Below are 144179 nucleotides of genomic sequence, written 5' to 3'. Positions count from 1 at the left end.
TCCATAAACCCTTCGCATTTGTCCCTGCTCTTTTGAGTACATGAAATCTACCACTCATTACAGTGCCTTCATTTGTCCTTGGGTCTGCAATTTGATTTAATTTCAAAGATAAGTCCACAATTCTTTTCCCCCTGAGCCCCCTCCCACTCAGTCTCCCACCAGTTGGACTGTATGTGTATTTTTTCCCTTTTTTTATCCTCAGGAGCACTTAGGCGTCTAAGAAACAAGCATCTGTCTTGAATATGGCCATCTCTGCCAACCGGCAAGGGCAGTGGAGAGCATCATATGTCTTGAGGAAAGACTGCAGAACCCTTTGTCTATAACTACGGCAACACGGACTGATGAATGATTCTGATCGCTGGCTCTGAGTAATATATAAAGTCATCCTACAATGTACCTTTGCACTAAATTACACTCACTCAATAAGGTTTGACAGGTGCGGGTACTTCACCAGGCTCTTTTATATCTCTCAAGCATCAGATGGCCTCCATTTATCAGTGGCCAACCAGCTAGAGATTTTGTTCTCTCTTTTTACTCCCCTGTCTGCAAAAAATGCTGATGTCACGGAATTGTGAGCTGTAGATGTCTTTTCCAATGTAAATATCAAAGATCGTTCCCAGTTGTATAAAGCAGAAAAAAGAAAATTTGAATGAACCCTGATTTTCTGTTAGCTTGGTAGACTAACTGTGAGGGATGTATTTTTGTGTCCATTTGTAGCTGTTTGGCACTAAGCTGAAAGGGTTTGGTAGAGGGGGGTGTTATGTTATTTTCAGTGATCCATTAGCGGAAACTCAGGATTAATGAACATGTAAATATTTTGGTAATCTTTGGACTGAGGTGATGGGTCAGATAAATGTAGACCACGCAAGAAGACTTTTTAGAGCCCCACTCTCTGATAATATCTCTATAAGAGTTTGAAAAACAGTTCTGCTTTGATAATTTAAGTGTTACTGTTTGAAAACACTTCTGAGCGCACAATGTAATATCTTAAGTTTGATGTATTTATTTAATTATTTTTTTTTACTTTTAAAGAGGCATTTTGGTCAAATTGTGTTCTTTTTCGATTGTTAACCTTTAAATGCATGGGAATTTCACCAAACGCTCTTTCATATTCACCAAAATCTACACAATGCCCAGATAGTGTCAAATTTTCAAAATATTTTCAAGACTATAAGACAATAACAGAATTAAATATATTGTTAAATATTTTGATGTTTTATTTTTCATATATCAAAGACAAAACGCAACAAATCTAGAACAGGATTCATTATTTTCATGCTTAAATTTTATGAGACACAGCTGGCTGTCAAAAACATACTGAGCTACACAAATACATAGATGCACATAAGCTACATCTAAGAATTTTCTCAGGTACTTATTGAGTCTAAATTGATGCCCAACTTCCATCATTTCAGTAGTACACCCAAAAGACAATAGTCATATAATTCTGTTTGTGTTGTACTTGCTATATAAGTTTACTTCGATGTTGTTTCTTCATCAGATAGCAATGCCAAATTTAAATAAATTAAGTAATTGAAACAACAGTGCCACCTTATGTAATAAATAACATGTACAGTTAAATATATATGTGTACACACTAATAGAATAATGATAATATTCCATTGTTGAAAATTCGGTGTACAGAAATCAACATGATATAGTATTTATTTGTTTGAATATAGAACTCAATAATCTTGTAATAAACAAAGAAAGAGATATCCATAGTTAACTTATATGGATCTGAAATTATCATGAAAATATTTATAGAATTGAAAAAAAAAAAAAAACCCTGACACTTACATATCTAGTGCCTCTAATGAAACTATACTTTTTTTAGCACTTTTTTGTTGTTGCAATTTTGCCTTTTATTTTAATTTTACACTATTTATAAGAGAAATTGAGAAATACTAAAGTGGTGTGGCATAATTCCAAAATTGGGATGAGGTACGGGTGGTGGAATGAGGTCCCGGGTCACTAAAGACATGAGGTATGCATATAAGGGTTAAAATAAGATCTCTTGTTGATGCAATTATGTAAACAATATGTTTCTATTTAAATGAACAAAAAACACTTTTTATTGTATTAATACATATGAAGTATTTTTTATGTCTATGATTGCCAGTCATATATATTTAAACATATATTTGATCATGTGTATGTGTGTCTTATATTGTACTGCCTTTTAAAAACAAAAGACATAAGTACAGTATGTCGAGTTTGCAAGCTTCTGGTTATGTTCAGTGACGGGTGAGAATCTGCAGGTTTGAAGCATTTGCCCCTTCTAAAAAACTGTCCTCAGGGCTTCAATTAATCATTGCAGTCATTAGACTTGCCTGTCAAGCTGTGAGGCCCTGTGTGCTCAGTCAAAAGGATTTGCTTTTAAGCTAAACAAATGTTAGCATTATGAATGTTGAGCTAACAACCTGTCCAAGAAAATAAATGTACCTACAGCATTTACATTTAAGTGAAGATATCACACTTACTTAAGGTGAGCAGACAATGTATACAAGATATTGTTAAACCCCAGTGTCAGTGCAGCTGTGAACAAATGTACATAGTCAAGTCATTTTTATTTGTATAGCGCTTTTCACAACACACATCGTTTCAAAGCAGCTTCACAGAAAATCATGCATTAACAGAAAATGAAACTGTAATATTTATAAATTCATAATTGTGTAGTTTGATTAAATTGTGTATAAAAACAAGTAATTAAACAATAATTGTATTTATAACCTCAGTGAGCAAGCCACACAAAACTCCATAAGATGCTGATTAATGGAGAAAAATAACCTTAGAAACCAGACTCACTATGGGGCCAGTTCCCCTCTGGCTAACATCATGAATATAATGCCAATATTAGTTATTTGTATGCAGTGCAAGTCATGGTTTAAAATTAGTAAACTAAGTAAGTGTTAAGGGCCAGTGTTAATACAAAGATTTTATATGAACTATAAGATTAATGACTAATGTCTTTGAAGTCGATCCTGGATTAACTGCAGAAATTCAAATTGATGCAATTGTCCTTTGTTAATTGGCCAATGAAGGCTTTTTTCCATTTTAAGAGTGTTGTCCATCAATAAACCAAGATGATGCAGGCAAAGATCAGAGAGGCGCATTACAGTTCAACCAGCAGGTCATTTCGGTGAGGTTTATCCTAAGTCAAGCATAGATGCCATTACATTTTTGGCAGAGTTATAGAGCATGATACATGTTTAACTAAAGCAGCCTCATTGGTAGTTGGAGGTTGATAAATGAGGTATGCCTGGCTAAATAGATGATTCTTTAGATTAGACTTCAACTGAGGGAGTGTGTCTGCATCTCGAACAGTGTTAGGAAGACTATTCCATAGTTTAGGAACTAAATAGGAACATTTTGATATTCTAGGAACTATTAACAGGCCTGAATTTTGTGATCATAATGAAAATGATGGAATATAGGGTGGTAGAAGGTAATTTAAGTACTGCAGAGCTTGACCATTCAAAGATTTCTATTTAGTTAACAGAATTTTAAAATTCATAATTTAACAGGTAGCCAATGTAACGATGATAAAATGGTGCTAATATGATCATATTTCCAGGTTCTAGTCAGCACTCTGTCTGCTGCCTTTTGAACCAATTTAAGTTTATTTATTCAACTTGCAGGACAACTTCCCAGTAATGCATTACAATAATCTAGTCTTGAGGTCATGGACGCATGAATTAGTTTTTCGGCATCAGCATTAGAGAACGTGTCGTAATTTTGCAATATTTATTAGGTGGAAGAATGCTGTTCTACAAACATTAGAAATTAGATTTTCAAAAGACAGGTTGGTATCAAATATAACAACTAAGTTCTTTGCTGTTGAAGATGATGTAACAGCACATCCATTGAGAGTCAAATGATATATTAGCGGCTTATTTTAGAGGTTTTGGCCCAATAATTAGTACCTCTGTTTTGTCAGAATTTAGCAGAAGAACATTTCTGGCCATCCAATCTTTGATTTCATTTAAACACTGCTAATTTGGAGAATTAAGAAATCTCATCAGGTTTTGAAGAAATTTAAAGTTGGGTATCGTTGGCATAACAGTGGAAACTTATTCCACAATTCCTGATAATATCTCCCAGAGGAAGCATATAAAAGGAGAAAAGCAGAGGCCCTAAAACTGATCCCTGTGGCACTCCATACTTAACCTTTGTTTGATTTGACAATTTCACATTTACATAGACAAAGTGGTAGCAGTCTGATAAATAGGACCTAAAACATTCTAATGCATCTCCACAAATGCCAACATAATTCTCTATTCAAGAGAATATCCTGATCTATGGTATCGAAGGCAGCACTAAGATTAAAAGCACTAGAAGAGAAATGCAGCCACGATCAGATGATAAGAGTATAGAATAGTATGGCTGGTTTTCATTCTGTACAGATTAGTGATAGAAAAGTTGAATAATGAATTTAAGAGACAGTACATCATATTTTCTAATAGTATAGCATGTGTATCATGGGACAATGCCCCTGCACTAGTTGAAGTGCTCAGTAGTTGTCCTGTAAGTGCCACTTGCAGTCCTTTGGGGAGATTCGCTACAGGAGGTCGTAAAGGTCTTAACGCACATTCTGCCCTTTTCTTCTCCATTGGCCTTGTACTAACGTCTTGTAGTAACCAGGCCACATGGTCAAGAAATATTCTGCTGACACCTTTGCTGAGAAAAGTCAGTGGTTGTTGCTTGTTACCATAAAAAGAGGTGCACCACTGAACTGTTCTTTGGCTGCTTCCAGGATCAGAAATTGAAATCAACAAGGGTTTAGGCTAAAATGCCATTGAAAGCAACAAAATGGCACCAAAATGTTTTGTTTTGTTATTAATAAAAAAATCTTTTTTTCTAGGTCTTGTTAATTATTTGTATTATTCATCTGGAGAATTTCATACAGACCTGTACCACGTCAAATCCTTTATTATTATTCCTGAATATATCTGTTTTTCCTAGTTTAGAATAAGATCACATATATCTTGGATATCTTTATCACTTTGAAAATTTTAAACTCATCAAACCATTTTAGAATCAGTACATGCTATCTGTATTGTGGCTTGGCTTTAGACATTTTAAGTATTAATTTATTTTCTGATAGGATAAAAAATGCACTCCCAGAATTCCCAGAATATGAATGAAGGTGAATGCTTTGGGCTGCAATTTCATATTCATTGTGCTTTCAGGTGGATTCTGGTGTTAATTTCTGAATATGGATCAGCCGATGTTACAGTAATCGGCTTACATAACTTTGTATTAAGCATAATAAAATATAACATTCCTCAATGAATGTGTGTCTGGCTGTCTCATTTAGACTACATTAAAACAGTACAAACCTGCCTGTATTATTGCTAGAGACTTCCCCTCACCCCCTGCCCCTGTCTGTATCTGTCCTTATGGCTAATCAGATGCGGCAGGCAAAAGTCTGCATGGTTGTAGGGTCTTATACCCACCCTCATCTCTCTTCCCTTTCTTGTTGGAGAGCTGCCCGACACCAGCCTCTTCTTATTTTCCATCTCCCTTCATCCTGCTTTACTTCAGCTGCCTCTAACCAAATGCAGGGGAGAGATGATCCCTCTTAGACACCATGTGTGTATGTGTGTCCATTGCTTTGTTGCTTCTGGATTTGCATAGTGAGACAAATACAGAGAACTGAAGAAAAAGATTTCTCACTCTGATATTTCTTGACACAAAACTTACTGAGCTGCCAAACGGAGGCAGTATTTTAAGGCATCTACCTCCTATGATACGTAATTTTGGCCACAAACCCGTATGACGGTTAGGATGGTGCCCTTGGGCCGTTCCCACAGAATGCATTTTGCATCCATTCATGCTGTTTTTTTTTTTTTTTCAATGTAAACATGCACTAGGCTTACATCTTTGACCGTTGCATCATGCCTCACTTTTTTTTAAGGGTCTCGCACTGGAGCACCTTCACTGTAAAACCTAAAGTTGTCATTACTGGAAATATCAAGTCTTAATTAAGAATTACTTGAAATGTCATGTGTGGAGCACATAACTCAAATATTTATGTTCATTGAACTTATTTATCTTAAAAAGCCATAGCCTTAATAACTCAAACGTTTGAGTACAAAATTGAGGCTATAAGGAATACCCATAATGCTTTGCACTTAAATTATTTAATTATGTGTCCAAGGGAAGTTATGGGGGCATTTAAATAGCTGTAGTTAAGAATTTATATATATATTAGGGCTGTCGATTTAACAAATTAATTCATTGCGATTACTTTAATTAAAAATAACGCCTTAAAAAAAATTCATCGCAATGCCCCCGGACCGTAATAAGAAAGATTCCTGAGAAATGCAAGCTTGTAGTTCCACCTGTTTACTCCAGAGGGCAGTAAGTGAAACTTCAGCTGTATGAGCAAAGTGCAGTTTATACAGTGAAGAAAACAACCCTTGAGCAGAAACACAACACAAACATGCGTTACGTTCTTGAGTTCAAAACACTTGATGGAGCGCAAATCCGAACTAAGGGATCTCAAGATGTGTTGTAAGTATTAAACTATATTTAACTTGACACAGTGACCTAAAAATGTAGGTCTATGACACAACGCACCCAAGACGCTACACAAGCATGTCTGATGCAGGTGTACATTGATGGGCCCTTAAACAAGCCCTCAAAATAAATCTCCAACTGATTGACAAATTAACTTGTGAAATGGATTGCTGTGAACTGTGTGATGACTTATTATAAGTCAATGATTGACTTATGTTCATTAATATGGTAGAAAACAATACATTGTATTCTAAAGCCACTTTTTGTATTGTCTTATTAATGATTAACTCTTCTGCCACAAGAATATAATGCATTTTAATTATCTGAATATTTATATATATAATTTTTAAATATTTAAATATAACTATGTATAATTATTTAATTTTATATATCTATAATGTAGTATTGTGTTGTGTTGTTACAAATAGTTGGTTTGTGTGATGTTACCAATAGGGTGATCAGTGTCCCCTTTGGTCAAGTTGCACCCTGTTGACTGATTCTCTCTGTGCATATGCAGTTAAAGTGCAGGTATGTATGCATTTCTTTGGAGAATTTAGTGTATTTGCTTCTTGATGTGCTGGGGGCCAGCTGTGGGGGGTGGCTGTGGCTCAGGTGGTAGACCGGGTTGGCCACTAATCGCAGAGTTGGCGGTTTAATTCCCACATGCCGAAGTGTCCTTGGGCAAAACACTGAACCCCAATGGTAGTATAGTGCCTTGCATGGCAGTGCTGCCATCATTAGTGTGAGGGGGTAGGAAAATTTTTTGCATACCTTTCCATGAAAAAAATCGCTTACAGCACCTTTAAGTAGCAAATCTGAGTTAAGTCTACTTGCATCTAGTTAACTTAACCTAAATATTTTTTTTATTATAAAAGTTTATTGAACTTAATTACATACGTTTTGGAGATGACATTACTCAATTCAACTGAAGGAATGATTTTACTTAATTAAACGAGTAGTCAACTTATTAAGGATCAGTGTTTTCAGTGCCGTGTCAAGTTAAAAGAGTTTCTTGAGACCTACGTTCTGTTCTATTTGTTGCAATTCATCAAAATGTTTTAGCACATTAACATGTTTGCTCTGATTTCGATAGATGTAGGAAAAGAGCTATTCCAGAGACTATTTGGAAGAGATGGACCACTTCTAATAATAGGAATGGGAGAAACTGGAATTCCCAAAGAGCCAATCAGCTTTTAGATACAGAGATCGTCTGTCAATCAACTCAATAACGTGCATGCGCATGAGCTGAATCAGCCTGAATTTTTTTTTATTTCAGCCTGTTTTGCTTAAGCATGACCTGAGCTAAAGAAGTACAATGTACTATATAATACCATTGTTGTCAGATGATACTGCTGCTTTGAAATATGTTCTTTGATCGTAATCTTGACCAACCATTTTGGATATTATGGTCTTTCCCGATTCAAGTAGATAGGAGCTATATTTTTATGCCGCTTGTTTACATAAAAAATACCTGCCCAGCCTCATGCCCGGGAGCATTTCAAAGATGGCTGCCGAGGGGACTGACTTGCCTTAAAAGGGACTATGTCTGCTCTCCTTTTCTTTCACCCTCCCTACTACTAGTAAATAATAGCACACATTTGATGCCAATTATTGTCTATTATGCCACTTCTAAGCCGTGCATCCATGACAGCGTACATCTGTGTGCAAAGACAGCATATGAGGGGGGTAAAACAAGCCTCTAAGTACCTTAAATTAAGTCAGGGGTTATGCCCCATATCTAATTAAATGTTATGAAACAAAGTCCAGGCTGGCAGAGTGGTAGAGCACTGTAGGCCGCAGGCAAACATTTGCAGCAGTGTATGTAGCCGAGGTGCAGCCCTATAACTTACTGACTGGGAGGTACTTAATATATAATGCAATATTCCGGTGCTGCCGCATGGACATTTGTCATTTGAAGTGGGACACAGATTATGGCTTAGGGCAGTGCATCTGTCCTGCAAGTAGCTAAAAGCCTCCCCAGCTGAGTCTGCTGATTCAGCCGCTGGAGCAGGGGTCAATTCCCCCCATTACTCCTCTCCACCTACTTTCTCTCTCCCTCTCTTTCTCTGTCTTTCTCTCTATCTCCCACCTACTTCCACACCCTAACCCACTGTTAGCCTGTATCTACATCCAAAGCACAGGTCTGTTTGCTAATGAACACTCCCTAGCTTAGCACCCACTTAGCAACCTCTCCTGATTTCCTGCAACAGTCCCTGTTTGCTAAGCCCCGTGTCTTAGCGGGTGACTAAATGAAATGTATTGGCACCCCACTGGGCTCAGCCCTTGTTGTTTTGACAAATCCTCCTTTGGTGTTGATCAGTCAGGGTTTCTCAATGGGGAGTGGAATGCTTCCAATATTTCATTCCCTAGTGCACTTGCATGTGGGGCTCTGTGGCGAGCGGGTGTATACAATTTGGGCTCATAAGTACTGCCCGTTCGGTCCGTCCCCGTAATTTACCCAGCGTGCACACACGTCTGCGATGAAAAGGAAAAGAATCATTAGCCCATCCCCCCCGCCACAATGCTGACATAAGTTACAAGTGAAATTTTTAATTAGCAGGGCGGCACACAGCAATAATTCACTGCCTCTTCTGTCTGTTTGCTTGTTTGTCATTGTGAAGCTCTGTTCAGTGCATCTGGCATGCCCTGGGAGGAGAGAGGTGGCAACACAACAAGCATTTAAAGTCCAGGGAAAAGAGGAACTTGTTGTGACATTGTGTTCATGGATTATAGACCTGGACCAATAAAGAGTTGACATGGCACTAATAATAGTGACAGTCTTTCATAGTTAATCATTTAAAATTTTAAAACGATTTAAAAATAATTTACAAATTTAAAAAAGTTTTAACATATTAGTTTATTATTTCTTTTTTGTTACTTTTTCTTATAAACTATTTAAAAATATATATATTTTTGCAGGTTGTTCAATTTACTTAAAGTGAACTAAAGAAACACAATAGAACAGTTGGGGCTGCATTAATACATTTTGTAGCATTGACGAAACTGGGCATGGGGTTTCCATGTCCTAGCTTTGCATTGGACTGAATGGGGTGAGCAAATTATGAAAATTTCATTTCTCCCCTTTTTTTCCCCAATTTGGAATGCCCAATTCACAGTGCTCTCTAAGTCCTCGTGGTGGTGTTGTGACTCGCCACAATCCGAGGATGACTCTCAGTTGCTTCCATGCCTGGGACCGTCAATCCACGCATTTTATAACGTGGCTTATTAAGCGTGTTACCACAGAGACATAGCGTGTGTAGTGGCATCCACGCACAATTCACCACTAGGGTTGCAGTGGTATACCGGTTTCACGGTAGAAAAAATGCAACCGGACGGAGAATCTCACATGCTCGTCCTTGTCTGCCTGTCAGAATCGTCAACTTGCGACACACGCATGCACGCGTGCGCAGCAGAGAAAATCTCTGAGAGAAGTGAGGCGAGGGGGGTCTGACATGAGTGTGTGTGTAAGTTAAAGCAGTGTTTCTCAACTGGTCTATTCGGACTGGGTCGTGGACAGCAGAGAAAGAGCAATTCCATGGTTCTCCCATTGAAGATATTTCAGCGGCCGCCCAAGTGACAGACTATTTAGGACTGCCGACGTAGATTTAACGATAATCTCGCAAACAGCCAAAGCAGACATGGGCAACATACGGCCCGCAGGCTGGATCAGGCCCTCCACATGGTTTAATGTGGCCCGCGGCTCATTTATCGTCAAAGCGTTTTTATTTTTCAGTGGATATTTCAGTTAACTTGCATTGGGACGTAATGCATCTCCACAAGCGTGTAACATGCTCAGGGTTGCCAGATAAGATACAAAACACCCCCAGTTTGAGATTTATACTTGCGCAAATTGGAAAAATTCAGCCAAAAGTTATACTTATTTTGTGCAATCTGGCAACCATGCACGTCTCACTTTCTTCTATGAACAAACTTAGCGATCCGTAGTGCAATATTCTGCTCAAGGAAAAGTGATATACGGCTACTCTGTGTACATTCTTGAGGCTGCTTGTGATGTTTGGTGCTACTAATTTTGCAGGTAAACCTCCTCAGTGATTAAATTAAATATAAAAGTAGATCTCGGCATCATTGACACATGGAGGGGTAATCATTGACATGCAAGCAAAAGCAAGCCAGAGACGAATATGTAAATGTATTTTTTATTTGTGCAATTTAGAAACGTTGAAGTCCCTTCGCACCTGTATGTTAATCTAACTCTTGCAGTAATCATTTATCATATTCATGTAGTTATGTTATTCAGTTGTGCCCGATGTGGCCCCTTTACCAAAATAGTTAAAAATATTAATAATTACATCACCTTTACAAATTTGTTTCACGATTTGACATGAGTAAAAGTAACTGTTATATTTTGTTTCATATGAAATAATCTAAAGGTAGAATCTATTAGACCTTTTATATCAACAGTGGCAGTTGTAGTTAAAGTTTCAAGATAGCTAGTATTTATTTTTCATAAATACATAAATGTATTATTATTATTAAAAAAATTTAAGACTAGCACACTGACCTAACCATGGTTATGAGGAGCCTTTCCTTCTGTGTAATATGTGTATAAATATGTCATATTTGGTAACAAACGGGATAATAATGGGCTCATATAAGTAAATATGCTCTTCGATTTTTAAAAGTGGAGAGAAAACTTCCTGTAGAATTTGTTGTTGATGTCAACAACAAAAACAATGTCACTTGATGCATGTTCTTGTACTGGAAAACCATGAACAAAAATATAGAATATAAAAGGAAATGCAACCCAGGATACATTAAATACCTTAAATATTTATAACATGTTATAGTTACATTATATTTTTTATCATGTTTATAATTCTGTTTATTATAATTCTTTTAGCTGTCTTGTTTTTTCTATTTATTTATTTATCAAGTGTAACACATACTTCAATAAAATAAATGGTTTCAAGTTTCAATTATAATAAAGTGTTTGCTCAAAAATAAATAGATAAATAAAATAACACTTCTGTTTTCACTAATAATAGTAATTGTGTAATACCGTATACGTGATACCGTGAAACCGTGATATTTTCTGAGATGGTTATAATACCGTGAAAATCTCATACCATTGTAACCCTACTCACCACGTGCCCCACCGAGAGCAAGTACCACATTATAGTGACCACGAAGAGGTTACCGCATGTAAATCTACCCTCCCTAACAACTGGGCCAATTTGGTTGCTTAGGAGTCCTGGCTGGAGTCACTCAGCACGCCCTGGATTCCAGGGGTGGTAGTCAGCTGAGCTATCCAGGCCCCCATTTTATGTATTTCTGAGCAAAGCAATAATAGGAGGAGATTTGTTCATGTTTAATATTCAGTTATATTGGTATTTTAAAAGAGTGTCTGTTATGCTTGGGATTTGGGGGTTACCATTGTGGTGAAGATTGGCACTTGTGCTTAATTTGAGGATGGACTATCACATTTAAGTGATGTTTGATTAGAGTTCTGTTTAGCTCCATAAGCAGGTGCTATTAAATTGACAGTGAAACAGTTTCACTGCTCTTAAACCTTCTCACCTGTCATATACTAATGATCAATAAAATAAACAGAGTTGGACCAACATAAGAAAATTAATAAACATTAATACATTTAGTTTGAAAAACCTAATGATGTTAAAACTACTATATAAAATTTGACCTAATCCAACTAAATTATTTTGGCTCAATACGACTGACCTAATCCGAATAAGAATGATTCAATTGCTTGTAAAACTTTCAATTCAATGACTTAATTATTTGAATGTAGAACAACATTTTTATTGTATTTCCCAGTCCATCTATTCAATATAATTAATTTTAAAAGTAGTCCATGTGACGTTAATTTTGGCAAGAAACAACCAAAAATGGCACTTAATTAAGCTTGTCACAGTGGCACGTTCATGCAATAATTTTTTAGAAGTGTCTGTGTGAACACTCGAGCCACTGTGAATAAACTTCTCTCATAGTGCTCATGAATGTGCAATGGACATTCAGAGAAATTCAGAGAAAATTAAAATTTAAATTAAATTATCCTATTGTGTTCCATATAAGAAAGACACTAATTTGTGTTTGGAATAAGATGAGGGTCTGACACAGAAAAATATAAATATGTGAAGTCAATGTAAAAAAGATTATTTAGTTAGGAGTGCTAAATGTGTTTTTGTTCTTTTACACTCTCTCTCTCTCTCTCTCTCTCTCTCTCTCTCTCTCTCTCTCTCTCTCTCTCTCTCTCTCTCACACACACACTCTCTCTCTCTCTATGGGCTTTTGGATGCTTGTTTTCTATCATGGCTAACTTGACTGAAATTGACACAAATTCACAATGGAATTGACAACATTTGTGGCATAAAAGTCTCATCAGCCATGCATCTGCTGGTGAGTATCAGCCAACCCGATGCTTCACAGTTACAAGTCTTATGAAAATTTCTTTCATGTTTGAAACAAAACAACCACTATATTTAGAGAACCATATTGCACCATTCTGCATATGTGGTGGTACTTCAGTCCAACAAAATACAGAGTTTTTATATCCTATTACTTATCCTCAGAGCTGGTCTGGTCATGAAATATCTGCAGGTATGCAGGTGTCACATTGACAGGTAATAATAAAAACTATAAATATTTAACCTAAAAGAGAGTGTTATCCCACTGTTACACAAACAATAATACTGTTCTCTGTCTCCCTTGCTACTCTTCATCATTTATGTACCTCACAATCTATTTGCAAGAGCCCTATATTTCTGTAGCACTTGAAGTGGGATTGGATTAAGGAGCCACAGTGCTGGCGAACAGTTGTGTGTGTGTGTGTGTGTGGGGGGGGTGTAATCAAAGACCCCCCATCACGACCACCCCTATCGTTCCCTCCCAGAATGTTAGTAATGTCAATCTCCACCTACCAATCTGGTCTATATACCACCAGAGTGTGAGTGATGACTTGTGCCTTGTCCCAAATCAGCTCAGGCCCCTTGCTGGCCTTTGCTCTTGCTCATTGTCTTTTTCCATGTTAGACCGATATGCAGCGACATGTCGTCTAGCTTGTTAGTGACCCATAAGTTCAAACTCTTGCCATCTGGCCTGTTGGCTCTTAACCTCAAGTGCTTTATCTTTTGCTGGTCTATGCTGGATGTTCTGATTTTTCAAATACCCTCTTGATAAAGCTCCCACAGAGATATGCTTGAAAGACTTAGGGATTGGGTTTGGAGAACAAGTCACCAGGGACTTTCATAATTTTTTGCTACTATTATTATTTTGATGAAGCCTTTTACACCGAATGGAAGTATACTGTATAATTAGTGAATAACAAATCGTGTTTTTGCATTTTTTTAAATATGCATAGCAAGCATTAGGGAAACTATTTAACCTGTTGCTGTTGCTTTACTGAACTGTTTTCTCTATATAGCACATGTGCTCTGACACATTGATGTCGCATTGGCATCCTTCTATGGTCGTAATTTTGTGGCTAATATTTGCAGCATATGCAAGTTCAATCCAGACTGTTGCATCAACAGAATTTCCATAAATTTGCGTAATGCAACAATTTTCCGTTAACAACAGATAATTTTGAAGTCATATTGTTGTGTTACTACCTTTCATCATGCTCTACTGATTTTCATATAAATGTCTTTTCTAAGGCACTCAGGCTGTGCAGAGTAGAGAAAGAGAGAGAGAGTGCTGTTAGTGGATATTCATTTTATGGTGCAGATTTTGGGGGGGCTTGGAAAACAATGAAACATTTATCATGGAAAGATGAATGGCACAGACAGGGAGAGGGCACTAAATTATAAAGGAAAGGTTCAAATCTAATTGAATTAGTATGTGTGGAGAGCTCGAACTAGCCAATTGAAGGGGTTCACAGTGCCATCCACAAGTCTCTCCATGCTTCTTTCTCTCTCCTGATTTCACTCCTGTGCCTCACCCACTGACTGTCCCCTCTAATAAAATCTTAATAGATCTGAATTGATGCATAGAAATAAATCACTTTGCAAATTATTAATAATGTATTTGTTTACAAATGGGTAAAAATATCAGGGAACATTTTCATAGCACATATTCATTTAAGAGAGGCTGAATATGCTATTATTACATTAAAGAGGTATTTCTAGCTGATTTAACCATTTAAAATTAATCAGTGCTGTTAATTAATAATTTTGACTAGAATTAATTTGATTAAATTAGATGCTACCACATGAAGAACATTTTGACATAAACATTTTTCAGTAAACATTTTCAATTTAGTCTTTAACATTTGAAATATCATTTACATTTTTGTAGATTTTTTAGAACCAACCTTACGCAATATTGCACGCAATATTCTCTTGGCTATTATGCAATAAAAATACACACAAACACACAGTCTGTTGTTCTTTACACTACACATTATACATGCACATACATGTACTGTACACAATTTTATTCTGATGGTCTTCTATAATATACGTAAGTGATCCTGTAAACCAGGTCTATTGAACTGGCGATCCGTGGGCCAAATCCGTCCTGTTTGATATTTTCAGTGGCCCCATACATCGAACGTGTTTTGTGTCCGATCACACAGTTTAAAAATAAATGTCCTATTTAAACTTGCGCTGGACAGGAGTCGCGCCAGCTCTGGATGTTTTGCAGGGTCTCAAGCAAGAGCGCCACACTTTTAGATGCTTTTAGAGGTTGCACTTTTTATTTGGTCAAGAAAACATTTGATTTGAAAAGTCAAAAGTTTATATTATTGCATCTGTAACAGACTTCGCTGTTATTGTTCAATACCATTTTTAGTGTCAACCTAATTTACTTTATCAGTTATGGACAAATTTTAAAGCATTTTTTTTTGTTATATCATTTCCCCTGCTGGAATATTTTTCTCTTGATGTTTTATTGTGTAACATCTGAGTAATGATGTCACTCTGAAAACTGTTTTCTGCTAGGGGTTTCACCAAGAACTCAAGGCTGAACTGATATGCAAGGGTGAGTGTTGTATTGATTCTGTCTGAATTCATTACATGAACGTCTATCAAAATGGATAACCTGCTTCATAATGCTCCACGGCCCCAGTTTCACTCCACTTCTAAGTCTACAGTCTCAGTATAGGCACAGGCATCCGCTGAATCACCCGAACCTATGTAAGTTGTTTACGCCTGTGTTTCTATGGAGGAACAACTATGTTGACGTAACGAAAAACATTGCTATTACTATGGTGAACCAGGTCATCTCAATGCTGCATGCCCACACAAGAGATCAAGTTATCCTGAATCAAGGCTGAAAGTGAGTAACACGAAATTTGTATCACCTATCCTTCACAGTTTTCTGTTGCCTGTAGAGATCTCCATTGGTGATTATATAAAATATGTTACAGCTTTAGTGGATTCTGGGGCTGCTGTGAATCTCATAAATCAAGAAATTGTACAAGAAGTCAATATACCCACCATTCAATGCATTCCAATGATTAATATCACCACAGTTGACAACGCACCCATTGGTACTGGTATAACCCAACAGACTGTTCCCATAACCATGAAGATTTGACTATTTCATGTGGAGAACATTTCACTGTATGTCAAACTCACTCTTATCCTGGGTCATCTTTGGCTGGCCATCCACAATCCTTCTATATCCTGAAACCAGGGTGAGCTCACAAAATTGTCAAGTTTCTATCGTGAACATTGTCTCCATGTTGCTGTCTCCATGCCTTGTCTTACTACCAGCATTGGAACCCTGAATTCCAAACAGAAACCATTATTCCTGAGGAGTATGCAGAATTCAATGAAGTTTTAGTAAAGTCAAAGCTACTCAACTTCCTCCTCACCGTCCATGGGACTGTGCCATTAAACTTCTGCCTGATACAGCTCCACCGAGAAGCAACGCTTATCCATTGTCACACCCCGAGACCCTAGCTATGGAAACTTACATCGAGGAAGCCCTTGCCTCCAGTTACATCCGTCCCTCCACCTCTCCAGCAGCTGCAGGTTGTTCTTCATGGAGAAAAAGGTTGGAGCTCTACGTCCATGTATCGACTATCGAGGCCTGAATTCTGTCACCTTGAAATACCGTTACCCACTGACATTATCCCCTCAGCCCTTGAACAACTCTGCGAGGCTACAATTTATACTAAGCTCGATCTAAAAAAAGTGCTTATAACCTCATCAGAGAAGGAGATCAGTGGAAAACTGCATTCATCACCACCAGGGGGCACTATGGAGTGGTGGTTGTGTAGTGGCTAAAGCACAGGGCTGTTAATCAGGGCATTCAGGCTGTTAATCAGAAGGTCATTGGTTCGAACCCCACAGCCGCCACCATTGTGCCCTTGAGCAAGGCACTCCAGGTTGTTCCGGGGGGATTGTCCCTGTAAAAATTGCACTGTAAGTTGCTTTGGATAAAAGCGTCTGCCAAATGCATAAATGTAAATGAATATCTGTTCATGCCGTATGGACTTGCTAACGCCCCGTTTTCCTGTCTTTTGTCAATGACATTTTCAGAGACCTACTGAATCAGTATGTGGTGGCCTACATTGACAACATCCTCATCTACTCTCAAAACAAAGAACAACATATCCAGCATGTCAGGACAGTCCTATCACGTCTCCAGGAACACCAACTATTTGTCAAGGCAGAGAAACTTGAGTTTTATAGCTCCTATACCACGTTCCTAGGTTACAATATCAGCCACCAAATTGAAGAAATGGATGTCTCTAAAACCACAGCAGTTACCAAATGGCCTCGACCTTCCACAATCAAAGAACTACAGCGATTTCAGGGCTTTGCCAATTTCTACCACCGCTTCACCAGAAACTGCATTCTCATTGCAGCACCACTCACGTCATTGCTCAAGGGAAAACCCAACAAGTTGCCATGGAATGAGGCTGCATACCAAGCCTTCATCTCCCTCAAGTCAAGCATCACGACCACTCCTATACTGAAACACCCTGACACCAGCATTCCTTTCATCGTTGAAGTAGATGCTTCTGATTGTGGGATTGGAGTGGTCCTGTCACAAAATCATGGTGCCCCAGGCAAGCTTTACCCTTGTGCATTTTTCAAAATAAATGAACAAAAATATGATGTGGGGAACAAGGAATTACTTTCCTATGACGGCAGCACTCGAAGAGTCACTGGTTAGAGGGGGCAGTCCACACGTTCCAAGTTATCACTGATCACAAGAACCTTGAATACATCAAGGCAGCCAAGAGACTGAATCCACGTCAAGACCATCAGACTTCACAAGGTTACATTTTACCGTTAATAACCACCCTGGCAGCAAGAATAACAAAGCAGATGAACTTTCACGCAGGCATGATCCACCCCACATCCAGCCTCATCCTGGATCAATCCTACCACCATCTGTCATCATTGCACCGATTAGTTGGGATATCATGGAAGAAATACAAAGAGCACAACAGCACAAACCGTCACCACCTGACTGCCCCCAACCAAGCACTTTGTACCACAAGCTATAAGTCTGAGAACTATCCAGTGGGTCCACACTTCATTGAGCACAGGACACCCTGGCATCCAAAGAACAATCGCACTTGTACGTAATTCATTCTGGTGGCCATCTGTTTTTCTTGATATTACTATCTATGTGAAGTTTTGTCAAGTGTGCACACAATCTAATACCCCCAGGGAACTGCCCACAGGATTACTCCAACCACTGCCAATACCCCAAAGACCATGGTCCCAACTGTGCATCGAGTTCATCACCGACATGCCAAACTCCAACAGATACAACACCATACTGGTAATTATCGACTGATTCTCAAAATCCTGTAGACTTGTTCCTTTCAGGGGTTTATCCCGAATATTTTTTTTCCATCTTGCCCAATTGTCTATGAAGTTGAATAGCCCTGCTGTAAACCATAACAAATTCCTTGTGTGTATGAACACACTTGACCAAGATCTTTCTGATTCTGATTCCCTGATATAAGAAATATTCCGGGTTCAATACAAGATAAATTGTTTAAATGATCATTTTTATGGTTGTTTTAGGGTTTACGGCATTAACAAAGTTGTTAAATTAAACATAACTTTACATAGAAAAGGTTTGTAAGCAATTTTATGAAACTAAAATAATGTTAAAACGCATATTGTTCTCATGTTGTGGCTATACTTTTGAAACTGTGTGTATGTTAGCATTTATGGATTGGTCCCCATTCATTTCTATTGTAAGTGCCTCACTGTTACCCAGATATTTGCTTTTTTTTAAAGAATAGTCAAAGTGTATTTTTTGTGGTAATCAATATTATGCCACAAATGTTGTTGACTGAGCTTAACTTGTATTGAACCCATAATATTCCTTTAAATCTAAATATGAAACACTCTATATTGCTGTTTTGCTTCAGAATATATACAATTCCAATAGAATTTTCAGGCTTAGTAAACAGAGTCAGACAAAACAAGATGGCACCACTTTGTACTTTTTAAAAGAACATATTTTCATCTCTGCCCATCGCTCCCTCCCCTCCTCAGGAATAACCTCATTAGAATTGAGGGAATTTGATTGTGTATTCCCGTGAGATTAACATTTTGCTGGTTAATTTAATTTGAGGGGCTGGCAGAGCAGGCTAGTGTTCAGAGGGAAAAGAAAGAAAGAGAAGTGTGCATCCATCTAACAGGTGGCGGAATCGACCTCAGCTGGTGCCACCTCGGCCTCTGACACTAACCTTGCTCAGAACAAGCTCAGCCCTCTCTTTCTCTCTCTTTTCCTGTCTTTCTCTCTCTCCACCCATCTCTCTCTAAACAAATAACACTCCTGTTTTCAAGGGGAGAAGATAGAAAGACACTAAAGGGGAAGTATGTTACAGTACTTGCGGTGGAGGAAAACATTTGAGGATGAATAATTTCTCTCTGTCTCTGGAGAGACATTGCTGTAATTCTTCTTCTTTTTTTATTTTAAGGAGAGGGTGGATTTACATAAAAGGAGCAGCCACCACAGTGGTCTGAAAGAGCCTCTAACTGGTGGGAGGATTAAGTGTATCATTGAATGGAATTATGTTGTAAATGACAAGGAGGGGTAAGGGCCCCCCCGGGCCCCCTCACACCCCTCCTCAGTATCGTGGTCCCATCTGGTCCTTTAAAGAATACCTAGCAGTAATTACCCCCAGATGGCTTAGGGGCTTTGCACAGGCCGCCCGACCAGGTGCCAGCAAGTCCTGCTGGGTCGCTAAATTCACTGTCAGCCCCCAGTGGCACCGCAAAGTGGACCTGGGCTCACCTTTTGATTTAAAAAAATATAAAATTACAGGAGTTTAAGCAAATAGAATCCAAAAACTATGCTAGGGTAGGACAGGGCATTAGATTGGGAGGAAAAAATTTGGGGGCTGGACACAGAAAATATTATTGTTTTTTCCTTCAGATGAGCAAAATGCTTCACCGCAGGATTTTTATAAGTTTTATTGTGCCGATAGGTATTAAACCCTCATGAATGAATTGTATCACTTCTCAGTACCTCACTGTAAAAATAGCTTTCCATTGTGCAATGTGCTTCATATGATAATATCTAAATTAACAACAAAAAAAATTGTTAATTTGACAAAATCAACCTGACAACATTGAATTACAACAACAAAAGTACAATAAATATTTTTGTCAGGGAATCTAAAAAACCTGAATTAACAAAAATGTTATTTATTCTGACTGAATTAACCTGACAAATTAGGTTACACCAGCAAAAGTTATTTTTTGGGTCAGATTAGATAGAAATAGATCCTTGAAGTAACCATAGCACATTTTGAGTCATTTGTATAGCTAAATGTGTCTTAACACTGACATGCTGCCATATTGTATTGATGTTTTGACCAAACAAAAACTAAAATAAAGGGAGGCAAGCAAACTGAAACCTTTATTGATCACTCTGGTGTTTTCTGTCAGGCCCTAATATTATACCTGAAGATATTTGTATTCGGCAAATCCCTGACAAGAAGTCTGTTTGGCCAATCACAAGTAACTATAACACAACTCAAAAGTACTACACAAGAGGCTTTTTTTGATATCATGAAAAAAACAGGACTTTCTGTTATTTTCTTATTTTTCAGTGTCTTATTTTGATATCCAAAACAGGTGATTGTGGCTTACTCATGTTTGAATGAATGTAACAGTGACACTGAGTAGAATTGATTTTGTCTCTTTTGCCTCCCCTTTGACTCAGACCTTTGGGCCAATTTAGACATCTCTCTGACAAAATGATTTTATTCCTTTCATGTCAACATTGACCCTTGAGAGGAAATCAAAGTCCATAATTACTGTCTCATACTTAATGCTCCATTCTACCTTGTTGTTGGTTAAAGACCAACTGCTCTCGACATACAGCTTCTATTAACACAATAGAGAGTTTCATAAACGCAAAAATCCCCTGAATTACTCCTGGTAAAAACTGGGAAGATGCATGATAAATCAACAACATTGTTTTGACAAATGTTAATTAATGTTTATAAATAGAGCAATATAAAAACAAGAAATAAGTGTTGTTCTATGTGTGGTGAATTGATCACAATTAGCTTGGGATCCATTTTAAACTATCAATAACGTTTATAATGGAATAAGGTTATTTCTCTCTGAGTTCCTCCATAGCCTCCATGAGACACTTGAAGGTGGGACTGTTTTGTGCAGTTCACTCTTATTCTATTTTACATCACAATCTCTCAAGAGACATAATGAGCCTATAACATGGATATGATTCTTTATATAAAAATGCACGCACACAGACTTTATTAATATAATTTGACCCACTTTATTATCAGATCTCTCAATGACTCTAAATTGGCTGTGATGCTTTTGTCTGCAGCCGTGTGTGATGGAGTATATTTTATGCAGGGTCCCTCCTCTAACAGCAAACGCTATTCGGCCTGCTGGTCGCAAGTGAATGCTGCTCCTCTTTCTGTAAACAATAGATGCTTGACCCCTGCCACAGACTCACATAAAACTCCAGTGCCTCTCTTCAACAGACTGCTGCCTTTAACATTATTCATAGAGAGGACTGTTACAAAGGTATGATTTGGAGGCCTTGTTCTGCATTAAATTGACTCACACAGGACAGTCATGTGTGTGAAAACTGATGGTGTTGCTAATAGATACATCTTTTGCTGTATAATTTTGCTTGCGGTACCATGCGATTTCATTTGAGCTATAGCAGTTCCAGATTCATGTGCTAAATCTGATTAAAATACAGCTAATATCAAAGGTGCCAGTTAACAGAGCTGTACAGAATATATTAAAATGTGTCCTTGAATATATTGAGGGGGGAAAACCCAAGCAATTTATATTTGTAATTTGGAACCGTGTTAATTTCCTGTTCTTTTAATATGAGTAGAATAATTTTTAAAGGTTGCATAACATTCCTGAAAACATGAAAACTTTCTGAAAACTTAATTTGCCCATTTTTAGGACAATTAGATCTGGTGTCACAGTAACACTTTACAATAAGATTCCATTCTTTAACATTATGCATTAAGTATCATGAATTAACAATGAACAATATTTTATACAGCATTTATTCATCTTTGTTAATTTAAATAATAAAAATACATTGTTTATTGTTAGTTCATGTTAGTTTATAGTGCATTAAATCATCCTAACATATACAACTTGTGATTTATGTATAACTGTATGTTGAAATTAACATCTGGGATCCATTGAGGCATTTACGATAGAAGTGAATGGGACCAATCGTAAACGTTAAAATACTTACTGTTTTAAAAGTATATATATTAGAATGTGTTAACATTTGGTGTCATAAAATCAATTACAAACCTTTTCTGTGTAAAGATATTGCACAGACAGAATGACAATTTAAACATCTTTACAGCACAAATAATACATGAGTTTTAAAAGAAGAATTAATGTACGTGCTTTTATAATATTATAAGCTTCACATTTCTGCCTTTAAACCCTCCAAAAAAATTGGCCCCATTCACTTCCATTGTAAGGGTCACACTGTAACCTCAATTTTTGCTTGTTTTAAAGAAATGGACGGATGAGGCAAAATCATTTTTTGGGTTATCAATATTATGCCACAAATTCTGTCAATTGAGATTAATTTGTATTGAACTGGAATATTCCTTTAACATTATTTTAACAATGTTTGTTCCTAACTTCCTACATTGTAAAATGTGGTAATGTGCAATTGTTGCTGTATTTCTACTTAATCTGACCCTTAAAATGAGTTTATTTGGTGTAACCAAATGTAGTTTGGTAGTGATTTAGTATTTACCACATGAAGAATCTCTTTTAGATTACCTGCCTTTTTTAGTGTAACCTTCACATAAGACCAGCCAAAGATGCTTGAATGTTCCCTTTTAGGTGAGCTGTATTACAAATCATACAAAAAAGAGAACTGCGTTTAGTAGCTACAGCTCTTTACAGATATTGCTCAAAATGCGTTTTCTCACTGTGCCTTACATGGACCAGCATTCAGATGGACTAGACATTCAGTCATTAAGCCATTTGCTCAAGATGCATGCAACACTTTGCTATTGCAGGTCAACAGAAATGATACCAAGGCACCTTTTATGCTTGCATGTATGGCTGTAGGAAGGCCAGAGGGGGATTTGAAGGAGGCAGACTCCATCATTGCCCCGGAGTGCTATTGATTCTTTATTAAGCCAGTGAGCAGTTCATAGTGGGATCTGTGGGTCCCCTTCACACAGTCATCCTTGAGAGGAGAGTGCCGTTTATCTGTTGTGACAAAGTGCTGGTTAGACTGGGAGGGTTTCTGTTGAAAAGAACCCCATAGACAACCTTAAGCATCACTGTAATTGCAGGGTAGTGCAAAAAAATCTAAAACAATTATAATTAATTATATTTATTTTATTATTATTATTGGAAAATATTAAGTTTAAAAATATTGTCAATTGTAAGTATATATGCATATTTTTGTATATTAATCTACATAAAAAAAGTGTAAATGTATGTCATATTTATTTTTTCAGCTGTAATAGAGCAGAGATTCCAGGCCCTTTAAAGGGAAAGAGTTCAGTGGTTTGCTTTAATCCCCGATGGATGTCATAATACCATAATACCTTGGCATGCTGTTGTTATTTTTCTAAATATTTTGCAGAAGCAGAGGCACAAGGAGGTAATCTCATGTTGCAAACAAGGGATTGCAAGAATAATATATATATATATATATATATAGTACAAGAAGAAACTGAGCAATGGCCTTGTTGTATTATACATTTCAGAAAATGTCAAGAGAAAATTATTTTTGTGTTATTCATTATAGGTTCCGGAACTGAAAGGGTCTCTAAGTGTATTCAAGCAGATTGATTAACAGACTTACAGAGTGTGGTGTCATCTGGAATAGCGCAGTCAAGACTCGCCCACCCTGCGACTCCATTTAGTATCAGCAGAGGCTGATGAACCAGTGACCGGTCCTGTGGTGTCTGACCATATGCTAGAACAGACACCAGCAGACACCCATTGGCCTTGCCCTTGCCCTGATTATTGAATATTGGCAGGTTTTTTCTTTTGTTACTTTGAAATGCTAAATGGCAGATTTGGAAGAGTGAGGTGTCATAAAACAAGTGTGTCCTCTGCATGCATATTATTGTCCTCCTGAAACAAGCTATCAATTTTCATTTGTTGTTTTTCCATTGTCTCTGCTCTGTATTAATTGACATAAATATTCAACATAGGAATTCAACAATTTCTTGGAAACATATCACAATAAGGTTGCATTTGTTAACATTAGTTAACGTGAACTAGCAATTTAATACTTTTACAGCATTTATTTATCTTGGTTAATTTTAATTTCAACATATAGTAATACATTTTTAAAATCAATAGTTGTACGAGTTAACATTAGCTAATGCACTATGAACTAACATGAACAAACAATAAACAATGTATTTTTATTAACTGACATTAACAAAGATTATTAAATGCTGTAAAAAATATTGTTCATTGTTCATGATTCCTAGTGCATTAACTAACACATTAACTAAAGAAATGTATAAGACTTGGTATACATTTGTATTATGTATGTTGTTTTTTTTTTACAAAGATAGCATTTAACAGCATCACACAAAGAGTAGACTTACGACACTTGGCATCTGTTTTGAGGCACCAAAACCCTGATTTTCACCCATTAGAATTTGTAATTATTTAAACATGTTAAAAAAGAATGTTCTAAAGAGCTGCAGTGGAAACTTTTCTGTTGCCAGTATGATGGGGGCATTTTGAAAATGTGGGTTAATTAGTCTTGAAACGTTCTCCCTACTGCAACAGCTGTAGCATAATTGATAGAGTGCTATTTACTTCACAGAGTAAAATTATGCATGCAGTACACTTAAACATATACAATTATAGCTGTGTAGTAATGTTGAAAAGGTTGTGTCAGTTACATTTGCGTGATGTAATTAATGCTACCTAGACATGGGAGGGGATCAGCTTGGCATGACCATGGCACAATAGATGGGGATGAGGGTATACAGACGCACAAACACACACAAATACACTCACACAAATAAACGTTGGAAAGGGAGAGCTATGATTTTGGAGGGTTATTCTGTCCATAAATTTTTTTTAATGCATAGGATGTGTGCTTGTTTCTGGTGAACCTATTCCGCATTTTCACCAAGCTTTATTGTGGATGTGCCATTCATCTCTACTGGAATGAATGCCACTGATACTCAGTGTCATTGGAACCTTGTGTAAGCCAGGCTTTCATTTGAGTTTACATTTTTATGTAAAATGTAGAGTGGCATATGCAGCAAATATCAGATTGTACATTATACAAAACTTTACGAAAAAATGTTTTTACAAAGCATTATACAAAACTCAAGAAATTGATGTGTGAAGATAATGCTTTGTTTTTTTTCAGTGATCAGGGTAAACCATAATCCTGCCTATTCAATTTAGTCAGTCTCATTCAGGGTTTATCCATTTACATTTTTTACTGTATTTATACCCCATGAACCTCCCTTAAAATGTAAGGCTCAGACCCTCTTTTTTACTTGCAACTGTTCTTCCCCCACTGTTTCAATTTTGCTTAATGCCAGAGCTTCAGGAAGGTGAAAGCAAGGTGGGAGTCTTACAAACGTAAGGTGCGGTGGGGGGGGTAGGAATGGTAGAAGAAGAAAAAGAAAACCACACACGCCATCCATTGGTCTTTGTATTGATTCACAGGGGTGTTGAAAAGGTCTTTGGTCATGCCCTTACCAAAGCATACTAATTTGCTCGATCAAGTCTGTCAGAATATCGACTGGGAGGAGGTACAGCGCCCGCCATTGTGTTTTCTTCAGCGGGGAGCCGGTCTGTGAAACAGGATTACCAGAGGTCACGCAGGCAGTGAAAGGATGTCCATCACTTTCTGTCTGCTAATACAAATGGGCGGAAACTGGGACGTGATTGAGATGTTAAAGACAAGAGGAATGGCAGATTCAAATAAAAAATCTCTTGCATGTAAATGTATTCATGGCCATCTTGCAGAGTTTTTATCACAAGAGATGGTTTACAGTTTCCTGTTGTATTTCACACTCTGAAACAAGAGGTTCTAAATTTAGCTGTAACACTGTTGTAGATAGATATTGCTGTAGCAACAGTAGAAATCTGAAGGCTACATAGAAAAAGAAAAGAACATTTAAATCATTTAATAATTTTGTTACCTTTTCCATATATTTTGTATTCCATAAATTTGACCTTGTCAGTGAACATGAGACTATAATTTATAATTTATGAGACTATAATTTATAGTTTATAATTTAAATTTCTTTAAATTAATTTGTCAAATAGATTAATCTGATTTATACTCAATTATGATCCACACAACTGATTACATTTAACATGCAATTTCAACTGTCTAAATATGTTATAACATTCTAACATAAACATATAAAATAACATTCATGATAATTTTACTGTCAAAAATGTAATGAGCAGCAAGATGTAATACATTTGACATTTATTTATTTTTGTATGAAATTCTTAAAATATTAAATATTAATATTTTATTAATCCCTAATTTTAATAATATATATATTAATAATATATGAATCCCTTATTTATTAATTTATTACCATTATTTTATTAACTGTGACATTTTTGTGACACACCACTGTTTTATATTAAAGAGCTACACAGCGTAATGTGTATAATCAATACAAAGCATGTGATGCCAGATCAGAAAACTTTCAAAACAACAGTCTTCAAAAAACCGTCAGTGGGTGCACAAATCTTAATTTTGTTCTTACTGTAAAAATATTTTTTCACATTCTCACTCACTGTTTGTCACTCTGCCTAACTGTATGTTCCCCATGACCGTCCAACTATAAATAACCCATTGTGTCTGTACTACTAATGTTTCCTAATCTCTGCACGCCGCTGAAACTCTACGCCACATCATCCAACAAACCTCTTTGCTCAACAGTGGTTTTTATTATGTCCATTATTATAACAAATATCCAATTATCTATTATCTTGTAGACCTGATTGTATACCTCTTTGTGGTGATCAGGTCAAATACTCTTACCTCTCTATATGTGGAACATCTGCCTGTGCTACCTGCCTCATCAGTGGCCCTCGTGGCCAGCAGCCCCTTTAACCTGATCACATAGGTATTTTGTTTTCATTCCCCCCTGCGTTTTGTTTGTTTGATTGGTTGAGCAGGTGTTTTAGAACCATTAGAGACTTCATTGCGACCCTGTCTCTGAGTAGTAAGCAAATAGAACAAGCAGACAGCCAAGTCATGCAAGTGATTTTGTTCCCCTCAATGGAACCATCTGGTGACTGAGCGAAAGAAAAAAAGGAAGCATAGAGTCGGTGTGCTTGTTTACCTTTGGCTACATAATTGTGTTTCGAAGAAAGCCTTAGGTCACACGGGAGGCTGCCTGTTGGTTTATCAGTGTCCTTGTTTGCCGTCATGAACATGAGAGGGAGCAGGATATTTCTTATTTGTCAAATTAGTGTAACCTTTTTTATTTGATCTGATACACTGACCTTTGTTGTACTTTAACAGTCTGAAAAATGTTTATTCCACTTATTAATTCTCTATACTTTAATGTAGTGAATTGCACTGAATTCTGAACATTTTATATTACATTTGTATTATCAGTTTAATAATAATAACAATGTAATAGCAATAATAATAATTGTTATTATAAAGGTTTTTATTGTTTTTCTTCCACTATCTGAAGATGATGTCACTTTTATTTATAATAAATGATATATAATAGATAATAAATGATAATGAATATAGTTATTTATAATTACAATTTGTTTTATTCATATGGTATCTCTTTCCTTTGATAGTCAAATGTCCATCAGTCAATTAATGTTGTCCCTTAAGCACCATTGCAGCTATTTGAATCATTTTTGCAACTGAAGCGATGGTGACTGATCTCAATGCTGCTGACATTGGAAAAAATTAGGAATGTTTGTTTTGTGTTTTTTCAGAGGTGTCAATAAACAGACTTTCATCCTTCTCACTGGGCAGACCATTACGCCACACTACTACATGTAATTATTAAATTGATGATAATTACTGAGTGACTCATTAATCTCTCATTAAGCCATTGTGTATAAACTCAATGACATGCAAATCAGTTCAATGAAAACAGAAGAAGAGGATAAATACTTTAAAAAAGGACTATAGAAAGCCACTTATTAGCTATGGTAAGGCATGTTAGCTGGGGTAAGACACATCAGAGCATTTATAAAGCATATTTATAATCTTAAATCAAATAAATAAAGTCAAATGGAAGTTTTAATGATTACAGATTATTTGCTTGATAAGAATTCTATTTTTAAAACAATGTGGATTTGATGAGCTATTTTCTATATACTGTACTATTACTAACATACTCATTATTATACTAGTAACACACTAGCATATGTAACATAATGTGAATAATAGCCAAAATGCATTAGCAATACCTAAATGTACTTGAAGCACATTTAATTCATGCATGTGGTGGGTGTTATATTATGATTTAAATATTGAGCAAAGAATAGGACATTATGTTTTTACAGGTCTATTACACGAGTTGAGTAACATCTAAACACAGGAATGTTTACCTGAACACTGCCAGTCTACATCTATAACCCCTCAGATGTGAGTGTGTGCAATGAAATTCTGATAAAAGCTCAACTCTCATGGCCTAATTGATTTATTTACAGTGATCCGGTCTTAGTGGGAAGCCCCTTTCATGTTGATTGATCACCGCAACATGCAGCAGATTTAACAGCACAACAAACCTTTTTGTACTAATGACCCAAGAGCATTAAAGCTCTGGGGCAATGTTTCCATTCGCACAAAAGTGTGGATTTGCAGCTCAAGTGAGAGCGGGGACTTGGTTTATGTGTTCCTAAGAAGCTGTTCATAATGAACAATTCCTCCTAATGGCAAATTATCCCTGTTTCTGTTTCCTGAAGCAGAGGCGCTTGCAAATTGATGTATCTGTCCTCTGAGGGTTTCACCGTCACATTACGGCATTTTAAAATATTAATATGAGAGTGCATTTAGCCAAGAGTAGCGAGGCACAGTAACGCTCCCTCTGCTTTCATGTAGGTCACTAGAGACCGACTCCCTCTCCCTCTGTCTGTTTTTGTCTGCCTCTCACTCTCTATCCATTCCTCCCTCTTCTTCTTTTTCTCTCACCCTATTTCTCTCTTTTCGTTCAACTCAAATATTCCTAATTTTTCCAAATACCTGGTTAAGAAATTAAAGCTATTTTTGTATTTTTCTTTTCTTTTAGTGAAGACGTTCTTCCATTGGTATGCAGTGGTGGAGGTGCCCTCTTCCCCGCAGTGGCCATCTTGGCAGCTCAAACATTGATTAAAGCAGACTACGTGTCACATCCTGTTACAATATGAGCCAGAATGTGGAATCCTGGGAGATTTGAATAAAGAGTACACTCACAGTTAGGGTCTGACTGGATAGATGTTTTACACGCCAGTGTTGTCTGTTGCATTTGTAATGACATTATATACTATAACTTGGATGCAGTTACATTATGAATTGTAAAGGACAGAGGGATCTATTTTCAGAAATAATGGCATTATGCTTCAGAAGTGTTGTAATTTTAATGGTTATCTAATGGTGTATAACACTGTAAAAATGTGCAGTTTTTACATTAAGGAGCTATTGTTACATGATCCTGACCCTTAAAATTGGCTTTCATTACATTATATAAACTAATGTAGTCAGGTTTATTCAGTGATGTTAAATAATATTTTTGATGTGAAATCAAAAGTTAAAGTAATATTCCAGGTTCAATTCAAGTTAAACACAATCGACAACATTTGTAGCATAATGTTGATTACCACAAAAAAAATATTTTGATTTGTCTGTACTTTTCTATCAAAAAGCAAAACTCAAGGTTACAGTTCGACCCTTACAATGGAAGTGAATGGGTCCAATTTTTGGAGGGTTCAAAGGCAGAAATGTGAAGCTTGTAATTTATAAAAGCACTTAGATTAGGCTACTTCTTTTAAAACACATGTACAATTTAAAGCTGTAAAACTTGTTTAAATCGTAATTTTTACAGTCATTTTAGGGTTTGTTGACATTACGTCTTCAATGTCTTGTGGCTATACTTTTAAAATAGTGAGTATTTTAATGTTTCAATGGATTGGCTCCATTCACTTCCATTGTAAGTGCCTCACTGCAATCGGCTTTTTATTTTTTTTTTTACAAAAAAGGAGGGGCAAGTCAAAATACATTTTTGTGGTAATCAATATTATGCCACAAATGATATTGATTGAACTTAACTTGTATTGAACCCTGGAATATTCCTTTCAGTGCATTTTCAAGGTTACCAAAACATTTGTGAATGCTGTTGAAATAGTCAGACATTAAATATTTAATAGGAGCTGGACACATAAACAAAATACAATATATATATTACTAAATGTATTATAATTTTTTTTTGTTTTTGCAGACAAATGTTTTGACATGTTCAATATTTACCTGAAGGTCAAGATAATTCGATATATGGCCGAGGTCAAAGATGTCACAATTTTTGTGAAAAACAGTGAATGTGCCAGGGGTTGTAGTTTATATGGAATCACTGTTGACAGAATTGCTGGAGCAGCATCATTAAAAATTGATAGGGAAACATCCATGATGTGTGATTCTCCCTCATCCTTTTAGGGAGTTTGAGGCACATATGAACATATCATGTTTTATCTCTACTGAAGACAGAGAGTTTAGAACAAAGGCAGTGGTCATTTACAAAGTACAATCATTTCACTTAAAATAAATACCTCAAGTTTTTAGTGGGGTTAGAAATTACAAGAAATTGAGAGCTAATTCTGTTTCTATAATACATGTTTTTGATGAAAACAGGTTAGTTGAGTTTTAGATTACTCTTATGATGATTTAATCTCTATTATGTAATGGGACAATGTCATTGTCCCACGAACAATTCTATAAACAGAATATCAGTGAGGCTCATCTAATCACTCAATTTTATGTAGTCATCATAAGAAAACTGTGTAACACATGAAACATTCACAAGTTTGTTTTAAATCAACTGAAACATGTTAGAAAGTCACACTTAATGAAGGGACAAACATTTTTTGACCTACATAAGCTTAGCTGGGGCTGAAATAAATCTCACGCTGAGGCACGGACGCATTGACAATGTCATAATCGTGAGCATTGTCTGACAGACATCAGGTGAAGAGAAAAAATTATTGCTGTAGCTACAGCTAAAATCTGAGTAACTGCCATATTATTATTATCTTTTGTCAATGTTAAAATACTTTCTCTAATGCCAGCTTAATTTGCAGATACATCTTCAAGTAAGCAATTTAAAGCATTGATGGAGAAATTAGCTTGGTATTCATAGCTGTTTCCCAAACCGAATTAACTAATTCACACATTCATCATTTGAACCACATTGGTTCAAGAATAGTGGCGATTTATCTTGGTCAGCAAAGCCTTCTAGGCTGGCATAACATGCCTAATAAATAAATATTTTTTCATCCTTTCATTCTCATTGACCTTTTTGCCTATGTATTTTCAATCGCTTTCCACACCTAATTCATCTACAAATGAATAGCAAAAAACAAAACGTTTATCCAATCAGAATTTATTCCTTGATGCTTACAAGCAAAGTGTGACAACTGTTTCACAAATCGCATGCCCAAAGCCATGCTCCTTAGCAGAAGCAGCGGGTGAGTCTGAGCTCCACCCCATCAGGCCTTCAGAATTTCTGTCACGCTTTAAGTGATGAACATAATTTGAAAGCAAAGAGTGCGAGATCTTGATGACGAGACGGCTGTCATCACTGCCACATCACCATTGAAAAACAATGTAAAAACCTGAGACGTTCTGCATGATCATGCAATTGATTAATTAAACAGGAAAGGGCTAATTTTCACTTCAAGCATATTGGTATGTGCTTTTTGCATCGTTACAGCAACATCAGGAGTTTTCTTAGTGTAAATTAAGCTGCTTGAGCATTCAGTGTCGGATCAAGTTTTGAAAAGAAAGTGTGTATCCTGACAAAAAAAATGTATTGCAAGCAAAATTTTAATTGCAAATATTATTAGAGATTTTTCTTGGTATACGACCTCCTTGGTTCTGTCTTTCGGGCTTGGACGTGTTTTTAAAATGTCAGTTAGTATTATTAGTTGATTGCCACGTAATATATGATCTAATGCATACTGTGTCTAATTCATTGTGAAAATATATTTTTAGAATAGCATGAATCGCACTGAAGTCCAAGACTTAAAATGCATGGCCCGCGGCTGTTCAAAAATATAGAGCTGTCGTTAATGATGTTATGCAGTGGGTGGATTAATCATTTGTGCAGATATTAAATTATAATAGCTTATTTACATGTACACCAGAAAGCAGTTTCAATGCACAAACGCTGCTGAAGACATGAAAGCGGTGGGCGCTCTTTAATCCAAAGTTGTTACTTTGTTGTTACCAGTAACTTTGTGCTGCTATAGTGGGGTTTCCCCCTACGCACTAGAGCAAATACACACATGTGCACTCTTCAGTAACATATGAGAACTTCACATAAACTGAGTAAGTACCCCTGAGTAAGCCTTTGTCTTAAGAGCATATAAACGTGTTCAAAGTCTTAATAGAATGAAAGATACCATATACTCTCTGAGCACTTTATTAGGAACACCTGCACATCTACTTATTCATGCAATTATCTAATCAGCCAATCATGTGGCAGCTATGTGGCAGTTAATGATCACATCATCCATCAGTATGGGGAAAAAAATGCCGTCTCAGTGATTTCGACCGTGGCATGATTATTGGTGCCAGAAGGGCTGGTTTGAGTAATTCTGTAACTGCTGATCTCCTGGGATTTTCACGCACAACAGTCTCTAGAGTTTAAGTGCCAAATGGTGATAAAAACAAAAAACATCCAGTGAGCTTCAGCTCTGCGGATGGAAATGCCATATTGATGAGATAGGTCAATGGAGAATGGCCAGGGCTGAGTTTCTCAAAAGTATTGCAAGCTTAAATTGATCGTAGAGACCATTGGCGCCAGTGTACAATCTACTTAAGCTTGCAATGCTTTTGGGAAACGCAGCCCAGACTGGTTCAAGCTGACAGAAAGGCTACGGTCACACAGATAACCCCTCTGTACAGTTGTAGTGAGTAGCATACCATCTCAGAATGCACAACAGGTCGAACATTTAGGCGGTTGGGCTATAACAGCAGCAGACCATACTGGAAACTTTATTAGGACCATAGTGTTTCTAATAAAGTGCTTAGTGAGTGTATATGGAATAAAAGATATAGAAGCCTCAGCAATGGGAAATTATTTCCATTCCATTTCAACTAACCAGGAACTATGCTTCTAACCACAGGTTGAGAGCTGTAGTTCACAATATACAGTTTCGAGAACCACCAAATAATTTAACTTTGTTGGTAATGATGCAACCATAGTTGACTAATGATGGTTTTGGGAAATGTTCCCCAGCCTGACACAGCAAATAATGGCAAGTCTTCAGAACACTCTTCATATGTACCCAGGGAAGCATAAATATGATGCTACCTTAGAATTTGGCCAAAATGATATATCTTAGGAGGCAGCATAATTAAGATACCTACCTTTTGGAAAAACATTTGGTCTGGAGTGCCCCTATTATGTCTTAAAGTGCTGCCTCCGGAGGAAGCTCACTAGGTTTTGTTACAGACTCCATGTCCATATTAAGATATCTTCTTCTGTGTCCATCGGAATAAAGAAATTAAAATGTGTTTAAGATGACATAAGATTTATTAAATGTTAAGAGAATTATAATGATTGGATGAACTGTTCCTTTAATTCAGGTGTTACCATGAAGCACATTTTTTAGGTTACATAACAAAAAATGTGTTTTATATATTTTATATTTAGGAGTTTTTAGTTTGTGTTTTTTATGGATTTTATGATTTATTATTTGCTCACTCCTCTCCACATATACAATATTCAACAGATGCACACAATACTAAATCATTATTATCATCTATTGTATTCCTTTTTAATTATTTTGAATTATTTCAGTGTACAGTATTTCAGTTGAATTAAACAGTCTTACAATACTAGTTGTCCTCTGAGTACAATGCTGTGTTGTTTCTCTGTCATGTAAAGGCAGTTTAGTGTTTGCTTTTATGAGGTACACATGGCAAAGTGCATACAAACAGAAGAGTGTAATATGGTAATCAAATTAGCACAACACATCAAAGGTCCTAGCTTTTTACAGCACCATTTTCAGATCACAATTCACAATGGCAAGAGCCAATACAATAAAGGGCTTGGCAGCAGGAGCGATGATCCTCCTGGAAGAGGACTTTAGAGTGGAGTAGTATTCAATGAACAAACATCATATCACTCTAAATCCACTTTAACATTTAGAACATCTTCCATGAATATTTATCCGGGAATACTGATGAGATGTCAAAAGCAACCATAACACCTTTATTGAAGAGGTGGGGTTTGTATTAATAAGCAATTCTCTTTAGAAATTGAACTTAAGCATATGATAGTAAAATTCACAAAGGTTGAAAGGTTTAGAGAAGGATGTCGAGTGAAAAGCATATTATTTAGACATGGGTGCAGCTACTGCTTCGCAGCTGCAATAACATCGGCATACTAACAATTTCTATGACTCCTTTCAATCTGGTTTCCACACTTTCCATAGCACAGAAACTGCACTTTTGAAAATTAGCAATGATCTGCTTTTAGCTGCTGACTCTGGGTGTGTGGTTATTCTAATCTTGCTGGACCGCATTTGAAACAGCTTGCTATGACATACTTCTCGCTCAACTCTCTTCTATTGGAGTCACTGACACAGCCTTCTCTTGGTTTTAGTCCTATCTCACCAACAGACTATATTTTATTTCTATTAAGAAATTTAAATCTCACTATGTCCCTGTTATCTGTGGAGTCCCGCTGGGCTCTGTTCTTGGTCCTTTGCTTTTCAATATTTATATGCTGCTCCTTTGTCATATTATCCATTTTTATGGCTTTAACTACCACTGCTATGCTTATGCAAATCTATATTTCAGCTTTTTCTGAAGCTGTGCTCCCACTATGCTCACTTGGTGATTGTCTCAATGAAATTAAGACCTGGTTACAAACCACTTGTCTTAAATTCAACATGGATAAGAGTGAGGTTATGTTATTTGGTTTACCAGCTCTTGTTAAAATTGATGGGGTGCTTTTCAAACATATTTGTAATTTGTGTATCACTTTGACCCATCCTTATCGTTTCAACCTCACATTAGTTCACTTGTTCAGGCTGTGTTCTTTCACCTCATAATATCGCACGTCTCAGCCCACTGTTAAGTCAGAAAGACACTGCAACTCTGGTCAATGATTTTATATCCACTCGCCTTGATTATTGTAATTCCCTTTTGATTGGCTTACCCGCTAAACTCATTTCCAGACTGCAGTATGTTCAAAACTCTGTGGCACGCATTGTCATTGGCCTTGCACCCCACTTTCTCTCTGAATTACTGCAGCCTTAGCAACCGATGCGTTCCCTCAGGTCCTCTGGTTCTCAACTTCTTGCTGTCCCCAGATTTCATCTTTCCTCTATGTATGGTAGATCTTTAGTGTCATGGCACCAAAACTCTGGAACTCACTCCATTTAGAGCTCCATATTATCTCTTCCATCTCGGCTTTCAAGTCTCGGTTGAAAGCATATCTATTCTTGCAGTATTTTTTTTTTCTCTTAATGTTTTGTTTGTTATCTTGTTGTGAGTCTTTGTTTCTTAGTTTTCACATTGTTTATGCAAATTTTTTTGTTATGATGTCATTCTATTGTAAAGCGACCTTGAGCTGTGGGAAAGGCGCTTAACAAATAAAACATATTATTATTATTATTATTATTATTATTATTATTATTATTAGCTGTCTGTAACACATTATAATAACTTATTTTTATACAGTTAAATGTTCAAATAATTAGAGATAGCAGACAACTTTAAGATCCCCTTTAAATGTATTATTATATATACATATGTGCATATGAAGTCAGAAGTTTACATACACTTAAGTCATTAAACCTAATTTTTTAAACACTCCACAGATTTCAAATGAGCAAAATATAGTTTTGGCAAGTTGTTTAGGACATCTTTATCCATGACAAGTAATTTTTCCAACAATTGTTTACAGACAAATTATTTAACTTTTACTTGACTATTTCACAATTCCAGTGGGTCGGACATTTACATACACTAAGTTAACTGTGCTTTTAAGCAGCTTGGAAAATTCCAGAAAATGATGTCAAACCTTTAGACAATTAGCTTCTGATAGGCTAATTGGAGGTGTACCTCCAATTAATACATCCAGACCTCCGTCATTCCGGATCGGGAACAGCATCTCCAACACCACCACACTGAGCAAAGAGGCCCCCAAGAGCTGTTTGCTCAGTCCACTGCTGTTCACTCTGCTGACTCATCAAACAACATCATCAAGTTCACCGATGACACGACCGGGATGGGTCTCATCAGCAAGAACGATGAGTCAGCAACAGAGAGGAGGTGCAGCAGCTAACGGACTGGTGTAGAGACAACAACCTGTCTCTGAATGTGGACAAAACAAAAGAGATGGTTGTTGACTTTAGGAGAGCACAGAGTGACCACTCTCCGCTGAACATCAATGGCTCCTCTGTGGAGATAGTAAAGAGCACCAAATTCCTTGCTGTTCACCTGGCGGAGAACTTCACCTGGTCCCTCAACGCCAGCTCTATTACCAAGAAAGCCCAGCAGCGTCTCTAACTTCTTCGAAGTCTGAGAAAAGCACATCTCCCACCACCCATCCTCACTACATTCTGTAGAGGGATGATTGAGAGCAGCCTTAGCAGCTGCATCACTGCCTGGTTTGGGACTTGCACCATTTCGGACCACAAAGCCCTACAGAGGATAGTGAGGACAATGAAGAAGATCATCAGGGTCTCTCTTCCCTCCATCAAAGACATTTACACCAAACGTTGCATCCACAAAGCAACCAGCATTGTGGATGTCCCCACACACAAACTCTTGACCCTCCTGCCATCTGGCAAGAGGTACCGAAGCATTCGGGCCCTCACGGCCAGACTGTGTAATAACTTCTCCCCCCAAGCCATTAGACTCCTCAATATTTAGAGACTGGACTGACACACACACACACACACCTGTACGCCATCCAACGTTTGCACATGTCAAGAGTTGCACTTAATTCATTGTCACTTTATACCTGGATGCTACCTCAATAACTTTTATGTCCATAGAACACTATTTCATAGTATTTTATGTTTACATTTGGCATTTTTAGAAAGTGTCATCTTTTTGCACTACTCAGATTACAAATGTGTACTGGTTAGCGCTGCACTGTCTCTCACTGTCTCTTACTGTGCCTATTGTACTTTTCTTTTTAGTAATTATTGTACTGTCCCATACTTTTTGCATACGTTTGCATGTGCACTTTTTGTAGGAATATTATTTAGTCTGTGTAGTCTCGTGTGGTTCTGTGTTTGTCCTATGTTGTTTTATGTAGCACCATGGTCCTGGAGGAACGTTGTCTCGTTTCGCTGTGTACTGTAATAACTGTATATGGTTGAACAACAATAAAAACCAATTGATTTGACTTTAAGACCTACCTTCAAACTCAGTGCCTCTTTGATGACATCATGGGAAAATCAAAAGAAATCAGCCAAGACCTCAGAAAAACAAATGTGGACCTGCACAAGTCTGATTCATCCTTGGGAGGAATTTTCAAATACCTGAAGGTACCAAGTTCATCTGTACAAACAATAGTACACAAGAATAAATGCCATGGGACCACACAGCCATCATACTGCTTAGGAAGGAGACACATTCTGTCTCCTGGAGATGAATGTAATTTAGTGCAAAAAGTGCAAATCAATCCCAGAACAACGGCAAAAGTCCTTGTGAAGATGCTGGATGAAACAGGTAGACAAATATCTATATCCACAGTAAAATGAGTCCTATATTGGCATAACCTGAAAGGCTGCTCAGCAAGGAAGAAGCCACTGCTCCAAAACCACCATAAAAAAGCCAGACAACAGATTGCAAGTGCACACAGGGACAAAGAAAATCTTACTTTTTGGAGAAATTTCCTCTGGTCTGATGAAACAAAAAATGAACTGTTTGGCCAAAATGACCATCTTTATGTTTGGAGGAAAAAGGGTGAGGCTTCACAAAACCATCACAACAATGAAGCATGGGGGTGGCAGCATCATGTTGTGGGGGTGCTTTGCTGCAGGAGGCACTGGTGCACTTCACAAAATAAATGGAAGGAAAATTATGTGGATATACTGAAGCAACATCTCAAGACATCAGCCAGGAAGTTAAAGGTCTGTTGCAAATGGGTCTTCCAAATGGACAATGACCCCAAAGCATACCTCCAAAGTTGTGGCAAAATGGTTTAAGGACAACAAAGTCAAGGTATTGGAGTGTCCATCACAAAGCCCTGACATCAATCCGATAGAAATTTTGTGGGAAGAATGGAAAAAGCGTGTGCGAGCAAGGAAGCCTACAAACCTGACTCAGTTACAACAGTTCTGTCTGGAGGAATGGGCCAAAATTCCAGCAACTAATTGTGAGAAGCTTGTGGAAGGCTACCCAAAATTTCTGACCCAAGTAAAACAATTTAAAGGCAATGCTACCAAATACTAACAAAGTGTATGTAAACTTCTGACCCACTGGGAATATGATGAAAGAAATAAAAGCTGAAATAAATCATTCTCTCGACTATTATTCTGACATTTCACATTAAAGTAGTGATCCTAACTGACATAAGACAGGGAATGAAACAAGTTTGTTTAAATCTATTTGGCTAAGTATGTAAACTTCTGACTAGATATAGAATAGATTTAGTAAATTATTTTTACTATAACAAGATATTCACTCTCAGACAAAAGAGGTCCTTTTCTGTATCTATAGTTCAAATGTACATCTCATTTTGGGTACTTAATTGTGCCCTAAGGATCTATTGCATACCTTTAAATGTAAACAATAACTCATGTTCTGCAAAATTTCTAGTAATATTTACAAGATTTATTTGAAATCTCTTAGTGACTATTCCCTAACCATAACCATAATGCTAATCTTAACCTTTGTAGCTGCAAATGTGAATCTTGTGATCGTTTAGCAGAAGACCATGCATAACAATAAGTACATTTTATCAAATGCTGTAAATGTTAATGTGTGTACTGTACAGAGTAGTTTAAGATACCTAAAATAAGTTGGACCTTTTGATCACATTTAAGCAGGAAGACTGTGCATTGCAAGAATGACATCTCCAAAACATTAAATAATATGAATGACTGACTTTACAAAGAGTGCAAAAGACAGGAAAAGAGAGATGCTGTATTTTTGTTGTTTACATGTATATTTAGACTATACAGCACACTGAATTTCAAGACAACATTCCAGACAACACCATTTGTAAGCCAAGAATGCTCAGTTTAGTCAGTGGAATTTGGTTAATTTTTGTATTATTATTATTGTGCAAATTACATATAGTAATCTGTATACTGGACAATGCTTATCAATTTCAGCAATTTTCATCAAGTCTTCTGGGTGAAAACACATCTAAAATGTGTGAAAAATATCCTTTAAAGTTCTTGTGAGCTGTTCGTCTCTGCTTTTTGGTAAGATAGACATTAAGGCATGGATGTTGATCTGACGGCAGCCCTGCTGTACTAAATAATTTAGTGGGCACTCAGCTGGCTGGGAAAACTTATTAACAGGGGAGAGAAAGCAGATGGTATGAAACTTGTCATCTGGCAAAACAATGCAAAAAGTAAGAGAAATTAAGTCAAGCAGTCATTGCTCCTTATGTTCATGTGTGCACCCCTGCTAATACACACACACACTCACAGGAGATGGGATTACTGTCCGTATCACGGAAGTATTCCCTGTTCACATCTGGATGACTCATACTTCGTGTCACCATTAAAGTTTTAGGCGGCGAGTGGCTGAAGATTCTGTGGTGGTTGTTCCTGCTCCTGTTCTACATGCTTAGATCCCTAAAGAAGCACCGCTGGAAGGCAGCCATGAGCAACAGCATGTCACAAACGTTGGATATGGAGTCTCCAGGTGCTGCCCCAGAAAGTCTCTTGTTCAATTAGCACCTTGAGGGACTCTGTGCATGTTCACTTGGTTTGTGAATGAAATAAACTGATGGTGCTACAAAAAGAACTATGTTCCACTGACACTGGGCTTCAAAGCACTTTATGATATTCTAGTACAATCAGTAAATTAAAGTGCAACAATTGCCCCTATTGTTCCAGCAAAAGAACTACAACATATTGTAGAGGCATCAAAATGATGCTTTGTAGTTAACCATTTGAGGTCTTCCTTATACTGTAATTGCAAATCAGATAATATCATAAAAAGAAATTCAGTTATAATGCTGACACTCTGAACTACATCTAGCCTTCATACTGATAGCAATGCACCTATATGCCAGTTTGGTTTACACACTCCAAAAAACGTTGGGTTATTTATTTTACCCAACAGCTGGTTTAAACATATTGGGTCATTCTGTTGGGTTATTCCTAAAATGCATTGGGCTGTTTCTATAATAATGCACCCAGTTGGGTTAAAACCTGTCTAGCGAGGACATTTTAAATTTCAACGGTCAACCAGTTCCACAGTCAACAGAAGATAAAGAGGTAAGCTCATAATATCACGACATATGAACGCTTTTCGTTTTCTTTATCAACATAAAATAACAGCTGATTAATTAAATAATTTAATAATTTCCCCTTAATTTTTGGTCTGCTGTATTGCTGCTCACTTGGCTACCGACACAACACTTGCTATAAAGCCAGCCTATTTTAAACTGTGACGTAGAAACTATTAATTGGGATGCTCCCCATCACTTTCTGTGTTCGTCCCGACAATTTTTTATTTAAATCACACGTAATATTTCATATATTTGGCCGACGCATGAAGAAATTGTAAGACGCCTCGGCTTTAAGACTCATTATTCGGTGTTGCAGACACGGCCGTTTTTCATCAACTGAAAGAAAATTATATTGTCATTTTTACAGTGTAACATTAAAATACTTTAAAAGTTGAAATATGAAACATTTTATCCAGAAAGTTATATCTGCAAGTCACTAAATTATATAATGCACAAACTGGACTCAACAAGATATTACTCCAGGGATCGGAAACCTTTTTGACATGGAGTTTCATTTTTTATTTTACTAGTCAATGGCTGTGCCGATGAAGGATTGGTGTTTTCCTTATTACATGACGTGTTGTTCTGAAAGCAAAAAGAAACAAATGAAACATAGAATGTAGGCTGTCACCTGCGCAGTCTGACCAAATAAAAGCAGGCGCATTATATATATAATTTATATAAATATAGTCTACTCCTCTCTCGCCATTGCTGGTGTTCCAGTGATTACCCCTCCGCGTGCCAATGCTGGCACATGTGCCATAGGTTGCCGACCCCTGTATTACACAATAGCCAGCATCTACATGACATTGGGTGATAGCCTAATCAGAAGCCACTTTTCAGATAGTTCTGCGCCCCTGAATTCACGATGGTTATGACTTTTTTTACATTGTGACTGTGGCATGGGGGGCACAGGTCTCCACTCTCTGGCTGTCGTGTTTCATGCATTCACTCTCTCCCCCTCTCAACATTTGGCGTTCCTTAAATGTCTCTCCGTATCACTATAACAAGACACAGGTGTTAAAGGTAATTAAAACCCTGGTGACAAGCCTTACCGCTCTCTCTCTCGCCCGCAGACCGACACACGACCACGCCCCCCATGCCACAGTGACATTTATCACTTTTATTGTGACTTTTTAATGCCAAAAAGCAGCAACATTTTGATGGTGTTCTTTTACCATCGCAGGAAGGTGCCTGGTTCATTTTATGATCGCCTCGTTAATGAAGCCCATTGCTTGAAATTGAAATTACAAGTTGTTAATTCACTTTGAACTATATATATTTTTAAATAGGATGTGATGGATTCATATGTGAGGGAAACACTTCAGAAGTGGAACCGTGAAACATTAATTTCTAAAAGAAAAGCTCCAGGCCATGTCACAGCCACGCCAGAGTCAGCTCCAGGTCATGTTTCAGTTGAACCCTAGACTGCTCCATGCCATGTCACAAGCAAACTTCTTCTCCACGGTCCAGGCCCACCTCCATCCCTACGACTCCACCTTGGCTCCACCCGTCTAGCCTCTCATGCCCCCCCCCCCGGACTCCGCCTTGATGCCATGCCCCACGCCCTGCCCCTCGCCCCACACCTCAAGATACTCCCGCCAGTTCCCTATAGAACACTGGACTTATGTCATGTGTTGGGGCGTTGGGAGCTACCCCTTAGAGGAGGGGATATGTCATGTTATTCTGTGTGTTCCTGTTTTTCGTGTCTTTTATTTTGAAAAGTTAGTCCTGTTCATGTCTTAAGGTCCTTCATTTAGAAATGTGTTCACTTCCTTGTCTGGTCATGTGATTATCCTTTTCGTGTTTCATGTTTCATTGTCTTGTTATATTGTTTACAGTCTTGTATTTTCATTGGTGGTCTTGTTAACTTGTTACCCATGACAATGTATTTTAGTCCCCATGTTTGCCATTGTCCTTTGTAGAGTATTGTTAATGTAACTTTGTTGTTGTTTTGTTTAAGTCAAGTCAAGCCAAGTCAAGATTTAGTCAAGTCATGTTTTGTTTGTGTCAAGTCTAGTTTAGTCATGTTTATGTTTATGTTTCATGTTTCTAGTTAGGGTTTTTGGATCTCACTTTTGTTTAATAAACTGCACTTGGGTTCGTCACTCCATCGTCTTCGTCCTTGCCAGCAACATCACACCATTGCCATCTTATTTATTTGTGGTGGTTCTTGTAAATTTAAACATGATTGTAAGTAACTTAATGATTAAAAGTAAGTAAATTGATAACACAATTGCAACCATTTACTTAATTAATGAAAATGTTTGCAACTTTTAATTTAATGGAAATAAAGCATTTTTAAGATATTTGTAACTTGTGCATTATAATTTATTTACACAGCAATAATAATAATAGTACCAATAATACTAGGATGGTTAAAGCAACATTTTCCCCCTCCCAAAAAACAAAAACCCAACAAATGTGTTATTTTATAACACAATTTATTGGGTAAAACTTGCTACCCAATGCACTGGGTTAAAATAACCCAACAATGGGTCGGTGCTATATCAACACACCACTGGGTTATGTGATGGGTCATTTTTAACCCAACTGATTTTAGTGAGCATCATTGACAACTGAGCTTATGGAAATATTTCAATGTGTGGACACATTATATCTCTTAATTGAAGAATAATTTAGAATGTCCAGAACATTAATTTTCATGGACATAAAATGGCTTTTCTATTCCCAAGAGACTTGTAATTGTGTTAATTCTGACTCTTGCAAAAATTGTTACTATATTGTAGGAATTTCCCAAGGTCAACAACACAGCTGACCAATTCAATATATTTTCCTGGAAATAACCTTCACACCAGAGACATAAACTTAAATGTAATACAATGCGTGTACCTAACATTTCTGAGGTAGCCTATAAAGGAGCTGTATTTGAAATAAATGGCCAGAGTCAGGGACATGTCAGTTTCTCCCGGAGTCTGTGCTGATGAGACCTGACAAATATACTGGGGTCTCTGCATGGCAGGAAGCCTTTTAGCCTACTTTTTAAAAAACAATATTAGCTTCAGTATTACAAACTCTCCTTGCCTGCACATCCAAGCTACTTACATTTTCTCAGGTATCCACAATAAATATATGTTTCCAAGTGTTTTTTTTTTTTTTGTAATACCGGCAATTACTGGAAAGTATTGCATTCTACATACAGTACAGTCCTCACGCACCATATAGGCACAAAACTTATATTCCTCTTGCATTAATAACAGACTTTGAACGTTCTGAGAAAGGAATGGTATGCGGCTGTTCGTTGGTGTAAATCTGTGTTCTTTCCATTTTTAAAGTATGTTGCTGTGTGTTGTAGTCACATTTAAGAGGCACTCACAAAATAAATTAAAAGCAGAATATGAAGTATATGCACATTGGAAAAAAACGTACACTATGTATACTAGAAAATGCTTTAAAAACAACTTTTAAGAGTTTTCCTCAATGCATCAAAATGTTACCAACAAGCAATGTGGGTTACTTTTAAGAAAAGGTGTCATTTATCACACTATTGCTTTCAATTTTATCAAATTTACATTTTATCTGCAATAAAAAGATGGAAAAATACTCCTAGTTATTAGTCTTTATATCTATACAAATGAGAAAATCTTGTTGCAGAATTTTTTTACCATGCACAAATCCATAAATCTTCAGTTCTGGTGCTCCATTTTTCTAAAAGTCAAGACATTCTGCACATCGACATCCAACATGTTCTCATAAACCATTTTATAGACCTCTACAGAGAGGGGTATGTCCCAAAATTTCAACAAGCTTTTACTTTCTGTGCAGGACCATTATTAATTTCATCCATTTCAAAATCAAAATAAGAGGAAGAGGCCCCAGTAACCTTTCAATCTTTTCAGGTGTTTAATTTCTGCAAGTTACTATGGAGACTATCTGCTGCCTTACTGATGTACCCTTTACTTAAAACCTTTCATCGGGGGAAAGTCCATTTGTAAATGTGTCTCCATACTCAGAGGGACATGCACAGCTCTCCTTACAGACTGTCTTAACTATTAGTCTAAACATAGCATTTGTCAGCATGTCATTTCAGCACCTTAAAGCGATTGCTTTAAGCTTTTTCTAAAATGGCCAAGGGTGAAAAGAGAGATTTTTATATATATATTCCCAACAGGAGGATGTCTGTTTTTTATCAACCTGTGCTCGGTCAAAAACATTCAACAGGACCCATATTCGTGGATAAAAATAAAACTTGGACTAATCAATCAGAAATATAGAATGTGTTTTAAAGGTATAGTTCACCCAAAAATGAACTATCATTTACTCACCCCCATGTTGTTCCAACCTGTATAATACTATTCCTATCTGTGGAGCATAAAGGAAGAATTTGTGAAGAATCTTCACGCAGCTCTATTCCATACTATGATAGTTCAAAGTAACTAGACTTTCAAGGTCCAAAAAAAGACAAATAACATCATGAAAGTGCTCCAACTTATGCGTCATATTCTAAGTCTTCTAAAGAAATATGATTGCGTGAGGAACAGACTGAAATCAGATGTCGTTTTCCATTCTGCATATTCAAACTAGCAAGCTAAATTTTGTGGATATACAAGTGGAAAAACAATGTTGTTTGGTGTAAATGAGTCAAATGCAGATCAACACGATGACACCATTTTTTAATCAGAACACAAACTCAAATTAGATTTCAGAGCCTCAGCAAAGAGGAGGATCAGTGAATAACAACTTAAATTAAAACCTTTTCTCTTTCCATTAGCCCACATTATAAATGTGTGTAAATATTGACAACATTTTCATTTTCATCCATTAAAATCACACAATAACCAGAATAAATTAGCTATAGCTTTAAAAACTAAGTTGTTGTCCATTAAAAAAACACTATCTCTATACTCTATTGTATATCTCTATGTCTTATATATCGGAAGATATACTAGTTAGTGATCAAGACAGTGTTCATTCCCACCATTCTTCTTATAGCCAGTTGTTATGTGTCTGTTACATCCAGCTGTTCCCTTCATCTGCTCGTTGACATGGCTTTGAGACTAGACAGCAGCATACATGCCTGTCCTAATGTAATGCCATGCATTCGTCTAATACAACCTTAACACTGTTGTTTGCTTTAGACAATTAAGACATATATAGCACAAATTGGTTATATTTATCTTTATCTTGAAAGAGCACAGCATATATACAGTTGAATTCAGAAAGTTACATACACCTTCTCCAGATATATTTAAACTCAGTTTTTCACATTTCCTGACATTTAATAGTAGAAAACATTCCCTGTCTTATGTCAGTTAGGATCACTACTTTATTTTAAGAATGTGAAATGTCAGATTAATAGTAGAGAGAATAATTTAATTTATTTCAGCTTTTATTTCTTTCATCACATGTCCAGTGGATCAGAAGTTTACATACACTTTGTGGTATTTGGTAGCATTGCCTTTAAATTATTTAACTTCCACAAGCTTCTCACAATAAGTTGCTAGAATTTCGGCCCATTCCTTCAGACAGAACTGATGTAACGGAGTCAGGTTTGTAGGCCTCCTTGCTCGCACACGCTATCGGATTGAGGTCAGGGCTCTGTGATGGCCACTCAAATACCTTGACTTTGTTGTCCTTAAGCCATTTTGCCACAACTTTGGAGGTATGCTTGGGGTCATTGTCCATTTGGAAGACCCATTTGCGACCAAACTTTAACTTCATGGCTGATGTCTTGAGATGTTGCTTCAATATAGCCACATCATTTTCCTTCCTCACGATTCCATTTATTTTGTGAAGTGCACAGCCCCTCCTGCAGCAAAGCACCCCCACAACATGATGCTGCCACCCCCATGCTTCATTGTTGTGATGGTGTTCTTTGGCTTGCAAGCCTCTCCCCCTTTTTCCTCCAAACATAACGACGTACATTATGACCAAACATTTTTGTTTCATTAAACCAGATGACATTTCACCAAAAAGTAAAATTTTTGTCCCCATGTGCACGTGCAAACTGTAGCCTGGTAACTTCAGGCATTTGGAAATTGCTCCCAAGTATAAACCAGACTTGTGTTGTGTACTTGTGTACACACATTTTATGTGTGTGTAAACTTCTGACCCACTGGAATTGTGATACAGTCAATTAAAATGGAAACAGTCTGTAAAAACTTATTGAATAAATGACTCTTGTCATGCACAAAGTAGATGTCCTAAACGTCTATAGATAAACTATAGTTTGCGAATATTAATTCTGTGCAGTGGCTAAAAAAGAAGTTTTAATGACTTCAACTGATATATATATATCAGTTGAAGTCATATATATATATGTGGATATATATATATATATATATATATATCCACACATACACACACTGGCCACTTTATTAGATACACCTGTACATCTACTTATTCAAGTGATTATCTAATCAGCCAATCGTGTGGCAGCAGTGTAATGTATACAAATTCAGAGATGGGTCAGGAGCTTCATTTACTGTTCACATCAACCATGAGAATGGGGGGAAAAAATGTATCTCAGTGATTTAGACCATGGCATGATTGTTGTTGCCAGACAGGCTGGTTTGGGTATTTCTGTAACTGCTGATGTCCTGGGATTTTCATATAGAGAATGGTGGGAAAAACAAAAAACAGCCAGTGAGCAGCAGTTGTGTGGAAGAAAAAGCCTTGTTGATGAGAAAGGTAATCAAAAATAGCATCTCAGAATGCACAACATGTCATACCTTGAGGCAGATGGGCAACCACTGCAAAAGACAAAGTTGGGTTCCACTTCTGTCAGCCAAGAACAGAAAGTTGAGGCGGCAGTGGGCCTAACATTTGTGTACCTCAGAAGAAATACAGATATGTCAGACCAGGCTATGTTTTTCCAATCGTCTACTGTCCAGTTTTGGTGAGCCTGTGCCCACTGCAGCCTCAGTTTCCTGTTCTAAGACAACAGTAGTGGTACCCGGAGGAGATTTCTGCAGCTGAAGCCAATCCGCTTTCTCAATGTTCGACATGTTGTATGTTCAGAAATGCTTTTCAGCATAGCACTGTTGTTATGCATGTTTATTTGGGTTACTGTTACCTTCCTGTCAGCTTGGACCAGTCTGGCCATTCTCCTTAGACCTCTGTAATTAAGCCATTTTCGCCCACAGAACAACCACTAATAATAATCTCATGAATAAGCAGATGTACAAGTGTACACAATAAAGTGGGTACACTTTATTGGTTACACCTTGGGAACACCTGAGCACTTTATTAAGAAGACCTGTACACCTACAGATTAATTTGATTATCTAATCAGCCAATCGTGTGGCAGCAGTGCAATGCATAAAATCAAGAAATAAACTAAAAACAAAAAGCATTCAGTGAGTGGTAGTTCTGTGGACTGAAATGCCTTGTTGATGAGAGATGTCAACGGAGAACGGACAGACTGGATCAAGATGACAAAGGCTACACTGTAAAAAAAATCCTGTTGTTTTTACAAAAACAATCTGGCAGCTGTGGTTGCCAGAATAATTATGTAGAAAATACAGTTAAATGTAAACCACACAAACACTAAACACCATCATGGTAACACATATGAGATTTAAATAATGCAGTAAACATGAACTAAATTACATCAAATATAACACGGAACACCTCAGTGTACGTAACTGATATTAAAAATATGATGAAACATAACTATTCCCATAAAATATAATGAAATAGGTCACGCAGGGAATTGTGGGAACGTCCGATTACAGTTTTTTACTGAAATTTTAACAATCATTTACTGTAAAAAAAAGTGTGTGTACTCTAGTTCTATTTACCATTAATTGTAGAGGAAAATCTTAATTTTTACATTTAAATAATGTAATTTTTACATAATTTTATTGTAAAAACTACTGTATTGTCTTTTATTGACTATTTTACTGTTAAAATTACTGACATTTTTACAGTGTACGGAAGAGCATTTCTGAATGCACAACATGTTGAATTTTGAGGCAGATGGGCAACAACAGCAGAAGACCACAACAGGCACAATTTGCTCAGTGAGTATATATGTGATCATATGGATTTGATTTTATTGTAAAAACTACTGTATTGTCTTTTATTGACTATTTTACTGTTAAAATTACTGACATTTTTACAGTGTACGGAAGAGCATTTCTGAATGCACAACATGTTGAATTTTGAGGCAGATGGGCAACAACAGCAGAAGACCACAACAGGCACAATTTGCTCAGTGAGTATATATGTGATCATATGGATTTGATATAGATATATAACTCAGATGTCCACAGATTTGGGTAGAACTGGAAGATATTGAGAACAGATAAGTAAAGGCCCAACACTTTCATCCAATGTTCCAATTGACATTTCGGATTTAACGATACTGTGCACATATGCATAATAACCCCCCTGACACTCAACAAATGTAAATGTGTAAGATTAGGGCACAGCGTACACCATAGGACTCGTAACCTTTCAGTGCTATAAAAGTTATTCGAGTTTTGAATGAGCTCGTTTTAATGCAATTTAAAAGAAACTGTTCTAGTTTGCCATTCTTGATATTTAAATTTGAACTAATTTTTAGTGAAGGCAGGTACTGATGGGCAGATTTCTCTATGAATATGACCATTTAATAAATATGATATTTTGAAACCAGCCATAACGATTAGCTACTTATAATGAAATGAACATAGGGCAATCATGACCATTCTGACCCTGCACATGAGTCAACTACAATAAATTATAAGGTCTAACGTTGTTTATTTATCCTGAGCTTAAAATGCAATCAATTAATCTGAATGAACCAAACAAGTCAACTAATTATCCAAAGGAGTAGGCTTGGCCTTTCTCTGACACTAAGGAGTCATAGCTGCTTCAGTCTGCTTTTTCAGACATAATCAATATCCTAAGCTTTCTTGGATAAATTGTCTACTGGTCACTACTGGTCAGCAAAGTCTCTCTTTTATTTATCATGTAGTAGATCATTTTATTCAGTGAGGTATATAAATAGTTTTTGCCCTTCTTATCACTACTTATGTATCTCATTGTGCTAGATCACATATTTTCAATTTCCTTAAATAATTTTTGTCCTTTGTCAATTTTGAAGGGAGGAGATAATCCAAAGATATTTAAGAATGTTTTTGTATATATTTATCTGCGTAACAATGTCATATGTATTGTATCATTCAGACATTCCTCACTGTCATTCATTTATTGTTAAGGCCTATTGTGTCCAAAATCCACATAAGATGCAGACCTGCACACTGAATGACAAACAGACTGAAAAAAAGTCTATCAAAAATATATATTTTTTTTAATTTAAGCTTGCATGGTGAAAAAGTGCAATGTGTAGTGAGACCAGCGAGCAAACGTGTCAGCCCATAGCGTTCTTCAGTGCCCTTTCTTTAGGGCCCACTGTGTGAAATGCATTGATGGCTTTGGATGCAATAAACTGCATATAAAGTTGTCAGAGTGCTGCACTAAGTGTTCTAGGAGGTATGGAAAATCCACAGCTTGCAAAAGCAAACTCAACAGTCATTCTTAGGTTATCAACATTCCTCTTTTTCAGCCAAACGTGTCTTCTATTCATTACATCTGCTTTAAGGAGCTGTCACTGTCAGCATTGCAATTTTACAGATAAAAGAGAGAGTTGGAAATGTATGATTCTTATAAAAGGTGCTTTAAATTTAGAAATCAGGGGAATCTACAAAATGCCATTTCATCTTTGCAGATATAATTAAACAGACACTTTAATATAGAGAGATAGCAATACTAAGCCTGACAGTCACATTAAAGATTAACAGTGACAATGGTTTGTTCGTGGTATATCTCCAATCACCGAACAATGTTTTAGACTATACCGAAGGTAACAATCATAGATTAGTCTAAACTCAAAGGATTTTTGCTGCTTGTTCAGTTTACTTAATTAAAATGAACTAAAGCAACACAATTCTAGAACATTTAGTCACAACTTTTATTTTATGCCTTCTACCCATTTAAATTTGTAAAATGGAAGTTTACTTAATCCATTTGAGTTGGGACTACATGAATACTATTTGTGGTGTTAATGTAGAATTGATGAAACTAGGCAAGGGATATCCATTTCCCATCATACCAGGCATGGGACTCAATAGGGCAAGTAAATGTTCAAATTATGTGTTTTTATGTGTTTTTGTGCAAGACGACACTACCAACTTGTTAAGGCCTATTCACACCAAGAACGATATCTAGTGATAACTACATTAGCATCTACACCAATGGATGATAAGGTTCTGTTTATTCCAAGCACAAGCTGCAATTATGTTCACAGTGAAGAAAATGGATGTATATGACTTGCTCTACATTTTGCAAAGAAAACAAAAGAAAAATAGATGGATACAACTTCAAAAGGTGAAGTATCGCTGGACACCGGAGGTAATTTTATGCTATCAGCTTGCATTAGCTCTTCATTATCTCCATTAATATTGAAGAAGAATTCAGAAGTAACATTGGTTCTTGAGCAGGAGTTTCCATTTCATTTGTGTGTGTAATAAGTGGCGATCCGGTGCTGGAATGTGTTATTTTGAAGATGAGTGCATGTTGCGGCTCAAGGCCTTTAAAATTGGATGGATTTTAACTGGCTGTCAATGTTTTTATCTTTCATCAGCTGGAAAACAATTGCTCTGATATGATCCAAACCATATCATTCCTCTGTGTCGTTATCATTATAGTTGTGGTTTTAACAATTTAGAGATTTTTAAAACATTATGGTTATAGTTATAATTAAAGTTATCATTCTTGGAGTGAATAGGCCTTTAATGATTTGTAATGTTAAGATTTTGTTATGTTGGAGTTTTGGCCATAACCATTACGGTGAAGAGTGGGGCTTGCGCTAACAATATAGACAAGTAAATATTGCACATGAAACCAATTACTCCCTTTGTTGAGCAATTGTCATGTTAATAGCATGTTTACTAAACTACTCTTTGTAGTGATTCCAGCCAGCATGTATTTAACATGCTAACATTCACTTTCACTAGTAAGTACACAAAAAAATAGGAGATTTAGTTGAGTTACATTGACACATCAAATTTTGTTGGGTTTACCCAATTCAAATAGGTTCTACACAGTGTTGTTCATTTTAAGTTAAGAAAACTCATTGCAAACACGTGGAATCACTTTCCACGATTGAATCAAGTTCAGCCAAAGAGCTATTTTTTTGTGTAAATCCAAAGCAACTTCTCTTACACTTAACAGGCTTGGATCCTTTCTTTAGTTTACTGAAGTATCCAGCTGAGTCTGATGTATGAAATTCATACATTACAAATTCCTGTTATTTAAATTAAGCAGCTCTTAAACCTCATCAGCTTAAAAATTTATTATCTATACATTCCTCATGGCTGTGATCTGGGATGACAAAGTAAAAAAACATTTCTCAGATGGTGGTGGTGATGACGATGATGATAATTATATTTTGCTATGCAAATTATTGTGCCATGTGTCATCTACAAATGTATGCAAAGTTTATTAGGATCTCTTAAGAATAAAAGGAAAACATCAAATACTACACTGTAAAAAAATAAAATCCTGTTGTTTTTACCAAAGAAAAACAAAACTGCCAGCTGCGGTTGCCAGAATAATTATGTAAAAGAATACAGTAAAAATGTAAACAACTTTACAGAACAACCTGTAAATTTTACAGTTTAAAACTGTTGTAATTTACATGACCATGCTGACACTGTAAAAATAAATTCACATTTAAATTTACAGTAACAAAAACATCATTGACTTGATATTAACCTTCTGAAACTTTAAAAACCTGCTTATCAGGATAACATGTGAAATTACAATAATGCAGTAAACATTAACTGAACTACATTATATATAAAACAGAACACCCCAATTTACATAACTGATATTAAAAATAAGAAGAAACATAACCATTCCCATAAAACATAATGAAATGTGATGGGTTATGCAGGGAATTGTGGGAATGCCCAATAGTTATTTACTGTAGTTTTAACAATATTTTACTGTAAAAAATACATGTACTCTCTTGTTCAACTATGTACATTTTTACCACTAATTACAGTAAAATCATACTTTTTACATGTAAATTTATTTTTTTCAGCATTTTATTGTAAAAACTACTGCATAGTCTTTTAAAATATATTTACAAATTTTACTGTACATTTTACAGTAAATATTGTTAATCAATTAATGTCTTTTACCATTAAAATTACAGATATTTTGTTCAGTGTATGTCAGCGAGCACGTTTCATATGTTCAATTATGTACAATTAGTAAGTCAGCACAACACTAGCAGGAATTTAGTATGCTGCAAAACACTGTTTTCTGTCTTTGTACTTTATGTGGCTGAATTGTTAAGTGCTTGTGAGAATTAACCAAAATGTACAAAAGATGCATAATAATATACAAATCACACTAGGCATGTCCTTGTCTTGCAAATTATATTAGCACAAAGTACATACTGCATCACCCAGCTGCAAACAGGTTATCATTTGAGGTCTCGCTCCAGAACAAGTGCAGTTGTTTGACTCTGGACAAATAATTTTGGTTTGGTTGGAGTGGGGGTAATAAAACAGTCTTTAATAACAGGGCATATGTGTGGGGTGTATTTGGCTGACTCCAGAAAGAAAACTCGAAACACATACATGTATAATTCTCTATTCCCATGGACCCTTTTTTCATAATAGAGGCTTTTCAAAATAACAAAAGCAAAAACACAGCAAGGCACAACAACAACATAATTAAGGCCCCCTACACACACACCCCAACCACCCCATCCCATCACCCAACTGCCCAGGTCATATTTAGATCAGATTAGCTGTCCCTCTTTGCTGTCTGTTGTCTATGCTGTTCTAGTGCCCATTGTCTGACACCAGTAAGTCTGGTCTGAGATCTATAACATCAGGTCATCATGGACTTTGTATAGAATATTTGCACTATTCTAAATATTCTTTAACATAGAATAATAGACTATAAAACTGAACCTCAGAATACTATCAAATCTATCTCTCTCTCACTGATGGTTGCCACGTTTTGCCTAGGAAAATTATGATGTATTTCTAATATTATAATGCAAAAGTTAGCGCAAGGATGTTTTTCCTTTTAAAAACAAAACTTCAAAATTTAAAAATGGCACTTGAATGAAATATTAATGAAATGAAAGTGCTTTTTTATTCTGGACACAATGTGTTTGAGAGGAAATAAAAATAATTATAGGCTAACGTTTAACATTTTATGCCCACTCTCATTGTTTAGGTGGGCAGGCAGGAGGGTTATGTGTGTAACGCAGAAGGGCATCTTGATCTGTGCCCCCTTTGTCATCTGCATTGTGCCTGCCTAGTGCTTTCAAACAGCCGAGATTTCGTGATCAGATTATGAATTGTACTTAATCCTCCCCCGATCTGCCGACGTCTTTCTTGGTTCAATATTACTAATGTACATTCTATTGGCCGCTTTTGACAGATGTCTAGATCTCCCTCAATCCGATTCCACATAATACTTTCACTGCCATTAAATCCACACTGGTGGCCTCTTTGGGATTCGTGTTATCCAAGGACTGGCAGTGATACTTAATGTCGGGCTGGAAGTGCTTGGATTGATATTTTACGCTGTGCTTTACGCGCGTCTGCAGAGTCAGCGTCTTGTTTTCAGCAACACAGTGATTTCCAGCATTTTGCGCAAATCGATATAAGGATACATAAATCTGCCAACATGTCAAGATGAATCTAAATAATGCTCTCTCGGAGCTGAAAATGTTCTATTCTTATGCGAACATCTGAATGACGTTATTTTAAATAAAAAAAACAATATAGGCTAGCTATCTTTAACCGTATTGGATTACAATTTAGACACTTTTTTATATATATATATATATATATATATATATATATATATATATATATATATATATATATATATATAGAATAATAATAATAATTATTATTATTATTATTATTATTATTATTATTGTTATTAATAATAATTATTATTATTACCCTATTTTTTATACATTGCTTCTGTTTTTAATTTGTATTAAATATTATTAATTGCCTAATTGTTCTTATTATTACTATGATAATATTAGGCTATTATAATTATATACAAATTATTAGTAGGCCTAGTATAACTTTATACCCTGAGCAGCATACGATTAAATGCGCATTTTAGCTTACACTTATTTTATTTAAAAAAAAATAAAAAAATGCAATCTAGGAAAACTAAACTAATATGAATAATATTGGTTTCTAAAAAAACCCTTCTGGACCTTTTTTAATCCTTGCAATAGCCTATATTCAACCGTTATAGAAATATCATCCCATTTTCAAGCGCTCAAGGAAGCCGTTCACTCATACAGATTATTTGTTTTCTTTGCGATGATCGTGAATACAAACGAAAACGTGTTTTAGAAATTGTAATAGATTTAAGAAATAATAAACCCCCGGCATATACTAGCCTATTATAAAATATTTAAATCTGTGAAATAACTAAATAATGTTTGAATGTTGCACCACGTCAAAATATATCTATTTTCAACTGAGTTAAATTAGCTACTTGTTGTATTTAGAGTAAGGGGCAAATAACACAATGACATACTTTTACGCAACAGAAAATATTATTATAATAAATGAATATTAAGCATTCGAGTAAAAATTGTTAGGTAGACTAATGCCATTTCAATGTAAACAATTTGGTGGAAAAATTTAAATGATAGGGCATCACCTAAACGCCTCCAAATTGAGAATTTTAGAAAAATGGTAACTAACCAAAACCGCGAAGATAACGAGTAAAACACTTTTTGCAAAAAAAAATAAATAAATGAATTAAAAACACGGAAGCTGTTCCCTCCTCCGATTCCAAATCTTTACTTTCTGTAGAGGCAGAAATACATACTGCGATGATGAGAAGCCCCGTTTGGCAGGTTGTCCTCTTGCTTTCAGAAATGTCTCGAGAACAGTCGTTGACAAGTCGTCTTGTACGGACATGTGTCATGTGCAGGTGGCCGATTGTGTGATATCCAACAGGACCATCTCAGTGGTGAAGTCTCACTCCAATTAGAGTCCCCCATTCATTTCAAGTTAACCAGAAATGCAATGCCACCAATAGCCTTTATAAATACAAAAACAGGTAGAGCATAGAATTAAATACATTTCCACCCATGTACAGCTTTAAATTGAATGTAAATAAACATAAGCATCAATGACACCGTGCAGAAGTAGTGTTGGGTTTGAGTAACAGTTGAGTCTTAGTCAGGTGTGTGTGAGCAGCCTGTGCCATGTGCTATATTTCCCCCTGGTCAGAAAGGCAAAACATTAAGAGAAGGTGTTGTAACAATCGATTTAGGCATGAATTTGCTTGATGTATGAAAGTCTAACTGTAACTTTATTACTGAACAGCAGATAGAGCGTTAGTTTGTCACAAGCACGAACTCTTCTGCCATCTAGCGATCAAACAGACAGAGCTCGCCTTATTGTGTTCTCCACATAACTCCACTGCCATCTGGTGTAACTCTGTAGAACATCGATGGTGTCTGAATGTATCGTTTACTCTACTAGTATGAATTTCACAAGTCTATTCCTGGGACAGTATGTTCTCACCCACCCCGAAAGTAAATTAAATTCTCTATTTTTTTTTTTTTTCTTTTTTTTTAATAATTTAATAATTGACTGTATACCGTATAAGATGTGCACAACTTAATTTGTTACTACTAGTTTTTAGTAATTAAAATTGTAATGAGAAAAAAAAAACATCAGTAGAAAAAGGAGGCAAGGATACAATCTGATTACTCACTGTCAGATAACACAGAGTGCCTCATATGGCATAAGGCAAAGACTTGTCCTGCTAGTTGCCTATATGAATCCTGGGGTTTCTCTTGTGCAAAAGGAAGGAGAGCTCTTCTTTGTTTGGCATGTTATGAAAAGTGGGATATATTTATTTAACACCAAGTAATTTTCATATTTTGTCAAACTTTATGCATTAAGTTTCGGTCCTGAGCATGTGTTGGACTTGTTTTAATGTTTTTACTGAAATTAAGGCATGTACAAACAATACAATCTTTTGTGAGCTCATAATACAATCCATAAATAAAAACAGGTATTTTGGTCATTTAATGCACAAATAAATGCTGAACTCACATTTGTGGATGTTTTTTAGGCAAAGTGCAAATGGCTCGCATTCATCAGTATGGGAGAGTGGGGCACAAACTAACACTTTTTGGTTTTCTTAAGTTTGTGTAAATGCACTTGGGCTTCCATGCATGTTTCTTTGTTCACATTAATTTCACACGTGTTTATTACACATATGTGGTCTTGTATCATTAATACCAAGTTTGCCTCATTTTAAAGAAACTGTAAAAACAGAGTTGAAAATTTACTTTCATGTGAATATCTTTGTTTTTATTCCCACAATTGTTTTATATCTACACAGTGTTGATATGGCAACAAGTAAAGAAATCAAGTTTCATCTTACCAGCATGTGTGGAAACGTTTAAACAATGTGAGTTACAACTAGCCTTGCGTTAGTTTGAGCCCCAAGCTCCCCTGCAATAAAATCCAGACTTTACAATTCTGTATTTCTGAATGCTTTAATTTAATAGTTTGAATGCTGTCCCTTCAGTAGTGTGCTGTCCTTTCAGCCCGCTCCAGTGAAAGAAAAACCAGAGCTCTGGAATAGCGTAGCCAGATCTGAACAATTGCGTGACTCCACAAGCTTTCCCTCCATATCTCAGTGGATTACATAAAACTTCCACCCCATTTCAATTCAACAGATAATCTTTTACTTTAAAGCACTGTGGAAGAAGTCAATCCACTCCAACTGCTAGACAGCAATAACAAACACCACTGACAAGGTTACATCAATTACATTAAAATACATATCATCACCTTTGTAAAAAGTGATAGTTATTTCTGTAGTAACACAGTAACAGAAAAGTTATATCTTCATATTAAATTTATTAGGGGGAATTATTAAATTTATTCCAAAATTGATTAAATTATTTTTCCTCAAAATTCTACAAACAATACCCCATAATGACAACGTGAAAGAAGTTTATTTGAAATCTTTGCAAATGTATAAAAATGTTTTTGTTTTAAATAAATAAAAAAAAACACATGTACATAAGTATTCACAGCCTTTGCCATGACACTCAAAACTGAGCTCAGGTGCATCCTGTTTCCACTGATTATCCTTGAGAGGTTTCTAGAACTTGATTGGAGTCGACCTGTGGTAAATTCAGTTGATTAGACATGATTTGGAAAGGCACACACATGTCTATATAAGGTCCCACAGTTAACAGTGTATGTCAGAGCACAAAACAAGCCATGAAGTCCAAGGAATTGTCTGTAGACCTCCGAGACAGGATTTAATTGAGGCACAGATCTGGAGAAGGGTACAGAAACATTTCTGCAGCAGTGAAGGTTCCAATGGGCACAGTGGCCTCCATCATCCGTAAATGGAAGTTTGGAACCACCAGGACTCTTCCTAGAGCTGGCCGCCCAGCCAAATTGAGCGATTGGGTGAGAAGGGCCTTAGTCAGGGAGGTGACCAAGAACCCGATGGTCACTCTGACAGAGCTCCAACATTTCTCTGTGGAGAGATGAGAACCTTCCGGAAGAACAACCATCTCTGCAGCACTCCACCAATCAGGTCTGTATGGTAGAGTGGCCAGACGGAAGCCACTCCTTAGTAAAAGGTACATGACAGCCCACCTGGAGTTTGCCAAAAGGCACCTGAAGGTCGCTCAGACCATGGGATACAAAATTCTCTGGTCTGATGAAACAAACATTGAACTGTTTGGCCTGAATGGCAAGCGTCATGTCTGGGGGAAACCAGGCATCGCTCAGCACCTGGCCAATACCATCCCTATAGTTCAGCATGGTGGTGGCAGCATCATGCTGTGGGATGTTTTTCAGCTGCAGGAACTGGGAGACTAGTCAGGATCAAGGGAAAGATGAATGCAGCAATGTACAGAGACATCCTTGATGAAAACCTGCTCCAGAGTGCACTGGACCTCAGAATAGGATGAAGGTTCATCTTCCAACAGGACAACGACCCCAAGCACACAGCCAAGATAACAAAGGAGTGGCTACGGGACAACTCTGTGAATGTCCTTGAGTGGCCCAGCCAGAGCCCAGACTTGAATCCGAGTGAACATCTCTGGAGAGATCTGAAAATGGCTGTGCATCGATACGCCCAGCCAACCTGACGGAGCTTGAGAGGTCCTGCAAAGAAGAATGGGAGAAACTGCCCAAAAATAGGTGTGCCAAGCTTGTAGCATCATACACAAAAAGACTCGAGGCTGTAATTGGTGGCAAAGGTGCTTCAACAAAGTATTGAGCAAAGGCTGTGAATACTTATGTGCATGTGATTTTTTTCTGTTTTTTTATTTTTAATACATTTGCAAAGATTTCAAACAAACTTTCATGTTGTCATTATGGGGTATTGTTTGTAGAATTTTGAGGAAAATAATGAATTTAATGAATTTTGGAATAAGGCTGTAACATAACAAAATGTGGAAAAAGTGAAGCGCTGTGAATACTCCGGATGCTAATTAATATATATATATATATATATAATATTATTATTAATTTTTTATTTATTTATTTTTTTTAAGAAAGATTAGCTACATTGATCTAACCAAGGTAATGAGGAGCCATTCACTGTGATTATGGCATTATTATTTCAAATGGCAGTTAAACAGTGGAAGCTCTATGACAGGCTAAACAGTCATATGGGCAAGTACAATGTAGAATGAAGGGGTTTAATGTTTGGACCTCCATAAACATTTTGACAAATTATGGAAAAATGTCCTCCTTTTTAAAAAAATGTCTGATATACATGTATATAAACTGGCCATTTATGCCCTCAGATATTTCAAGTGTAAATGTAACGATTGTTCTAATTCTAATCTAATTGTTAACGATAAATGGAAAGTAATAATTCAGAAGGAAATAAAAACATTTTCTAGATGCAATCAGAAAACTGTGGGGTTGTACTTCCTTGTTTTGATTAGGGGGGTAACTCCTGAGTCAGAAGTTTACAAACACTAAGTTAACTGTGCCTTTAAGCAGCTTGGAAAATTCCAGAAAATGATTTTAAGCCTCTAGACAATTAGCTTCTGATAGGAGATGTACTGAATTGGAAGTTGTGGAAAATTTTTTAATTAATTCTCATTATGCCTAGTTTCTTTTCTATTATTTCTTATTAACTATAATTTGCTCTCTGTAAATGAACAAACCATGTTCAAATGCTTAGATATATAGTTTCTCTTTGTGTAGGTAAGTCAACTGAAGTTTCTTGTATGACCATCTCTGCCAGGGTCAGAGAGGAAAAGGGAGGCAGAGAACTGTGTCTTATCAGAGGACACAGCCGAAGAGTGAAAAACATTATTATGGAATGTGCTGAGGAAGACTAGTGTGGATGAAGAATAGAGCATTTCAGGACAGGAACCTGTCCTTGCTAGGTGAAGATAGCAGGTTCTATGGTAACTACTTTTTATATTTAGCCAATCATTTAGTTGATTCTTTGTCTTCTGAAAAATGAATATGCATGATTGTGTTGGATAAATATTCTGTTTTTTGGAACTAACACTTTAGCTCTCTGAGGTATGGTAGTAGGAGAGGCTACACAGACTCGCGAATAAAGATTTTCTTTGTTTAAGCTTTGCCACTGGAGTGGCCGGATTCATTTTACAGGTGAATTTCCACCACATTTCTTGACGTCCCTTGGTGGGCTCAAACATCAGCGGAGTGACTGACTGATGAAAACTAGACCAAATTTTAATAGATCTCTGAAAAATTAGACAAGTGGATTTCTCGGAAAATGAGACTCACCTAGCTACAGCAGTTGCTCACGCTGAGTGATGGAGCCGTCGACCCATTGAGTTGATATATTTGGCTACTTAGTTAATTTGGTAAATTAAGCATAAGAAAAGGAGTCGTCGACTCGGAAGTGAACTGGTTCAAGTTGCTTAAAGTTTTACATAGATAGTTCTGATCAGAGGGGGAGTCCCAGGGGGATTCCTGGTGAACTAGAGAGTTCACAGTTGCATATAGCTTTAAAGTCCATGACTGTACTAGGATAATTCCTAGTATGCAGCTCGCAACCTTCTTAGTAGAATTTCTGTCGCAAGAAGGCCTCAGAAGAGCTCTAGAAAAACAAAAAAAATATCCCAACAAATTAGTTCCTCAAAAGAGAACACGAGATCTTTGAGAAAAATGGAAAGTTTATGGAGAAAGATGAACATGAACGGACAAAGGGCAAGTTCACAGAAAATTGCACTTTAAAGTGATAAATTTGGAAGAGTATAGGTGTTTATTACAGAGCAGGAATATGAGAGGTGGATTAGATTGGAATTAATTTACAAAGTGGGAAAATGAGGGGTAGGATTATATAAAAATAGACAGAAAAAAAAAAAAAAAGGTCAGTAAGGGACAAAAGAAAGGTGATTTTGATGCCGATTCTGTCCAGGGGCGGCAGGTCCTCCTCGCTTTGATCCTCCGCACCAACATCTGAGAGCAAACACTCGTCAGCTGATGTCACTGGGGCTTCATCCTCTCAGCCAGCGGAACAAAGAGTGACCATGAAAGAAGAACCAGTCTCTTCTCAACCCAGATCTAGAGCACATAGAGGTCATAGTACAGAAAGGACAGAATGACCCAGTAAAGATCATCATGCCTCCAAATCCAAATAAAGAAAAACAAAGATGGAGGAAGAGGACGAGTTCATTGACAACTGAACCCACTCTACCAGGCTTTGGCTCAGGTTGTAGAGCGGGTCGGCTGGTTATCGCAGGGTTGGCCCACATGCCGAAGTGTCCTTGGGCAAGACACTGAACCCCAAGTTGCTCCCAATGGCAGGCTAGCGCCTTGCATGGCAGCTCTGCTGTCATTGGTGTGTGAATGGGTGATTGGTACACAGTGTAAAGCGCTTTGGTAACCTCTAAGGTTAAAAAAAGCGCAATATAAGTGCAGACCATTTACCATTTTTTAACCTGATAAAGCAAAGATGCAAATGTTATTGGTCCAGTTTTCAAACCCACGGGCGTGGGGTTCAATAAGTCATGCCCCATATTTCTCTGGCAAAAAAGGGAGAATAGAAAACATGGGAATTTTTTTACATGTAGAGATTGGCCAAAAAAAAAAAATGCAAAATGTAATTTACCCTCGTATTCCACGTTTTATGATGGCTACAGTTGTTCATTCCATACAAGAGAAAAATTATGATAGTTCAGAAGTAACAGACAGTTATAATGATGTACTTCCGTTTTTGGACAACATACCCCAAGGTCTGTGGGCTAAAGACTCATAGGATATTGGGTGCATGAAAAATACACAACCCCTGCAGGTGGTTCCAAAATCAAACCACAAACCATGTAGAGCTCAATACCCACTTTCTAAAGAAGCGGGAAAAATCCTGACAGAGTTCATTGATTCCCTTTTGGACAAAAGGCACCATTTCTTTGTGTACACATTCCCCAGTCTCCAGGCCTCTTTTGGCAGCAAATAAAAAGAATGGCAAATACATAATGTTCCAAGATTTACGCTTGACTAAATGTTCCCCTCACCCACGATTGTACCCATTCCTGCAACCATTCTTTCTACAATTCTGACAGACTCCGCTCATTTTTCTGTAACCGATTTGTTAAATGCATTTTTCGCAATTTCAGTACATCCGGACACCCGTTACTGGTTTTCGTTCTGCTTCAAAAATAAAAGATATCAGTGGCACGTCATGCCACAGGGTATACAGACACCCCAACGTTTTTTTCGGATCAATTGTTGCGCAATCTTTAAACTTTAAAAACTCTAGCTGGAAGTGCACTTTTGATTTATGTCAACGATATGTTTTTGGCAAGCCCTAGTGAAGAAGCCTGCTTGCACTTTCCATAAGTGTACACGTTACAAATTGCAATTGGTATGAACATCAGTAAATTATCTGGGTCATATTATTTCTCATGATGGCCATTAAATCGATCCATCCCGTGTTCGTGCCATCTCCTCATCACCTAAACCGAGAACAAAGTAAAGTCATTTTTTAATTACTGTCGAGCTAGGATACTTGATTGTGCTGAAATGTCACAACCGCTTTCTGATTTGGCTCATGCATTCGCTACAAATGCATTATTTGGTTTCATAGACACCACTTACCGTCTGCGGATGGCATTCCCCATGATTGCCTAACAGTATTAGATATTGTTTCGAAACAGGAGGACTGACATGCCTGATATCAAAGCTAACTGTATTTTTTTTGTAGACGAATCTAGTTTGAGGCTGCCCGATGGGTCTCCCTCATCTGCTTATGCGACTCACATACTGTTGTGGTAGATTGCCATCATCTCATCACCCCCCCCAAGTGGCTGAACTGTTTGCACTCACATGTGCATGCATTTTGGATGAAGGAAAATGCCTTACTGTCTTAACAGACAGCAATTATGCTTTCCGCATTTTACATGACACTGGAATACTATACAACATTGTGGTTTTGTGACTATTTTTGGATTTCAGATGGCAATAATAGTGCCGACGTGGCTGCAAAAGCAGCAGCAAAATCGACAAACTTAACAGGTACAGATGACATCTCGTTAACTAACCTCTTTGATTTATCTCTTTCACAGCAAAATGCTACAGAAGAACTACTAATCCTCTGACATGAAAACTGCAGGATGGATTCTACAACAGGAACTTGGATTGAGTCTGAATATAGTTGATGAAAAGTTGATGCATGGTGCGGAACATGTATCTAAGGGAGGTATGGTTGATATGATTAAAAGATACTGGTATGATTAATAGATACTTGTACCAACCACTTGTACCAATTTTGTGGCCCAATTATGCAAACAATTGATGATATGCATGCAAATTATTATTGGAAAGATGCCAGCCATCTTGCAGAGTGCACATCCAACACCAGAGATGCTGTTTGAACATCTGATGATGGATGTAGGGACACTGTCGGTTTTTAGAAGTCTGGTTTTGACACATGCTTCTGCCTTGAATAAAATAGAACACATTGTCCATACTTTCGGGGTAAAGTTGGATGTGCAATCCATTTATTGTCCATCTGGCATTGCAAACAACCAACAGATTGCAAAAGTAATTCCAAAACATAAACTTTCCAATAACAAACAAAACATTTAATTCCAAACAAACTGATATTGGCACAAGAACAGCCTTGCAAAATACGCTGCACAGCACACTCATGGCGGTCAAAAAGTTTGCCCTTCCATTGTGCGCCTGTAACTCATCATCACCTTAAAGGGGTCATGACATGGGTTTTTTTATTGCATTATTATGTTCCCTTAGGTGCAATTATAGTATTAATATATTTTTTTTTTAAGAAAAACTTTTAAAATCTAGTGATTTATGACCTTTTCCCACCCTGTTTCTCATCCTCTGATTCAAACAGTCTGTTTTGGGGGCGTTTTCCATTTAAGACTTCAGTGTTAACGCCCACTGTTATGATTGGCTAACGTCAGTGCCTATGTATCAATTATTGACGCTCCCAGCCAGAACAATATGCAAGTAAACTAAGTAAAAACACTGTGATTATTCATAATGAATGAAATTGCGCTTTAAAAAGTAGTTTAAAGTTTAAAATAGATTACTTACAGTTTGCGTCGTCGTTGTTCCCAGAATAGTCGGCACGGACTTATCTTTGAGCAACAGTTTTCTGGCAAAGCCAGCATCATATTGAGATTTGTTCTCAAAACAGTCATCCTTAAAATGTACAGAACAAACGCTTAAGTTAACACTGCCGTGACTGGGACGTCTGCAAAAAATAAACTGCATCCATTTTTCCCTGACGTCTGGATCTTTCGGCAGCTTATTCAGAGGTTTTGTTTGACCACAGCCAGGAACAGCACATCTGTGTGGCATCGTAAGTTTCCTGTGCACAAGTAGTCTCTGTCAGAGCTCGCTGTCCATCGACTGAACACTTGTGAGGCGACGGCGATACTGAAATGAGCGTAGTTGTCTTGCGCTTAAAGCGTAGTTATCTTGTTCTGGAGGCGGTCATATGCAAACGCTGTTACGTCACTTCTAACCGACACGTCACTTCTAACCATGAATCCAGAACGAGCTGTATTTTGAGCTTGATTAAATAAATGATTCGTTTAGAATGGGGAGGACGTCTTAAAATATTAAACTTGCAGGACGTTTTAATGATACAAAGACCTCTTATATACCAAAAGATCAAGGCAAATTTGGTTTCTCATGTCATGACCCCTTTAAATACTCAAAATACTCATATTGAGTTGTAATCTTTGTTTAAGCCACTAGAGGGCATATAATGCTCCAACATACCGGCCTCTAATTGTGACATATGTAAATAAATGTATTGAATTATTTATGCCCCAAGAACCCATCAAACAGTCCTTTATATATCAATATTTAAAAAAAAAAAAAAAAACTCCCCCCCCCCTTTTTAGAGTAAGTGTACACCATGCTTTTGAAACTTTTTTCACATTTCTAATAAAAGACAAAGCTTTGTTACTGGTCTTATTATTGTGTTTGTTTGACCTCGTGCAGATCTAACCAAACCCTTTTTATCTTGCAAAGTCTCTATTACACTTCCAAGAGTCCAGTGGGGCTGTAGAATCTGCAATGAGTACAATAACACCAGGCATAAGATTACGCCTCTCTTTGGTCCATTTTTGACTTTCCTATTTTCCAAACAAAAGGTATGTACCGGTACTCTTTTATCCATCTTTTCCTAAAAAGATCTGAGAGGTATTGTTCTTGTTTCCACCTTCTTACATACTGTTCTGATTCTTCAAAAAGACCAGGAGGACAGATTGGTTTTCTCTTCATTGTAAGAAGATGATTGAGGGTAAGTGCTTCATTAGGATCTTCAGACATTTTGGTAATGGGTCGATCATTGACAATTGCCTCAGCTTCACAGAGCACAGTATGTAATCTTACATCATCCATTGTTTGTGGATTCAAAACAGAGGACAACACCCTTCTTACCATTCAGATGATGTGCTCCCATGAGCCACCATGACGTGAAGCTTCAGGTGGATTAAAACTCCATTTAATTCCTTTGTGTGCTAAAACCTTTGTGATTTTATTTTGCTTCAACTCTGCAAGTGTTCTTTTCGATCCTTTTCTGTGCTAGTAAAAGTTGTTCTATTGTCAGACCTCAAATTACATGTCCTCTTCTGGCTACAAATTGTCACAAAGCATTTATGTAAGACTCTGTGTTAAAGGAGTATGCCACCTCCAAATGAACTGCCCTACTGGCCATACATGTAAAGATTATGCCATAGCATTTCACACAAGTGCAACCTCTTTTTACATCAATTGGGCCAAGGTAATCTACTCCTACATTCGAAGATTCTTATTTCCGATTTTTCAGACTTCAGTGATTACATTTGTACGCTGAATCTTTTCCATTGACAGAACTGGATAATAGCCTTTTCCGCCTCTGAAAGGTTGTCTGGAGACAAACACAGTCCTCCAAATGAAGCTTTGATTTGTTGCAACCTCTGTTCCAGCACATTGGATTAAAAGTCATCCTCAATTGTTGTCTTTGGCAACTTCAAGTAGAATTTTCTTTAATTTCAACATCCATGCAACTGCTGTCTTCAGTCTTTTACAATCAGAAATTTGTTGAGAGCTCTTTCTTTAGTTCTGGATCATCATCAACAATGTTTGACTCAATGTTGATATTTGACCATTTTGAAACTGGTCCTCTAAGAAACTCTGGTCCATTTAACCATCTCTTGTTGGTAATGAGCTGCTGTACAGTCATTCCCCAAGACGCATTATCTGCTGGGTTTTGTGAAGTATAAATATACCTTCACTGTGTTGCATCTGAAGCTTCTCTGATTGCAGAAATCTTATTTGCCACGAAGGTACAGAATCTCATTTTCATTCTTATATACACTTCAGGATAGATGTGCAATCAGTCCAAAAACAAGAATTTTCCAGTTGAAGCTGAAGTTGTTCTCTGAGCATTTTATCAATGCGAATGGCTAGGACTGCAGCAGTTAGCTCCAAACGAGGAATGGTAACTGATTGTTACAATTCTTTAGCCACAAGTAGGTCACAGATCCATACCCACTTCCACTGGCGTCTGAAAAATTGTGTAGTTGGGCACTAACTGGTTGTCCAAAATCACATGGTTTCAGACATCTGTCAACATTGAAAGTGCTTAACTGATCTAAGTCAGTAATCCATTAACCCACCTTTGTTCAAGAACTTTAGGAATCTCATCATTCCAGTTATGGTTTGTTCTGCACAATTTCTGGAGTATGAGTTTGACTGGAAGTGTCAGTGGTGCAAGATATCAAAGGATCATATGCTGAACTAATCACTGACGATATGCCGCATTCTGAATTCATTCACTGAAAGAATGCCAACCGCATAGTTGGCATTCTTTCTTTGTAAACAGTTTTGCAATTGAAGGTGCCAGTTTTTGAAACTTTTTGAAATCCTAAGGCCCTTTCCACTGGTAGTTGGTCTCAATCCAATTTGAGCTCAGTAAGATTGTTGGATCTGTCTGGTTCTGCATTGGACTGTAAGACCTCACGGCTGTTACTGACCCACTGTGTTAGATGGAAGCCTCCTTTTTGACAGAGTGGTGAGGTCTTTGATCATCTGGATTCCCTCATAATCTGTAGGTAAGCTTTAGGCAATCACCCATGTGGAAGTTCTTATTTAGTGTCAATTGTCTTTTGCAGTTCTCCTCAGAGCGAAACATGCACAACTCCGGGATGAAACTGCTTCAAATAAATGAACAGCAATCCAGAAGACAGCAACATCTTGTGTAACATCTCCACCTGGCCACCACAGGAAGCGAAGAAAGTCTTTGTCTTCCTTTGCCAATTTGACCTGGTAAAACATTGCTCTATTGCCAGTCATGAAAGCAACAAGTTCCAGTCTGAACCTCTGAAGAATTCCAATTAAATAGCTTGTGATGTTTGGGCCTTGTAGTAGTTGACTGTTTAAAGATGTGCCTTGGTATTCTGCTCCACAGTCAAATACCACTTGTAGCTTGCCTTTACAAAGATGGTAGACACCGTAATGTGGAATGTACCAAACCTAACTGTCACATTGATCCAATTGATGCTCTGGCACCTTCTTAGCCTTCTTAGCCTTGGATAACCATATCATTGAGAAAGTCTGTATATTCTTGTTGAAACTACATTATTTTCAAACTTTTTTTTATCCCAACAAGATGCAGTTTGGCAATGTTAAGATTGTGAAAAATGACAACTTTGTTTTTGAAAGGCAGCTTCAAACTATAATGTCCATCCTTGAAGCTCACAGATTTCTCCACGATTTCAGTGAACTTTGCATCCTCTATGAATATTTACTTTTTGTCCCCTGACATTTTCTCATTGAAATCATGCTGGTATTGCTTTTCCAATAGCAACCCCAAGGTTTCAACACCTATCCTATCCGAGATCCTATTAACTCTAGGAGTATGTTGTCCATTTTCATATGACATAGGGACCATCTCCCTGACTATTCACTACTTCCCATGGTTCAAGTAACTTGGAGGTGTTGGTACCGATCAAAATCTCTACTTCAGCTTGAATGTGCGGAATGTGAATACCATCAAGATATGGCCATTTAGTTAGGTCTTCCTGATTGACCATGTTAGCTTGGTTTACAGGCATTTGTTACAGTGTGAAAACTTCTGGTAACCCATAAAAATCCTTACCAGCAGGACTTGAAATCTCCAAATTGTTTACCACCTAGCGTGAGACTGTTATTTTGGGACTCATGGTAAGCAAACCATTTTTTGTCATTCGTCCATTCAGGTGCAGTTTCCGTACCGTACACAAACCCCCCACACACACACACAAGAAACATACCAGCTTTATAACTTAGAGCACATTAAACAAATGACCGACAGGTGTGCGGTCCCATTCACCATCCAATGAAACCGGGTGGAAACGCTACAAACACATGGTCCCTCTTATTTATATTAAACAGCTTACAACCACCCCCCCCCCACTCCAAATGTGTCCTCACATTCCCCTAGTATCACATTTGATACCGCTGTGGCAACAGTCCCTTGGTGGCCCGAGTAGACCGTCATAATTCCTCCATTTCCACTGGCAGATGATGTGGGCTGGAGGGACCTTCCCGCTGGGATGCATGCGTCCCTGCTCCACCAACATCTACGTCACAATCAGTCCCCCCATCATTCTGGGCAGGTGCCACTGAACCTGTAACACACCCTCCCACCCAAGGATACATCCACCAGTTACTCTGCATATTATTAACATTACAACCTGGAGGTAAAACTTCCTTTTCCTCTAGGGGCAAGGTGGTTTCAAACTTGCATGGGCTTAACATATTGCGATGCAACACTCTCTCCACACCCTTACCCCCTTCCAACTTAACCACATAAACAGGTACATCAAAATTAGGTTGTGACACAATGACATATGGATACCGTTCCCATTTATCATCCAGTTTACCTCGCACCCTGGACCTCTTATTCAGGACCATTACCCTCTGACCCATCAACAATGGTTCCCCTTTGACCTTACGGTCAAACCCCTTCTTTTGAGGGAGCTGAGACTTTTGAACCTGTTTCCTGGCCTGGTTATACGCAAACATTAACCTATTATGGTGATGATGCACCCAGCTGTCAACAGTCCCAGAAAATCCCTCTCCCAGGCCCAGCATCACATCCATGGCCAATTTAGCATGGCGACCAAACATTAAGAAATAAGGGGTGTATCCTGTCGATGGGTGAGGCATGTTATTATAAGCCTGCACCAGTTCTGCCACATATTGGTCCCAAGTCTCCTTCTGGTCATCCTTTAGTGTGCCCAACATATTCAAGAGTGTCCGATTGAAACGTTCACACTGCCCATTCCCTGCCGGATGGTATGGGGTCGTATGGGACTTCTTGATGTTATACAATGAGCATAGCTCTTTGATGACTTTTGATTCAAAATTGGGACCCTGGTCAGAGTGCAGCTGATCAAAACCCCCGAATGGCTGTAACAAGTGCACAGCACCTTGGCCGTGGTCACTGCTGTTTGATCCAAAGTTGGCACTGCCACCGCATACCGGGTAAAGTGATCCATCATGACCAAAATATTACACATTCCACTGTGCGAGGCCTCCAATGATAAAAAGTCAACAGAAACAATGTGTAGAGGGTATTCTGATTGTATAGGCACAAGAGGGGCACTCACTTTATTGACTGGGGTTTTCCGCAGACTACAACGAACACATTGGAGACACCACTTCTCTACTCCTCGTGCCAGGCCCGGCCAAAAGAAGCGTCGACGTACCAAACCCAGGACCTTCTCCACCCCAGGATGTCCAGCCTGGTCATGCACCCATTCAAAAACTTGCTTCTGCAGACAATGGGGCACTATCACTTGCTTCAGCTGGTCAAGAGTCTTTGAATCCCATACCTCTCTGCAAAGCAACCCCCCCTCAACACAGAGGCGAGTCCAATGTCGTAGCAACATCTGGGTTGACCGATCTTCTGCTGCTCGCTCTTTTGGGGCAGGTCCTCTCCCTCTGTCCCTGTAGACCCATAACCGTGACACTACAGGATCCGTACGCTGGGCCCTGACCCAATCGGCCAGAAGACTGGGGCCAAGTCTGTCCTCTGGATTTTTCTGTGCTGCTATTCCACCATCCCGGCATTCCTTAAGATGCTCCCTCACTGGAACAAAAGCCTGCACACAGGCACAAACTACTTCAGGTGCCACATATCCAATCCCGCCACAAGGGGCTACCCAGTCCTCAGCTGGGCTACCTTCCGCTTCACCCCTAGGCCACCTGGACAGGGCATCCGCATTTCCATTCGTCCGCCCAGATCTATAGCGCACCTCAAACTGGAACCCTGCCAGCTGAGCTGCCCACCGCTGCACCACTGCACCTAGGTTCGCTGTATTCAAATGAGCCAATGGATTATTATCTGTGAACACAGTAAAGGGAGACACAACAAGATATTCTCTAAACTGTTCCACTATGGCCCATTTTAAGGCCAGCAATTCCAGTTTGAATGAGCTGTAGTTTTTAATCATTCCTTTCAGCTGGACGGAGGCTTCAACTTGCATAAGCAGTCACTTTCTCCTGCCCCTCCTGTACCTGTGCCAGCACTGCCCCCAAACCTTTCTGGCTAGCATCAGTGTACAACACGAATGGCAATTGAAAGTCAGCATATGTCAATATTGGTGCTTGTAAGAGGCTGAATTTTAATTTCTTGAAAGCTGCATCCTGTGCCTCTCCCCACGCCCAATGAACTTTTCTACCTGGAGCAGATTGGGTGCACGGCTTTGATGTACCCCACATCATTGAATTCAGGGGTGCTGCAATCTGGGCAAAATCTTTGATAAAACGCCTGTAGTATTCCGCTAGGCCCAAGAAAGCCCGAAGTTGAGTAATATTCTGAGGGGTTGACCAGGCCTCCACTGCCTGCAGTTTCTCTGGGTCTGGTGAAACTCCACCTTCTGCAATCACATGGCCTAAATACTGGACTTTAGTCTGAAAAAGAGAACACTTGATGGGTTTAACTTTTAAGCCATAATTCCCCAAACGACTGAAAACCAAATCCAGGTGGGAAATATGATCCTCAAAGGATGGGGAAAAACTATTATATCATCCAAATAAAGCAGCAGTGTTTCAAAATTTTGGTCACCCAGGCAGCTCTCCACCAGTCTCTGAAAAGTTCCTGGGGCATTACATAACCCCATCGGCACCTGATTAAATTCAAATAGCCCCATCGGGGTCACAAAAGCAGTCTTTTCTTTGTCAGCTGGGTGCACCCCCACCTGCCAATACCCATGTGCTAAATCTAATGTTGAAAACATTCTAGATTTTTTCAATGAAGCCAATGATTCCTCAATTCTGGGGAGTGGGTATGCATCTTTATGGGTAACCCCATTCAGCCGCCTGTAGTCTACGCAGAAACGAAGGGTGCCGTCCTTCTTTCTTACCAGCACTACAGGTGCTGCCCAAGGACTAGCTTTCCCTAATGATCCCATTGTCCATCATATTCCCCAAAAGCCCCCTGACCTCTTGGTACAATTTTGGTGGAATTCTACTATATCGGTCTCTAATTGGCGCAGAATCACCTGTAGGTATGACATGAAGGACCTTAACAGTATACCAATAATCTTCATCATGTTCTGAAAAAACCTTCTGATGCTTGGATAATAATTTTATTTATACAAAAAGGTCTTAAATCTAAAACACTGTAGGGAGCAGCAGGTTAAGAACCATCATAATACATGCATGAGATGTTAAGAGCCTTAAATTGTTTAGATGTTCAACCATAAACTTACAGGCTTTTAAACTGCAAACACGTCAACATACCAATTAATATTCAGCAAAGGCTTCAAAGCCCTTCAATCCCGCATGCATTAAATTCATGATTCATGTAAACACCCAATACACAGCAATTCAGTACATCCAACACACACAAATTCATAAATACCTCATAATAAATACACACCAAAACAAAAGTACATACCATGGATACCAATCAGGCTAAATACATAACTGTCGTCAATTAGCTACAGTAGAGAAGGCATGGACATTAGGAAAATAACCTGCCCTCATACCCCCACTGAATCACACACACAAATTACAAGCGCCGGGGGCCACTGGTTAATACTCCCAACCAGACCCTGCACCCCGGCAAAACTAAATTCCAACCAGTCAAAACATTAATTCATAAATTTAAAATACCTTAAATCCGGACTGCTGGCCTCCTTACCTGCTACCAGACGAGGGTACCTTGCTCGGAGAAACATCAAGGATGGCCGCACCCAAAATCACGACATCCAGTTGTCCCTCCCAATTTACTTACACGCGCGCAATACGACAATAAATGACCCACGTCCCGGCACGGCAGCGTTAGGTTTGGAGCTCAACAGTACCGTACACAACCCCCCCCCCAAGAAACATACCAGCTTTATAACTTAGAGCACATTAAACAAATGACCGACAGGTGTGCGGTCCCATTCACCACCTAATGAAACCGGGTGGAAACGCTACAAACACATGGTCCCTCTTATTTATATTAAACAGCTTACAATTATCTACTGAAGCAGTTATTCTTGGTCTTGATGATGCATGTTGCTGCAAACGAAGTAGTCCTTAGCTGTGTCTCAACTACTGGATAAAATGATGCAGTTGCTAATTTTGCTTGTTTGCTGACATAGGAGTGCATACCATCCGATGCAATACTCATTGTTAAAAATCCTGAGCATAGATAGATTTAATTTGGAGGCTGCGATTTTCGCATCAATATCCATTTGTTCCTTATGCTTCAATAACATTTCCAACTGTTATTCAATATCATGCTTAGCTTTTAAAGACTCTGCGTGAGCGACAAGTGGCTTTTTCCGCTTCAAGCTGAATGCGTTCAAGTTGCATAGAAGCATTAGATTAGCTGGAGCGTGAACTGCGGCAGCTACTTTTGTGGCTTGAAGTGCAACTGCTGACCTGTGTTCCAACATTCAAAACGCTATTATTGGGTTCAATTTCGTTGGCAGCACGATCACATTCCTCCTGTAGCTTTTCCAACCATTTATTTACCACAGTGCTGAATTCCACAACCCATATCATTTTTGCTTTGAACCATTTTTCATGCCGGTTTTTATCTTCATCAGGCAATAAAACAAAGACTCATGTGCTTCATTTGCATTACATTTCAAACTGTTCAAAAATACTTTAGACCTCATTTTCATATTCTCTATTACCCACTAATCCTTGCATTTTCTTTTTCAGTTGGGATGCCATGTCAAAAATGTTTTATTTGTTTTTGTAAAATATCGAAATTACCATTAACCCTTCTGCAGTAAACTTAACCTCTCGTTTTTGCACAGACAATTCAATATTTTCACCCTCTGCATTTCTGAGATTGAGCCCAATCATGCTCAATCTCAGAACAATGAAACTCATTTTCTTCTGCCATTTTTAAACCTTTAAATACTGACTGCATATTTTACGTCATAAACATCACCTTATACACTGTAAACATGGGCAAACATAAGCATTTCAAATGATAAAACAGTTCTTAGTTTCACAAAACACACACACACACACACACACACACACACACATTATAGGCTACATATATTTATTTATTTGTTTTTTTAACCAACAATCCGCCTTGGATTTGTGTTTATTTCTTTTACTGTTTATATGTGGCCATTTAACTCAAGTTCAATAAAAAGTGCTTTCATACCTCAGTTCCAGGTAAGGTGAAGATTTTGACATTTGTATGCGCGGTATCCTCTTTTGTTTACACATGGTTTGTAGTAATTCAAAATCTGCAATCAAAGCAATAATCGACAGTAAATCCAACAAACGAAACGGTCATGAATGAGCATCACCCGACTTCAGATCAGCTGAATTTTCCTGTAGTCGTCCAAATTGATCTGCTTCAGTCGTCGATGTCGATCATTGTTGCCAACTTAGCGACTTTGTCGCTATTTTTAGCGACTTTTCAGACCCCTTTAGCGACATTTTTTCAAAAAAGCGACTAGCGACAAATCTAGCGACTTTTTGGACAAACCTTAGCAACTTTCCAAATTCCAAATATCGCCAGTACTGCAAGCGTGAGGTCTTACTTCCCGCTGCGCCTGCTCTGTTCAGTGAGCGGCTGAGAGGAGCAGCACATTCCGCTGACTGCACGCCAGCGGACATAGACATGAATGAGCTGCGCATGTGCACGCTGTGTTAGCAGGAACCAATCAGTGATCACATATCAGCTGCCTTCTCCTTTGTTTTAATTCAAAACATTTAATTTGGCCGTTTTTCGGCTATATACTTATATAAAAACAGTATGAGCACGGTTTAGGGGAGATAACCGTTATTATAAACTAAAGTAGGCTACAGTACCGAGAAATTAGGCAGAATGCAAATACGACGCGATGATGTCATTAATATGCTAATGACGCATGACGTCATCTGGCGACATTTAGCTACTTTTCGAGCAGGCTTTAGCTACTTTCCATTGAAAATAGTTGGCAACACTGATGTCGATACCAAAGCTCATCCCGGCTCCTTCGATCAAACTTTTTGACGTAAACATGTAGGGATGCAGATGGTTTTTAAACGTCTGGTTTTGACACGTACTTCTGCCTTGAATAAAATAAACACATTGTCCATACCTTCGGGATAAAGTCGGATATGCCAATCCATTTATTGTCCATTTGGCACTGCAAACAAGCAACAAATGTCAAAAGAAATATTCCATAACTTCCACTTTACATTAACAAACAAAATATTTCATTCAAACAAACTGTTTTTGGCAGGACCACAGCCTTGCAAAATACTGCATGGCTGCACAGCACACTCAAGGCGGTCAAAAAGTTTGTTTGACATTACATTGCGCACCTTCTTCTTCTTCTTCTTCTTCAATTTTTTAAATGGCGGTTGACAACTATTTGTTGCATTACCGCCACCGCTGGACTGGAGTGTATAACAGGAGTTACATATTTTCTATAAAATTAAATTCTTTTCAAAAGGCCTGTATTCTTTAAAAACAAAAACAAAAAATGCAAAATCTTCCCAGCCTTTCTTTGTAAAATATTCCTATATTCAAATACACTTTCATTGGCTTCTACTTGAGCAATAAGCCTCTGCCTATCTTGATAATATTTTTGACAATGAATTAATACATGCTCTACTGTTTCAGGGCTACACCTGATACAATACCCACAGTTTCCATCAACATGCTTTTTCATTAGAAATAAAGTACTATTAAGTCTGGTATGCCCAATTCTCAGCCTGGACAATACCACTTCCTCATGTCTAGTTCTGATCAAATCTGCAAACTTTTTAACTTTAGGCTGTATACTAAAAATATGTCTCCCACCGGGTTCATTATCCCAATAGACTTGCCATTTTTCTTAAGATCTTGTTTTAATAATGCTCTTAACCTCTGCTTTGCTGTATTTTATGTCCACATCAATGTTGTCTTTTCCTGCTGCTTTCTTGGCATATATATCAGCCAGCTCATTCCCCTCCACCCCTATGTGGGCTGGAACCCATAAGAAGGAAAATTTTAATCCCGCCACATTGCGCACCTGTAACTCATCATCACCTTAATTAAATACTCAAAATATTCATACGACCTCTAGCGGCTTAAACAAAGATTACAACTCAATAAAATTGCTCCAACAATGGATTTTATTGAACTAACACCAGCTCAAGTTTATCAATACTGCTTGGTTGTGATTTATATGTTTTCAAAATATCCTGAATTCTTTCCATGCAAGAGACAAGATGCACAGACAGTGGCTAAACACCTGATGAGGGAAGTGATACCCAGATGGGGAATTACCTGACAATTATCCTCAGATAATGGTTCTTATGGATTTTAAACAACATTGTGCATGTCACCCACAATCGGCAGGTGTTACTGAACGTCTGAATCAGACGGCAAAACACAAATTAGCTGAAGTGATGTCTGACAAAAGTTTGACTTGGGTCCAAGCTTTGCCATGGGTCCTTATGTACATTCGGGTATGGCAAAATAAACGAACAGGTCTGAGCTCACTGGAAGTGTTGACTGGTCTTCCTATGAGACTGACTGCCATTCTCCCTTACAGATTCCAACAGCACAAATGCACCGTGCAACAGACAGACAATCAGATTGTGAAATATATGTCTGAACAATGCAAAACTGTCCAGTACAGGTGAAACTCGAAAAATTAGAATATCGTGCAAAAGTTCATTAATTTCAGTAATTCAACTTAAAAGGTGAAACTAATATATTATATAGACTCATTACAAGCAAAGTAAAATATTTCAAGCCTTTATTTGATATAATTTTGATGATTATGGCTTACAGCTTATGAAAACCCCAAATTCTGAATCTCAGAAAATTAGAATATTGTGAAAAGGTTCAGTATTGTAGGCTCAAAGTGTCACACTCTAATCAGCTAAACACCTGCAAAGGGTTCTTGAGCCTTAAAAATGGTCTCTCAGTCTGGTTCAGTTGAATTCACAATCATGGGGAAGACTGCTGACCTGAAAGTTGTGCAGAAAACCATCATTGACACCCTCCACAAGGAGGGAAAGCCTCAAAAGGTAATTGCAAAAGAAGTTGGATGTTCTCAAAGTGCTGTATCAAAGCACATTAATAGAAAGTTAAGTGGAAGGGAAAAGTGTGGAAGAAAAAGGTGCACAAGCAGCATTGATGACCGTAGCCTGGAGAGGATTGTCAGGAAAAGGCCATTCAAATGTGTGGGGGAGCTTCACAAGGAGTGGACTGAGGCTGGAGTTACTGCATCAAGAGCCAACACACACAGACGGGTCCTGGACATGGGCTTCAAATGTCAAACGTCTTACCTGGGCTAAAGAAAAAAAGAACTGGTCTGTTGCTCAGTGGTCCAAAGTCCTCTTTTCTGATGAGAGCAAATTTTGCATCTCATTTGGAAACCAAGGTCCCAGAGTCTGGAGGAAGAATGGAGAGGCACACAATCCAAGATGCTTGAAGTCCAGTGTGAAGTTTCCACAGTCTGTGTTGGTTTGGGGAGCCATGTCATCGGCTGGTGTTGGTCCACTGTGCTTTATTAAGTCCAGAGTCAACGCAGCCGTCTACCGGGACATTTTAGAGCACTTCATGCTTCCTTCAGCAGACAAGCTTTATGGAGATGCTGACTTCATTTTCCAGCAGGACTTGGCACATGCCCACACTGCCAAAAGTACCAAAACCTGGTTCAATGACCATGGTATTACTGTGCTTGATTGGCCAGCAAACTCGCTTGACCTGAACCCCATAGAGAATCTATGGGGCATTGCTAAGAGAAAGATGAGAGACATGAGACCAAACAATGCAGAAGAGCTGAAGGCCGCTATTGAAGCATCTTGGTCTTCCATAACACCTCAGCAGTGCCACAGGCTGATAGCATCCATGCCACGCTGCATTGAGGCAGTAATTAATGCAAAAGGGGCCCAAACCAAGTACTGAGTACATATGCATGATTATACTTTTCAGAGGGCCGACATTTCTGTATTTAAAATCCTTTTTTTATTGATTTCATGTAATATTCTAATTTTCTGAGATTCTGAATTTGGGGTTTTCATAAGCTGTAAGCCATAATCATCAAAATTATATCAAATAAAGGCTTGAAATATCTTACTTTGCTTGTAATGAGTCTATATAATATATTAGTTTCACCTTTTAAGTTGAATTACTGAAATTAATGAACTTTTGCACGATATTCTAATTTTTCGAGTTTCACCTGTATATTCATTCACAGGTCAAGGAAGCTCCCTCAATAGAGGGTACCATTCATAAGCTGCAGGTTAGTGAATGGGTACTGGTGAAAGTATTCAGTCGGAAAGCTTGGCACTGCCCACTCTGGTTGAGACCATGGAGCATCCTCCTGACTACTCCCATGGCTGTTTGAGTAGCTGAGAGGGATACCTAGATTCACTGTTCGCATTGCCGTAGAGTAAACCCACCTGAATTCTAACTCTGGCAGAGGTGGAAGAGTCCCCTAGGGGAACCAACGAGAGTCTGGAAAAATGAGGGGGCCCTGAAATTAGGAGTAGAACAGAAGAAAGAAGACACAATCATTTGATAAATTTTTCTGTTTTAAACACTAATAATTTTGTTAATCTATCTAAATTTGATATTAAGTCAACTGAAGTTTCTTTGTATGGACATCTCTGCCAAGGTCAGAGAGGAAAAGGTAGGCAGAGAACTGTGTCTTATCAGAGGACACAGCCGAAGAGTGAAAAACATTATTATGGAATGTGCTGAGGAAGACTAGTGTGGATGAAGAATAGAGCATTTCAGGACAGGAACCTGTCCTTGCTAGGTGAAGATAGCAGGTTCTATGGTAATTACTTTTTATATTTAGCCAATCATTTAGTTGATTCTTTGTCTTCTGAAAAATGAATATGCATGATTGTGTTGGATAAATATTCTGTATTTTGGAACTAACACTTTAGCTCTCTGAGGTATGGTAGTAGGAGAGGCTACCCAGACTCGCGAATAAAGATTTTTGCTTAAGCTTTGCCACTGGAGTGCCCTGATTCATTTTACAGGTGAATTTCCACCACAAGGTCTACTTGTGGATGTATTTAAGGCCTACCTTCAAACTCAGTGCCTCTTTGCTTGGCATCATGGGACAATTTAAATAAATCTTTTTTGGACCTCCTCAAGGTTGGATAATCCTTAGGAGCATTTTCCAAAGGCCTGAAGGGACAACATTCATCTGTACAAACAATAGTATGCATGTATAAAAACCATGGGACCACACAGCTGTCATACCACTCCGAAAGGAGACATATTCTGTCTCTTAGAGATGAACGTAGTTTAGTGAGAAAAGAGCAAATAAATCCCAGAACAACAGCAAAGGACCTTGTGAAGATGCTGGCGGAAACAGGAAGACAAGTATATATATCCACAGTAAAACTAGTCCTATATCGACATAACCTGAAAGGCTGCTTAGCAAGGAAGAAGCCAATGCTCCAAAACCACCTTAAAAAAGCCAGACTACAGTTTACAAGTGCAGATGGGTACAAAGATCTTTTTGGAGAAATGTCCTCTGGTCTAATGAAACAAAAATTGAACTGCTTGGACATTGAGGTGAGCCACTACGCCACCAGGAGGACTTAGAAAGCATTTGGGAATTGGGCATTCCAAATTGGGGGGAAAAAGGGGGAGAGAAAAGAATGTCAAAATCTCACTCAGCCTGGTAACCATAATTGGCAACGCTGTTATAATTCTCAATTGCCATACAACATTAGAGATTTATTTTGAAAGACGCATAAAATAAACACGATTTCTGACCCTTTCGGCGTTCCATATATTGCACACATTACTGTGCGTACTTCCTGCTTCAAAACGAAACTAAAGCGCGGTGTGTACAGTAAAGTGAATACAATTTGAGTGGCAGTTTGATAACAGACTAAAGAAAAACTGTTTCTCATTTTCTACTGAAGAGAATGCTGAGCCGATACGATTTCGCAACATGCTCCTTGACTTTTTGCATAACATATATAGTTTGAGGATGGTAACTGTACCCTTGAGATTGTTTTGATTTCCCTGACAACTTAGGGACGCCAACGTTGGAGTTGAGAGATGTTGAGCCCGCCATTACCAGAGGTGAGTTAACCTATAAATCGTCAATCCAACAATCTGTATTTTCCTTTATAAAGTTAGCCATTTTAATTATATTTTAATTTGTCAGCTTTCATATTTACCTTGTTTTTATCGTTTCTCACATTCGTTGCAGATATTTACTAAAGTGAGCCTAAAGATTGATCACGCCACCATGAAGCGTTTAAAACTAAGCACACTTGAAGGAAAATCAGTGACCGTTGAACAGAAAGATTGCTATTTTGTTGCCAGCGGGTCATTTAAGAAAGTTGAAGATATTTTTATGATGTGTAAAACTGAACAAACTCCACATGATAAATATGCAGTTTCGAAAAGCTACGCCTCAGCAGGTCTGAGACCAGCCCAAAGTGGCTCCTTTACACAAATTGAACCAGTTGAGGTTGATGAAACTGTCCTAAATTACATCATAGAAAAAAAATCCATGGAGCTTGACAAACTAAAAAGGAATGCAGTCTCCATAAATCTAAATAAAAGGCATGTGACCTTTTCGTCCCTGACTGGCGAGACAATTCATGCTCAATTTGCGCGAGAACAGTTTATAACATTATATCAAAAGACTGCAACAGGGCTGCAAACGAGGACATACAATGTAGATCCAGAAAATATGAAGCGTTTGAGGGCAGAGTTCCCAGATCTCCTAGTCAACACCAGTAAATATAAAAAGGGAGTGACATTGACTGGCAGCTTCATTAGTCTTGAAAGATGTGAGGCATTTTTGAACGGCACTGCAAAAAGGTCATGGCAGCACCAAACACTGAATAAAACAAAACACTATGACACACCTTACAAGCAACCTGAAGCGCAAGAGAACACGATAGACCAAGCCATAGAGGAGACGTGCCCGATATGTTTGGATACAATCAATAAGCTTGAATGTAAAGTCTTGCCTAAATGCAAGCACTGCTTTTGTAAAGACTGCTTGAAACGAGCTTTCCAGTTGAAATCAGCTTGTCCGATTTGTGGTGAGATATATGGCGATCTAACTGGAACACAACCAAAAAGTGGGACCATGTCTGTCACAAAGGATAACTCCTCTTTGCCTGGATATGAGAAATATGGAACAATCGTAATAAACTACTATTTACCAAGTGGATTACAGGGGGTGAGTTTACTAATTTAATAAAACGTTAAAAAATACATTCTCTTGCTTTAACCTGCATAATGTGAGGACAATCATATACATTACTCAGTTGAATACATTATGTTCTGCAGGCTGAGCACCCAAACCCAGGCAAGACTTACCAGGGTGCCTCCCGCATAGCTTACCTCCCAGATTCAACAGAGGGGAGAAAAGTACTGAAGCTTCTGGAGAGGGCGTTTAACCAGCGACTCACTTTCACCATTGGATGCTCATCTACTACTGGAATGAACAATGTTGTGACCTGGAATGACATTCACCATAAGACATCGCGTTCTGGGGGACCAACGCAGTAAGTTAACAATTCAGGTGTCACATTGAATATATTTTTGAGGTGATTTTCTGACCACAGATAAGGCTTTTTTCCCCAGCACTATAGGTTTAATGTAAAATAATGCATATGGCTATTTTTAGAACAGCCAAAAGTGTTGTAATGGTGTTTTTTTCTTTTTCTAGTTATGGTTATCCAGATCCAGACTACCTGAAACGAGTACAAGAGGAGCTAAAAGCGAAGGGAATTTACTGACCCTTATAAATATATATATATATATATATATATATATATATATATATATATATATTTTACAGGCTTTGTTATTGCTACTGTCACAAAGCTTACTATTGTCAGAGAAACAGAAAACATATTACCCAATCCAATCAGTCATAACCAGAAGCCATAAAAAATAAGGACAAGAACAGTATAAGTATTATTGCAGTCTAATGATTACCAGTCACAGTATGCCATATTTTAATAGTGAAACGACGGACAATGACACTTGTTACATATACTACTGAGCTAATATAACGTGTGTGCTCTAAACTGTAAACTGAGTTTTATGTCAATGTGATGGGACCACATCTTCAGAAACAGATACAATTTTACAATAGTTACAATATTATATATATATATACTGTATATACTCAGCATGCCCTGGATTCGAACTCACGAAATCTAGGGGTGGTAGTTATTGTCTTTAAGCACTGAGCTACCCAGGCCCCTGCCCTGTTGTTCTTGGAGTATAACATTTATATTACCTATTGACACACTAATGCTGAAGATTAAATGACCATCTTAAGACAAATGCATTTGTGAAACATCTAATGTGCCTAAAACATTTGCACAGTACTAATATACATATATATATACACACACACACACACACACACACAACCGGTCAAAACTTTGAAATGAAATGTTTCTCATGGTCTTAAAAATCTTTTGATCTGAAGGCATATGCTTAAATGTTTGAAATTAGTTTTGTAGCCAAATATAATTGTGCCACCATTATTAATTTATTTCATTATAAAACTAAAATGTAAGTTTTTGAAATTGATGACTTGGACCAAATAATAAAGAAAAGTAGCCAATAAGTGTCCAACATAGATGGGAACTCCTTCAACACTGTTTAAAAAGCAGTGATTCCTCAAGAAGTTGGTTGAGAAAATGTCAAGATTACATTTCTGCAAATTCTAGACAAAGTGTGATTACTTTGAAGATGCTAAAATATAACAGTTTTTATTTATTTTGGATTTTGTTTAGTCACAACATAATTCCCATAATTCCATTTATGTTATTTCATAGTTTTGATGACTTTACTATTATTCTAAAATGTGAAGAACATACTGTGTGCTGTTGTACTGTGAAAAAGTTTTAGGCACAAAAGATATTTCACAAAAACCTTTATATCTTCAGCTTTAGTGTCTCAATAGGAAATATGAAGTTTAGACTCACAAACATTATTTTTGTCATAGAAGAACAGGGAGCCCTGCAACAGATGTAATGACCCCCACAGGGTCCCCCACTGAACATCATGTCAGTCTGGGATTACATGAAGAGACAGAAGCAACTGAGGCAGCCGAAATAGAAGAACTTGTAAATTGTGAATTCTCCAAGAAGCTTGGAACATCCTGTCTGCCAACAACCAAGAAAAACTGTGTCCAACTGTGTCTTCAGCTAAAGGCAAAGGTGGCCACACCAAATATTGAATAGATTTTTTTGTTTACTGTAAATTATATGACGTTAATTGATAAATGAAAGCTGTTTATGTCATTCTTTTTGAAGACATCATCATTGCAACATTTTTCACAAATGTCTAAAACCTTTGCACAGTAAGGTATATATTTAACTACTGTATTAACATGAAGTTTTCTTAAGTTTAATAAGTTACTTTGAAGACCAAAAAGAGACACTTGTTCCAGCCCACTTATAATGTGGCCTCAGCTTAATTTGACTGTAAGGCAATACTGCTGGTGTCAATTTGAGGCAAAAAGAAAATATGTGCATGAAAAGAATGAAAATTAATTAATGTCATTATATCAAATGACAAACATGTTTCTAAATATAATTTGCATGGGTAGATTATTAAGAATATCAAACAGTCAACAAAATATAGTTGAGGTTTACTGTAGGTACTGTATCTAATAAAACAATCACCAAAAAATGACCTACCTGTTCAAAAGTGTCCTAGTTCTTGGCCAATTTGAGTGGATGATAGGCCTGTCCTTGCACTAACTTGCAGATATACAGGTAGATTACATATATATTAACTTTTTTGAGGAAAACAATAATAGGACCTCAAGAATATTTTTTGCATCTCTCAAATAGATATTATATGACTTTATACAAATGTATATGTTATGTGTTGCCTTTGTCGTGTTTGACAATGTTTGGAAGGTGCACTGTCCAGCTCTTGAAACTGCCAATTGCCTGATCAAAGATGGCACAAAGATTACGGTGTAAGAACGATACGATTTGTGGACTAATACTTAGCCGTATTTAGGGTTTAACATTTGGTTTCAGTTAGAAAGAAGAAAGACAAAGGTTTGAGAATTATAGGCAAATCTGAATTTAATGAACATAAACAGTTACATAAGCTACTATTTCCATACCTTGTAAAAAGCCAAAAAGCTTGATCTGTTCGCAAAATAAGGAAAAAGTAAAAAGGTACTACAGAAAATATTTGGCTTCCGTTTTGTGGCATTATTTACATTATATACATTATTCTTCATATATGACTTCATTGTCATATGTTTGCCATTTAAATCCTTACAGATAAGGCACCAAATGCTAAGTAGCATGATATTTTTCACCAAATTGTGCAGAAAATGTACAAAACCATACAAACACAACTATCACATATGAACATAAGTCCATCATAATGAGTGTAAAGTAAAATATAAAAAATAATTATGTTGCTTTAATATGTTTTAAGCAGTTATACAGTAATAAGTGTGTACACGAACGTTAGAAATATCCTCAGTAGTAAGGAATTTCAATACTTTAAGGAGATTAAAATGATCATTATCAACCAGTTAGGTTATCTTGGTGCACTTACAAAAACATGTTTTTGTGATACTAAGCTCTTACCATTCTGAGCACGTAAATCTACAATTGAATAAAGAGGAATATATTGCAAGTGAAAGTCATGTTGATTTACCAATATTTCAAGTCTCATGGAAAATAATAAAATATTTTCTCCACACAAAATGATCAATACCACGCATTTAATATGCCTTTAGTTTAATAAAACCCATTATTCTCCCCATCATCAACCTGTAAATAAGAAAAATTATGTGGTGCTACATCTTTTGTGTAAAAATGCATTCTCAAATTTGCCACTTTTATGCACAGATTCTTAATCATTCATTCTCAAGAAAAAAAAAACTTTAGTGATTTTAATGATTCAACAATTTAATTTATGTTCAGAAAGTAAAGTGAACAACCACACAGGTGTCTAAACATCACTATAAAGAACTGCAAAAGCTGAACAGAATACTCACATTTGGACCTTCCGTTAATACATTACAATGTATAAACAACAAGCAGCAAACACTTATTCTGCCTTAAAATCACCTTAGAAAAAGATTAATATTGAAATATCCAAAAGACATTGTACATTTGGGTGCCGATTTTTTCTTTATCAAAACTTCTATAACCATACCAAAGAAAATAACTGATCTGAAAATGTAAGGAAAGCAGCATGCATTTTATTTTTAGTTGTTGCTGCCAATTATGTAAAGATAATATTTTTTTATTATTATTATTTTTATCTGAACTCTCTTTTTCATAGTTGGTAAATTCACTCCTCAATGAAAACACTTTGTAACAGTAATATATTTTAAATAATTGTATTTAAATGATTAAAGTGGCAGGTTTGATTAATCTGGGAAAAGTCCTAAACTTTGAAACTTTTGAAATTGTAAACTGACAGTAACTTTTAAATAGCATGTCGTATTAAGTGTTGCATGGGGATTTTTTTAAACCACACTTGTCAAAGCTCCCCATCAGCTCTAAATGCAGTGTCTTAAACATCAGGAGTTGTTTGCTTGTGTTGCCCAACAATAAATACTGTACTTCCTGTCTTTTGAAGGCATTTAAGATTATATGGAAGTTTAAAACAACTATCATACATTAAGAAAAATAAAGTGCATATAGACACCTTTTGTATATACAAATTAATGTACTTTAACAAGTACAACTCTTAGTAAACAAGATCAGATGGCACATATCCACAGGAATATTGTATTTTCTCCAGTAAAGTCTCAAAATATTCTTTAAATTGTTTTCATTTGTTGTATTCTTTACAAAAAATAAGTAGTCCACCAGTTGAACTGAAAGACATACCATGCTTTTTCAAAATGTACCTTTTATTTATAAACTTAGCAAAATGGTTATAGTTTGAATAGCCCGTGTAAATATGCATGTATCCCAGGGGAATAGTATAAATAGTGTGTTTAATTTGGAAGATTGTGAATATCCTTTTTTCTGTGTTTTGTGTGTTCTGTGGTTACCAAAAATACATAAGGAATTGGCCTCCTACGCTCAAATGTCCAGCTTTGAGAAAGAGGTCAAGGCAGCGGTATTGTGTTCCAACTCATCCAGTAGCTGTTTGATTGCCGATGACTCGTAGGATCTCCCTGTGAATACTGGGGTCCTGTGTGTTTATACTTGTGTCGCCTACCTGTCCATCCTCATAACTAGTCGAAAAGAGGTTACAAAACAAGAGAGAGGGAAAGAGGGAGACCTTTAGATGAATTTCAGTTAAACTGCAGTTAAACTCAGAATAACAGTAAGATCAGATGTATGACACATGGTGTAGAGCTTTTTGACCCCGTTTACACCTGGTATTAAAATGTGTTTTGGGTGAACAGATCATAAGTGATCAGTGTGGTCAACATTTTTTAAATTGAGTCACAAAAAACACACCAAGGAATTCAAAAACACATGTGACCACATCGCATTTGTGGTGTTAATGCATATCCATCCTGAATTTGTTCTGGACAGCAGTGAAGCACCACCCCTCATCTGTGCTTAAACAAGAGTTTAAAATTTGCCAGTTACGAGTGGTTTTAAAAGAAAATAACCTTCAGTTCGTACAATATGATAAAGCAAATACATGCAAGAGAATGTTATGGATCTTCTTCAGTGTGTCTCTTATCAACATGTAGAGATGCAGATGAGAGGCACACACATCTGCTCAGGTTAAAACAGGTACTCGAAAAATCTGCTCGAAATGATGCATTTGTGCTTAGATTAAATTTCAACTGCATCTGGGAGTAACAGCACACCAGTTTTATAAGTGCTTTCTTTATCTTTTATTAAAAAAATTCAGTTTATTATCACGCAGAAGCAAACTGACATAGTGATTGATGTACAGTATGTCGTCATGAAATCATAGACCCTTCCCTCGAAATCCGAACACAGTGGTCACAAGTGGACGCATTTAAGCAACCAGGTGTCAACAGGGTCTTTATGTTTTGATAGAATGAATGCATTCAATATATCAGAAAAGTAAAAAAATTTTTAGAAACTCCTTTACCCTATACCTGTTTAATACTGACATAAAATGTACTTACACAAAGAAAAAACGTGTGCAGACATGATCTGTATTTGGAACTACCCAGATGTCACCATGCTTGTGCAGGTCTGGAGATGTAATAGCTGTAAAAAAAAAAAAAAAAAAGAAGAAGAGGAAAAGATTAAAAGCAGGAAAGATTACAGATGTTGATGTAAATCTGTGTAAAGGGCAGTAAGGTCAAAAAGTTTGAACCTTCACACAAGGCTATGCATTTCAGGTTGCGACTCTGCAGAAACTGTGAATGCTGGCCTTTCTTCTGTGACTGCAAGCAAATTCAGAAACAGATTACATCATACAAGTTAGAGGATGATGAGCATTTTTCTGTTATAACACGTACGATGAAGCCTATCATAAATTCATTAAAATGATCAAACCGTGATGAAAAATGTGAAGAAAAAAAAACATAAAATCAAATAAAATAATAAATACATAAACAAATACCTGCAAAGGAATGTTGGACTTGTTGGCAGCAGTTTCATCTTTTGAGGCAACCTTCTGCTGCTTTTTATTCATCCCTATGGGGGAGGGGGGATATCTATATGAGCCACAGTACTATATGTCAAACAATTACATGCGTGTTAAAGTATAGTTTTATTTATATATATATATATATATATATATATATATATATATATATATATATATATATATATATATATATATACTTTAGTCTTTCTGCTGTATTCTAAATATATTCATGAAGCAAGTATGGGAAACATATGAATCAAATATCTTAGAAGTTTTTACTCTAGAAGTAATTTAGACCTGAGTAGCCAAAGGATATGCTTGATAATGGACTGAGATAGATTCCACTCCCATAGATTGCACCATGGAGCTGCAAACAAAAGAAAGCTTCAGTATGGCATTAAATTACTTCAGTCATTTCAAACAATGTTTCTTCTTCTCAAACGTTGAAAAAAGGTCTGCTGAAATACCCGGTAAGCTCATACAGTTTTGTTGCATACATAATGATGTTTAAAGACATTTTGTAAACAAATCTTGTAAATAAGCCTTTTATAAAAAGGGTCACCAAAATATAAAATTTCCCATATATTTAGTTCCCACTCAAAAAATGTGGTGTAAAAATGTCAGTGTACGTCAGTGTATTCTGATTTTTAAGATGTTTTCCTTATGCATTTTGTGTAAATATACGTATTATTCCATCATCCTTCTATTACAACATTGCTTTGTAAATGTCATCTTTGCCCATCCAGTTCAATTATGTTGCAAAGTATGAATTTAACCATCATTTCATGGTTTAAAATTCATGGGCTACAAACACCATGGGTAATGTATCTGCACTTATCCAAGTAAGTAAGTGGGTACCTGAAGCCTTGTGTTTGATGCCACGACCAAACCATTCCTCAAAATAGAGTGCCAGTTTTCAATGTGTGATCCACTAAAAACAAAGAGAAGTGAGCTAGCTAGTTTTTTTTTTTTACAATTTTAAGTAAGCAACAGGCTTTACTGGTCATACATACAGCTTTGTGTGCAGAGGCTTATTTGAAATCAATCCTATCAGGTAATTTACCAAAAAATGTATATTCTGTCCAAAAAAAAAAAAAAAAAATGTAATCCATATGCACATTACTTTTTTCAGTGGAACACAAAAGGAGATGGCAGAATGTTAGCTAAAGTAGCCAGGTTTGGAACAACATGACCCTAAACATCACAAATGGCCCTTTCTTGGCCAAATAGTAAAGTGGTCTGGACATTATGCCAAAAATCAAGTCTCTGTGAGATTCTACCATGAGTTCAACCATGTCTTATTCCATTTGTTTTACAGATGGTTATGTGAGACTTTACTGTGCTTTTAAATAATATTTCATCTGTACTGGGTGTTTAAAATGGAACCTACTGGAAAGCAAAGGTACTTCCAAACAGGCCTTTGGCAGCTCTAAAGTTGGATTCTTTGGCAGGTGGACTGCTGAGCAGGAGGAACTGGTGGGGAGTGTGCATGAACTTCAGTTGCTGTTATGACAGAATATAAGAGCATACACTTGAGACATTCAGCTTTAATCATTTTCTCCACTTTAGACTGAGCCCAACAGAAGTTCCACAATGCATTTTAATTTAAAATTGTTTTTAAAAACGCAGAAGAACTGGAATATGGAATTAATTTTCAGAGTCATACCCTTCTTTTGGAGGTAATGCACAGTAATTCTATGAAAGATTTATCAGTTTGTGTCTAACCCTGTCCCTGATCATCTTAATCATGACAAGTAGTCTAGACTAGACCTTAGAAATGTTCCACAAGTTTTACACTGTTTTAAAGAGAAATTTTGAAAATTCTGTTCACAAAGTTCACAAACAATGAACAATACTTTTACATCACTTATTCATCTCAGAAAATGTTAAAAGTTAACATTAGTTAATGCATTATGAACTAAAATTAACAATTGTATTTTTATAATTAACCATTAACCAATTGTAATGATACATAATGCATTTACTAATGTAAGTATAGTATAGCATAGTGTAGTGTACTGTAGTGTTATATAGTAACTAGAGCACGTATAGAAAAAAAGTGTTACTAGGACATTCTAAAAATGCAATGTAAGATTGATAAAAGAAAGACTTACCCTAGTAACAGGAAGCTTCACTATGTGTGACCTGTTACTGGATATCACCCTGTAGAATCAAGAGTATTGATTTATCATCCTTGTCCCCATGATATTTTAAAAACTTCAACTAAAGGACTGTAGATGTTATTCACTGAGCACTTTATTAGGAATATTTATTAGGGCCTCCTTTTGCTCTCAAAACAGCCTCAATTCTTCATGGCATTGATTCCACAAGATGTTGGAAACATTCCTTTGAGATACTGGTCCACGTTAACATGCTTGCATCATGCAATTTCTGCAGATTTGTCAGCTGCACATTCATGCTGCGAATCTCCCATTCTACCACATCCCAAAGGTGTTCTACTGGATTCAGATCTGGTGACTGCGAAGGCCACTAAAGAACGGTGAACTCATTGTCATGTTCATGAAATCAGTTTGAGACATGGTGCATTATCACGCTGGAAGTAGCCATTAGAAGATGGGTAAATTGCAGCAATGAAAGGATGCACATGACAGCAACAATACTCAAATAGATTACGGCATTCAAGCGATGATTGGTTGGTATTAACGGTCCCAAAGTGTGACAAGAGAACATTCCCCACACCATTTGCCTGGACTGTTCACACAAGACAGGTTCCATGGATTCATGCTGTTGGCGCCAAATTCTGACACTGTTATCTCAGTGCCTCAGCAGAAATTGAGATTCATCAGACCAAGCTAAGTTTTTCCAGTCTTTAACTGTCCAGTTTTTGTGAGCCTGTACCAACTGCAGCCTTAGCTTTCTGTTCTTGGCTGAAAAAAAGTGTACCCCGACATGGTGTTCTACTGTTGTAGCCCATCCGCCTCAAGGTTTGACATGTTGTGCATTCTGAGATGCTATTCTGCTCACTACAATTGTACAAAGTGGTTATCTGAAAACCCTTTTCTACCGAAATGGAAATTATTCACTTGGTGAGCCTGTGCTCCGCTGGTTCATGGAGAGGCAATCTGGAGCCTTTCGTCAGCCGGATGCCATTTTCCACTGACTTCAGAACAGGGACACACACACACAATATTCATATTATGATCAATGGAAACATGTCTTCACACTGTAACCCCCTCAATGTTCAAGCCAAATCTACGCCCTTGCTTCAGAACAAACGGTGACGTAATGGGTTATGCAACTACTTTATCTGCCCATACAAACATGGGACATTACACAGTGTTTGTGTACAGCTTTTACTCTTCTTTTTGAAGATATATTTAAATATGCGGAGTAATGCATTCCGACGATATAACATTGCTTAACAAGATTGTCAGAGACAACATCTATGCTAAAGACAACAAGTAATGTACTTACATAATTTATTTATGAACTATGGCTCATCTTGCAACATTGGTGTAGCAGATGGTTATATTTGGAGTTTTGCCATAGCATATATTATGTTTACGTCTTGATTGAGAATCCCTAATGCCTTCTACACACTACACAGCTTTCAAAGACGTCGGATAGTGGTACTATTCATATTACACAACTGTCTGCTTTGTCATATAAGTCGTAGCGTTTTCAAATTACACAAGGAATCGGCGACAATGGTGAACACATTACAAGACATTTCACTGTTGACGAATCCCCGACAGCTCTGCCTGGACTCCAAATTAAGTTTCACAACAGAGTACATGTGAGAAGTGATACGAGATACGAAATCAAATGCATGATCACATGTTATGCGTTTCAGAATACTCACTCTCACCCAATTTGAAAACCCCTGGTATAGGCTATAAAAATTATAGTTTTTTTAAACAAATTAATGAGCATTGTAAAAGAGCCAAGTCTCTGTCATGTTTTAAAATAAAAGTCCCTTGTTTTTAGTCCTACGTTATGCATCAAATCTTAATTTTCTGGTTATTGTTCGAATTTTGGTTGCACAATAAATTGCTTATGGGATTTAATTCATTTTGGACTCTTGTAGCCTTAATGTATGTGCCTGTCATAGTAAGAAAAGACTAAGAACTCTCTCAACATTCTATAAATCGATCTTAAAAACTGTAGGCCAATTAATTGGTTATCTGCCTTTTCCACCAATTTAGTTATCGGTATCAGAAAAATCCACTATTGGTCGACCTCTGACTGACGTCACATTTTTTCCCTATTGTGATGGTTGATGTGAACATTAACTGAAACTCCTGTCCCATATCTGCATGATTTAATGCATTGTACTGCTGCCAAACGATTGGCTGATTAGATAATCGCACAACTAAGTAGCTGTACAGGTGTCCCTAATCAAGTGCTCAGTAAATGTATTTATCAACATAAGAAATTACACTTCAAATGTCCATAGTGACTGTCCAAGTTCCTACAAAGACAGATGTACACCGTGTGGGTGCACACTCTCTTTAACCAATATTTAATTAGAATTATTAGGACAGTTACATTAAAAAAATCTTTAAACTGCTGGAGCAGAATACATAATGACTGAGGTGTCATACCACTGCAGTAGTGGGTGGGCCAGTGGATCGTGCTTGTCCATTTGTTTCTTTATCTCCAGGTACGGAGCCTGTGCAGCAGAAATGTTAAAGCTCAAGATCTTATAACATTCTGACAAGGATCATACATTAAAATCAAAATATCATCTTCTCTGAGGATGTATGCTATGCAAGATATAGTGATTGTGATAAAAAAAAAAAAAACTTTTGTTGAAACATTTCAGTTAATACCTGGGTCATTTCTCTAATAGATGTGATACTGTCAAGTGCTCTCATCACTCGATCATAGTCCTTTTTCTGAAATAGATAACAAGCAATGTAATATTCCTTTCTAAATAGTAGCAATACACTTAGGAGTAAAAGTTAGGCTAAATCAATAGTTCACCCTAAAATGAAAATTATGCCATCGATTGCTCACACTTATCATGAATTGCATGGAAAACAAAAGGAGATATTTAGCAGAATGTCCAAGCTGCTGTTTTCTACAGAAATAAAATGGGATGAGGACCAGGAGCTGTCAAGTTCCAAAAAGCACCATAAAAGTGGCCATTTCATGGAAAACAGAAGTGTGAACATTCTGCCAAAAGGAATGTCGTATGAGTTTGGAATGACATGAAGGTGAGTAAATGATGACAGAATTTTCATTTTTGTGTGATCTACCCCTTTAATTTACTGCTATATTTTCTTAGTGTTTATGATAGCAGTAATTATGTATGAAGATGTTTTACAATAAGTACCCTGGGGTTGAAAGCAAGTGCTTGCATGTCATTGGGATCCACCACAGAAGGGTATGGCTCAAAAATTACAACTTTCCTCGGTGACTCCAGAGCAAATCGGCACATGGAGACCAGCAGGTCTACTACCTATTTTCACAAACAGAAGTTCTCGAGCCATTTGTTAATAATAATAATATTTTTGGTCGCAGAATGACTGAATGAACTGTGCATGTGTGTGTCTGTTATGTACTGTTATGTGTTTGTGTACCTGAGCACCAGTGGCAATCTCATCAGCCGCCTCATTCATGACCCCAAGAGTTTGGAAGGCAAATACACATAACTCTCTCTCACACACTGTGGGCTGCAAAAACACACAAATACACAAGTTAATTTGTATTCCAAGTATAGTAATGAATCCTGCAATTAATATGTTATCTGATCACAGACAAAAATAACTGGGCTCAATTTTAATTGATTAAAAAAATTACATTTTGTTTTATCTGTTAAACTTCATACTATAAAGATATGAAAAAGAAACATGTTTCAGATGAACTTAACTTAATTGTGACATGAAAGCATTAGGTATGAAACAATGTATAAATATTTTGCCAAATAATAAACTAATCAAAAATATAGCAAAGGCTGGTTCATAATGAAGAGACAAAGAGACACTGCTTAAAATATACTTATATCTATAGCATACAATCACTGAGCACTTTATTAGGAACACCACTTATTCATGTAATTATGGTAAATGGTCTGCACTTATATAGCGCCTTTTTTAACCTTAGCATCTCATTCAGGTTAAAGCGCTTTACACTGCATCTCATTCACCCATTCATACACCAATGATGGCAGAGCTGCCATTCAAGGCACAAGACTGCCATTGGGAGCAACTTGGGGTTCAGTGTCTTGCCCAAGGTCACTTCGGTATGTGGAGTTGTGTGGGCCGGGAATCGAACCAACAACCTTGCAATTAGAGGACAACCCGCTCTACCACCTGAGCCACAGCGGCCCCTATCTAATTAGCCAATCGTGTGGCAGCAGTGCAATGCATAAAATCATTCAGATATGGGTCAGGAGCTTTAGTTAATGTTCACATCAACCATCAGAATGGAGAAAATGTGATCTCAGTGATTTCGACCGTGGCATGCTTGTTGGTGCCAGATGGGCTTTTTTGCGTATTTCCATTCTGCTGATTTCTCCTTGGATCTCCAAACACAACAGTCTCTAGAGTTTACTCAGAATGGTGCCAAACACAAAAAACATCCAGTGAGTGACAGAATGGACAGACTGGTTCGAGTTGACAGAAAGGCTACGGTCACTCAGATAACCACTCTGTACAACTGTAGTGAGCAGAATAGCATCTCAGAATGCACAACACATCGAACCTCGAGACAGATGGGCTACAACAGCAAAAGACCACATCGGGTTACCTTTCTTTCAGCCAAGAACAGAAAGTTGAGGCTGCAGTTGGCACAGGCTCACCAAAACTTGATATTTTAAGACTGGAAAAATGTAGCCTGGTCTGATGGATCTCGATTTCTACTATGTCACAAAGATGGTACGGTCAGAACTCTGCGCCAACAGCATGACCCAACCTGCCTTATGTCAACAGTCCAGGCTGGTGGCAGTGGTGTAATACTGGTGTGGGGAATGTTTTCTTAGACCCGTTAATACCAATCAATCATTGCTAAAATGTCTCAGCCTTTTTGAGTATTGTTGCTGACCATGTTCCTGGCCACAATTTACCCATCTTCTAATGGCTACTTCCAGCATGATAATGCACCATATCTCACACTGATTTCACGACCATGATACTGAGTTTACTGTTTTTCAGTGGCTTTCCCAATCACTGGATCAGAACCCAATAGAACACCTTTGGGATGTGGTTGAACTGGCGATTCACAGCATGAATGTACAGCTGACAAATCTGCAGAAATTACGTGATGCAATCATGTCAATATGGACAAGAATCTCAAAGGAATGTTTCGAATATCTTGCGGAATCAATGCCATGAAAAGTTGTGGCTGTTTTGAGAGCAAAGTGAGGCCAACCCAGTATTAGTATAGTGTTCCTAATAAAGTATCATTGAGCGAATATCTTCACTGATATACAGACTTTGAACAGGAGAAAAGGCATGAGATTATGGTTTTAGCTGATTCACTTCTTCACAGAGTATTCACATTGCTTAATATTCAGAGGTTGCTAGTACAGCAAACTGACTCACTCTGAGCATTGGTCCATTTTGGAACACGTGAGGTTCATCACAGACAACACAAAACTCATTCAGTACAGGGATACGCTGTTCTGCATACTCCATAGTCTGCAATAACACACAGTCAAAGATTTTTGGGTAAATTAATCAAAATAAGTAATCCACTATAAATTACTTTTCAAGAAATGTAATCAGATTACTTTACCGATTAATGTGATCACCTTAAAAGTAATAACATTACAAATTATTTTACTTTCTAAATTACTTTTCCTATTACATTTTTGGTTTTTCGCTCAAATTCAAAACTTCTATATTTCCTCATTCATTGTTGCACACCCATCAGCTGTCACAGAAACGCTAACAGACATACATAGCAATTCATATTACATTTTTTTATACATAATACTTTTTAAGTACATTACTTTCGCTAAAGTAATTACTTTAATTAAATGTCAGTACCTGTAATCTGATTACAAGAATTTAAATTGTAATGTATCACATTACTTTTTTGAGTACAAATAAATTATATTAAAGTAATTACTTTGTAATCGGATATAACTAACTCTGCAGTTAACACACATAACATGCATTATGAGAACAATGTACTCGTCAATAACAGTACATTGCATGGAGGAAGACAACACGAATATCTCAACCAAAAAAATAAATAAAAATAAACACAGGTTAAAGATTTTACACATTCAGTTTTGGGCTCAAGAATAACAGCTGGAAAATGTAAACTACTCAATATGAACCAATCACATGCCCTCATGCTCGGTGTACTGCAGGAAAGGGGTTTAGGGTTATTTCTGTAAAATTGTTTGATAAAAGAGTTAAGGGGGAAAGTTTATGGCATTTTTTACCTGAACAAGGAAGCCTCTGTCTTTGACTGGAATGGATTTGGCTCCAATGTTTGGCTACTCAAGGAGACAGAAAAATGTCTGAACTCACTCTTTTTAACAAAACTGTTTTCAATGCCTCAAGCAAAAACAGCCTGTGGAACAAAACGTTAGCATTTACTGTATAAAGGATGAATCACTCTGTCCACAACGTTTTACATTCTCCCAACTACTATTATGTATGCCAGGTCAGAGCAATTAACAGTTGAAATTTTTCATGCTTATTTTTGGCTTTAAATACATTTAGTTAAATAATGCTAGATAGGGTGAATTATGATAATCAGAACATTGTGGGGAATTACCATATTCTAACTTGGTTGTGTTTTGACAATAAGTCAAAAGTGCAAAAATGTCCCTGATTACCCAAATTCACTCTACAAACACCATCAATCAGGTATCACTTACCTACATAACTATAAAAGCAAATCAAAATAAGTGAGGAACATCATTATTCTACATCAGAAAACGAATCGGTTACCTAACGTAACCTCGGTTCTCTCTAGATGAGGGAACGAGTATTGCGTAAGCTAGCTTACGCTACGGGAAAGATTCATCTTTTCTGAGATATTGAAGCCAAAAAATTATCCTTAATTTTGTATCCATTGTCAACGCAGTGCAGCAGCTGCATAGCGGGCTAGCTAGCGAGCTGATTGGTTGCTCTGCGGCAACTGCTGCAGCCTATAGACGAACTTGAGTGAACTAGCATCCAATGACAGGCACCCGCGCCGTCACTGTATCAAAGCCCGCCAGAATGGGCGTGGCTAGAATGCATATAAGCGTAAGTTCGTAGGCTGGAACCCTGGTTTTCATTGAATGAAGCGAAAATCGCCGGTGGCGCTGAAGCACGCCGGCTACGCCAATACTGCGTTCCTCATCTAGAGAGAACTGAGGTTACGTTAGGTAACCGATTCGTTCTCTTCACGAGAGGTTCTCTCAGTATTGTGTAAGCTAGCTTACGCTCACGGGAACCCATTGTCAACGCCGTCGCGCCAAGCATCCACTGCATGAGCCCCGGGGTGGGGGACCCGGGGAGCCCTTGTGAGTGGGGAATAATATTTGTCCGGCAAGAGTGCGGGCCAGTGTGTGTGTAATACATAAGCACATAGTGGGAAGGGAAAGACAGAGCGGCGGTGCCGGTCTGTGTGGAATGTGTCCCGTCATTGCAGCTCACCAGGGGAGCTGTAGCGTATTAAACCGCTAGTAGTTTTGCCTGCCGGGCGGGCACTTCCAGATTATAAAATCTGACAAAGGTGGAGGGGGAAGCCCAGCCCGCTGCCACACATATGTCGTGAATGGAAATCCCGCTGGACCATGCCCACGAGGAGGCCATGCCTCTAGTGGAGTGAGCCCTAATGCCTAACGGGCATGGTAGGTCTTTGACGCCGCACGCGGCAGCAATAGCGTCCACTATCCATCTAGACAGTGTCTGTTTCGAGGCGGCGAAACCTTTGGTGCGCCCTCCAAATGAAACGAAAAGCTGCTCAGAGCGTCTGAAAGAGGCGGAGCGCGCAGTATACAATCTCAGTGCTCTGACTGGGCAAAGGAGATTGGCGTCGCGTTCGCTATCGGACGCTGGCAGCGCCGATAGGGAAATGATTTGTGCTCTGAAAGGAGTACCGATCACCTTGGGGACATAGCTGTGTCTAGGCTTTAAAATGACCTTGGAGTCACTTGGTCCAAACTCAAGACACGCAGCGCTGACAGACAGCGTGTGAAGGTCTCCCACACGTTTAACTGATGACAGGGCAGTTAGAAAAACGGTTTTGAGTGAAAGGTATTTCAAATCCACGGATTGAAGCGGTTCGAAAGGGGGGGCTTTCATAGCTTCGAGAACTACGGAAAGATCCCAGATAGGAACCGATGGGGGGCGCAGGGGGTTCATCCTTCTAGCTCCCCTGAGGAAGCGGATGACCAGCTTGTTTTTTCCCAGTGACTGGCCGTGCAGGGGTTCAGCGAACGCCGTGACGGCCACAACGTACACTTTGAGCATGGATGGGGATCTGCCCTTATCCAGCAGCTCTTGTAAAAACACGAGCAGCGATGACACCCCACATGTCCGTGGGTCCAGGTCTCTGTCGGTGCACCATTTTGAAAACACAGACCATTTGGACGCATAGAGTCTTCTCGTGGAACGGGCTCTAGCGTGTATGATAGTGTTTATTACTCCTTCTGGCAAAGCGACGGGTAGTCGTTGATCACCCACGCATGCAGCGCCCTGGGTGGGGATGCCAGATCGTGCCGCGAGCTTGAGAGAGGAGATCTGCTCTCACTGGAATGGGCCACGGGGCTGTCAGTGACAGCTGCGTAAGCTCCGGGAACCATGTCTGATTCTCCCAGCGCGGGGCTATGAGGAGCACCGAGTGACGCTGTTTCCTGATCCTCTGCATTACCTGTGGCAATAGCGAGACGGGAGGGAAGGCGTAAGCGGGCGGTTGGGCCAGTCCTGGGCCAGCGCGTCCTCGCTTCGAGAAAAATACTGGGCAGTGAGAGTTCTCTTCTGACGCAAAGAGGTCTATCTCTGCTCTGCCGAATATGCTCCATAACTTCTGGACTGTTTGAGCGTGCAGGGACCATTCCCTGGGGAAATATTGTCTCTGGACAGTCTGTCTGGGCCGTCGTTCAGGTGGCCTGGCACGTCGCGTCGCCCTCAGCGAGCGCAGGTGGCACTGGGACCAACTCCGTATGCGTTTTGTCAGATGGAAGAGGTTCCTGGATCTGACACCGCCCTGACGGTTTAGATAGGATACCACAGATCTGTTGTCCGAACGGACCAGGACGTGGTGACCCTGAATGACCGGGAGGAAGCGCACGGCGTGCATCGACCGCTATCATTTCCAGACAATTTATGTGAAGGAGCTTTTCCTGAACTGACCATAGGCCAAAAACCGGAGAGCCCTCGCGAGACCGCGCCCCAACCCGTGTTGGACGCGTCTGTCGAGATGACTTTTCGGCGAGATACAGCTCCCATCGTCACTCCCCGCTGATACCATTCGGCCACTGCCCAGGGCTGCAGAGCTGAGATACAGGTCTGAGTCACTCTGATCGGCTGGCGCCCGTGGCCCAAGCCCGGCGAGACGCGTGGGTGTTTAGCCAATGCTGAAGCGGGCGATGCACAGTAAACCCAGCTGAAGTACTGCTGCGGCTGAGGCCATGTAACCTAGCATTCTCTGAAATTTTTCAGAGCCGTGAGGCTGTTCATCTGAAAGGACGCGGCTAGTCGCTGAACACTGCGCGCGCGCTGTGTAGATAAGCGAGCCGTCATCGCCATGGAGTCTAGTTCTATTCCAAGGAAGGAAATTGCCTGACTGGGCTGTAGTGAGCTCTTGGTCCAATTGACTGCAAGACCCATACTGTTCAGATGACTGAGGAGAACTGTCCTGTGAGACAGAAGCTCCGTATGTGACTGTGCCAAAATCAGCCAATCGTCCAAATAGTTCAGAATTTGCAAGCCCTGACTCCGCAGGGGTGCGAGCGCCGAATCCATGCACTTCGTGAAAGTACGGGGTGCTAAAGACAGGCCGAACGGAAGGACAGTGTATTGATAAACCTGGCCGTCATAGGCGAATCTCAAGAATGGCCTGTGACAGGGATTTATCTGAATCTGAAAGTAGGCATCTTTCAGATCGAGAGAAATAAACCAGTCCCCCTGGCGCACACGCGCGAGGAGTTTCCTGATTGTAAGCATTTTGAACGGTCTTTTTTGCGAGCACCTTGTTCAAAACCCTGAGATCTAATATTGGTCTGAGGCCGCCGTCTTTCTTGGGGACAAGAAAATAACGGCTGTAAAACCCCGACTCGCTCAGAGAAGGTGGCACTCTCTCTATGGCCCTTTTGCACAGAAGGCATGCAGGCTGCTTCCGTGTTCACAGTAGTTTCGAGCCGCGCTCTGAAGCGGGGAGGGCGGCGATCGAACTGTAGCAAATAGCCCTGTTTTATTGTGCTTAACACCCATTTGGATATCCCTGGGATAGCTTTTCACGCTTTGAAGCGTAACGCTAGAGGGTGAATGGCCAAGTCGCCCTGATTGCCGCACACAGCGAGCTGAACAGAATGTTTGAGCGCGCTTACTGTGCTTATGCATGACTGCTCGCAGGCAGCAGGGACAGGCTGTTCTGTGAGTGACTTCCCGATTGAGGTGAATGGGGAAAGAGTCACATCTGTGAAGTGATGCACGAGCATAGTCACGGGCATGGGACTTACATACAGAGAGGTGTTTGCTGGCCGTGTGACAGAGCGGGCAGAGAAGGGGCGCGCGCACGGATTCGTGGGCGCGTTTATTGACTCTAACACTCGAGCTGGCTGTGCCCGCTTTATGTGAGTGGGCTCTGATAGGGACACAGGAAGTGTAATGCTTGTGTGTAGGGGTGAACACTAGATTGTGGGCACATTTTCTACACATAAGGCATGTTTTTTTTTTTTGCTGCTGAATCCACCACTGCAGTAGCCTGAGAGAAGGGGACTGACAGGGGGCGAAGCTTTGACGGTGGTCTGGCCGTGGTGGGACTGAGCCGTCGTTTCCTCAACAAAGCTAGGAGGACTTCGGTTGCTCAGGTTTCAGCGCAATCTGTCTGAGCGCGTTCTAGGGCGGCCGCCCTGTCGACGCTGAGAAGTCTGGCTTTGCTGAGCTGGGCGCTGTGAAGAGGCTCGTGCAGGAGGCTGGTCACGTGGGCGGCCTGCAGAGGAGCTAGCGCGACGAGGCAGGAAGAGATTCATGGCTTGGGTGGCTTTCTGGACTTCCAAGAAACGGTCAACAATGCCACTCACCACGGAACCGAAGAGACCGGACGGAGAGAGCGGCGCGTTGAGGAACGTGGAGCGTTCAGCTTCTCCCATGTCGGCTAGCGTTAGCCATAGGTGTCTCTCGGTCACAGTCAGCGCGGCCATGCACTTCCCTAGGGCTTGAGCTGCAGCTTTGGTGGCGCGAAGGGCGAGATCCGTCGCGCTCCTTAGATCTGAAACAGCCTCTGGGTGCCTGCCTTTCTCATCCCACTCTCGAAGAAGGTCCGCTTGGAGGATCTGTAAAACGGCCATGGAATGCAGAGCAGATGCGGGTTGGCCGGCGGCGGCATAGGCACGGCCAATACAGGCGGAAGTAGTTCTGCAGGCCTTAGACCGCCATCTCGCGGAGGGCGGGCAAAGGTGTGCTGCTACCGAATCCTCGACCGGGGGGACGGAAGAGTAGCCCCTCTCGGTGGCGCCGTCCACCGAAACGAGAGAGGTGGAGACATGGGATCGGTTCCTGGCCGAGAGAGGCGCGTTCCACGATTTAGAGAGCTCGGCGTGGAGTTCCGGCAGGAAGGGAGCGTCCGGCCGCTGGCGCCAGCGGCGACGGCTCTGAAGAAAGCAGCCGTCGAGTCTGTTGGGAGCCTGCTCAGAGGGCGGTGACCACTCGAGCCCGAGGCGGTCGACGGCCTGTGTGAGGAGGCGCGTTAGTTCTTCCTCGACTCCGGCGCGGGTCCTGGTGGATTCCTGGGCCGAGGAGGAGGCTTGGGAGCCTGACCACTCCTCGCTGTCCAAACCCATGATGGAACAGCAGCCCTTATCCTCCGCCTCGTCATCCGAGATGGCAACAATGCGGCCGCTCGGAGGCAACTGCGCGTCCCGGGGGGGCGGGGAGGGTGAAAGCGAGGCTCCAGGGAGAGGCTCCGGCGAGGTAGTCGCTTCTAACACCGGTTCCAGCAGCCTTTGGGAGCGGCGCTTCTTTCTGCATGGCGAAACGAAAGGCGGCGCGGCGGCTTCGGTTTTGAGTGCTTCGAGTCGAGTCCGCAGGGTCGACATCGGAAGCTCCTCGCAGAGGTCGCATCCGCCGTCAGCGAGGGCGAGCTCTGCATGTTCCAGTCCCAGGCAGAGAGCGCAGATGAGGTGGCGGTCTCCGGCGCTGAGAGGGGCGCGGCATGAGGCGCAGGCGAGGCATCTTTAAAAAGACGCTCGTTGCTCTTTTTGTGAAGTTCGCGGAACTAGCTTGCTCTAAAAAGGATACGTCGCCGGATGGCGTAGCCCGCAGTATGGCTGAAGGTGGCGAAGACGGCCGGCTTCTTCGAGATGCGAGAGATTCGCAGTTCAGAGATGCGAAGAGCTTCGCTGAATAGATGAAAATCAGGGTTCCAGCCTACGAACTTACGCTTATATGCACTCTAGCCACGCCCATTCTGGCGGGCTTTGATACAGTGATGGTGCGGGTGCCTGTCATTGGACGCGAGTTCACTCAAGTTCGTCTATAGGCTGCAGCAGTTGCCGCAGAGCAACCAATGAGCTCGCTAGCTAGCCCGCTCAAGGTATGCAGCTGCTGCACTGCGTTGACAATGGATACAAAATTAAGGATAATTTTTTGGCTTCAATATCTCAGAAAAGATGAATCTTTCCCGTAGCGTAAGCTAGCTTACGCAATACGAGAGAACCTCTCGTAAGAGAACTATGTTTATCTGACAGCAATCCTTAAGTAGCCACTCAGAACTGGCTTTACCTGAGGTGTGGAAGAGAGTGATGGGGCCAGGATGCCAATTAGCCCTGAGGTAAGGGAGAGGCGTCTGCTCTCAGTGACAGGCTCTTTGAAGATGTCGGCTTTGCCCATCTTGGTGCTGCTAGAGTAGGACCTGCTGAGCAGACGGTGGTGGTGCTTAAGGCCATCCAGCTCTTCAGTCCGCACGCTGCTCATGCAGGAGCGGCTCAGGAGCCGGTGAGGCTTCAAAGCACCGGCATCGCCACTGCCAGTAGCGTGTTCGCACCGGGGCTCTGCCATGCTCTGCCGTGGCGACAGTTTATGAGGCCGCAGCGGGGGGCAGTCCTCTGGTTTCACGGCAGTCGAGCAGGGCCTCGGCAGCAGCCGGTGTGGCTGCTTGAGTGGCTGATGTTGCTCCATTCGTGGGTCGCTGGAGATGGAGTGGCCCAGCAGCTTGTGTGACTTGCTGACGCAGCCATCAATTTCTGGCTTTACCGTGCTGGAACACGTTCGCCGCAAAAGACGGTGGGATTTTGACATGCCATCCTGCTCGGGTTTGAGCTTCTTTTTGCTTTTCACACAGCCTGGAGGAGGGTAGCTGGGGGATCTGAGTTTGCAAAAGCACAGAACATTAATCAAACAATGTGAATTATGGAACACAAGATGACATTATGCAATTATGCTTGTGCAAATCCTGCACATTTCAGAATGCTACTTTGGCTGGTTAGCATGATTACATTTGTCATCTTAGGTGAGAATTTATGTTTCTTGCGCAACTAAACTACAGTAGGCTATGCCTGAGTTAATGAGATACAAATAATTAATCTGAGCAAACATTATAATATAAGACAATCAGGTAACATTTCCTCTTCCCAGCATTTTGATTCATGATTGTGAGTGTAATTATGAGTGCACTCAGTAATTTTTTCTCTTTGCAAAGGTTTTACACAAAGAAATCAAAAGTACTCATGGAAAACACGTTTAAAATTATGTACACTCACATGAGATGAAGACTCATATTATAAACCTAATAAGAGTTGTTTTATTTTACTTGGAGCAGGTGGCTTCACGGAGGCCAAGATTTGTTCAGATCATGTGATCAGCCATATACTTATTGGACACTTCCGCTTGTGGAATTAATTAATCATGGCTGCGAGTAATACATTTCTATAATAATTGGTATTTGAAAATGTTTGCTTTTGCATGATGCTCCTCCACAATTCTAGGTGTCAGTACCAGTCCAAGAGGACAGCGCGACATAAACAAAAATTACTGAGTGTACCTTTAAGTCATTTTGTTTAAGCACAGAATTAGGAATTGCAATAATAAAATGTGTTTTCAAACAGCCATTGCCAACACCCCTTAGACTCATCACACAATTTCACACTCTCTGATTCCCTATGAACAAATATGCCATCCTAAATAAAAGGTGATAAACATTTAACGTCACAATAAACAAGACCACTAGAACACATACACAATGGACAGAACATAAACAAGTGTGGCAGAAGAATCAGGTCGTCCTAATAACATCATTGGATTGAAAGACAGCTGGAAGTGCAGGAGATCCAGCACATTAGGTAGAATGGTTCTTCTTGTAACAAGTAAGCATTACGAAAGTGCCTTTTCTGTCTATTTTGAAGCCCTAGGCAAGATTGCTGTTGTTGACGGGGGGAGGCTGCGGTTTATTAGCGACTTGTGCAGCGACCTCATTATTGGCGCTCCCATTTGCCAGAGCGATCTCATCATTGGTGGTGGTGTGTGTGTGTGTGTGTGTGTGGGTCCTCCACCTTGTAAATGAGATGTTCACTCTGTTCTCATTCTCTCTGTCTTTTAAAAAGTCTTAACATTTTGACAAAGCTAAATAAATTTTTCCTGTGTACATATCAGCCATGAATTTTCATATTCTCCCAGCTGAACAGTTGGTCACAACCCAACACATGCTATGGGAGGCTGTGTTTATACATTTGGAGAAGGTAAACCCATGAATGGCATAATTATAGTTGTCATTGCACAATAGAATTTATTTTGACAGAAATTGTTTTTTTACAAACCTGACCTTTAAGTAGAAATAGTGGAATAGTAATTAAAACAAATTTAAATGATGAAGAATCTAGACATCATTCTTAGCGAAAAAGCTGTTTTATTCTACAGTACATTTGGTGCTGGGCACACATTCATGTTGTGATCATAGGACCAGCCAAATATTACTTACTTCATCTCTATAATCCACTGTAATTGGATGCTTTCAGTAACAGAATAATTGACTGACAATGAATAGCGCATTTTTACAATGACATCGGTAACTGAGAATATCTATTTTTGCATGATGCTGCATCTACACCGCTAAGTACCAACGCAACATAAACATACATTTTACTGAGGGCACCTTTAAGGGTTTGATCAAACTCAGGACTAAAACTCTGCAGTATCTAATAAACTGTCCAGTAGTCCTGTAGCTGTGTGAAAAAGTTTCTTACCTGCGAAGAGTTGAAAAAATGTGCAGGGGAGACTTCACCTTCTTCTCGTTTTGCTTTTTGCTGTGTGGGCTGATGAGTTTATCTTTGCTCTGACACTTCCACTGCTGTGTGACAAAGGTTTGCATTATTCTGTCAACAAAAAAAACACACTCATGAAGTTCAATGACACTACACAACACAACATTGTGGTATAAAACAAATGATATGTTCTCATATTTTCTTACTTTTTCAACTGATGTCCTAGCCCAAATCTGTCTTTTGAAGACACTTGAAACACATCAACAGTGGGAACTGTAAAATGGACATGTCGATGTAAATTTGTTCATGTGAAAATTAAGCAACATCACACGAACATGAGTGCTGTTGTACAGAATATTAATAGGTTAATATTAATAGGTTAATATTAAGTAACTCACATTTTACACACAATATAGTGAACAAAAATAGTTCCAAACAAAGCCAAAGCAGGATAAACATTGAATGTCATCAAGAAGCACAAATGACACCATGCAACAATCCAGTGCCATTATAATCAGTATCAGCACTCTTGGAATGTCTGTCCAAGATTAGAGGAGCGGAAACATTTTATAAAAGAAAAATATTGTAACAAAGTACGACCTAATGTAACTTTGGGATATTGTGAATCATTTAAATAAACTATTAGCTACTAGGGCTGGGCGATTGGATGATGTTATCGGATATCGACGATTTCTTACAAATGTTCAACAAAGATTTAAACACTCATTGACAATATCGGTAAATGGCAAAACCATGGATCTGGGAAGTCACCAGATATATTAAACAGTAGCCCAGGATGTGAAATTTGACCCTGCCAAATGTGAAGAGGTTGAATCCAGCTCCTTATTTGCAAGCTCCTCATCCAAAACTGGTACTTCATGAGAGGTTAAGTTTGCTCATCTACCCACAGAAGTGGTGGGTGACCTGTAAGTATTGTAAGTAAGTAAAACATGACAAAAAATGCTGTTAAACACAAAGACACGCACTTGAAGAAACACACTTTATTGTATTTTTAAGAACAGACAATAGAAAAGCCATCTATTCCTGTGTCTGATGAACTGTTTGTTCAGAAGCGTGCAGCAGAAGCGTCTCGTGGAACACATGCATGTTAAGACTTCTCACTCATTCTTCTCTGCTTTAATCATCTGAAAACTTTTTATGTCATGTATGAGAATGCTGTAAAAGACCTAAGACCATCTCAGGATGTGCTTGAAGTTTAGTTCACTTTATTTCGCCCTTAACATGCATTGTGAACGCAACTCTGCAGGTTCACTAAAATATATCTTTGTATTAAAGTAACAAAGACGAAAGTGATTAAATAATAAACTAATAGAAGACCAAGTTTACCTATTTTTATTTTCTAATTAAGCATTAAGTGAATTAACGAATACAAACACAAATTCAATAAGAGCTCACATTTGGCAGCATTATTTTGGGAACACAAGAAAATGTAGGACAATATGAGGCCACTGGAGATGGAAAATGTTTGGATATGGTGGTTTTATAAGATTTTTTGATCACTTCATTATTTTAATTGCTTTTTTATTCTCATTTTATTTAAAGTGCAATTTGAATTTAGAAATATCTTTTAAGTTTTTCACATTTAAATAAATTTGTTTAATTTATAAAGCAAAAATATTCAACAGCCCTCTGCAGGGGGGGTTGATGATATAATTGGATATGGCAATATTTTTGAAGGCATTTATCGATAAAATATTTTTTTACATATCACCCAGCCCTATTTGCAACAGACATTTGATACAGCTTTGAAGGTATTTCAGATGTTTTTAAAACAGTGGAACAGGAGGTCACTCCAAAATGTTCCACTTATGATGAACAATATCTTGACAGCAGAGCAAAAGTGGGCATTATAGCCATGTCAAAGTAACTTCTGAACTGAAGTGGCAATGTTCTTGAGGCATGAACCTGAAGAGAAATGTTATGAGTGCAGGGACACTTTACAGATAAGAACAATTCTGATTGTATTGACAGAAAAGAAAAGCAGCAGAAATGTTCTGTTCCGTCTAACAAGCCTAATTAAGTTTACAGCAAAATGATTTGCGTGCTTTTCTAAGAGAGTTGGTAACTGCATTAACGGTTTGTTATTACATATTTTGGGGTAAATTAAATTCAGTAGATGTTTATAAGATGAACATTGTATTACTGCAAGTGAATGCTTGAGAATATGTAACCTTACCAGGTCCATTCAGATACTGTGTAAGGGAGCAGTGAAGTCGCACAATAACAGGTTCGCTCCTGATCACATCCCAGGCAAGTGCAATCTCCTCCTATGAATATATGCTTCAGTTCAGTTTCTTCTCCACATTTACATATATGAACATAATTCAATTGAAATAGCTTTCCTATGCATGTACGTAATGTATAATGATTTTATTATTATAACACTTACATCGAGGAAACTGACATCAATGTGTAAGTCGATGTCCACATCATCAATTGCACCATATTCCCTATATTATAAATAAATAAAAACAACCTTATAAGACTTAGTGATCATGACATTTCACCTTGCACAATGCAAATCCAGCTGGTGTTATTATATTTGTATTCAAAGCAACTAACAGATCTCATTTAAACCAGTAGAAATTTGAATATTACTTTCTCTTTACACTTTGCTCAGCAGAATATGTTGTTGATCTCATTAGTATTCAAAGATATGTGCATTTAACATTTACAAATACAATTCTGATACTGAATTTTTGGAAAGAAAAATCTTTCTAGAGGTGGGCATTTCAAGCCCATTTGTAGCGAATACTCTAGCAAGAAAAAATCGATTTACTTTACATTTTTTATTTAAGTTCAACCTTCAATTTTTTAACTATTATTTTATATAATAACTATAATTATTTAACTCTATTAATATTAATAAACTATAAAAGATCTAGATTATATACAAAAACAAAACCTTTGCACACACATAAAAACATACTTTTCAAGTCTTCTGAAGCGATTAAATTACTTATATAATTGCTAAATGTTCTTTTTGGGAGAACTAATGGCAATATTTAGGTGAGTTTACCTTATCCAAATACATTTAAACTCACTCCACAATTTCTGAAATTTAATTGTAGAAAACATTCCCTATCTTAGGCCAGTTAGGATCACTACTTTATTTTAAGAATGTGAAATGTAATAATAATAGTGGAGAGAATTACTTATTTCAGATTTGATTTCTTTCATCACATTCCCAGTGGGTCAGAAGTTTACATACACTTTGTAAGTATTTGGTAGCATTGCCTTTCAATTGTTTAACCTTGGTCAAACATTTTGTGTAGCCTTCCACAAGCTTCTCACAATATAGTTGCTGGAATTTTGGCCCATTCCTCCAGACAGAACTGGTGTAACTGAGTCAGGTTTGTAGGACTCCTTGCTCACACGCTTTTTCAGCTCTGCCCACAAATTTTCTTTTGTATTGAGGTCAGGGCTTTATGATGACCACTACAGTCACTTGATTGTGTTGTCCTTAAGCCATTTTGCCACAACTTTGGAGGTATGCTCGGGGTCATTGTCCATTTGGAAGGCCCATTTGCGATGAGTTTTATCTTCCTGGCTGATGTCTTGAGATGTTGCTTCAATATATCCTCATAATTTTCAGTCCTCGTGATGCCATCTCTTTTGTGAAGTGCACCAGTCCCTCCTGCAGCAAAGCACCCCCACAACATGATGCTTCCACCCCCATGCTTCACGGTTGGGATGGGGTTCTTTGGCTTGCAAACCTCACCCTTTTTCCTCCAACCTGATGTTTATTATGGCCAAAAGATCAATTTTTGTTTCATCAGACCAGAGGACATTTCTCCAAAAAGTAAGATCTTTATCCCCATGTGTACTTGCAAACTGTAGTCTGGCTTTTTTATGGTGGTTTTGGAGCAGTGGCTTCTTCCTTGCTGAGCAGCAAGGATATAGGTTGTTGATATAGGACTCTTTTTACTCTGGCAATAGATACTTCTCTACGTGTTTCCTCCAGCATCCTCACAAGGACCTTTGCTGTTGTTCTGGAACTGATTTGCAGTTTTGCAAAACTACGTTCATCTCAAGGAGATGAAGCCTAAAGGCTTAACATAATTTTTCTGGAATTGTCCAAGCTGCTTAAAGGCACAGTAAAATCAGTGTATGTAAAGATCTGACTCACTGGAATTGTCATGTAAAAGTGAAGCAATCTGTCAATAAACAATTGTTGTAAAAATTACTCATGTCATGCACAAAGTAGATGTCCTAAACAACTTGCTAAAACTATAGTTTGGTTATATGACATCTGTGGAGTGGTTAAAAAATGAGTTTTAATGACTTCAAACTAAGTCTATGTAAATTTCTGTCTTCAACAGTAAAGATGAACGAGTACTCAATTAATTGATTACTTGTGCACACCCATAAATAATGTCCAATAATTTCCTTTTATATTGCTAAATTTAACTATCATCAAACCTTAACAGGTTCAGTGTGATATATATGTGAAACACTATTGATGTTATTGTTACGATGGCAGACGAAGGAAGACGAGGAGTGGGGATCTAAATGCAGTTCTTTTATTGAAAGGTGAAAAAACAACAAACAAGACAGGAACAAATGAAACATCCACGGTGGGAAAACAAAACCAAAACACGAAAAACATAAAAAGAGTAAACAGGCTGGGGAAACATCCACAAAGGGCAAACATAGAAACATCTACATTCATCAGGACCTTCCAAAACATCAAAAAAGTGGGAACAGAACGAACGAACAACAATGGATCTAGCGGTTCTACAAGCAAACTGCCATCTGCTCAGTTTGATGCGGGAAAACAGTCCGGTGGAGGACCACGTTCGCGATTTCCTGGAACTAGCGAGTGCCACGGACTTCCCAGACTCCTCCCTGGTGGGTTTTTTCCGGGCCAACCTGAACAGTGCGCTCAAGGAGCGGTTACCACCGGCGACGCGCGGCTGGATGCTCCGTGAGTTCATTGAGGAGACTCTGCTGGTCTGCGCTTTGCCGTTCACTGTGGGCGTCGTTGAGGAGGACCCTGCCTCTCCGTTCCCTGTCTAAGCTGTGTGCATCCTGCCGTGTGTTTATCCAGTCCATGTTCCATGTTCCGATGTTTCCATGTTTTAGTTTCAGTTTTCCCCCTGTGGATGTTTCATTCGTTCCAGTTTTGTCTTGTTTACACTTTTGTTTAATAAATCCGCATCTAGATCCAAACTCCCCGACTGCCTCCACCTTCTTTCCATAACAGTTATGGTGTAATATTAACATGTTTTACTAATTTCCTGATTTGTGTGTGTGTGTGTGTGTGCGCTGTCACAATTGTTTAAAAACGTTCAGTTCTTTGAACCCCAAAGGATTCATAAATATGTGTTAATCCCTAACATTAAAATGTAAAAGGCTTTCGGATTCAGATGCTATAAACAGGTTGATATTGTTCATTTCGGTGTCTTTGCAATTGTACAAAAGTGCAAGTGTGATAGAAGCACACTTCCCATATGAATATCTACAAATATTAACGAGATTATATTTGACAATCAAGCACAAATCTAAACATGATTAAGATGTTGTATTTGCTTACATAAGCATCTTAAAAAATTGCTTAACAAGAAAGATTCCAGAGTTAATGATATGATTTTATATTCTAATTTTCTTTAGAAAGTAATTTGGGGTCAAAATGCTGGCGTTTATGTAAATACTGTTATGGTGCTGCCCACAGTCTTGATGCTTAAAGATATAGACTGATGCTCTAGCTTTGTTGCTTTACTCAATGCATTTATTCCTCATAAAATCATTGTGATGAGTATGTTGCATTGCTCTGGGCTGTTACCATGGTTACACCTCACACCCAAATGCCTAACAACCACGGAGTCTCAGAAGGAAGAGGTTTGAGAAAATAATTCACTTTGATCTGTCAAGGGGAAACAGCTAACTTACAGACTCATTTCGGGACACATGTAAACACATAAAATTACACAGTTAAAAGAAAATCCATCTTCAAGGAATTTCAAGGAATCATTTATGTATTATATTCCTAACCAAATAAGCTGTGCATTGACCTAAAAGCAAATTGCAAAACCTGGCAAATCAAAGTATTTAATGTGGCCTTGAATTATTAAAAGAGGCCTCTGTGAACTAACTCAAACTAGTCATACCAACTGCGGCAAAAATCAGCCCAGGTCATTTTTCAAACAGAACTCGGAGTAAGCACTCAAAATAGTTTTCTGTCCATGACTCAGGGCATGCATCACAAATATCACAAACTAGACAGTATATAAAAGATTTCTGCTGCTGTGAATAAAATCTTTTATGTTGATCTCTTATTTGACTGCTGTTATCAAAAGCAGCTTGACAAAAGCTATGCTTTGAATAGCTATTTTTGCATGAAAGACCATTCAGACTGCCAGATTTTGTGAGGTAAATCACATTCTTGTTGACAATTTGTCACGAGTTACTAACCACACACTCACTCACTCATCCAAGTACATGCACATGTTTTGCTTTTCTGAGAGAAAAATACACAGCATTCTTAAAGGTGTTTTTTTTCCCCGATGTTAAAACTCTTTCTCCTATCCCAGTTTAATATGCAGAGAAAACTTTAATCAATCCATTGGTGGGTTTATTTCCCCCAAAACAGAAATCGGTATGTTTAACAATAATTTAACAAAAGAACAATAATTTGTCTTTTTAAAATGTCATATACAAGCTTTAATCCGACTTAAACCATACCATATCACAATTGGCCTCAGTGTTCTGCACATAAACTCAAATGTAACACAAAAAAGTAGGCTTGGGATTGATGCCTTTGTCACGCATCAATAATCAGAAGATTTTCCAGATGAAAATTCAGTCACAAGTATGTCTTTTTGTCATTTGATAGCTCGAATGAAACCTCTTCAATGATAGATACTGAGAAATTTCTAATTGTTCAGTTTGCACACTTAAACCAGTTTCATAGCCTAACCTGGAAACTCATCAACGTCACTTTCATACTTGCAGTACAATAACATTTGTACATTTTGTGTGTATGCGTCCTATGCATGGAACTCTAAATTACACATCCAATGTTGTGATACCTGCATCTTGCAACCTGCTTCAGGAAATGTTATATCACCCCCTTGTGGTCTCCCAATGCTATTATGCCAGGCATTCAACAAAAGCCAAATGGAGTGAGCATGCACATTAGGCTTCTAATTTAAATGGTGACTAATGTTAATAAATCAATGCCTCAAAAATATATTGGTAAAATAACACGATATCTCTACATCGACATGCCTACAAACATGGTACAGGTATATTATTTGATTACACATAGTGTCATGAATAATTGGACAGACAGTTGAATACTGTTGCTTGATTACTCACAAAAACAGCTGTAGCATGATTACAACTGTGCGTGTAAACATACTGATCGTGGTGCTATCAGAAGATTGATCCGTTTGTTTGAACATCCTGACGACCTGACATAGCAACACTGCCTCAACCAGTGGCAAGAGTTTGGGGCGGGGTAGCTGTGTCTGTTTGAAGATGAGGGGATGTTTAGGAAACTTGTTAAAATAACTGTTTTTAGATTTTTTTTCTTGCTAAAAGAATTTCCTCTAACACTGATTACAGAGCAGATAAGTAAAAGAAACCCCTTTCTTTAAGCCTATCAGGGTAAACAACACAGCAATCTGCTGATCATAACATCACTGTAATCAAGCTGAAATGGACTGTTTCTCACAGACCGTCCTTCAGTTGTTCACTGAAATTTTCTCCAAATGACAGATTGGAGAAATGGCCACCTGAGGGTTATGGGATCCAGCTCAGGCAGAAAACGTCCTTGAGTGGGTTAGCTGTGCCAGAACACAAAAGAACGATTGCTCAAGGTGTCGTCTCCCCATAAAACTTTTCACGAATAAGGAAGGGATAGCAATATGTAGGAAGGAAGTTAACAATTTCAGTACTTTCCTGTGCTGATGAAATGTTTGCACTTTCACTGACATCATGCTTCTTCTTATGGAATGTTTTTTTTTGTATTATTTAAAGTGACTTACAGCGGCACTACCTACAAGCACAACCGCCCTGGAGCTTCCTGGAGGTTACGAGCCTTGCGCAAGGTCACTATGATGACAGAACAAACTTGTCACAATAACTCTCTAGTTCTTGGTTCAGATCTCATTACACAGATCCTGTTCTGTGCTTGATTACTCAGCAAAATTGCACCAGCGTGTGAGAAAAGTTCTATCAAGCGTAATGTCCTCGTGTCAATATGAAGGATGGTGAAAGAATGGTCAGGTACCTGAGAGATACTGCATGATGGCCATATAAGTCCCTCACGGCTGCCAGATCAGCCTCCAGCTGGGGGTGTTTGTGAAGCTCCCCATCATAATTCACCTGCCCACACAAACAGACAGGTCAAAGAGTTGATACACAGAGCCCAAGGTTACAGACAGGAGCAGCAGTGCATTCACTCAGATCCAAGAAACACAAGGACAGCTGAGCAAGGTATGAGTCAATCTTTGACCAGCACTTCTCAACTTCTGATTTGCTCTATCTTGAAGGAACATTCTGGGTTCAACACAAGCTAAGCTCAATCGACAGCTTTTATGGCATAATGTTGATTACCACAAAATATTATTTCAATATGCATGACAACTCGCCCATCTTTTCCTTTTATAAATCACGTAAATTAATTATTCTGTTAAAACTAGTGTATTATTGAGCTAAGTTGTTTAAATCGTAATTTTTATATTCATTTTAGGGTTTGTTGACGTTACATCATCATGGCAACAAATTTGTAAAATTGGATATAACTTTACACAGAAAAGGTCAGTAAGGGATTTTATCACACTAGATTCATTAAAACACGCATACTGTTTACATCATACAGCTATACTTTTTAGACTGTGATTATTTTAATGTTTACGGATTGATCCCATTCACTTCCATTTTAAGTGCCTCACTGGAACCTTGATTTTTGAATAATTTTTTATTGTATTTTTTTAAAGAAAACAAGTCCAAATAAATTTGTATGGTAATCAATATTATGCCACAAATGCTGTCAATTGAGCTTAACTTGTATGGAACCCCGAATATTCCTTTAATCAGTGTAAAATCTTCAAGAAGATTACTTATTCAGAAGACTTCAAACAAGCTACTAGACATCAATCATCATGTTGTTTTTAACCTGATGATGACTGCGGCTAACGGTTGTGTTGATACATATGGTACATGGTAGATATCTGCACTCTCTTAATGCTTAATATAATCAAACAATTTAGATTCCCCTATTTCAAGGTCTTTACTTGTAGATTGTGGCCAAAGATCAACAGTGTAACCTACTAGGGGTGTAACGGTATGAATTACTCACGGTTCGGTTTGTATCACAATAAGGGTCACGGTTTCGGTATGGTTTAGTATTTGCTTTGTTAAAAAAAAATACTGCTGCCAAATCTAAAGAATAATCTATTTGGTAAACACATCAACATGTTTGCTCTTAAAGAACAATCACTGTTTTACAACAGTAATCATAGTTTAACCATATAAACATGGTTACTGTCATGATTACAATATATAGTAAAATCATGGTTACTATACAGAAACTACAGTATTACTAGGGCTGGGTATCATTCAAAACAAACATTTTGAAAACTCTATGATAAACTGATTTGCAACATTGGTAATAGTCCTGAGATCATGAAAATTCACTAGCTATTTTTTAGTGCAGTGTGAATCTGCCTGCATATTGCATGGAAGCATCTTCTGAAGGCTTTTAGATGTGATCTGCTCATGTCTTCTATAATCGAATGTTCCCAGAACAGCAAAGGATGTGAAAGTTGCAATTGGCCACATTAGAGTGAGAAAGTACCAGTAAGCATTCACAGCCTGGGCATGCATCTTCATCACCACTGGACTGCTCCTCACAGGCTACACAGCACTCACTCTCTCCAGCTTAACTGATTTGCTCCAGTGTATGGTCACATGATTAATTTAAGACCAAGTCACATGTGCAGACATTAATTCTTATGATGGAAACCTTCTCAGAAGAGTGATGGACTACTCATTAAAAGTTAAGAGTTATAAAAGATTATTCTATATGAGTTGAAGCTACTTTAATAAATTTACCATGAAAATAAAATCCTCAAGCCTCAGGTGCTGTGGGTTTGGGGCCAGTTTTATACCTGTAAGAGGATTAGTAGATGTGACCACGTAAGGATCAGTTCATGTGGTGAACAGGGGGGCCTTGTTAAGCAAATTCTAAATCTAAAACTTCTACAGATATAATTTTTTTAACACTTTTCACTACATTGTATTTGCTCATGCAAAACTCATAAAATGTTCATTTAAAGGTGTAATCAATTTCAGCCGTTATACTTTCGCCATTTTTATAGTTCAACCACACGGCCCTTTTCTAAACCCCGCCTTCCAAAGATGAGTCAGCAAACCTGAACCCACAAAATGATTCACATTGTAGTAGGTTCCATACATTTATTTATATGCTAATTTTGGGATATAACATAAAAAAGCAGTATAGAAACAAACATGTGAATAAAATTTGTGGATACATTTATTATTTGGTAAAAAGACAAGCATTAACCATGCTGGAAACACATTTACAGCATAAATTCCTAGATGCACATTCAAATGTAATCAACAAACTTAACTGAGCCGTTAAGAATGATGCAGTTGGAGAGGTATGGCGAATATGAAAAGTCTGTGTACTCTTTGTGTTGGTTGTCAGCAAAAACTAGGCAAAGTGATATTACTGTGAAGAGGAAAATTCAATGACTAGTGGCAGTTTGCAGAAAGCTTACATATAGCCAGTTGTGACAGAGAGATTGATAAAAGGTGAAATGATCAGGATTGGAATCGGCTGATCAGGTGACAAGAAGATAGGTATCGGCTGTAAAAATCCTGATCGGAGCATCCCTACTTTATTTGCAAAAGGTCTTTGAGATATTCAGATTTTTGCCAGTAGTCAGGTTTCCATCCCAAGAGTGTTATTTGATATGCTAGTTCTCTAATTGGCTAAGAAGGTGCATACCCTGCTCCTGATCCTTTTTTTTGGACTCTAACAGAGCCCAGGCCTGTCACAGATATAGATGTGATTCTCGGGCCAGCTATTTCTTTGATATCTGTCAGGTAGCAGTGACATTTTATTCCTTGTATACACAAAATAATAAATGATTACAGCACCTTTAATATAATATATCATTTGGGAATATCATGTACACAAGATTCATTTGAACTTACCTGTCCAACATAGTAGAACTCCTCAGAATCGTTATCACCCTCTGAATCCTCCTCTATAGCATAATGGTACTAGAGAAATTTCAAAAGCATGTCAGGACATTAGTCATAATAGATACTGTTTGACAACTGATTTGTTGTCTAGCATACATTTGAAAATAAAACATATTTCATAAAAAATAAAAGACATTGTACGTTCTTACCGAGTTTTTTTCAATTTGAAGTTTTGATTTAATAGACAGACAGCTGGTGGCATCATTATTTACACGTATTTCTAAAGACACAGCGAAAGCAAAATGTGAGTATGACATAATATGATGAAATAATTTCAGGTGAAACATAAAACACTTTATGAAAGACCATATCTGGCATAATCTCTGTGACAAGCCTGATCATGTCCTGAATAGGCATCATTCCACATACTCACCAACCTAGCTCACCATTGCTATGCAGAACATATATTTTGTGTAAATCTTATATGATTTGTATGGTAACAAAATTAGCAATGGGCACTATTTGCGATACAAGTGGAAGTGGGTGAGAGTGCTTGCACTATCTGTGGGCATACAGTATGCATACAAACTGTTGGTGTAATGTATGTTAATGAATTGGCTCAAATTGCAATTTGCTATTTTCCTGAGAAATAGGTCATTGCGACGAGATGTCTGAGAACCACGTCTATTCTCTGCGCAAATTCTAAACTCAGATCCTCATTTGCAGTTTGGGGATTCCACCAGCATATGATATTGAAAAGCTATTAATTACTTTTAAAACTAGCCATGATTTGTCTGTCATTAAATCAATATGATTAAATATACTTACATTCTTTATAATTTAACAAAGTCACCAAAATCTGCATCTACATGCATCTGAAATGTAATCTAAGAAAAAACGCAACTTTCGAGCAGAATTATGCGTTATTTTAGTGGACTTCCTGTATTAACCTGAGGTTCAGATGTTTATGCTTCTCATGGGATGGTTATTTATTTTTAAAGCTGCTCGTAGACCACAAAGTTTAAACTCTTATTGTAACACAGTGGTTGGTTGACAGGTGTGTTTTTGATCTGGATCAATAAACATTTTAGACCCTGTTTAGTCCTGTATTTAGGGCTGACCACATGTGATCGGATCACCTGAAATGTATCTTAATGCCAAGTGAAAGCAGGGTCTAAGACTTAGTGCATGCTGGCACAAAAATAACAAAACTAAATTGCTATTCCCACTGACTTTGCGTGTATGACGTATTGAATAGCACTGTGCTTTAGACATAGCGGTCTTAATAGATGGCCCCTTTAATTTAAAATAAAATAAAAAAAAGAAACATTTTAAAAGCTAGGAAATGTCTCTTCAATAATTGTATTGCTGGGGCCAGATTATCCAAATTAAAACTTTTTCCATATTTACCTTAGCTAGCACTTTCATTGTAAGTAGCATGTTAACATTAAAAACAACACTAAAAACAATTAACACGGTTTCACTTTTTATTTTTTTACATAAAAATTCTCAGGAGTATTCAATTAAAAATGGTTAAGATCTGGCCATAAATTACTTTGTAAAAACTGACTGAAAAACAAACATGACCTAATAACCTTTTTTGAAACATTTTTGTTCAGCTTTACTTTGAAAATAAAACCTTGATCATTTTAACTTTTTAGGGCTATTGTTTACAAACTATGAAACCTTTTATAACATTTAGATTTGCTAAAACCCCATATATTAGACAATATGAACCTAAATAAGAAAACCACAGAGAAACATTTGATGTTTGAGTATGCTGACTCACAGCTGTCAACAGGACGAAACCATCAGGGTATCTGCATGTATGCAGGTTCAGTAGTGTTCACGTTATCTCTTTTTCGAGCACTACAGACCCTGAAAAAATGAGACACGCCCGTTTAACACATTATGCATGTAAACTAAAAGCTTTTAAAAAATATTTTGTGCATTTTCTTTAAAGGATCACTATTCTTCATTCATTTGTTATGCAAACAAGTGGTCGACCGCTATATCGTCGATGCCGATAAATCGGAAGATATTAGCATTTCGTTAATAATTATATTATAAAAGGTAATAATAAAAAAAAATGCATTGATTGTGTAAGCTGTTATATATTCTAGCTAGTAACCTTAATAGCTGCTAATAGCTCTAGTGTTCTATAGCTAAAAAAAAAAACCCAGCAAATGTGACTTTGTTTTTGTTAAGGGCAAGGTGTGCAATGAGACGTGTCCCAGGCAGTGTTCAAGCCTAACAGAACAAAGAAAACTCCAGCTCTTCACAGAGTTTTATGCTGTCTCTTATGAGAGGCAGCAGGCTATCATTCTCTCTGGTTTGGAGCAGGTAGGCTAACTTAAGCAATTCATGACCATATCATGTCAACAGTATGCAATGCATCACAATGTAGGCCCATGAAATAACCAGTGAATTGAATACTACTGTATGCCTTCAATTCACTAAGACTGCACATGTGCCTGATCACTGTAAATGTTAAATTTTGTGAGGATGGATGAAGGATGATCGGCATCAAGTAGGCCACCAAGTGCATTACAGACCACAGCGCTTTGGTGCCCTAAAAGGCATACACATGGCTTATTCATTCTCCTAACCAAAGCCTACTCACGTACTTAATGACCTTAACTTGACAGCTCTACACTATGGCTAGCCTGCTACGCTATGGTAAATGTATTTTTACTTCATGTCTTTTTACTTCTAGCACAAGGTGAGTCGCAGACGACCACGTGGGCCTGAAACTGAGATAACTAAGAGGAAGTACACCTTCAAGTACCATGTGCAACAAGGAGGCCAAAGACTTGCTGTTTGTAAGCTCACATTTATGTCAGTCTTTCAACTGACCAACAGTCAGCCTACAGGCAAGTTTTATATAGCCTAGCGTTTTCCGTTTGTTAATTTTGTATTACATGCATGATTTTAATTAGATACATTGTCCATAACATATTTATTTAAAGTTACTTATCTTTGAAAAGGTTATTCAAGAAAAGTTAGGCAGTCAGTCTGAGGGAACAGAGCAGGTAGATAAAGTCAGGTCTCCATTAGAGGACTTCAGAGGAAAACATAAGAACAGGTAAGTAAAAAAAAAAAAATCTTGAAGGACCTCATGCTCTCGTCCTGTTAGTTTTTAAAGCTTCACCATTGTCAGCATCCATTGCCCTACAACATTCCCTGGTCTAATGGTGCACTGGACGCTGGCATTATAAGGCGTCGGGTGCCTTTCCACCCTATAACGCCAGCGTGCACGTACCATAATGGTTAGGATTCAGCTCACTGTTCTTGCCCAGTCAGGAAACATATTTTTGCACTTTGAGATCGATATCAGAGGTAAAGTGCTATGCAAATGTAATGTATGATTATTCTTTGTATCATTACAACATGTGGATCTTAAAGGGATACTTCAACTCTGGAAAGATTAATGTATTTAAAATGGGTCATTTATGTAGTAGAAATGTGAAATTATTTTTGAATTTGGAGCCTTCTAGACTGAGAAAAGCCAGAAAATTTATTTTTGATTTATGGGGATGAAAGACAACAACTCCCAGATTGCAATGCTAAAACGCACACATCAATCGATCACATGCTTGGCATTCATGTAAACACTACATTCAGATTCACAAATCGGAATAAATTCAGTTAGATTGAAACAAAATGTGTGCATGTAAACAATGACGATTTTTGCGTCATCGGAGGATTTTTTCCAGACAAAAAATACATAAATCTCTCATCTCAGGGGGATATGAGGGAGGAAAGCATGGTAATTCGAAAATACTAAAAATAATTCGGTTTTCTAATGATACAAAGCTTAATGCTACAGTGAGGAAAATAAGTATTTGAACACCCTGCTATTTTGCAAGTTCTCCCACTTGGAAATCATGGAGGGGTCTGAAATTGTCATCGTAGGTGCATGTCCACTGTGAGAGACATAATCTAAAAAAAAAAATCCAGAAATCACAATGTATGATTTTTTAACTATTTATTTGTATGATACAGCTGCAAATAAGTATTTGAACACCTGTCTATCAGCTAGAATTCTGACCCTCAAAGACCTGTTAGTCTGCCTTTAAAATGTCCACCTCCACTCCATTTATTATCCTAAATTAGATGCACCTCTTTGAGGTCGTTAGCTGCATAAAGACACCTGTCCACCCCATACAATCAGTAAGAATCCAACTACTAACATGGCCAAGACCAAAGAGCTGTCCAAAGACACTAGAGACAAAATTGTACACCTCCACAAGGCTGGAAAGGGCTACGGGGAAATTGCCAAGCAGCTTGGTGAAAAAAGGTCCACTGTTGGAGCAATCATTAGAAAATGGAAGACGTTAAACATGACTGTCAATCTCCCTCGGACTGGGGCTCCATGCAAGATCTCACCTCGTGGGGTCTCAATGATCCTAAGAAAGGTGAGAAATCAGCTCGGGAGGAGCTGGTCAATGAACTGAAAAGAGCTGGGACCACCATTTCCAAGGTTACTGTTGGTAATACACTAAGACGTCATGGTTTGAAATCATGCATGGCACGGAAGTTTCCCCTGCTTAAACCAGCACATGTCAAGGCCCGTCTTAAGTTTGCCAATGACCATTTGGATGATCCAGAGGAGTCATGGGAGAAAGTCATGTGGTCAGATGAGACCAAAATAGAACTTTTTGGTCATAATTCCACTAACCGTGTTTGGAGGAAGAAGAATGATGAGTACCATCCCAAGAACACCAACCCTACTGTGAAGCATGAGGGTGGTAGCATCATGCTTTGGGGGTGTTTTTCTGCACATGGGACAGGGAGACTGCACTGTATTAAGGATGACCGGGGCCATGTATTGCGAGATTTTGGGGAACAACCTCCTTCCCTCAGTTAGAGCATTGAAGATGGGTCGAGGCTGGGTCTTCCAACATGACAATGACCCGCAGCACACAGCCAGGATAACCAAGGAGTGGCTCTGTAAGAAGAATATCAAGGTTCTGGCGTGGCCTAGCCAGTCTCCAGACCTAAACCCAATAGAGAATCTTTGGAGGGAGCTCAAACTCCGTGTTTCTCAGCGACAGCCCAGAAACCTGACTGATCTAGAGAAGATCTGTGTGGAGGAGTGGGCCAAAATCCCTCCTGCAGTGTGTGCAAACCTGGTGAAAAACTACAGGAAACGTTTGACCTCTGTAATTGCAAACAAAGGCTACTGTACCAAATATTAACATTGATTTTCTCAGGTGTTCAAATACTTATTTGCAGCTGTATTATACAAATAAATAGTTAAAAAATCATACATTGTGATTTCTGGATTTTTTTTTAGATTATGTCTCTCACAGTGGACATGCACCTACGATGACAATTTCAGACCCCTCCATGATTTCTAAGTGGGAGAACTTGCAAAATAGCAGGGTGTTCAAATACTTATTTTCCTCACTGTATATCCTGAAGTATCCCTTTAATGACTGTATGTGAAAAACAAAATCCTATAGTTTAGAAGAAGGTTTAGAATTATACATTCATGGTCACAGAAACAATGCAATTGTGCAAAACAGACCAGCATAGTTTATTATATTTCCCTTGTTCATTGTTTATTTTTTAGGCCTCACAGCATTCATCCTGCAGTGAGAGAGGGGATAAGAGAGCATATCTTGAGCTTCCCACGCCAACCGAACCACTACTCACGGATGAAGGGAGATGTGGAGAGGGAGTACCTGAGCCCTGATTTAAACCTGCTCCGCATGTTCCGCCTGTACAAGGAAAACAATCCAACATCCACTGCAAGGTTCTGGCTCTATAGGGACCTCTTCAAGCAGCAGAACCTCAGTTTTGGGCAGCCAAGAAGTGACACTTGTGCGAAATGTGACGCCCTGTTCTCAAAATTAACAGCTGCTACAACAGATGGAGAAAGGTTGAAGATCGCAGCCGAGAGTGAGCTTCACCACCGGAAAGCTGAAAAAGCGTACACCCAGTTGCAGGCTGACACAGCGAGGGCCAAAGCCAATGATGACTGCCATGTCATTTGTATCGACATGCAGGGGGCAGTGTTCACGCCAAACCTGACACACTCCAACGTGTACTATCAACGACAGCTGGCCAACTACAACCTCTGTATCCAGGAGATGGGCACTGACAATCCTCCTACAATGTGCCTCTGGCATAAGGGCATCGCTCACAGAGGTTCCATCGAGGTGGCAAGCTGTCTTTTGAAGTGGGCAGAAACATCTTTCGCTCCCCTTGTCCAGGCAAAGGAACGGAAGCTCGTCATCTATAGTGACCGATGCTGTGGGCAGAACAACAACTGGCGAGTCCTAAACCTCATGGCCCTGCTCGTATCTAGAGGGTACTTCAGTCAGATAGAGCAGAAGTTCATGGTGTCTTGTCACTCCTTCCTTCCCTGTGACCGTTCCTTTGCCACGCTGGACAAGAGGCGTAAGGTGTCCACACTCCACACCCCCAGCGATGTCGCTGAGATGATCCGGAGCAAGGCAGCAGCATCCATTCAAAGTAATTGAGATGAAATGTGCAGACTTCAGGCAGCTCCCTGATGCAACATTAAAGCGTCCACCTGGCTTGCTAATCACGTCCATGATGTGGCTGAAAGTGACAGGTAAAAAACTAAAGAGTTGGTTTTCTGAGATTAACAGTGTTGGGGATATGTGCGTGAAAGAAGAATCTTTATTGAATTTCTTGTTGAATAATGATTTCAGCTGCTGATCCATGGTGTGTCCACACAAAAGGGAGCCACAGCCTCTACGAGGGATGGAAGACCTGGCTGATCACCAAACAGAGGAAGAATCAACCACCTCCAGCTCCCTTGTTCTCCACCACGTATGCTCGTGCTTACGAGGACCCTCTGCCCGTCAAGAAGGAGAAGCACCGGGATCTTATGAAAATGCTAGCCTACATGCCAGCGGTGGCCCAAGCATTTTATGGGACATTAGAATGTGAAGAGTAGCCTGGTATGTGTAGGTCATGTGCAGGGTAAGGTGGGGTACATTGTGTAAAATTAATCATAATAGTAGTTGTAGCTTATCTTGTATGCCTTATCTTATGTTGTATAATAGGAATATATAGTTATTTATTTAGTAAATGAATGAATGGGGTGATTTATGAACTGTATTATAAAATGGTAAACTAGCATATGGAACCATAGCATGGAATGATGATGATGTATGTCTGTATTGTAAATATGTATTGTTTACAGTTATTACTGTTGTTTATTGTTTGTATGTCTTGTTGATTGTATGTACGGTTTATTGTTTGTACTGATGTCTATTTTCTGCAATATAAGTAGGCCTATGTATTGTTCATTGTTCGTACTGTATTGTCCGTGTTTTTGTTCTGTGATTTACGTTGGCAAAAAATAAAAGAAATTGAAAGAAAGAAATGCTTAATATTTTTTTTAAGGTTCTGTTACTGTATTAAAACTAAGATAAAGGAATCAAATCTCCAGTGGTTTAAAGTGATATGATGAATTGGACTTGTACTGTTATTCCACATTAACTGGACATATACTGTTCTTCCACATTCCAGAAATGTAAATTACTCAACTTTTTATTTTTAAGATTGATACTAAAAAATCTTATCTCATTAGAATTGTGAAGCTTTTGTTGTCTATCTTCAAGTCAAAAAAATAATAATAATATAATATTCAGTGTCCAAATTCAAAAAATGTTATTATTCAAAATTTGAAAATATGGACTTATATGGTTCTTCGTCTCAAGCCCTCAATTATCGGCATCGGCCAATTCATTTATTAAGCCGTGAGGGCACAGAGAATCGACTGCTTGCACGTGGAGTCATTGGAGACAGGTAAACAACCAATCACAGTTTGTTTTGTTGTTATGTGCCATCGTTTTACTACAATAATAAACTGGTATGCAACAACTCCTTGTTTAGAGTCCCGCATATCAACAGACATGTTTGAGCTCATAATATTAAAGTGCTCGCCTGTTTCATTCTCCATCTCTCTCTCCCCACAAAATTTCCTATAACTTTTAATTGTCTTGTCTCATGATAAGAAGGCAAATATCAATAAAACTTAAAAAAAAAAATATATATATATATATATATATATATATATATATATATATATATATATATATAGATACAAATATATCATATACTGTCTGCAAATATGCGGATATCTTGTTTAAATGGTTGTAACTCATGAACCTCACAAAAATCAAGTGTTTTCTTTCTTACTGACTTACTGTCACAACTGGCTATATGTATTGACTCATAACATCTTCCTCTGAACTGAAGAGAGTTTGGTCATCCTGGATCAAAACTCAGTTCCTCTGATTTAAAAATGTTACATGACGGTCAGTCTGTGACAATCCAAGCAGGCAATCTGAGCCATGTTAACTGAGAGCTGTCAGTAGATTGCTGCTTGCTGGATCCACAATAGCAAATGAGAGATTCAAAGTAAAAGTGCTTCACTTGCGCTATGAGTACATGTCTTATTCACAATGAACTAGATGTACAATTATTTAGATTTTGTATTTTGTGAGAAAATGCGATTGCTACTGTGCACATGCCATCCATGGTTGCTAGACAACTGTGTGCACTATTTCCTTCTTCCTAATATATAACACAATATAATGTTTTTGTTCAAATAAATTACTTAAATTAGATGACTAAATCGAAATCAGAAGAAACTGTCATCTACCATTTAAAACACAATAGCGGTGTCCCACATTATACACTATGCACTTGCAAAAAATACTATACACTCAGCCATGTAGTATATGAATTTTTAAAGTGTATTATTGTCCCAATTGGAACACTTAAAGTTTTTTAAATTAAAGCATTCGCCGTTTAACAGCTGAAGGAAGTGACGTTTCAAGCACATTCATAGCGCGTTAGCCAACCTCAGTTCAACACTTGTATCCAGCTTGGGGTGATGGTAATTTACAACTGTTTTATCAGACAAGCAGCATAGCTAGGTAACTCCACCCCTTCCGTTACGTACAGCAAGCCCGAGTGCTGAGTGCATGAAGTGTCCAACATTCCACACGCCGGATTAATGGTTGAAAAAGTGTATCAACCGGGTACTTAAAGTACACTTCTTTTTGTTGCATTTTCAGTGTTAACATACTATTTGCACTACTTACACTACAAAATGTCATAGAACAGAGCAGAAGTGTGCGGATTGGGAAGCACCTAATGTAATCTTTTTAAAGATTCTTTTTTTTAAAGTAAAAATTTTGTGTACACTTTTGAGTAAATGTATTGCTAAATAAGTTTATAATTTTTTTTTTGTTGCAAATTCATATGTTATTTACTATATTAAATTGTGTCATATATTGGCATTATATCTGCCTAATCGCCACCCTGCTATCTAGATGTCGACATTGGCCATTAAAAAAGCCATATCGGTCGAACTCTAATGCTAACTGAAGACTACTGTTCTGAATGATGTTGCACGTTGAGTTTTACGCAGAGAGGCTCTTATGTTTCAGACTGCAAAGTGATTTTATCAAAATCAGAAGTGCCAGATAGAAATGATTGGTCCGGATTTGGCCCGTAGGCTTCCACAGTCACATTAAAGTGATAAGAGAACAGTGAAGTCTGGACCATGAGGTTGTGCTTGCATTTATATCAAATAAAAATGGAGCACTGTTTGTGCAGCAAGTCAGAAAACATTTAAAACTGACAAGCTGTGCGCATCTAAGATCCATCAGCAGCTGTGTACACAGACTCATTAATTATAATGCACTGTCAGGAAATGTCAACACTTTTTATTGAATGTGTGGACTGGAAAAATATTAGGTGTGATAAGCATACGTGTCTAACTAACTGCTGGAGTAAATTAGTCAAGACTGTTGCTGTTCTGCCACATTGTTTTGGCACATATGACTTTCTAAATATAGGAGCAGAAGAAATGCACTTCAATTTATTTCCAAGATATTCAGCCAGTGAAACTAAAGTGCTCCAAAACAAAGAATGACTTAATATAGTCAAGGCAAGTTTATTTATATAGCACATTCCATAAACAAAGGCAATTCAAAGTGCTTTACATAAAAATGATAAAGGAAATACAAGATAAATGTTAAAACCAATTAAGAACAAGAAATAAGAATACAAATTAATAAAATAGATTAAGAAAGTACAAATTTATAAAATTAATAAAAAAGAAAAAGAATACAGGAATAAAATTATGCAGTACAATCAGTAAGAGCAGCTCAGTGCTCTTGCAAATGGAAATGCAAAGCTAAACAGATGTGGCTACTGTTGGAGCACACCTGACCTCTTCTGTAAGATGGTTCCAGCTGCGGGTGGCATAATAGCTAAATGCTGTCTCACGTTGTTTTGAGTGAACCCTGTGTATGTCTAACTGATTTGATCTTAATGATCTGAGAGGTCTATTAGTTTGATATTCAACAAGCATATCTGCAATGTATTTAGGTCCTAGGCTATTCAGTGATTTATAAACAATTAATAGTACTTTAAAATCAATTCTAAATGTAAATGGAAGCCAGTGTAAAGACCTGAGGACTGGAATAATCCATCCATCCATCCATCCATCCATCCATCGTCAACCGCTTATCCTGTGTACAGGGTCGTGGGGGCTGGAGCCTATCCCAGCTAACATTGGGCGAAAGGCGGGGGACACCCTGGACAAGTCGCCAGTCCATCGCAGTGCCACACATAGACAGACATACACTCACACTCACCTCGGGCAATTTGTTTTGGAGACACCAATTAACCTAGCCTGCATGTCTTTTGGATGGTGGGAGGAAGCCGGAGTACCCGGAGAGAACCCACGCAGACACGGGGAGAACATGCAAACTCCACACAGAAAGGCCGGGGCAACCAGGGTTTGAACCCACAACCTTCTTGCTGTGAGGCAACAGTGCTAACCGCTGCACCACCACATATTATTCCAGTCATATTACTGGAATAACATGCTCAGATTTTTTGGTTCAGGTGAGAATCCTGGCAGCGACATTCTGAATGTGCTGCAGGTGTCTAATGGTCTTTTTGGGAAGGCCAGATAGGAGTACATTGCAGTAGTCCACCATACTGATGATGAATGCATGTCCAAGTCTTGAATGGATACAAAACTGTTAATTCTGGCTATATTTAGTTATTGATTTGATTTGACTACTGAAACTAAGGTCTGTCTCCAAAATGACACCAAAATTCCGTAGATGATTTTTTGTCTTTAGACCCTTGGAGTCAAGGTATGTATTCACCTTGGGAATTAATATAGGCTAACACACATGAAAACTGCAATAATGGGATCTTTAGATTATTATCCTAAACAATATTCTTTAAAATAATGAGCTTCAACTAACAAAAAGTATCATGTGTACTATGGTGTTTTGGACAGGGTACCATGGAAAAGCCATGTTGTTTTGGACATGCACCATGGTATTCTTTGACGTCTCTTGGAGCACCATGTAAATACTATGATATATTTATATGGTAAACGTTCAGTACATTATATATTACAAAGTACCACCATGGAATTACCATCCAATACTTTCACTGCACCATGGTACTGCACAATACTTTGGTCTAAAAGACCATTCTAAGCAATAGCCATAATTTAGATCAGACCTAATGTATTATGTTGTTCAAACTCTGGACTAAATTCATAAAACTCATAAAATTCTAGTTTAATGTATGGGTTAAAATCAGGGTCACTAGTTTAGGGTTGGAACAAACAATTTCAGTTGCCAGGGCCTTGATCAGAGGTGAAAACTACTTAAATATTCCTATCAAGTACACTCAAAGTGTGCAAGGTTACTGGTTTAGCTTTCCCTTTAGGAGTGAATTTAAAAACGTAATATTGTTCAGCTGGTTCATTGGTTTTCTGTAGCTGCAGTTCTTGTATGATTTACAATTAAATTACAAAGGTTCTTACCTGTTGCAATTCTGTGAAAAATCACAGGTATTGGATCCCTGGTGACTAACACTTCATCATCGTTTTCAGAGTTAGACACATATGTGTTATCTGAAATGACAATAAGCAGGTGCTATGAACACGTTTCTAGAATAGCAACTTAAAGAAGAACAAACAGTGTAATCATGTATCTGACAGCAACTGGTAGTCGAAGCCTTCAACATTAGAATGCAATTTATATATAAATTATTAATATAAATACATGAGAGCAAACTAAGATGCTATTTCTATGGCAATCCGCTATTTTCAGGTTAACATAGCCTGTGGCATTGCTTGTGCCAAGCAAATTCCTCATTCTTATGCAAAGCTGACTGTCTTCCACTATGCTGTGAATCAGGCTAGACAAAACTCTGACAAAGAGGATCTCTGCATCTTCTAGACTTAGATTTGGAGCAAAACTCTTGTGTGCTGAATCAAAATATCAAAGATCAATCTTACACTTACAAAAATACCAATATCACAGCTTAACAACAAAATCCCGAGGCAATAGGGAAATTGTAGCTTTCCGTTTTAGTGTGTGCATGTTGAGGGGGATAAATACTCAAATGCTTTTTGCTGATTATTTAATAAACCTTAGTAAGCAAATATATCTGAATTCAGAGTGCACTGGGGAACTGCCCAAAATCAGCTACCAAAAAGTAAAATTCAGCATTATATACATCTATTCGGACAGGACTAGATTTCCGAGGATGTTCTGGAAATTTGTTTCAAAGATGTACTTTGTGATTTTAATCCCGTCCGAATCTGACAAGTCTGTATTTCTGACCTTCAGAGTAATTTCAGAGCAAATTACTTGCTGTTTTTTGGCAAACTCAAGGGTCCTCAGAGAAATCTAATCTCGCCTGAATGCAAATGTCAGTGATTGCTGATATCTGGAATGATCACAACACTTCACCTCATGTATTTTGAACTTAATGAACATTAAGATCATACTTATATGCAAGGTACGCCCCAGTCAGAGATATTTGTACAGAGATATCAACATCCATGCTTTTTAGATTTATGACAGTTTTTACAGTTTTCGTTGCACTTTTTCTTGTGGTAGATTTTGAGATATATCTATGTTAGTTAACATATTTTGGGAAAGTAATGTTTGTGGAATACGTTTCAGTGAGTGGGAAAAAGCATGTGCTTTTGCTGCTGCAGATTTTGGCATGAGAGTCTTAATCTATTTAAAAATATATATATTATTTTATATCAGCAACATTGGGCATACATAGCAGTATAATAGTCATTACAATAAGATAATTACATACATATTAATCATTACAATTGATTTAATTGAAGTCTAATTTAATTGTTGAATCCTAAAAGCCAAAGTAAAAAAAACAGACTTATACATTTATTTTTGTTTTCATTAGATAATATAAAATATTGTACAAAATGTATCATATTTCAATACTAAACTTTTAAGATATTATTCGCAGCCACTTCCATAAATTGTATAACCAATAAATTAAACAATCATATAAAATTTTTTTTAATTATAATTCATTTTAAATTTAAACTGGTAAAGTTTAAAAGATATGTAACTTTTATCACCTAAATTATGTGTACCTTCTGTAATGTCAGCAATCTAGAAAACAGACACTCCCACTCCCAACACAGAGATCTTTAGTCCCGTCCGAATCATTACATTAAATCTCAAACGCTGGATGATAATAATTGTAACTCAAACGTAATTTAGAAAACTAATCCTGTCCGAATAGGGCTAAAGATGCTTTTTGTTTCCATTTTATCAATAATTTATAAACTTATATTTAATTCAATATGAAAATATTTGGCCGATATCAACAGCGATAAAAAAAAAAACTATAGGCCGATACCGATATTTTGCCACTTACCTTATTTTGTCATCAGATCACTGTTTTACTAAGTAATGCTTAAAAAAAATTATGAAGAGTTACAAAAGCTTTTCTTACTGTTCTAGCTTTTTTTTTTTTTACTGTTCTAACAATAAATAATTTCCAATATATCTAATTTACGATATCTCAGAAGTCAAAGTCTGCTTTTTTCAAAGCGTTTTGGTTCCCCTCATCATGTAGCCCCTTTCACAACGGTCATGACCGTTTATGGCATATTTTCTGCATTAACGTGAGAACGAGATGAGAAAAAAAAATGAAATATTACATGTTTTAAGGAGTGCCAACCCTTCTACATATTGTGTCTATTAGCCTATTATTAGTTTTTACAATGTGTGTTACCAATTAGTTATAAATAAACCATCTGTTTTTACCGATATGCCAATGGTTTTAACTTGGTCAGTAATTGTCAATAATTATCGGCAGCCGATAATACATCCTCAGTGCATTTCTACTGAAAAGTAACGATACAAAAAGTGTTATTAAAAATGCTTATTAGAGTGTTATGTATTTCCCCCAATGAGTCCTTATTGTAATAAATAGAATGTTGCTCTTTACATCCCTGAGCAATGCAGCTGAAAGTTTGGGGGTATCCATACTCTTCACCCATCCATTCATCCCTTTCCCATTACACTACATTACATCCTACCCCATCCCATTCCATTCATCCATTTGTGCAATACCTGGATAATCATCAGAGACGTGAACAGAATAGGACACCCTAAAAAAGAAAAGACAAATATTAACATTAGAAGTGATGGACTATAATGGGTTATACTGGCACTTATACACTCTTACCATATAGTACCCTGACAAACAAATTTCTCACATTTCTGGTACAAAAAAAAAACAATAGAGTTTAACACAATTCACTCTTAATCAATGTGCAACATAGTTGGGAGTTCACATTTTGTGACTGACAATCACTGGAGTTATTCTTTGTACCTATGTCAATCTATGTAGTGAAAACAAACACAGAAGTAAATAGCAATTTATCTTTAACAAATCTTATCCTGAAAATAATAATAATAATAATAATTCAGTATTATATTATAATAATAAATTTGACTGGGTTCCACAGTAATAATTTAGTACTATGCAATATTCATCTGTTTTCCAAAAAATAAGTGAAGTAGTTTTGCACACCTTGTTCATTCACAAAGAAATGTTTTATTAAAAATATATGAAGGTAAATAAGACTTTTATTAAGCTTCCATATATGAATGTGTGTTAAATATAAGTATAAACATGCAAATCACTGAAAATGATTACATTTTACTCTCCCTTGTGTTAATTTATTGAAAAACCTTAGTAAGCATGCCTTCATTTTTAAATAGATTTAATGCCTTAGAAATATTAATCTAACATGGTTACAATGGCAGTTTAGATTTTTTGCTAATTTGAGAGCAAAAACATAATTATTGAGATATATATTGAATATCGAGATATACGCCCAGCCGTATAAAAACCCTCCAAAAATTCCAAAGCAGTAGCCAAACTAGATCTGCTTTTGATGCCTTCACCTAGCACATACAAACTCTACCCCATTAATCTGATGTCAACAAATTATGATATTTCCTCATCGACTTCATAAATTAATAATTTTCAGGATTTTTATACAGTATGCAAAACAACCCAAAGTTATTTATTTTAAGTGATCTGCCAGCATCCACATCTAATGCAACATTTTTTTGAATTAGAGCTTGTCACAATTTAGAACTCACAGTAATTATGTTAATTCAGTTATACCAAGATGATGAAATTTAAACATAATTTGTTGATCTCAGGCATGATGGATTATTCACGGAAAACGACTGCATCTCTGGGATTATGCGTTTGTCTGTTCTTTTCACCGCTTGAAATATCCTATAGCTTGTTTGATAATGTAACAAAGGTGATTAACCAACTTTCAATAGTTTATATCAAATATCAGGGTTATATGGTGTAAAATTGCTCTTTGGCTGACCTTGATTCAACAGTGGAGAGTGATTCCACATGTTTGAAATTAGTTTTCTTAATTTAAAATTATTGTGTAATCTCAACACAAACACTTTGTGTAGAAAGAACATAGCTGAATTGGGTGAACCCAACAAAACTGACGTGTTAATGTAACTCAAAAAAATCTCTTATTTCTTTATGTACTAACTAGTGAAAGTGAATGATAACATACTAAATAGATGTTGGTTGTAAGCACTACAGTGTGTAGTTTAGTAACTATGCTATGGTTAGCAGAGTAATTGTTCAACAAAGTTCATGTGCGACATCAACCTGTCCTCATCGTTAGCACAAGCTCCACTCTCCACCATAATGATAACATATTACACGGAGCAACTTTAATTCTCAACACACAGTGAAAGCATCTTGCTGTTGAATACTCCACCACTACACTACACAATTACTGGTGAGTGAAATCTAAACATTACCACCAATTGACACATATAGCCTACATTTTTAGTCGCACAGTGTACAATTTCTTTGCAAATGTGAATGCTCCATAAATGTGAGTGATTTCCTCTCATTGTAGTGGACAGTTGCATATAGAGTAAAAGATCGATCCATGGCTTTTGACAATCTAAATCAAATTGACCAAATTAAAAAAACAATCAATAGAAAGCCCTACTTGATTGTAACATTTACTCTCCCTATCGAGTCCAATGCAAAGCATGCTGGGAAATGGAAATCCCCTGCCCAGTTTCATCAATGCTAAAATAACACCACAAAAAGTATGAATGTAGTTCCAAATCAAATGGATTACTTAAACTTCCATTTTAAGAAATTTAAATAGATAAAATGCAATGAAATCAAGTTGTGTCAAAATGTTCTAGAATTGTGTTGCTTTAGTTTGTTTTAATTGTGTAGAACAAGCATCAAAAATCCTTTTTTGAGTGTATCAGGATTACCTCTTTTTCTTTGAAAAAGACAAAAATAAGAAAATGACAAACAGGGGGCCATGTCTACATTACTACAAAGAAAACACAGATCCTCCAGTAAACAGAAAAATAAACTGATGCTGTAGGTTTGCAACTCTACAAACAGGAAATGTGCTACTTCCTCTAGGGGAAGGTGCAATAATTTTTCAGAGAGCCTGCCAGCTCATTTCCTGGTTGTAATGCAAAGAACCTCCTCTAAAATCTAGAGTGATATTTGCAGACCAGTTAAAACAGAGGGTGGCAATGAATTCATTCATTCAAAACACCTAATATGTATCAGGTTCTAAAATATAAATGGACAATCTGTGTAATTTAAAATAATAATTGGATCAGATGAAACAATGTCATAATATGTATACATTCCAAATATATGTACATGAACTAAGATTTTAAATTTTTTATTGTTTTATGTTGTAATTACTACTAACACTTTTTTTAAAAAACACATCAGTAATAACAATAATAGAACCAACCACTTTAACCAACATAACAAATATAATTGAAACTTGAAGGCCTTAATTAAAGACAACTACAGGACAGACTCTGCATTCATAAAACATTCCAAGATTTTCTTATCTGTACTGGTACTGCTCCAGTGAATCTAAAGTGCTTTCCTGGACAACTCATTATTAATTAGTATATATCAGATAAAATTTGCATAACTATGGGGGGCGGACTACTACATTGCTCGTTTATACCGTGGTCCATTAGCTTTAGAGGTTTTACTCATACAAATGGCCTCAAGCTAAAATTTTGGTTTGGTATCTCATCAGACTTCATTGGTAATTGAGGCTGCAAGCCCCATTTTGCCAGAGAAGAACTGCTGTTCAATGCAAGCTAAATCTGGTGGACAGGCCCAAATAATCTGTTTGCTTAGTTAAATAGGTTTGCAGTAAATATGTCTACAGAATGGAAAGACTGCCCTTTCAATAACTAGAGCAATGGTGTTCTTCTCATGTAACCTTTCACCAGACAATATTGTGCGTGAGACACAAAACTGGGTAAGATTAAACTTGTCACTTGACATTAAGCTTTCATCTAAACCAAAACTACTCTTAACGGAAACTTCTCTGTAAACACTAATTCTCAAAATAATTAATTGTTTTGAGTAGAAAAAATTTTATCTTATAAATTAGTTCAAATATATTAACCTTATTGAGTATTTAGAACTTTCCCTTTCTTTTCAGTTCATTAAACTTTCACCTTTTAAGTAACCTGAATTGTTTTATTGTTTAATTAAAATTTACAGGAACATAAATTTAACTGAATCTGGGCAGGGGATTTCTATTTCCCAGCATGCTTTGCATGGCACACGACAGGGAGAGTAATTGTTAAAATTAAGTGTTATATGATGTGTTTTGTGCAATAAGAATGTATAGGAGGGGACTTGTTAGTGTTTAATGCTTTGTTGTGTTATTTAGAAGAGTTTCTATTATGAGTTTTTTTGGGGTTACAGTTTATGGTAAAAAATGGAGATTGAGCTTAGATTGGGGACAGGTACAATGATTGTTCTACAGTATATTGCTCTACTTGAAGAACAATAGTTATCAAAGAATATGGTGTTTCTCCATTCCAAGAAAGCAGAGAACGGACTTGCTTTCTTATGAAGGCCAGTCTTGCCAAGCTACCTTGGAAGAACGAAGAACGCATCTATTGCAAGCTTTGAGATGTGCTGCAATCTTCCTATTGCACAATTACATCACTACAGCATTATCACACAAGTGACAGCATTAATATCACCAGTGCGATCTTAGAACGAGAATGTTAGAACACAAAAGAACGCACATTGAGACAGCCATAGTGTTTCCAATTAGCATACATTCAGCATGCTAGTGTAACGGGAGCCAGCTGGTAGATAGCTGTGCAGTGTGTAAACCTCACTCTCCTGACCTCAAGAGGTGCACTAGTGACTGTTAGCTCACCCGCCTCCCACGCCTTAGACATCGGGTCGAGTCCTGTTCGGAGCGGGGCGAGTAGGACCGGTTACACTAGCAATTACTGTACTAGCTAGTTAGGTTCCCTCCACTTTAAGTATTTAATTTGTGCTCATATGGTAATTTTAAGTTCAGCCAAAGAGATACATTTAAAGTTAGCTTACTCAATATTTCAAGTTAAGAGCTATTAACATGCATCTGTAGTACAAAATCTAAATCTGAAAGTTCTATTAACTATTAACTTGGGAGTTTATTAAATTAAACAATTTGATGTAACTGATTGCCGATTCTTAACTACAAGTAGTGTAGTGACAAACTTTTCACACAAAGATAAGTTTTTTCATTCATTTAGTTTTACTTGTAGTACATTGTCACTGTATAAAGACCAAATAATCTAAGTACTGTAAAAGACAATTCTACAACACAAACGCAGTAAAGTTGTCTAAACAAGAACAGCAAACTGCATACTAAAAAATGTTTGCTTGTGAACTTTTTACTCTATAAACTTATTATTTTTAGCTGTCGAATCATCCAGAGGTGGGTAGTAACGTACTACATTTAATCCACTACATTTACTTGAGTACATTTTCTCCAAAAATGTACTTTTAAGAGGTTTAATAGTGGGTACTTATTACTCTTACTAAAGTAAAAAAGTTTTTTTTTACTTTTACTTAGTTATAACGGGCAATGTTCCTGACATTACATTACTGGCTTTAATTTGATACGTTTTAATAAATGCATAATTTATTTTTGAATGGGACTTTTACTACAGCGAAAATTTACAGCTGCACTCTGTCACTCGATTCGAGAAGCAAGAGCTCAAAACAAACACTTTCTTTCGTTACACAATGCCTTTATTTTACACCAAGACAAGCAAATATTTCAAGATTAGAATTGCAGCTCCAATTTAAGAAAACTCATTGCGGTAAGTGTTGGTGTTTGTGATAACATGAGCTTGTCTGTCGTGGTGATGGTCATTTTCAGGCTGACTCTGTAACTATGAGCTCTTATGACCTCAGTTTGAAAATATAAATTTTTATATCAGTGCTGAAATATATCAGTGCCTACTGTATTAATCCATGTAAACATCCATGTTAATTGTAATTGCCTTTTGCTTTGCCAATTGCGTGCATGACTACTGGAGCACAGTGCATTTTTCTCATAAACAACAGAGAAAAAGCTTTGAACTTAAATAAGCATACACACTTCCAAATACAGAGAAAAGGACCAGTTTACCCTTACTGTACAGAACTAATGATCTAAATTCTTTCCACACTGAAAATACTGTAACTACACTAAACTAAGTATCCATGCAAGACTGTGAAATGGTGACAGTAGGCATTAATAAAGGATGATCTTGCTTATTTTTATTCAGCATTATATATGATTGGGCCTGTGGAATATGGTTAAAATGTTTCACAATAATAATTACTAGAAACTGGTTTCCAAACTTCTCTTCAAATTGACAGATTCATCCAAATCTGACAAGCATCCTTAAAGTGATAGTTTAGCCATAAATTAATATTCTGTTATAATTTCCCTGCCCTCATGTTGTTCAAAACCTGTGTTCTGTATTTGGTGGAACCCAAAAAATGTTAGACAGAATGTTAGAGACTGACCGTCTCAGTCACCAATTTAAAATAAGTAGGGAAAAAATCCATGCAGTGAAAGTGGGACTTTAAAGCTAACATTCTGTCTGACATCTCCTTAATTGCTTAGTTGCACTGAAGTCATACATGTTTGGAATAACATGAGGGTGAATTATGAAAGAATTTCCAATAATAATAATTATAATTATTATTATGTAATACATGTTAAATGTGTATTATGTATTGGAATATTGGGGTGTATTCGTCCATTGTTACAAATGAAAGTAACTATTTACTCGCTACCGGAGTAATCTTTTATTTGAGTAATTTTTTACTCTTACTCAAGAAATTATTAACATTATTATTTTTATTCTACTTGAGTAATTGTTTATTTCAAGTAATTGTACTTTTATTTGAGTATAGTTTTTGGCTACTCTACCTACCTCTGAAATCATCACAACTTCCTGGCCAAACATTACACAACAATGCTCCAAAACGGTGAGCCTTGTAGAGTGACGTGTAAATAAAAAAACTGCACTGGAACCCAGTGGCATGTGGCCTTTAATGATCCTTATGATATTTAGAAAGAAAAAAGTGTATGGTGTTTAGCTTCCAACAGCTAGCAGAGATGCAATCCAGATTAAGAGTATTTTCATTTTTGGCAAAGTGAAACTGAAGGGCCTCTCACTTCTTGTCCAAAATACAGTCTCTTGGTGCCCCAGGTTGAAACTTCATGTGTTGGTTTGCACTTCATGTGTCTAGTTTGCAGTGTGTTAATTCTTGTTACATAAAGAACACAGCAACTGACAAACAAACAGTAAAAATTGGTGCCTGTTTAATCACAAAAGTGATTAAAACATATATTAATGTCTAATATGTCAACACTAGAGACACAATATACTGCTAATTGGAGTGAGGCTAAGAGACTGAATACTTTAAGATGATAATAACATATTTATCAATGCATAGGACTTCATAAGCACAACTAACCACTTGAGAAAACAGAGATGTAAAACTGTACAAAGTAGAAAGTTGTGTTACCTTAAAGGGATAGTTTACCCAAAATTACAAATTCTGTCATCATTTATTTCCTCATCCTCATGTTGTTCCAAACATGTATGAATTTCTTGTTTCTGTGGAACATGGAAAAGATGTAGGGCCCTGATTTCCACAAAGTGAAAAACACGGACAGAATCGCGGAATCAAGCCATAAAAACTGAATTAACAAAAAAAAGCGGAATGTCTCAGAATTTCACATATATGGGATTAAATTAATTTCAAATGCACAATTAATAAAATTAAAATTGTGATATGTCCTAGTGTGATGATTAAACCAAAAAAGGCTGAGATTTATGGTCGACATGAGCTGCATGCTTCAATGGTGAGTTAATGAGAAGTCGCTAATTATACACAAACCGCAAGTGCACTCTGTGTTTATTAATGACAAAGAGCAGAGCACTTTATTCACTGTGAAGCGCATAGAACATGCTGAGTTTATATTTATATAATTAAAGCACAGCCTTTAATAAGCACATAAGCCCTTATAGCGAACTGCTTTTCCGGAGGTGAGAAATGAAGCCGTAAAAAACATCCAGTTTTCCTCCAAAATAAAAGCTCCATTTAACTAGATGTGTGAAACTAAAATAAAAAGTGATAGAAATATATTACTTCTATATAGTAAAATGCAATATTCAAATGTAGCAATAGTAGTAGTAATGATAATATTATCAATAATAATTAAATTATATTTAGCAATATCTCAAGCAAGTGTTTCATCACTGCTTTCATTAATACATAATGCTCTACTGTGCAGAACTTTATTTGACCAAAATAATAATAAATAAATAAAAACTCGTTTTGGATTGTACTGTGAGGATCAGTATAGACAGCCTTCATTTAATAAAACATGTATGCAATGGTATGTTGAAAATTAGGTATGATGAATATGATAACATTTTTTAGAGAACGAGAATAAATACTGATACTTCATTTTTGATATTTATTTATTTTTTTGAACTCCACATAAACAGTTTATTTCAATTATATAATCCAAATCGTGTTTAAATTAAGTAATTCATTAAAACATTAATCAAATTAAAATATAACAATACAATTTCAACATAATATTGTATTATTTTTATCAAATGAAGTGCTTTTATACATAACCTCACAGAACAGTCCAAAATACAGCATTAGAGTTATTTTGTCAAATGAAATGTTGCATAACAGATGTGAGATATTGCTTAAATATAATACAATTACAGTTAAAGTCATAAGTTTACATACACCTTAGCCTAATACATTTAAACTCAGTTTAAATTATTAATTCCTGACATTTCATTGTAGAAAACATTCCCTATCTTAGGTCAGTTAGGATCACTACTTTATTTTAAGAATGTGAAATGTCAGAATAATAGTGAAGAGGATGATTTATTTTAGCTTTTATTTATTTGGTCAAATGTTTTGCCTTCCACAAGCTTCTCACAATTAGTTGCTGGAATTTTGGCCCATTCCTCCAGACAGAACTGTTGTAACTGAGTCACTTTTGTAGGCCTCCTTGCTCGCACACTTTTTCAGTTCTGCACACAAATTTTCTATCAGATTGAGGTCAGGACTTTATGATGGCCACACCAACACCTTGACTTTGTTGTCCTTAAGCCATTTTGCCACAACTTTGGAGGTATGCTTGGGGTCATTGGCCATTTGGAAGATCCATTTGCAATGAGCTTTAACATCCTTGCTGATGTCTTGAGATGTTGCTTCAGTATATCCACATAATTTTCCTTTCTCATGATGCCATCTATTTTGTGAAGTGCACCAGTCGATCCTGCAGCAAAGCACCCCCACATGCTTCACGGTTGGGATGGTGTTCTTCAGCTTGCAAGCCTCACCCTTTTTTCTCTAAACATAACGATGATCTTTATGGCCAAACAGTTCAATTTTTGTTTCATTAGACCAGAGGACATTTCTCCAAAGAGTAAGATCTTTGTCCCCATGTGAACTTGCAAACTGCAGTCTGTCTTTTTATGGCAGTTCTGGAGCAGTGGCTTCTCCCTTGCTGAGTAGCATTTCAGGTTATGTTGATATAGGACTCATTTTACTGTGGATATAGATACTTGTCTACCTGATTCCTCCAGCATCTTCACAAGGTCCTTTGCTGTTGTTCTGGGATTGATTTGCACTTTTCACACCAAACTACGTTCATCTCAAGGAGAATGCGTCTCCGCTCTGAGCAGTATGATGGTTGTGTGGTCCCATAGTGTTTATATTTGCATACTATTGTTTGTATAGATGAATGTGGTACCTTCACACATTTGGAAATTGCTCCCAAGGATGTTCCAGACTTGTGGACGTCCACAATTGTTTTTTCTGAGGTCTTGGCTGATTTCTTTTGATTTTCACATGATGTCAAGCAAAGAGGCACTGAGTTTGAAGGAAGGCCTTAAAATACATCCACAGGTACACTTCTAATTCAGTACACCTCCTATCAGAAGCTAATTGGCTAACTGTCAAAAGGCTTGACATAATTTTCTGGAATTTTCCAAGCTGCTTAAAGTCACAGTTAACTTCTGACTCACTGGAATTGTGATACAGTCAATTAAAAGTGAAACAATCTGTCTGTAAATCAGGTTGAAACAATTGTAGAGCGGACCCTAATCAGCTCTACAATCAACTATTAGTCGACGTTATCGACAAAAAATTGTTGAAACTAATTTCACTGTCGAATAGTCGTTTGATCTCATTAAACGTAACATGAGATCATATGAAACTATAATGATGACGTGCGAGAGCAGCACTGCAGTTCGCACCTGACTGAGGAGAGGAAGAATTACACAGATCACAGTCCAGATGCACTCTAAACCTTCCAAACAGCTTCAGCTTATGTAGATCGCAAAGTACAAGGGAATTATACTAAAATACAAAATAAGTAAATACAGAAGAGTCGGAGCTCTTTAAAGGAAACACCCTGGTGTTATATCTTAAATGCAGTTATATTTAAAACGTTATAGCTTTATTAAAGTTCAAATAATACAGAAGCAGGCCATGTAATTAACTACAAACTCCGAAAATGGCTTTTCTCTGTGCAGTCAGTGCCTCTTCTATTAGTTGCGAGAATGTCCTGATCTGAGGGGGAGAGATTGAAACTGCCCCTGGCTGATGCACTCTGGCTTGTCACTCGATCGCGCACTCTTGCTGCAGCTAGATTATAACGTGATGGCTCGCGACTTATTGAATCATAATATATGTGTCACTGTGCATTTCTTATCTTGAAGAAAATTGGCAACATGCAGCTTTATTAATAAGAGGGAGTTTGTTTTTTGTGAGTTAAAGATGGATTGAAGTGAACAGAAAGGTGAGAGAGGAAGTCTTTGCCCCATTATACATAAATACGTTTATGATTTGTTTTTTGTTTTGGCTTGTTTTCCAATAAAAATATCTAAAACTCCTTTAAAACAATGTACATTTACTTTAGCAGCTATACTGCAGAAGAAAAAATTTGTTATCTGAGAATGTTGAATATAATATTAAAAATACAAATATTTTTAAATATCTAAAAATCCTTAAATATTAAAGATGCATTCAACTGAGAAGCAGCATATGAGATATTTATACTTTCTTTTACAGAATAGATAATGATTTAAAGTATATTTTGTCTTTACTGCACTCGCAAAAGTATAACCAATTTAACAAATATAGACATATATTCAAACGACACTTATATTTAAGATACATTCTCTTAAGGCAAGTCTAAATATATCATATGTTGCTTCTCAAGTTAATTTATCTTGTTTTAAGGATTTTTAAATGGAAAACAAGACAAAAACACTTGATAACAATAGTTTTTTTTTTGCAGTGAATTTCTTTACTGAATTAAACTTTAAATTTACTTTCCCTTTAATTCAGTGAATATCATTTAGAGGTATTTTTAAAAGATGATTTTGTCCTATTTATTGTTAGTAAGCACGTTTAATACATCCTTTTAAGTTGGGGCACAAGCTGAAAAATCGGTTAAGAGCTAATTATTAATCGTTGCAATAATCGCCGAATAGTTGTTCTAATAATCATTAGATTAATCGATTATCAAAATAATCGTTAGTTGCAGCCCTATCTGTAAACCATTGTTGGAAAAATTACTCATGTCATGCACAAAGTAGATGTCGCAAACGACTTGCCAAAACTATAGTTTGCTTATTTTAAATCTTTGGAGTGGTTAAAAAATTAGTTTTATTGACTTCAACCTAAGTGTATGTAAACTTCTGACTTCAACTGTCATTTGTTGTCAAATCTATTGATTTATTATTGTTATTAGTAGTAGTAATACAGTGAATATTACATACATTTATATATTTACTAATATATTTCTGTCATACTTTTTTCATTTAAATTGAGCTTTTATTTTAAAGTTTTTCTTTGTGATGACGGTAGCATTTCAATCCAAAAAAACGTGACACAAATTGATTATTAAACCACAAAGGCTGCTATTTAATTAAATAAGCATGTACTCTGTTTGTGCCTCATGCTACAAAATGAATTTGCACTCTGTTCACTTTGATCTGCTACAAACAGAGCCTGTGATGCTTATGTTGGAGTTTACGTGTATGATCCAAGGAGGAGCTTTAAACGATACATGCAGGCGGCGTTTGCACAACACTGTCTCCACACATTCATGCTCACATTTGAAGCGTGCACATCCCAACTATATATTTATATCATTAAATCACAGCTTTTGCATTTAAAAAATCTAACTAGGACATAACATGATTTTAATTTGTGCGTTGAATGTTTAAGGAATGACATTCGTACATCAGATGGTATTGTTCTTGATATCGGAGCATTTTTACGAGCACGAGAACAAGTACATGAGCGTGTTATCGGACCCGATTACCATACCAGTATTGGTATCAGGAAATCCCTATTGAACAGTAATTGCTTTGTTTCATTTGATTAAAATGTTATGAATTAATCTGATTAGGCAGTTGTTGTTTTTTTAATTATAAAATGTACTTATAATCCGGAATTCAGAGAAAATAAAATGAGGAAAAATGAAACAGAATTTGGAAAAAAACAGATTTCACAGAGCCCTAAAGATGTAAGGGAGAATTAGCCTCCATCACCATTTACTTTCATTGCATCTTTTTTCTGTACAATGACAGTGAATAGTGACTGAGGCTAACATTCTGCCCAAGAGCTCCTTTCACGTTCCGGAGAACAAAGTTGTTCAGGTTTGGAACAGCACGATATTGAGTAAATTATGGCAGAATATTCATGTCTGGGTGAACTATCCCTTTAATTATCTATTTCTACCTGATCAAACCATTGTAATTAGTTGTTGGTGTTTGTCAGGTTGATTCAGTAATGTGCGTAATATTTTTGAATAAAATAAAACCAGTTAATTTAGATGTTACCACAATAAGCACATTTTAGCTTAACATTTTTTCTCTGATTATTTGCAAGTCCTTTATTATTAATGAGGTGTAAAGTAAACCCCATGAATCTGAACTGAACTGGCATAAACCTCTTCAATCAAGAAGTGTATTGTGTAATTAATGGTTAGTCATCACATTGACAGCAGCTATATTTATTTTTTTACACTTTTGTACTCTATGTCAGTAAATAGTAACATAAGGATCAATCACAGCAATTTTTTATAATATTTACCTCTTAGATCCCTTTGAATAGGTGAAGGTGAAGGTGGAGTCAGAAAATCTAAAGTCTGAAACAGACAATCAAGATAGAACTGTGAGACACAAACTTGCGGTTTGTCAACAATTGAAAAGAAAATTCCCCTTTGTTAACAAGTGTAGTCTCCATGACAACATCAACAGGGATGCCCACGGACAATGGATCTTCAAGGAATAAACAGATAGTTGATAAATATGTACACAAACTGTGTGCGGAGAACAGAACCGCTCATTTGTATGTTTGATAGTAATGCGAGGGCTAATTAGAAAATCATTCACATCACAAAACGCCCAAACCAACACCTGAGGGGCATGTTAATATCTATGAGGGGTGTTCTTATTCAAAGAGCAGTCAGTATCTTTAGTAATAATGGCAGCTCACGTTTTGGTAGGCCCCCGGTAGAGGTTGATTATTGCATAATTTATGAGCGTATGTCCAGGAAACATTAGCCTACATTTCGGACGCTCAACCACGTCGACTATATACCTGTTTTGTTTTTTAAACATAACGAGTTTTTCGGTATGAACGAGGAAATGAAGACATCAGCAGTGAGTCTGCCAGCTTATGAATTGTGCTGTTCTGTACGAGTTTATCAATAGAAACTGTTTAAGGAAGGCAGCACTCTTAACAAGAGACAATGGAAACTCACCAGAAAACAGGCAGTCTTTCTCTGCCTTACACCTTTGAATTACGATGTCGACGTCTTTTTGAATCCTCTCTTGCCTTGAACACATCCCCATGAAATTAAACACACTAGAATGGCTTCTCTAACTTATATTCGGCAAAAATAAAACGAAATGTCTCCTCTTGCACGCACGATGATGTATGTGAGGAACATTAGAAATACGGTCTTTGCTGAAACAATCCCAGGTGTGTCACGCCAATCGACACCGTTGCATCTCGTCTAACAATAGCCTCGATCGCGTCGACACAGCACAGGAGAGCTCTTCCTCGTGACAGCCTTCAGAAAGATATCACTTTTACACCGGAAGCGTCTCTCAATCGTCCTCATAACTCTGCTGAACACGACAATGGCGATGGTGAGAGCCACAGAGTGAGAAACGCTAACGCAAGTCTTAAAGTGAAACCAACGCAGGCGACCTTTACGTGCAAAGCCGAAGTTGCACAAGGGGGAAATGAGTGTGGGAATCCTGTGATCGCATCAGCGAAATGCACCCAGTGGGAACGGGAATCGCAACAAGCCAAGGCGGATGATGTCATGGACGTGTTTTTCCCCCCACGCGTCCACTCTGCTGCTGTCCAGCAGTGCTTTGGATGAAGGGTGGCTGGATTTGTTCAGGTAGACTAAATTAAATTGAAGAGAAACATGGAATTTTGCCATGCATCTCGTCAGCAATTTATTTACTGCCAAATCATTAAACAGACATTGATCTGTGGTGCATTCTAATTGCCACTATAATCCATTAAAAGAGCTGCTAGTGATTGTGTGCAGGGGAAAACACCTTTATTCAGTAGTTGTGAATCTAGCATACGATATATCTAGCATAATGAATGTTTAGGGCCCAAGCACTGAAAGTGCGGAGACCTTATTGTTCTTCTAGGGATTCTTTTTCTTATTTTCAAGGTTTTTGGTAGCCTACTTTTGGCATACTTAACGTGCATGAAAACTCTTGAAACTGCTGATGTAAGTTTTTAAATGGATATTTG

At 37.8% G+C, this 144179-nt stretch overlaps 2 protein-coding genes across 2 annotated transcripts; one reads left to right on the top strand and one right to left on the bottom strand.

Annotated features, from left to right (window-relative positions):
* Positions 1-79362: 79362 nt before the first annotated feature.
* Positions 79363-83210, top strand: LOC127624042 (E3 ubiquitin-protein ligase DTX3L-like). The gene is made up of 4 exons (XM_052098658.1): positions 79363-79606; positions 79737-80723; positions 80834-81051; positions 81216-83210. Exons 1-4 carry the CDS (start codon positions 79583-79585, stop codon positions 81283-81285), a joined length of 1299 nt encoding a protein of 432 aa, XP_051954618.1. The 5' UTR covers positions 79363-79582; the 3' UTR covers positions 81286-83210.
* Positions 83211-83609: 399 nt separating this feature from the next.
* LOC127624035 (protein mono-ADP-ribosyltransferase PARP8-like) lies at positions 83610-143722 on the bottom strand. Its single transcript, XM_052098645.1, has 26 exons — positions 143161-143722; positions 142488-142542; positions 130058-130095; positions 127474-127563; positions 115829-115899; positions 115629-115697; positions 112675-112769; positions 106828-106888; positions 106615-106705; positions 104624-104690; positions 104400-104528; positions 101944-102526; positions 95445-95498; positions 94594-94689; positions 92632-92724; positions 92385-92510; positions 91879-91944; positions 91651-91718; positions 89200-89248; positions 88476-88588; positions 87944-88016; positions 87383-87452; positions 87059-87132; positions 86810-86879; positions 86616-86700; positions 83610-85736 (listed from the first exon to the last, which is right to left on the bottom strand). The coding sequence occupies exons 1-26, from the start codon at positions 143249-143251 to the stop codon at positions 85634-85636; spliced, it is 2580 nt and encodes an 859-aa protein (XP_051954605.1). The 5' UTR covers positions 143252-143722; the 3' UTR covers positions 83610-85633.
* Between the last annotated feature and the right edge of the window lie 457 nt (positions 143723-144179).

Source organism: Xyrauchen texanus, chromosome 3 (genome assembly GCF_025860055.1).
Source record: "Xyrauchen texanus isolate HMW12.3.18 chromosome 3, RBS_HiC_50CHRs, whole genome shotgun sequence".
NCBI classification, from domain to species: domain Eukaryota; kingdom Metazoa; phylum Chordata; class Actinopteri; order Cypriniformes; family Catostomidae; genus Xyrauchen; species Xyrauchen texanus.
Note: the sequence above shows the minus strand (reverse complement) of the source record. Positions and strands in the feature narration are given on the sequence as shown.

Excerpts from the sequence above, each read along its gene's own strand:
- LOC127624042 (XM_052098658.1), top strand. The coding sequence starts at position 79,583 with ATGTTGAGCCCGCCATTACCAGAG. Across the intron at positions 79,607-79,736 it reads TGAGCCCGCCATTACCAGAG|ATATTTACTAAAGTGAGCCT; the intron begins GTGAGTTAACCT and ends CATTCGTTGCAG. Across the intron at positions 81,052-81,215 it reads CGTTCTGGGGGACCAACGCA|TTATGGTTATCCAGATCCAG; the intron begins GTAAGTTAACAA and ends TTCTTTTTCTAG.
- LOC127624035 (XM_052098645.1), bottom strand. The coding sequence starts at position 143,251 with ATGGGGATGTGTTCAAGGCAAGAGAGGATTCAAAAAGACGTCGACATC. Across the intron at positions 89,249-91,650 it reads GCCCACCCACTACTGCAGTG|GGTGATATCCAGTAACAGGT; the intron begins GTATGACACCTC and ends TTGATTCTACAG. Across the intron at positions 87,453-87,943 it reads CATCAAACACAAGGCTTCAG|CTCCATGGTGCAATCTATGG; the intron begins GTACCCACTTAC and ends TTTTGTTTGCAG.